The 144,179-nt window shown below is 34.7% G+C and overlaps 4 protein-coding genes across 5 annotated transcripts in view; 3 read left to right on the plus strand and 1 right to left on the minus strand.

Annotated features, from left to right (window-relative positions):
* The first annotated feature begins 10,932 nt into the window (after positions 1-10,932).
* On the plus strand, positions 10,933-34,970 carry LOC121382756 (ras-related protein Rab-14). The gene is made up of 9 exons (XM_041512335.1): positions 10,933-11,198; positions 18,520-18,647; positions 23,473-23,518; positions 24,222-24,353; positions 26,306-26,372; positions 26,633-26,720; positions 27,135-27,165; positions 27,916-27,984; positions 29,985-34,970. Exons 2-9 carry the CDS (start codon positions 18,542-18,544, stop codon positions 30,088-30,090), a joined length of 645 nt encoding a protein of 214 aa, XP_041368269.1. The 5' UTR covers positions 10,933-11,198; positions 18,520-18,541; the 3' UTR covers positions 30,091-34,970.
* Positions 34,971-36,129: 1,159 nt separating this feature from the next.
* On the minus strand, positions 36,130-58,344 carry LOC121382755 (coiled-coil domain-containing protein 105-like). Its single transcript, XM_041512334.1, has 6 exons — positions 57,866-58,344; positions 48,966-49,070; positions 48,330-48,704; positions 43,854-43,949; positions 40,821-40,934; positions 36,130-40,130 (listed from the first exon to the last, which is right to left on the minus strand). The coding sequence occupies exons 1-6, from the start codon at positions 58,226-58,228 to the stop codon at positions 39,945-39,947; spliced, it is 1,239 nt and encodes a 412-aa protein (XP_041368268.1). The 5' UTR covers positions 58,229-58,344; the 3' UTR covers positions 36,130-39,944.
* A 6,733-nt stretch (positions 58,345-65,077) lies between these two features.
* On the plus strand, positions 65,078-114,359 carry LOC121383445. Of its 2 annotated transcripts, XM_041513486.1 has the most exons (3): positions 65,078-67,384; positions 111,334-111,586; positions 113,096-114,359. In XM_041513486.1, exons 1-3 carry the CDS (start codon positions 65,249-65,251, stop codon positions 113,287-113,289), a joined length of 2,583 nt encoding a protein of 860 aa, XP_041369420.1. In that variant the 5' UTR covers positions 65,078-65,248; the 3' UTR covers positions 113,290-114,359. The 2 variants fall into 2 exon arrangements, with proteins under 2 accessions (XP_041369420.1, XP_041369421.1); XM_041513487.1 differs by lacking the exons at positions 111,334-111,586; positions 113,096-114,359 and adding an exon at positions 82,640-82,978.
* A 14,526-nt stretch (positions 114,360-128,885) lies between these two features.
* Positions 128,886-144,179, plus strand: part of LOC121383248 (protein SET-like) — an 18,077-nt gene continuing 2,783 nt past the window's right edge. Inside the window, exons 1-8 of the mRNA XM_041513147.1 lie at positions 128,886-128,983; positions 131,578-131,759; positions 132,914-133,036; positions 133,646-133,759; positions 135,004-135,171; positions 135,566-135,608; positions 136,966-137,036; positions 142,997-144,179. The exon at positions 142,997-144,179 is cut by the window's right edge and continues 2,783 nt beyond it. Of these exons, the coding sequence (XP_041369081.1) occupies positions 128,914-128,983; positions 131,578-131,759; positions 132,914-133,036; positions 133,646-133,759; positions 135,004-135,171; positions 135,566-135,608; positions 136,966-137,036; positions 142,997-143,041 (816 nt within the window). The 5' untranslated portion in view covers positions 128,886-128,913 and the 3' untranslated portion in view covers positions 143,042-144,179. The remainder of the gene's footprint in view (positions 128,984-131,577; positions 131,760-132,913; positions 133,037-133,645; positions 133,760-135,003; positions 135,172-135,565; positions 135,609-136,965; positions 137,037-142,996) is intronic.

Here is a 144,179-nt window from a genome sequence, read left to right on the forward strand (position 1 = left end):
AAGGAATGAACGAACGAACGAACGAACGCATGAATGAATGAATGAATGAACGAACGAACGAACGAACGAACGAACGAACGAACGAACGAACGAACGAACGAACGAACGAACGAACGCATGAATGAATGAATGAACGAACGAACGAACGAACGAACGAACGCATGAATGAACGAACGAACGAACGAACGAACGAACGAAAGCATGAATGAATGAATGAACGAACGAACGAACGAACGAACGAACGAACGAACGAACGAACGAACGAACGAACGAACGAACGAATGAATGAATGAACGAACGAACGAACGAACGAACGAACGAACGAACGAACGAACGAACGAACGAACGCATGAATGAATGAACGAACGAACGAAAGGAATAATTGAAAGAACGAACGAACGAACGAACGAACGCATGAATGAATGAACGAACGAACGAACGAACGAACGCATGAACGCATGAATGAATGAATGAATGAATGAATGAACGAACGAACGCACGCACGCATGAATGAATGAACGAACGAACGAACGAACGCATGAATGAATGAATGAACGAACGAACGAACGAACGAACGCATGAATGAATGAACGAACGAACGAACAAACGAACGAACGAACGCATGAATGAATGAACGAACGAACGAACAAACGAACGAACGAATGCATGAATGAATGAACGAACGAACGAACGAATTAATGTTTATTGTTTAACGACACCCTAACTAGAAACATACATCGGCTACTGGGTGTCAAACTAAGGTAAATGTAAAACTGAAGTGATGTTCAACATCAATATATAAATTCAAGAGTTAAATAAAACAGTTTACAGAACTGTGAAAAAAATACAAATATCACAAATATGTTATTTTAAAAATAAAGTCCACATATGTTTTCAGAAAACCTGCGTTGTTTATATTTTTAACTCTTAATAAAGACAATACATTTTAAAGGGAAAAGCTTTTTGTTGTTTTGTTGTTATATTAGCTAAATTGGTTCCGTTTTTGCCAACGAAAATGGTTCCGTTTTGGTAGTCATTCTGTTTTAGCCTTGTCCCACGTTGGGTATAAATGATTGTGCAAATACTATTATACATTGCCAAAATATAAATACGTTTTATTTGTTATACATTTGTTATGCAGTATACACAAAAGGTTGAAAACATATTGATTGAAAACATATTTTATTGCATATAATATATATTACCAAGCAGATAACTTTAATATGCCTCGTTTATCAAAAGATTGCTTGGTGTACAATAATTTTGGGGAAAAACTAGCTGGATTGTGCCAAGTATTTGGACTTAACCTGTTTGACATATAATGGCGCAAGCCTAGTGGATTATATAATAGCTTTTAGTTCACTTTTTCCCTTTATTTCAAAGTTTGGTATTGATTTCCATGACTCCTCTCATCATTTCCCTTTATATTGTTCATTTAGATTGAATGCTGACTCACATAGTGGGGTTGATTTATTAACTACCAACACTAACAATACTAACCTAAATACAAATGTACAAGGTGAAGTTTGGATAAAGTACAATTGGAATGATGATGATACATATAAAAAACAAAACATTTTAGAACAGTTTGAAAGATTATTTGTGTATAATAAGGAAAATATATTGTATGCCATTCATACTAATATGGATCTGGCTATAAGTACATTGGTAAAGGTGTTTCATGAAGATGGTAGCTGCAATAAGAGAATCTATAGGGGTATTTTAGTATGTAACAAAATCACCCAGCCTCCCTGGTGGGACGATGAATTGGAAACACTTAAACATGCTAAATATGTAGCCCGTAAGGCTCATAGAGACGGGAGCTGACCTGAACATATTTAGAGAACTGCGTACACACTTTAAGCAAATGTTTAACAAAAAGAAATTGATTTATTTTGGAAAACAAAAAGAAAAACTAGATCTGGCTAGAAGTTCATCAAGGTTATTTTGGAAGATTATAAAAGAAAACACTTCAGGCAAAATCCAGACAAATAACATAACCTGTGAGCAGTGGATAAATCATTTTAGTTCTCTCATAGGCACTATGTCTGGGGAAAATGCTTTGGGTATAGAGTCTAGTGACTGTTTATATTTACCTACAGATATATTGAATTGTCCTATTACTGAAAATGCGATTAAAAGCCAAATTGGCTGCTTAGACAATAATAAAGCCCCTGGACCAGGTGGCATCCCAAATGAATTTTTAAAAGCAAGACGTTTCTACCTATCACCATTATTAAACAACTTTATTCAATAATATATATTAGATAGTAGATGTTTTCCGCCTGTGCGGGCAAAAAGTATAATATGTCCTATATTTAAATCTGGTTCTAGGGACGATCCAACTAATTATAGAGGTATCTCTTTGATTGACTCTTTATGTAAAATCTTTACATCTGTTCTGAATGATCGGCTGCGAAGGTGGTGCTATGAAGATCTAGTAATTATTCTACTACAGACCATATTTTTACTCTTCATGCGGTGATTGAGAAATATAAATATAAACCTAGAGGTAGATTATACTGTTTATTTGTAGACTTTTCCAAAGCGTTTGATACGTTACAGCATGATGTACTGTTGGATAGCTTAGTTGAAGTGGGAATTTCAGGCAAATTTTAAAATATCATTTCATCAATGTACAGTAAATTACATTCTTGTGTAAAAACAGTAAATGGTCTTACTGATTATTTTAAGTGTAACATCGGTACGCGTCATGGGTGTATTTTGAGTCCACAATTTTATTTTTATTTTATCAATAAATTAAACAGATTTTTCTAAAATTCTGGTAATAGTGGGGTCTTTATTACGGCAAATTTGGAAAATATGCACATATTAATGTTTGCAGACGATGTTACTGCTCTTGCCGACTCAAGTTTACAGTTACAGCTAAACATTAAGGTTTTTAAAAAAATTTGTCAAACTACAGGAATGCAAATAAATCTTGATGGTGTTTATGAAAGGAGGTCGTCTGCGATCTTATGAAATATGGTTTAATAATGGGGCGCGAGTCGAAACAGTATCATTGTATAAATATTTGGGTATTGTGTTTACCCCAAAATTATCCTGAAATAAAGCTCAGCTGTGTCTGGCTGCTCAGGCAAATAAGTTCATGTTGCCACTATTTAGATACCAAAAAAGGGTCAGAGATATAAGTGTATCTGATAGCTTTAAAATATTTGATACTATGATAACTCCAGTTTTAACTTATCGGTCAGAAACCTGGGGTATTACTAGAAGCAAGGTAACAGAAGCCATTCAGATTACATTTTGTAAACACTTTTTAAAGGTGGGGAAAAAATGATATGGTATTAGGTGAGTGTGGAAGAGCTCCTCTCCAACTAATTTACATGACTCGTGCTATCAAATACTGGTGTAAATTAATACAGCTTCCTCTTTTCAGATTGCCCAGACAGAGTTATGTCATGCTTAAATCTCTTGATGATGCAGGTCATAATACTTGGGCGACAGGCATTAAACAAATTCATTTCAAACTTGGTTTTGTTTTGTATGGATACGACAGGATGTGGGAGACATCAGTAGTTTTATTAATATATTTAAGCAAAGACTATATGATATTCTACAACAAGAATGGGCATTCTCTATGAACAGTTCAGATTCTTGCTATTATTATAACCAGTATAAATCTCTATTAAATGTTGAATGTTATTTGCACATGAATATCCCCTTGAGATTCCAAATTGCATTATCAAAATTTAGATGTAATAGTTTTGGTTTATGTGTAGATATTGGCAAATTTAATAATATTTTATATGAAAGAAGATTATGCACTTTTTGTCAAGATAATAACCAGGGGATTTTTTATTGAAGATCAGCTCCATGTATTATTTGTATGCAAAAAATATAGTTATTTGAGAAATATGTATATTTTACCCTTTGTGAAAGTAAATGCTGGTCTACCATTAACAATTATCTTCATTAATCTGATGTTAGTCAAAACTACTTTTGTTTTACTAAATTTATAAAAATTCTTATATTATGTATTTAGATTGAGCGTGAATGGTGAACTTTTTTTACACTAAATATTTATAATATAAAATTAAATGGCAGACGGTTATGTGACTAAATCATGTAACGCATGCTCATACATTTTGTAAATTGATTGTATTTTGGGTCAGAGGCCTTTTACTGAATAAACTGTGTCTATATATATATATATATATATATATATATATATATATATATATATAGAATACTGGTGGTTATCGTTAAAGGCTTGAAAGGTGCTCGATACTTTAAAAGAGTAGAGCATGTAATAAATATATATATTGCACTTTGGTCCTACGCTATTACTCAGAGTTTCACGCCCTTCGACGATCTTCAGATAGCTGACACTGGTGAATAGATTGCAGGGTTTTTATGTACTGCGGTTGCGTGGTTTAAGCTTGCTGGTGTAACGGCATTTTGAGATGAGCTCAGTCCTTTTGTTGAGATTATTTTTGTCTTTTGTTTGTAGGCCATCCTACAAACAAAAGACAAAAATATCACCAGTGTCAGCTATCTGAAGATCGTCGAAGGGCGTGAAACTCTGAGTAATAGCGTAGGACCAAAGTGCAATATTTATATATATATATTTATATATATATATATATATACACACACACACACACACACACACACACACACACACACACACAGTACAGTATTCTTCCTGGTGTGGCTGGTATAGTGTTTTACCTCTTGGGGAGCCAGTATAAATATATATACCGTTACACCTTCTGTTACTATTTAAAGTTTCACGCTATGAACAGTAACAAAAGGCGCAACGGCATATACATTTATAAATAAAGTTAATTACTATTAATGTACTTAAAGTTTCGCGCTATGAGCGATCATCAGGTAACTTTAAGTAGTAACAAAAGGTGTAACGGTATATATATTTATATATATATATATATAATTTACATGTTACCTGATGATCGCTCATAGCGTGAAACTTTAAGTTGTAACAAAAGGTGTAACGGTATATATATTTATACTGGCTCCCCAAGAGGTAGAGCACTATACCAGCCACACCAGGAAGAATACTGTATTGTATATATATTTATTTATTTATTTATTTATATATTTATATATTTATTTATTTATTTATTTATCCCGCAATCACTGTATTCATTGGCAAGATATGATGACTAGACAAATCACGTGACATAAGCCCGACTCGACTCGAGTGTTTCAGACTAGATACTCAATAAATCATTTGTTTAAGTACAGTAAATACAAATAACTTCTGGTTTTGCGATAACAATACAAAACTTGTATATTTATTATGAATTAAGAGTTTAGGATCGCTTTTTGAATGTTACAGAATGTAGCTAACGTCTTACAAAAAATAATGTCATGTATAGTCTGGCATGACGTCATACAGCAAAAGCCTTGCTAGGTTGACAATACTTGATTTGCGTAAACAAAACTGGAATAAATAATGATTTTCCGACTATTCCCGTAGGATTGCAGGATAAAAGAAATAACTGGTTACTGTCTTAAGATATCGGCTTTATCCTGCTCAGGTTGAATGGCGAATTCGTTGCATTCGCCATTCTAACCTTCGTAGGATAAAGCCGATATCTTAAGTATATATATATATATATATATATATATATATATATATATATATATACACACACACACACAAAAGGATTGGGCACAAGTTATCGAACTTATGAGGCCCTCTCCTAATTACAAATATTAAATTGTACAATAATGGCGAGTGCAATTTTCAATAAATCAATCAATCAATTAAAGTAAATGTTTGTGAAAAACGATTGAATAAACTGAAAGGACAGAAAAGGAAAAGAAAGGAAATAGAAGTAACCGATGGTTTAATAACATTCATTATTCAAGGTCCACAATCATGGCACATTATTAATACACAGTATATAAAACAAATACATAAACATTACAGTATTAAAAATAAAAAATAAAAATACCATGCCAGTTATTAATAAAGTGACTTTTTGTAAAACGCTTGGGGGGAAAATCCACTGCTCAATCGGTTTTACCCACATCAGACCTGTGACGTAGCATCGGGCGTTCTGTTAGTAGGTCAAGATGTCAACAGCAGAGAATGATTATTCGAAAAACAGCTGATTCTTAAAGCCGCACACCCTTGTTCCATCCAGCGAAAATAAATTATAATTTGGTTAATCTACAAACCTGTAACACACTTAGATCACGTTTTTATCAAATGGTATATCGATAAATACCATGGGAATCCCCATGTCCCAATTGCTTGAAATAATTTTGAAAGTTTGTATTCCGATGTCACCGGTAGATGTCGCTCGAAGCACAACAATGCCTACGTCACGACAAATTTCCACAGACTTGGGGTGGGTTCTTTTCACCTCTCCTGGACATGTTCCAACTGTTCTGTCCTGGTTGTATCCCCTCTCCAGATATCGTAGGACTTAGCAAAATTATTGGTTTTAAGGATTTGTAACGTTTTGTATTGAGATACTTACTTGTCTGAACTTTATTGTTACTGAAAATGTTCACGAACTGTGAAGAAAAATCTCACAAATGAACAACAACAAATCGGATGTTGATTGCGCGAACCGTGCACGAGAAAACAAACCGAACCAAAATGATAACGGTCACGTGGTATACCAGCGTCTGTGACATTGAAGTGGAAATATCCCGTCTAAAAATAGATTAGACCTTGTCTGCTCAACGTTTTTTTCTCAAACGTGCGTCCGTTTTTCAGAAATACGAAAAATGCATTTTGTGGTATTACCAATACCAGGATTACCAGGATTACCAAAAAACACTTCAGGTGAATGGAAATGTATATTCTAAATAATAAACGATAAGTAAAGTGCAATTTTATTTGTGAAAAAATGGGTTTAATAGCGAAAAACAACGCCGTAATGGTTAACAACTAGCCGTAACTAGGGTGTGTCCCTTTAACAGACGCTAGTTTGGACATTTTGGTCTTAACATATTTGTACATCTAATCTACTCTAATGGTACCTCGATTGGCGAGGAAGTGGTATATAAGCACGTTAACCTAGTTACCTACCTACCTGTGAAAAGCAGGACTTAAATTCAGTCCCGACTTTTGAAAGTGGAATATTATATTTATCTGTAATAAAAAAAAAAAAATGTGTTCAGATCAGAACGCATTTAAAACAACAAGCAGAATAAATAACATTATTTTATTGATTAATATAACATAAAATAGGGATCTGACTTTATTGTCTTAGACAGATCGGTATGATGCAATGCAGGTATGAGCACATACAAATAATAATACGATTTATCTTGTTACCTATACCTGTTACTACAGGTGTTGTTAATTGTTTGTTAAGCTTTCAAAGAGGCGCGATTATTTCGTAACACTTTCTGTGGTGTCCTAATTACTGCCGTCATTGTTAAAAGGTGACCACTAGTATGACAGTAGGTATGATCGCATGCCGGTGTAGACAGTATAGGGGCAAGATCGCGCGCCGGTTGAGACAGAGTTAATTACTACATGAAAGGTTCTTTTGTTTTTGAATTTACATCCGAAGTCCGGAATAGAAGGCATCTGGTGTCGACAGATTTTTTTGTTTCCTAATAAATTAACGGTAGCTGAACGGGACTTTAAAACTGTGCCGGTTTACACATAATGCCGGTTTAGATAGATGCCGGTTTGGACAGAGTCCACTCTGTGTGTGTGTGTGTGTGTGTGTGTGTGTGTGTGTGTGTGTGTGTGTGTGTGTGTACACACACGCACACACATATACACACAGACATATATACACACATGCATGCACGCACAAAATGTTTGTTATTAATTATGAAATACAAGCCCCATATTTTTTTATCGTTCTAGGCTTCATACCCTCCACTGGCGTAGACAGGATTTTATATTGGGATTGGGGGAGGGGGGGGGGGGGACCCACACTATGTATATACATGTGTATATATGATTTTATAAAATTTAATAGTTTTTTTTTAAAGTATGATGGGGGTTGGGTGGGTTCCCGTAGTCCCCTCCCTTCGCCACTGCAGGGACGGCGCATGGCCTAACACTTTTCAAAGAGGCACTTTTGTGGGTTATATTTGCTGTATCTGTGAAAATGTCCTCAATTGAATTTCAAAAAAAGAGTCGTACCATTATATTTTACACTGCCGCCCCTTCTCTTGTACCCTCCCCGCCCCCCCCCCCCCCCCCCCCCCCCCCTTTTGAATTCTAGTTCAGCTCGTGCTCGTTGTAGTTTCTTGTTTAATGTATTATGCGCAATCGTAGAACATGTGCCGGTGGGGATATAGGCTTGGAACAGATATGTTTAAATATAAAATAATTAAAAAATAATTTTCGTAATCCCCAGGGATGAAGTGGTCACTGCAGATCCTATCCCATCGTGATGGTCCTTCCCATTACGCAAAGGATCTGTTTAAGAACCACTTCCATGCAAACCCTGTGATTGTCGGTTTGTTTAAAGTTCGGAAAAACTGCTGCTTTGATAAATCCAAACACTAAACAATGGTTCAACATATTTTACATTTGATCCATACAATTCAATTCAATATAATAACATTTCCGCGTTTTAAAAATACACGTTTCACCTTCCCAGTAAAATGTTTGAAAGGCTGCGAATCACGCTTTAATGTTATGCCGGTTAGCGCGTCACGGGGTCACGTGACTTGGCTCTTCGAGTCGACAGGCGTTTTGGCAAGCGATGGGGGAAAAGGCGACTTTTTATTGCGAATATTTAAAAAACGGGTAAATTTTTAAAAATTTATTTTATTGATACTTCATATATATATATATTGTAAAAGGTATACGTAGATACCAAACAATAGTGAATTACGTTTTTCATAATGTTGACCTTTAACATTTTATCTTCTCAGACAGCATAACTGGTAAAAAGTAACAACAAATAAATAAATGATTCCGCACCACGAGATAACGTTTTCTTTGTCAAATCGTTGTGTCTGTTTAATGTATTACTACTCAAAAGAATTTAAGGGTCAGACGATATTTTCGACATTATTTTCTGAATGTCAATTATATTAGCTAGACTATAATGTCACGCATGGTATTGTTCCATTTTGACGAAAGTGGGTCTAAGCAACCCATAAATGAATTAAAATCCACTGTCATTGACACTGTCGACTAGTTCCAATGGCGAAAACATGCTTACATTTGCACGTAAATTAGGGCGAAAGCGAAAGGTCTGCTAAGTGCCCATAACTTGCTTTTTCACAAAGCGCTTCATTTGCACGCTTTGCACGTGTATTCCATGTTCCCAATGCTGAATTTCCGTATAATTGGAGCTTGCGTTCGTGTACGGTGCACACTCCAAATTCGACAATGGTACGACTTCAACTGACTATCGAAGATCGAGGAAGGGCTATTGCTTGGCTTCAGGGTGGCAATACGCAAAGAAATGTTGCTCTGAGACTTGGTGTCAGTCAGAGTGTCGTTGGTCGACTGTGGCAACGGTACCAAGCAACGAATTCTGTTCGAAATCGTCCACGTTCGGGAAGACCCCGAAGCACTACAAATAGAGAGGACCGCTACATCACCAATATGGCTCTACGTCAACGCACAACCACTGCATGCCGATTACGTGACAATCTGCGGACTGCGACTGGAACTCGAGTGTCTGATCAAACCATACGCAATCGTCTGAGAGCCAATAATCTACGCTGCCGTCGCCAGGCTGTTCGACCACCACTCCTACCACGTCACAGAACGGCCAGACGTCACTGGTGCACGCTTCATCTGCGGTGGCAACGTATTCAGTGGGGTCGAGTGATGTTCACTGATTAGTCCAGGTTTAGTCTCCAGTTCAACGACGGTCGGGTTCGTGTCTACAGACGTCCTGGGGAGCGCTTCGCTGACGTTAACGTTAGACAACGTCACCGGTTCGGTGGTGGCAGCGTCATGGTGTGGGGCGGCATCTCTATCCACCACAGGACCCCCCTCTATGTGGTGGATGGCAATCTGAATGGAATCCGCTATCTGAATGAGATTATCCGGCCGTTGGTTCTCCCAGGCCTTCAGCAGATTGGCGGCGGGGCAGTTCTGCCGGATGACAATGCCAGACCCCACCGCGCCAGGGTGGTAACGGACTTTCTCAGACAACAAGGTATCGCCAGGATGGATTGGCCAGCATATTCGCCTGACTTGGCCCCAATAGAGAACGCCTGGGACAAATTAGGCAGGAGAGTTCGGGATAACCATGCCCCTCCGGCCAACCTTCATGATCTGGGTCAACTTCTTATGGCAGAGTGGCAGGCCATTCCCCAAGAGTTCTTCAGACGTCTGATCAACAGCATGAGGCAACGATGTGTCGAGTGTATTAGCGCCAGGGGTGGATTCACACACTATTAAACGAATGTTCTAATGTGTAAAATCCATGTTTGACAACCTTCATCTTTGACAGCATGTCATGTGACTTTCTTGTATACAGTGACGTTTATTTGTGTTTTTTTGTAAATATGGAACAATAAATAAAAAATTTGGTGTAGTTTACATCATCAATCTAATACACTCTGAAACTTATTTGGTTATACATTTTTGACCCTTAAATTCTTTTGAGTAGTACATTTGTGAACATGCTCAAATATGTGTTTATAGGTATCATCATTAAACGTGTCTCGGTCGTTTCATATCAACTGAAGATTAATTCAACAACTGTAGGCATACCTCTCCCCCCCCCCCCCCCCAATTACAACACTAGGGTTGCTTATAAAAACATTCATCAAAGCTCTTATATGGTATGTGACCCCTCGCCCATTTTATTGCATGTTGATTAAATATCGGATGCCACACTTTTTATTGGTGTGTTGCCTGGGTGTGTTGATACGCTCCTTATGTAAATTTTATTAGTAAACGTTAACGTTATCGGCAACAGGAATTGATTTGGTTCATTGGAACCTGGAGGTTGGGGGTTTGATAATTAGAGTTGTCGCTCTTGGAAAGAGGGCGCTCTGTATAGCTACGTAATCGCCATCTTTGGTGTTATGAGTCTGAGTAAATCTGGAAAATAACATAATTAACACGTTGGCATACGGTAATCGGAAGGAAGTGTTATTGATAATATAACCCTTGTGTATTTAAGTTTATATATTAACTAACTTGAATAGCAAAGAAACAACGAGCATTTTAGATCTGATCTACTTCCTGACTTCAGGAAAGTAGGAAGTGGCAATCACTTTTTCTGGCACTTGCCAACCAAATTAATTTTGTAAGTAATGCTACATTACTAGTAAACTATATTATGTCGTTTTGTGTATTAGTTGTGTTTTTTCTTCTTATATTAGTTAATTATAGTTAATTATTCAATACACAGTTTTAATCTTTTGTTTAGATCTATTAGCAGGTTTAATGTAATTACATTGCACATTAATTAATCCACTCCCCCCTAGTATTAGGACACCCAAGTTTAAGTTTTTTGGTGTCATATATATATATATATATATATATATATAGTGATTTCCCTAGAAATTTGGCAAGGCATGGTAGACCAAACACTTTTAGGGCATTTTCACCATTTTCGAGGCACTTGTTTTTCATTAAAAATACACAAAAATTAATTGAAATAAACATTAATGTAATTTATGTGCTTGCTTTAATAAATGAATGGCAAGATATATAAAAGGCATATTTTATTAATTAATAATACCTTTTTGGGTGTTTTATAAAGGCAATTTTAGAATTAATTAGTGAAAAAGGCTTCTTTAATCTCAGGGCAGCATGGTGCTGATTAAGGCAAGATGGTGATAGACTATTGAGACATGCAGGCCTTTCCCCAGGATTTTTTTAAGGCGCTTACATATTTAGCATCATTATAAGACAAAAATCAAGCCAAAAGAAGTGGGGTAGTGGGTTGAAAACAGCCTTCAATCCATCAAATCATGTTGGGGGGGGGGGGGGACTTTAAAAAAAAATAACCCATCAATTCCCCACCCCCAACAATTTCATAATTTGGGCCATGTTGTTGCTGTTGATTTCAGCGTCATGTTAAATGCTTGTTGTGATTTCTGCTTGTAAAATACCTAAGCTAAGAATGCTGACGTCACAGTATATTCATTTATAAAAAAAGAAAAAAAAGGTAATAAAATAAAATTTTACGGTCTTTTTAAAATCCAGCTAAATTATTAAATGTCACCTCACAGTTTTACAAATATATATCTAACATTATCTAACAAATATCATTATTGTAAACTAATTCAGTGTACGTGTAACTGCAATTTCAATTTGTATAAATACTGCATGTTCATTTCCCGCGATCACGATCTGCATGCGTGCTCACGACCATAGGTACAAAATTAACAAAGACAAAGGAAATAACCGAAACTGCAGTTAGGTATTCATTGATGCAAACAACTATTGCTTTTCTACAAATTTACATAAAGATTTACTTCTGTGTAACTGTACTGTTTAATGTCCGCAACGATGTCTCTTGACACGTGGGTGTCAGCTGACTCTGAAGTGTGACGTATATTACGCCAAGAGCTTTCCTCAGTTCAGCCAACAAACGTTCTTCCTAATGTTCGCGAACTATTTGATTGGTGTCTGTCGTGTCCATTTGGTTTAACGTGAAGCACACAAACCAGTGTAGCGAACGTTTTGTTTTCGCTCGGTCTGGCTAACTCAGCCCTTGGGATAACCTGTACCACGTGACCAGCATAAGCCCGCCGACAATTAAAACGGTGCGATCAATGGACCTCAAAGTGAACATCTAAAGAATTGCAGAGATACCAAATGGAAGTGTGATAATGTGTGGTGAATGACGTTATGGATCACAGCTCCATTGTTTTGTATACATGTTACAAATTAAGCCGACACGGACCTGCAGTTAAGGCGCTTACCAGACATGAAGGCGCTTACTTGGCTGGCTAAGGGAGCACGGGCCGTGTCGGCTTATCGCTCTAGGGAAACCCCTGGACATGGTGCTGCACCATGCTAAAACAAGCTAGGGAAAACACTTGTATATATATATGCAAGCTTGTCAGTATATTGTTTTACTTTGGTGCAAGACTATATGAATGCATAGGGCCTATTGTGCCATTTGCAGTAACCAGTCAAGCATTCTTTAGTTCTTGACCAGATTCATTTTAGTAATGCCAGAAAATTTTATAAAATAAAGATACATTAATTATTCGTTCCTTAACTCTTGCCCTCCCATTCTCAGATATAATTGAGAAGCACAAAGCTGACTTTTAAAAACTATTTTTGAACGCAGTCGCGATGCGACCGGTCTTCATAAATACAGCAGGGACGGGACGTCGCCCAGTGGTAAAGCCTTTGCTTGATTCACAATCAGTTTAGGATCGATTCTCGTCGGTAGACCCATTGGGCTATTTCTTGTTCCAGCCAGTGTTCCACAGCTAGTATAACAAAGGTTATGGTATGTACTATCCTGTCTGTGGGATGGTGCATATAAAACATCCCTTGCTGCTAATCGAAAAGAGTAGCCCATGAAATGGCGACAGCGGGTTTCCTCTCTCAGTATCTGTCTGACACCATATAACCGTTGACTGTTAAATAAAACATTTCCTTCATAAATACAGCTGTCAACATTCACAGGAGCAGTGCTCTACAATGTGAGTAAAATACTCGCCATGGCGACTAAAAACATTCCCTGGCATCTAAAAAATAAAATCACATTCACCAGTTGGCGACTGTCCAATAATTTTACTTTAATTAATCTGTAAACAAAACTGGACATCGGAAAACACAGTGGACCAGTAGTAATTTATCTTCCATAAAACATGTTTTCTATCGGTATTTTTTTGGAAAAATAAAAGTTTGAGACAAGTTCATCGAACTATGAATAACGGTGACGTTAAGGGAGGTAATACTTCGTTATGATGTTATCTCCCTTAACTTGAATTTCCAGCGTTTGTAAATAATTCGGCCCCAGTTCAGTTTTGGACCAAGTCAGTCCTGTCCCATTTAGAGCTAGGTTTTATTTCAGGGCTCGAAATGCAGTGTTAGTACATGCACCGGTGCATGCTGATTTTTGCGTGTGCATGTAACTTTTAAAACTGGGTGCACGCGGTGCATGCTAATATTTTTCAAGTACTGTGTATTGCGTATACTACTATCCTGTTGTCTACCAGATTCAGACTCAAGTTGTTCAATTTTACGTATGCATTTCGTAATCTGTTTGCCACATGAAAACGATAACTTTTATCTTATGGGCGCATCCATTTTGTATCCCATAATACTACTCACAACAATGGCGCCCTTTCGGTCATGTCCGTGAAATATATTTGCAAAAATTGCCGGTAATATCTCAGTTATATCCGTGAATGGTGTTGGGGAAGGTGGTCGAGATCGACTTTGGGGTATCCACGCACATAACACAGTTGTTGTCGTCTCTGACAAATTGAACTCCGCCAGATCTGTGATCAATACAAAGTACCGTAACTGCCTTGAACATTTTCGACCTCAGATATGGGCACTTGATCAGATGATTGCGAACGTGCAGGTGCGTTACTCGCGTAGTTGACTCGAAGTCAGCCAGTAATTATTTCAATTGCAACTTCTCGTCGAATTCCGTAGGCTAATTTATATTATACCAACAGATCTTATCGAGTTAAAAAAGTTGACAACTTGCTTAACCTTTAGACTACTGGATTAATTTTTAACAAAAACCACGTTGAGTGGGTACAAATTTATAATTTTTACTCACATATATTCACTTAAATGTTTTATAAATACATGAAATAAAGTTCATATATGAATCGGTAAGTATTATTTTCATGTCTTTTTTTGTAATTTTTATTATTTTTAGATCGGCTAATGGTGATTAAAATTAGGCAAAAAATCGAAAAAGTTGCGTTTACTTAGGGCATTTTTGGCCAGCTATCCAGTATTTATGTCCATTATTCCCGATAACAGTGGTTTTCTGATCAGAATTTTTTTTTAAACCCGAACTACGATTCATATTGCAATATTTGGTAATTTTCGTTGTTGGTAAGACGATCAAATTTATTATCAAATTAGCTGTCACAATTAGCTATCGATCCCTGAAAATGACCGCGACATGCCGCCATTATTGTCAAGCGAAAATACTTGCCGAAAACCACTTTTTGAACTCAAAATTTCAAGGTATTTTCAATTGAAAAAATCAAAACAAAAGCCACCATTTTGAAAAAAAAAAAAATTTTTCTTTTATTATATTTTCATTTCCGGTGAGTGTCTTGTGCAAAACGGCGGGAAATATGAATTGGGGAATGCACTGTATACAGTGTACAGTATGTCGACTGACGTGATGTCTGGCAAGATATCTCGCCTGCAGTAGTCAGAAGGTTAATACAAAACACAAATATTCGTATGTTTTTGTAATAGGCCTATTATAGATTTCTGTAAGGCGTTTACATTGGGTGAAATTTTAAATTTGATGAAGAATCAGTAATAAACGCAGTTGTATAACGTTCCGGTACTGTTAATAAATAAATATAGGTATTGCCGAATAATTCCGATTTACCTTATTTTTGGTGCATGCAGAATTTTAATGGTGCATGTAACTTTTTTTTCAGCATGCACCTGGTGCATGTAGATTTTTTTTTTCATTTCTAGCCCTGTATTTATGTATTAAAATGAGATTGTTGAATCACTGTGTGTCTTTACTTGTCTGTTTCAAACTCAAATGTTAATTATTTTAAATATCGACTTATATATGTGTTGTGCTGCGCTCCAATCGTGTCGTGCTTATCGTGATAACGGGTCCCTCCACGATGTGAATGTTGTTTTAATCACGTTGGAAGTTATGTTCACCAGTGTAGGATGAAAACACGTTTATATTTTCATGACTCACTTTAGATGACTTTAAAGACACAACTATTTACAAAGCAGTATTTACAGATTTACAAGGCAGTATGTGACGAAAATAAATATTATTTAAACCAAAAGTAAGGTAGCCGATTGGTAACTATTAGTAACACTTTGAAGCCCGGTAATTATTATCACAATTCTTTTATTTAACTTTTAATGAGTACTGCAATTTAAATGCATATCTTAGCAGTGCCATTAAAATAGGAATTCGCTTAATTTCGTTTAATAAAATTATTGGGTACGGAATTTGATAATGATAGTTAATAGTCCTTCACTGTTTTAGTGGAACCGGGCACAAACAGTAACTTGTAATTACTATTTAACAACTAGGAATTACCCCTTCACGAGTTCATTCGAATGCGGTCCTAATAACAATTACGGCATTAGTAATGTGCCATAAAATGGCAGATTAATCGATTTAATGACAAGTATATATTAGTTGGCTACTAAATATAAGTGGCTGGCGACTAAAACATACTTTACTGGCCAGGGAAGAGTAAATTTGAACTTGCTTTGTAGAGCACTGAGGAGTTATCAATCTTGATTATGTGAATCGTAGAACATAATAAACTAACAATCGAACCTGTTCAGTGAATTGTTTTGACTGGTATTCATATTTAATTTATCACAATATCGAAAACAAATGGTCAGACATGTGATGCAAGATGTGCCACTTGAAAAATGGACATTAGATTTGGGCGGTATACCCTATATACTGGTCAGTATTGGCATCATGTCAGTATCGATTTACCGTGCCGGGTACCAAATTCCAAAATACAAAAATTTTGGGATTGAAAAATGTTTCCCACCATTTAGTAAAACACTAAACATGTATCTGACAAACGTAAAATGGGTTTGGTATAAATTAGATGAGAGCATTGTGTATGGAATTTTATTTTATTTTGATAAAATTAGTGGGTGAGTCTTAACTCGGGCATACATTTAAAGCCAAGTATATTGAAAATATTGCTCTCTATTGGTATTATGTCTGTACCAGATATACTGATACCAAGGTAAATTACCCCAAAAATACCAATATTGATACTAAACCTCGAATTTCAATACAGCCAAGCACTAATGGACATCTTTATCATGGGTGCAGAAAGTACCTGCTCGCTCTCCAAATGCGAGTAAATGTTCTGACGGACGAGTTTAAAAAATGCAACTACCCGTCCGACAGGCAATCTATCTATCTTTCCTGACTGACTAATAGACGGCGAAAACAGAGCCAGTCAAAGGTCAATGCTTTCTAGAAATGGCTTGTTTACGTTGAAAGTATGTGGTTGGTGTGTTTTGAATACTGTTAAACACTTGTAAGGTGTCACTTGAAGTTTGTAAATCTATATGAAATAAATATTACAATATTTTTTTATTATTATTGATTCGTCAATCAAGGTATTGATTTTGTTTGCCATGTGATGTTGATCACTTACTATGGATACTTAACAATATATCATTTGAGGTGGAGACTGTATATATTACAAAGTAATATTGTCCTATAGGCTGGCAGACTAGTAGAAATTTTGGCATGCTAGTGGTAAATTTTAGTTGCTTCTCGTCCGGTAGGTTAGTAAAATTATTTTCTATTTCTGCACCCCTGCTTTTAATTCTGACTTGTGCTTGTACATCAAAAGAAAACAGCCATCATGAAATTGATAATTGTGTTTTACTTTGTTCGTCTGTTTTAGGATCCATTGATATTTTTTTTGGTGCATTTGTGTTTAATTGTTAGTTGTCTTTTTGTGAATTTTTACCAACGTTGCTTCTTTTTTGGTGGTGGTGGGGAGGGGTTATTTACAAATAAGATGTAGGAGAAAATGTTCAACAATGATTTATTTTTTAAACAAAATCTTTTGTTGCCCTTCACTTAGATTGCATGTAACTTATTAAAAGCTAAATAATTTTAACTTGTTTTTAACATAGTAATAGGATGTAGCATAACATACATTGTAACAATAGAAACCAGTCAACTTGCTCTCAAGCGTACATGTATTCCCTCTAGAACACTTCAGCATATTCCCTCTAGAACACCTTAGCATATTCCCTCTAGATTAACACCTCGTCACTAGGTTGTTTTTTTACTATCACTTTCTGCCGACAACAAACCAACAAGAAATCATGATTACATGATTAAGCGTTTTCACCTGGGTTTTGTTGATCGGTTATATTTGGGTTTGTCATACAAAATTATTTTTTAAGTAAAGTATGTCATAAAATTTTCTGGAGAGAAATATATATATATCCTTTACACCTTTAAAATAATAAATGTTTATTAAAATATTTTTAACTCGCATGTAAATGAATCATCTTGCAGTTTTTCATCTTTTCATATTACCGATGGTGTCTTCATTAATTCCCAAAATCAAAGACAAACTGACTTTCACATTTGTGTTAAAACAGGCAAACTATTTTGTTCTAAAATTAAACAACAAAACAGTAAACTTTAAAAACAAGAAAAAGAAATGTGTATGGTGCTGAATAACGAGTACAATTTGCCTATCAGATAAAGTATTTATTTCATCTTAAGATTTCTGAGTGGGGCATTCTGAACTCTTTGGTATTCAGAATATTTATGCAGTTTGTTTTTATTTTATCAGTCTGTATGTCTTGTGACCCACAATATTTAATATTGCATTTTGTGATGCAATACTGCATTGAAGTACAACAGTTGCTAAAAATTATGATACTGCTTTTGTAATGTTTTGTACTTCTCATTTCAGTATATTAAAGCAGTAAAAGAAAATGGCAGCGGGCCCGTACAACTACAGTTATATATTTAAATATATAATAATCGGAGATATGGGAGTTGGGAAGTCATGTCTCTTGCACCAGTTTACAGAAAAAAAATGTAAGTACATGGACCAAAATATTTCATGGAAATGTGAATTGAATTACGGTTACACACCACCATTAATTACTCCATGCAGTTCAATACAATTTCTTTGTTAGAATATATTCTGTGAAAAATACCACACTGTCGAGAGGGTCGTGTGACTACTAATTTTAGGGAGTGCTCTCAATTGATGTGTACTGTGTAAAAAATCAATTTTTTTTCAATGAATAGCCCCTATGCTTGACCACCACCTCGTGTTGCTGTTATACAAGTAACACCATACCACTTGCACAGTTGTTGTCAGTTAGTACTACATATATAACAACTTACTTCAAACCAATTGTTTATTTAAATACTATAGAGGTCAACCTATGTGTAATCATCAAAGAAAGATTTCAAAAAGTATATCAGAATTTTGTAGATTTCTTTTTATGAGGAAGGGCAATTCCATATTGGAGAGGACTTGATGCCAAAAAATAATCTTCATAATTTAATGAAATAAATGATTGAAATCTATAGATTAATTACCCAATTTAATTGAGTTTTCCCTAAAACAAGTTTTCTTTTTGTACTACACGCCACTGGCAAACATTTCATATTTTAAGTTTAAAAGTTGACAAAAATATGGGTAAATTAGGCCTATCTATATTCTCTGAATGTAAAGCAATATTCTGCATATTTCATTAGATTTGTAATGTCCCTACCCGGACTCTCAAACACCAAATAGTTTGAAACAGTCAACAAAAAGCATAGAGACTGAAATATAATTCATAGAAAAATGTTTTGCCACTGTAACGTCAGTCACAAAAAAGTAAAAACAAATTTGTACAAAAAAAATCTGAGGGTATTCCAACATGTCATTCATAATTTTCTTGCTGCTTGCCAAGGCAAACCTTAAAAACATCCCATCAGTCCTTGATATTATATGAATGTAGCGTGAGAGTGGAATAAAATTGGTAACGTCAGTCACAGGAAAACAGGAGCTGTAACGTCGTCACTTTCAACCAGTGAGCTATAACTAGGTCTTACTGAATTCTTTCTACATATTTTTAACCCTTTCCCTAGATTTCCTCACATTTTAACTTAAACTTAATAAAAAGCATACACTTTTGGTTCAAACAACGAGTAAACAAACTGAAATAGTAAAAAACTTCAGCAAAAATAGCCACCAAAAGTCGCCATTCACGCTGTTTCTTCTTCTCCAGTTAGGCTAAACTATTGGGCAATAGATTGACCCCCCCTATAGGAGGCCTATTGTATTCTAAATAAGGTAAAACTTTCCTTACACATTCATTCATGATTTTTCTCCCACAATGCACAGTACTTTCTGATATCAGCAATTGAAGCAAAGAAACTAATGCTCCTTCCTTTGTCGAGGCAGCAAAGGATGTGCCAAGCATAATAGTTACAGTACTGTCGACAACAGACATTGAATGGCGTAATAATTCCCTCAAGTTGAATGAGGTGTTTGATGATGCCCCGGCCATCAAAGGTATAGCTCGGTTCCACCACCTCCGTGTTAAACAGGGCAAGGTTGAGACATTCACTCTTGACTAATGATGTTGCCAATTCTTCTGACAAGACAGATGTGATCGAAATACCTGCTCAACATGCTGAAGTGATGGAGGCACCAATTGCAATAGATGATTGGTGGGCTGTCGCATACGATGGTGAACTCTTCCCTGGAGTAGTCAAGAATATTCAGAACAATAACTTTGAGGTCTCTGTTATGAAAAAAGTTGGTGCCTCATGGCAATGGCGATCCAAGGAGGATCAAATTTTCTATCACAAGTATCAAATGAAGAAGAAGCTGCAACCTCCAGTGATGATCAATGCCAGAAATCACAGGGCTGCCACTTTCCTTGATTCTGATTAATTGGCGGATGGCAGTGGTACATATCATTCGCTAGTGAGCAATGTAACTTTGAAAATGTTTTCAATATAGTTTTAACGTAACATTGGAACTAATGCAAGACTTCTAATATGTCTAATGGCATGCTTACATATATCGAAATTGGTAACACTTTTCCAGTTACTGAATTAATATTCAACTGTAACGTCAGTCACACACTGTCAAGTGACTATTCTGTAATTATCCTAATTAATGCACATGTGTTTTCAACTTTTTTGTCATGTTTAACTTTCAGTGTTAAATTGTCTTGTTCCCCAGGATGAAAACTAATGTGTACCATATATTAAGTGAAGATCCATTTTGAAATTTTTACACTACGATTAGTTGTGCATCTGTAATGAAACTAGCTTGCAGCTACCACAAACAAAACAAACCTACTTATTACCTCTAACTTGTTGTAAAAGATGTATGTAATTGAAATGGTGGGCATTTCACCTCATTATATTAGTACAAATCCAATTATAAAACATTGAAGTGTTCTGGACAAACTGTAACGTCAGTCGCGTAACGTCAGTCACGCACAATTATGTAATCATTCTTTTAATGTTGTGGTTTTCCAATTTAGTAATGGTTTCTAGAAATGTAGTTTCATGTTGCCATGTTACCTAGGACAGAAACATTTGTTAACATTTCACGGTTTGAAGACAAATTTAAAATAAAGTTGATTGTATCTGTTTTTTTAGTGTAACGTCAGTCACACAAATATTTTTCATCCCCATTCAGTGATACAAAAGAATATGAACTTTTTTTTAATGTCACCAAGTAGACTTGGACCCCAGTATGCTTGATGCAAAATATAAAGAATTAGGAGGTACAGGTTTGATAGCCACACCACTGGATATGACCTCCAACCTCTCTGAATGTAACGTCAGTCACGGTGGAATTGCCCAGAACTGTTTCCTAAACGGGACTATATTAAGCTGCTACAGCAAGTAATGACACGCCAATGATGGTGTGGTGCCTTAAAGGACATTCAAAGGATATTCAAGAATCAACTTCCAATGTCTGTATAGTGCTTCAACCACCATTTTCACATGAATTCATCTTTGTGAAAGAAATGAGAGTGGATAATAACTTCAGGGCTCGAACTTAAGAATTTATCTCCCACGGCAATTTTTAAAAGAATTGCAATGGTTGAAACAGTCCACCGATGGCAATTTTGAACCTACCCATGGCAATGTTTTTAAAAGTGAAATTTGCAGCAAATAAACCTGACTGAAAGGCTATCTTGTTATATGTAGACATCTTTTAAATGTGTAAATGTTAAATATTGGTAGATAATGTACACCAGGTGTATTCACTTCGCCATTGTTGAGGAGCTTTACCGACAGCACAAAAGTGCCATCAGTGATGCTCTCTACCTACGGCAATTTATATCTCAACGACAGCAATTGCCGTTGGTTAAGTTCGAGCCCTGTAACTTCAGTCAAAATACCTGTTTAACCACATGACCTATGAGTCAAAAAGATAGGGAAATCTGATATTCATACTTGCTTATCAGCTCTTCTCGTATAACTTTACTAACTATGGAATCTGCATAGATAAAAAATTAACACTGTCTTTTATGTTTTATTTTTGAGTCGATATGTACAGCATATATTGTATTTTAATTGTTTAAATTGATTATTCTTGTGTTTTTTTATTTATAAATGTATGTGTATTTTATTAAATACATGTGTGATCAAACTTCAACCTGTAGAGTCATAAAGCGATACTCTCATTAAGAATGCCCAGATTAACTACAAACATGCTGGCCTCAAAATCACTGCTGCATGTAAATGATCCCTTGTGTTGGTGGCTACAAGTTTCCTCTCCAATTATCATTGTGTGCCAAATTAGCAAATTTTAAGAACAGCTGGCAAATTTTATTCTAATTTGGCGAAAAAAAGGTTCATGTAATAATTGATATTTTATTGGAAAATAACGGGTTTTTTTTGCATTTTTTGCTGAAATTAGTGGGATCTAATTCCATGACTGTATTCATTTTAATTGATTTTTAATGCACATAATTGCTTGATATGAACAATTTTGGTATATTAATTTAGTTAAATGGTGAAAATGTGAAAACTAAATTATATATAACAGGTGCAGCCATTTTGCTTTATCCAGAGTCATGGAAAGTTATGAAATTTTAAAATGTCATTTTCTGGGCTTGGTAAGTCATGGAATTTTGGTTTCTTACACACCTGTTGGTGAAAACACCATGCATCATTTTTGGTTACACATGGTTGTTAACACATGTACACGTACATTTCAAGACATACGACTGGCTGCTCCCAGGTGATGACAGGTCACTAATGCCATACATCCAATGAAAAACTACATGATGGAAATTGATTAGACAATGATGTATAGTTAACCTGACATTCGTGTGTCTGTGGCACATAAGTCAGCTACATGTGCAACGGCTGTAAATAACTTTTAGTCGAAAAAGATGTTAAAATTTGCTTAAAACCTGGTTTTTGAGGATATGTAAGAAATAGAATAATACATTCGTTCCGTTAAATACTGTTTATCTCACAACTCATTGTTTAAAAACATATCAAACTTGCTTTCACTCATTAGATACATTTTAAAACAACTTGTGAGATAAATGGTATCTAACAGCCACTCGTGTATCTGTCATGGAAAATTACTTTTTCTTTGCGACTTAAATTTTAAAACTGATTCAATGGGGGGGGGGGGGGGGGGGGGGTCCAATCAGAAACACTATCATGTCATCGAATCTGCCCTCAGGTGAGCAGGTAGTTATGTAATACTTAACTGTCACTTCAGGTCTTGGTCTCTCTTTTTTTTTTATAAACATTAAGATGCTATTATTTTAATATTTTGTAGCTTACGATTATATTAAGTTACCACTTAAAATCCATTACATTTTATAACTAATATTTTCACTTGTAAACTTTACATAATTGTTTTTCCTTTCAGTTATGGCAGATTGCCCACACACAATAGGTGTTGAATTTGGAACAAGGTAAGTGGCATCAATATTTCAAACATTTACGGAAGACTGCAAAAGTTTTAGATTGTTAATAGATGGTCTTTTTTTATCTTAAGCTTACAGTAACTTTATAAAAATATTACAGTCTGAAATCTTTTAAACAGCTCTGATATTAAATAATTATGAAATATTTACAGTACTAAATTGAGAATAAAAAATATAGTTCCAAACATTGGTGAATATTTAATATTGTAATAATGTCTGTATATAGACTTTACCTTGATACTAACAATATCTCCATTTTAAAATATAAAATTTTGACTTGATGATTATCACTTTTTGTTTCTGAATATAGATAAATAAGAGTTACCTCCCTGTAACTGTTTTTAACATAAGACTAAATAAAATTATTGTATTATTATTTATTTATTTATTTATTTATTTACAGGTTTTAATATCTATTTATTCACATGCATTTCTTCCCCAATATTTTATAACTGTGGATAACAAAGTTCATCTAATAAATTCAGTTTCGTGAATTAAATTTGTATAACAAGCAGTTACCTCAAAATTGTATTAAAGTTAGTTATCTTGAGAATTTAAGTTTGCTGTTTTGTATTTCAGAATGTGTAATGGTTCACCATGCAGTTCGAGTAAATTTAAAGTTGCGACAGCTCGCATGAAAAATTGTTTGCTGTCATGTCATTAAACATTAATTCATTCTTGATATTTTCAGAATTATTGAAGTGGCCGGTCAAAAGATAAAGCTCCAGATTTGGGACACAGCTGGTCAAGAGAGGTTTCGAGCTGTAACAAGGAGTTACTACCGAGGTGCAGCTGGGGCACTCATGGTTTATGACATTACAAGGTGAGTCGGCTTCAAATCTTCCCATTTATCAGGTATGTCTCAGCTATTAGACACAACCTAAAGTTGGGTGTTCTTCAGTAGCCATGATCGAAAAAACGGCTATCAGACTTGCATAAACACAAAATTAATATTTAAAAAAGCTAATAAAAAAAACCCACTTGTGATTACCTGAAGAACATGACTTCCATTTTTCACCAGGACAGGTGAGCGATCACTCCTGCTCCCCTCCACACTCACCTGTAATGTTTTAGGAGAGCTGAAATTGATTGCCTTGCAATAAACATTTTAATGAGCTTCATTTGAAACTTAATGTGATTGCTCGCCTGGCATCATTTATGATTTAACTTTTAGACTACTAAATTACTCTTTGACAAAAAAAACATGTTGAGTGGGTATAAGTTTATAATTTTTACTCACATATATTCACTTAAATGTTTTATAAATATATAAAATAAAATTCGTATTTGAATCAGTATTATTTTCATGGTTTTTTTTTAATTTATTTTTTTATTTTAGATCAGTTAATTTTGATTAAAATTAGGCAAAAAATAGCAAACGTTTACTTATGGTATTTATGTCCATTATCCCCAATAACTTGTTTTCTGACCAGTTGTTGGTAAAATGATCAAATTTGTTATTTAGTTAGCTGTCACATTCAGCTATCGATCTCTGTAAATGACAGTGAAATGCCACCATGGTTTTCAAGTGAAAATACTTGCCAAAAACCACTTTATCAACTTAAAGTTCCAAGGTATTTTCCTTTGAAAAACGAAAACTTAAAGATACAGGAAACTGAGTTGTTTTCTGTTTCCTGTTATATAATTGTTTCCAGTAAGTGTCGTGTGCAAAATAGCGGGAAATATGAATTTGGGAATGCACTGTATACAGTGTACAGTATGTTGAGAGTGATCATCGACACCCCTTCATTTTGTTCATGGTGGAGACAGCTGCTCCTCCCTTCCCCCTCCCCAAGCACTTATCTTGAAGTGGGCGAGATTTAGCTCAGTCAGTTGAGTGCTTGCTTGAGGTGTTTGCATCACAGGAACAAACCACCTCTGTGGATCTATTCAAATAATTGGGTTTTTTCTCTTTACAACCAGTATATATCTTTGTGTGCATGTACGTCCACATGTTTCATTATAACAGGACTTTAGATTGCACCAAATTTAGGGAAATAAATGTGCCCAAGATAATCCCACCCAAATTAAATACATGCTCACCTCCAAACATTTGACCTCAAAACCACTGAAATGTTAACTTTAATTAGATTGAAATAGCTTGAACTACATTTCTAAATACTGTAAACCGTATTAATATTGCGACGTTTTTTTTCCGCGAATGTATACCTTAGCGCATGTTCGCGACGTGTAAATTTCGCGAACGACCGTTGACAGCTCAAAAAAAAAAGTGGAATTGTTATAAAGTTACTGTCTGTAAATCAATATTCTGTTGTCCTACATCAAGCAATTGTGCCTGGTACAGAGTCTATAGAGGGGATTAGGCCCTACCCACCTCACCTCTATTAGAATCACAACTCACAGCTTCAGTTAACTGTTAACACCCTTTGGTAGATAAAACAATAAACGATTAGTTGCCATCGATTGAAGTTACATAAAACAATTAACGATTAGTCGCCATCTAGGAAAGCTCGTGTACAGGCTGTGCCTGTTGAGTGAATCTTTTTGTGAATTTTATTCTCAATAAAATATTTCAAAACAAACAAATTATTTAAGCACACTTCAAACTGGAAAATAGTGCGTATTAATTTCGCGACATACGGTTTACAGTAGTCACAACTCTACAAAAAAACTGTTAATGACAGTACTGATCTAAAATTTCCTTGCTGACAAAAACACTGTTGCACCTAATTTAGTTAGATCTAAAGACCTGCTATAGGCTTACTGTGCTGACCCAATTTTTGTAACTAATGCCTAATTTTAATTTGATTGTAGGAGAAGTACATATAATCATTTAAGCAGTTGGTTGACTGATGCCCGGAACCTGACCAACCCCAATACTGTAAGTATGACATGGCCAATCTCCTCTTGTCTGTAGTCCACCTTTTATGTAGCAGTATATTGCTATAGGTTCAAAAGGTTATAGGCTATATTACTAGCACATACAAAGATTCTTCAATACATGTCTTATTTTAGCTGATTATACAGTATGGTGATTAGGTAAACAGTTATTAAAAGGATTATTTAAACTTTATTTGTTCAGATTATTGAATTAACCATGTCACCAACATAAGAGATAATTTTTATATTTTTGATTTACAGGTCATATTCTTGATTGGAAACAAATGTGATTTAGAAGCTCAGAGAGATGTCACATATGAAGAAGCCAAACAGTTTGCAGAAGAAAATGGTAATGTTACTTTTGGGTGTTTTAAATTCTTCAATTAATGTAATTTAAAACAAGATCTAATTAAGTCTTCTAAAAAGCTATTTCTGGTTACACGAAAAAATTAATATTTTCATTTTAGTCCTTGCATAAAAAAAATTATTTGGAATGTTTAAAAATGTCATCCTTAAGTTTTTCCAAGGTTTACAAAATAGTTTTTTGTTCAAAAGTGTATTAATGCATATCGTTTTAGGCTTGAACCATAAACCACCAAAATGCCAAGTTGATAAGCATGTGGTAAAATTGTCTTAGTAAACCATCTTAGATTACTGTTTAAATATGAATTTATTTGTCATTAAACAAAACAAACAAAATATGAATTATATACATGTAACAAACTTATATTTAAGACTGGTGTTTTATATTTTATTTTTTCAGGTTTAATGTTTCTTGAATGCAGTGCCAAGACGTGAGTATTTCATGGGGGTTTTTCTATTTCAGAAAAAAATTCTTGAACAATTGTTTACAAAAATATTACTATTAATGTATTTTGAAACTGAAATTTGTATCTAGAGTGTTACTCAGCATTAATTCAGAATAATTGAAGTACTAGAGCTGCAATGATTTGGTGTACCAGATAGATGTATTCATTGCAGCTCTACTAAGTACTGTCACATTTTGCTGTCTTAGTGTTGAACGGACCAAACTTCACTCGCATATTCGGTGCACCATATAGAGTCTATCACAATATGTATTCATTACTTGGTACCCAAAGACCTGAATATATTCAAGTATATAAAAATTCTCAGATGTTATTATGCAGATGCACAGATTTTGTATCGCTTAAGGGTCGATCTCGTGAATCATCTAAATGTGATGACAAATGTGTTCACGGTGGTGAAGTATATCATTAATTCCAACATCAGCACAAAGACAGTTTAGCATTTGTGTTAAGACCCTATGTTCATGATACATATCCTATTCACAACTTGTCAATTCATTACAGCTCTAATAAAAATCAACCTTGGGTTATCTTGGGCTAATGAGAGAACAGAGGTCGAGATAACGATGTTTGACTCTATACTTTTGTGAATGATTGTCTTTTCAGTCGAAAGAATCAAGATAACAATGTTTGACTCGATACTTTTGTGAATGATTGTCTGTTCAGTGGAATCATGTTGTGATGTACAAATCTGATTGTTTATCTGATTCTTTTCAGTGGAGAAAATGTGGAGGATGCTTTTCTAGACACGGCCAAGAAAATATATCAGAATATACAAGATGGCAGGTTAGTGAACAAATTAATTATAAGCTCTTCTAAGTAAATAATTGTTTGAAATTAACTGATATTTGTATCATTGTTATCACAATGGTAGGACATAACATCTCGGTCATATATTATAAATTAATAATAATGTCAATAAATACTGGATAATTGGCGACAAATGAGCAAAAGTAAGCCCGACTTTATGAATTTCTCTTCATAATTAGTACTTACACTTTATTTATGTATTTATAAACCTTTTAAGCGAAAATAAGTAATGAAATGTTTATAAACCTGTTAATAAAAGCCCACCCAATGTGATTTTTTTATCATTAATCTTAAAACATTAGAGTGTATTAAAGGGACTGTCATGAGTTTGATACTATTAAGATGTTGACTAAAAAAGGCGTTTTAATGATTAAAATTTTATATTAAATGCATTTTTCTACATAAAATATTAGTGGCTGTTTATTAAATGTATTTCCAATCGTCCTAATTGGACTTTAGTTTTTGAAAAACCCAGGAGTGCTAAAAATCGCACTCCTCAAAATAATCAGAATTAGAAGCAAGAGACCGAGAGGAATTGCACCCATGAACATGATTAAGTTTGGGGAGTAATAGTTTCTTAATTAAACATCTTAAGGGTTAATGTTTTGTGTTTTCAAAATAAATATCCTAATTTAACTAATATGATGGTTGTTCTCAAAGATGGAAGGAATGGGTCATTGTAGTCTTACACAAGAAAAAGAAACACCATGAACACAACATTTGTCGATTTCTTATGTATTATATGCATATCATGTTGCATTAAAATTCTGAATCATGATAATCTGTTAACTATTTATGAATAAGGAATTGAAACTGATTTGTTTGTGCTTATTCTGTTTTATTTAAACAAGTACAATAATTTTAGTTTTCATCGCAGAATGATATGATCTCTCCATGGACACACACCTGTGAACTGAATATAAAAGTGTAACAACCACATGGCACAGGGTTATCACATTTATCATGATATCATAATATACATGTTATGTACCTGCAAATTCTCTATTTAAAAAAATAATAATGTCGTAACAGAGAAAATGTCAACATCTATTTTCTACCGAAATATATCTTACTACAATTTTTATAAATATATATTTTTACAAACAGGATTAACTTTGATTATTAAAGTCTAGACTTAAGTTTTATAAGCACAGGCCCTGGAGTACGTTGCTATGCTATTAACGAAAACAAAACCTGCTTTACTAAATTAGTTTTTTGTTGGTGTACACATTTAATGTGATATCAACATGTATAAACATTATACACATCATAGAATTATTGGACAACGCACCTACCGTATTATGTTTTCTGTACGTGATCAAAACGACGACAGTGTAAAATATATTTTGCGATGTTACCTACATTGTATGAAATTAAACAACAAAACCGACAAGATCTTAATAATAAGTGAACTCCTAGCTGATTGGCTCAATGTAAAGATAACCAACCAATCGTGTTTCAATTTATAAAAAGTATTCCAGGAAGTTCATTGTGAACAGAATGGAAAGGTTTGTGGCGTTCATTGGATTGGATTTAATAAACACGTAAAATGGCAGAGTTCAAAAACAAAAATGCAAGTGTGATTTGTTCAATTTAGGGGCGCGTTATTTCGCACCCGTCAGATTGAGTTGACGGGGGTTCACAGGCGTGATAGCGCTCGCGCCTGTCAAAAACAAAAATCTGCCTAGTGTTTGTACCAGGTCAAACTTCTTTTTTTCCCCTAATATATATTTGTTTCTACATAAGAAATTATTGGGTGACCAAATTAAATTTTGGCTATTTACAAACTTTGGGAGAACCGAAAACACATAATATACACAGACACTGGTATTCTAAATTAGAAATTATGTTTAATATGTACATAGTTTTAGTCAATAAAATATTTTATTAGCTGGAAACGTCTTATAATGGCAGCAAACTGTGACAGTCCCTGTATAGACTGCTTGTGAACTGTGGCCTATTTTGACTGTTTCCAGCTTGGATCTAAACGCAGCTGAATCGGGTGTCCAGCACAAACCAGCCACACCGAGGAATGCACTCAACACGGACCAGACTCCGAACAAAGAAGGTTGTGCGTGTTAGCAGTAGGTTCTCCGAGGTTTTGCGAGACATGGGTCTGCCTTTCACTCTGTCATTCCAAGGGAATACGGTTGCTAGACTGGCAAGTGTATGCCGTGCGTTCATCCTGTTACATCAGTGACTGAAACGTTGGTTTTATTAAAATGATTTGAATATAATATTTTAAAATATACGAGTCTTTATGCTCAGCATTAAAACAAACAAATGATTTATTAACATTAAACAAGACAAATTCACAACAATTACCATTTTTAATAGGACAATGTTTGTATTAGTAATTCTTCGTTACACATATTTTGTAGCGTTTTACACAGAGACGATGTATGTTTTGTTGGCATACAAAGTTACACAGCAATCAATAGTGAAAAAAATGTACATTTTATTTGAAATCACATATTTATTTATTAACTTGTTTTAGAAAAGTACAAACAGTATTGGCTTTCTATTTGATGTGATAAATAAAGTACAGCAATGCACATCTATATTTGGTATTTCATTTCTAAATTTTATTCACTTATTCTTCTATCATTTGCAATCACCTAATTGGTGTAGTTATAAATGTACTTTGACAAACAACTGTTACTTTGTACATGTTAAAAAGCACGCACATTGTCTCTGGATCAAGAGTTGTCTTCATAGCAATCAGTACTCACACTAGGTCTGGAACATTTTATTTTTTTTGTCTTAAAAAATCACAGGGAATTATATAAATTTAATTTGTTAATTGATAACCACATATGTTTCTGATTTTAATAAACCTTTCTCTCGGGTTTCTCTCTCTCTCTCTCTCTCTCTCTCTCTCTCTCTCTCTCTCTCTCTCTCTCTCTCTCTCTCTCTCTCTCTCTCTCTCTCTCTCTCTCTCTAATGTGGTGTGAATGTTAAAATTAAGAAAATATTTTATCAACGGGATAGAATAGATTGGCATTGGGCTGTTGTGGATTTTTAATCAGTTACATTTTTATTTTGGAAGATCACAAGGGCATCAAGAACAAGTCACAAGTTAAATTTTCGTGATTATAACGATATAAAAAGCTTAGTCCTGCATTAAATTCTCATCTATATATATCTTGGTATTCACAATGAAATTATGACTAAAGGTTATTGCTATTTTGTGCAGAATTATGACAAAAAACCTTATTATTTTATTTGATATTTACATTTAAGATGCACATAATTGGCTTGAAGTGAAATGGTATTTAGATATACCCTATTAAATAAAGTACTGTCTAATACACATATTTGAATACAGTTGCTAAAGGGATATTCATACTTCAAATATCTTTTCTTGAGGATACTTTTGAAAACTGAGCAATAGACTTGAATGTGTTTGTACAGTAAACTGTTTATATACGAGAAGCTGTAATGGTGTATCAAAAGGGGTAATGTACAAGCCAGTCTGGGGCTAAGAGTGGAACCAGGAAATGGTATTCAACAAAGATTGTTTTCTATGGTAACTGGAAGTTTTGGTTTTATTATGTTATATAACATTTGGGGGGTTATTGTTCCTGCACTACATCGAAACTGCATTATTAATTGATATTATTCATACGAGACCAACTACATCCCAAAGCACTACAAACATTTTCTTATTAGTGATTATTAATTCATATGGGACTGAGTTTTACTTAGGGCATTACAAACATTCTCTTACTAATTTAATAACGGTTTGGTTGACATCTTGATCAGTGTGGAAGACAAATAGAACTAAGCAAGCCAGTGTTGTGTTTAGATAACATTCTCATCTCAGACATATGAATATATTAAACAAAAAAATCCAGTCATTTGTTGAAATAGTTATTGTAGCTGTACAGATGACACAGTGTCGTGTTGTTGGTATACCAGACTTGGTTTTGGTATGTGCTTTATTTATTCATTGTTCCGATATTTGGACGGTCGTTTTGTTTAACATGCTTAGTTGATTTGTGTATTGTTGTTACGATTCATTCCCTGTAGTCTGTTCCCAGGTACTGAATGTTTAGCACGGAAATTCATTGGTTATTAAGAGGCATTGGTAAATGTATTTGGAGATGTGTAATGAAGGCATGGAAGCTCATAACTACATGTTAACATTATTTTTTTTCTTTCCCACTGGCCAATATTTCTCGATAATGTGTTAAATGGTGTGACCTGTTTCTTGTATATCTAGGGAGTCACCTTTCGTTAACACACTTGTTACAGTGTGATTGGTGTTTGTATTCTCACGCTCATTTATATTGTTGAATTTTCATCAGAATAAAATTTACTCATACTTATTAATTCAGTGTTAAGTGAAATTGTAAAAGAATCAGTCAGCAAGAAATGGGTTGATTATAATGAAATGTGGATCTCTTGGTACAAAGGCACAAATCTGCAAATGATAATCATTTATAGATAAAAGGAAAAGGAAAGGACCTGGTGTAAAACCTTGAAAGACACCAGCATGGTACAAAGGGCAATCTGCAAATGATAATCATTTATAGATAAAAGGAAAGGACCAGGTGTAAAAACTTGAATGACACCAGCATGGTACAAAGGGCAATCTGCAAATGATAATCATTTATAGATAAAAGGAAAGGACCAGGTGTAAAACCTTGAATGACACAAGCATGGTACAAAGAACACCAGCAAGAACAATTTAGGAAAAACAAATAAGGTTTTACAATGCTTGTTTAAGTCATCATTAAAGGGACAGACCCTAGTTTTTAAACACTAAGGCATAATTTTCACCTAGACTAGTTTCAACCCGTAAAAATAGACACTAAGTTTGGTTAATTTACATACCTGTAACAAATTTGGATACTACAGAGTAAAGCAAGAGTCTGTGATGTTGAAATACCCTTAAAAATAAACTAAACTGCGACTATATAACAGACAGTTCTCAGACGCACATGCATTTTTTTAAATATTTTAAAAATGCATTTTGTGTTATTAGAAACTCCAGGATTACCAAAACCCCCCAGAGAAAATGGATAAATCTAAACAATAAAATATAAGTAATGTTTGATTTCAGTGATCATAAACAACTCTAATAGTGAAATGTCCCTTTAAGGATCTGAAAGCAAACCCATTGAGTGGTTTGTCACTTTCTTAAACAGCATTTTGTGATGTTAATAAAAATGAGTTTTTATTGCAAAAACAAATCCTCTAAAAGCTACTTTGATCAGTACGGTTAAGTAAGAACTTGCTTTGTTTCTTTTATCCAAGATATGTAAATATACACTGGCCCTCATTGCTTATTTGTGAAGTCCAGTTTCATGAGATTGAGTGAGTGACTGACCAGTGCTTTGTATGTTATTATGATTAGTGTATTTTCCTAAATGTACTCAATGTAACACTGTTTGTGATTGGGCAAATCCAATATTGTTGTACTGCTTTGTTAGTGATTGGATGGATGATCCTTAATATATGGTCCAAAATAAAGTTTGAAGATTATTACTTTTCTGGTGTACATTTGCAAGGGCTATTTGTAAATATTTGGATTGATTAATATTTTATTTGCTGTTTATTGAGATGCTTAATATCTATAAAATCTGTTTTAAGTATATTTAGATTTTTGGTTGCAAAGCTAATTGTCTGAAAATGAAAAAGACAAAATAAAAAAAATTGGTAGATTAGGAGCACACAGATTTTTAACAACAGTCTTTAAAATAAATTTTTAATTTGAATAAATCTTAGTGCTAAGATTAAGAAGGAATATATTGTGGAAACATTTACTAATTTATTGGCTTTATTAGTCTTGATCATACCATCATCAGAGTTATCCAAACTTCGCAAACCAGAGTCAACTGTTACATCGGAGAAAATTTGTAGACTGGTATGTAACACATTTTTAACTGAGCAGAAGACTGCAACAAGTCGGATCACTTTGCACAAGAACTTTTCATTATATCCATGTGCTGTTACATTATTAATTTCCTTTGGATTTTCATGTTCTGGCAAAAGATCCTGTGGTTGAAACCAATTTGTGTTAATAGCGTACAGTTCTATTTCTGTTATGCTCAAAGAATTTTTTGTATTATTCAATATATTTATTATCACATATTGTACATAGCTATTTTGTGATGCTTACTATTTGAAAACAATTGATTTGCTTGCCTGCCTGTCAGTGTTGCTGTTGGTACATTACTCATATGTTAGAATATAAAAAACACATTTTGTGGTTAATGATTAGCCAATTCTATTGCCTGTTAAGTTAAGCACCATGGGATCTGGCTGCTTTTTTGTCTGATCGTTGACAATAGGTAACTTTTGAGGTATTGGTAAATGCTCATACAGACAGGTAATTGTTGGACAATGACAATAGTAGATTTGATCAAATTTGGTATGAATAGGATATGGTTTCAAAGATTTCCAATGTTCATATCTGTTCACACATGGTTTCCAAGGTAATGTATTGATAAGATTACCATCATGGTTGGTCACACTTGTATTAGTAGAATTTTCAGACAAATGATAGAAGGAATCCAAATTCCCCATTTGGTTAAGCTACAACTTGTTCATGCAAAATAGCAGCCTCATCCAAAATGCTTATGAATTTATTGAATAAACTGAAAATAAAATTAATTTAAAATTCATCTTGGCATATTAAATTGGTGTTTGGGTAATATTTTAAGGTGGGAAAATGTTTTGTTGTTTGTGAATGAGAATGGTGATCACTGATGGGCAGGCATTTTAGTGAAAATATCTTTAAATAGTTTTGTGAATAGCTATCCTAGATGTGAACAGAAGTAAAGTGGGGCATGCATTATGTGACATGTTATCTGAGGTGTTGTTGCAGAATCAAAACCAAGAATGTCACACCTTGTCTAGTGCATGCCAGGCTTTCAGTAGTTAGCAATGTCATCACATCTGGACTTGTAAAGACATAATATCAACAAAAAATAATAAAATCATGATGTAAATAACTCTTGGTATTGTGTTTTCTGTTCTTTCTGCATGCTTTTAACATGCATTCACAAAGGAAAATGACAATTAGACTGTTAATTATTGATTTAAAATTAACTGAAGTAGTGTTTGTGACTTTGTGTCTGAAAGGGGTATAGCTGAGAAAAAATATCAAAGTATTATTTTGGGGATATTTCGATAGATGTCGGAGTAGAACGTCAAGATATTTTGACTCAAAGATGTACCGTTATGTGGTGACTGAAATTTTGAACATGTAATTAGAGTTATCTGTATAGATAAAGGAGTCGTGTACTTTTTTCACAGATGTGGTTACATAGTCTTGTTCATGTATCGCACTTGTATTTGTGCAAGATGTCTAGAGGGTGAAAAAGATTCAGCTTTAGTTTAGCAGTATTTTCCAGACATTGAATTGTATTAAGATTACAGGATCAGTTCTTACAAACATGGCACAATGACACTGGTAACTCATCTAAAGCATCTTGTTTTATTATCTTCCCATTGAAAAGTGCAGATGGAAAAATAATAACTTTTAACAAATAGAACATGCTTTCTGCGTGTAAATAACGAAATTGGTGATGAATTTCATTATATAATGTGTTGTATCATGTGCTGTATCATGTCTTGCCTAATACATCATGTCATGTTGCTCAGCTTGTCAATTGTTGTACCACCAATAAAAAATAAAATGGTAGCAATCCTCTAGGTGGATGAGGATTACAGGGCTTTAGATTGCCCCAAAGTTCAGGCAATAAAGGTGTTCAGAATATATATGTCCACATTAAACATGATGACCTCAAAAACAAATACAATAAGCTTTAATTATATCAAATTAATAAAATAACATTTCATTTTTGAACATCCACAAACCTTCAGCAGCTACAAATAATATTACTGCAAAAAAAACACCTTAAGTGAAATCTAATGCACTGGATAAAAATTACCAATTTTATTACTACGATAATAGCCATTGGATTTGGAGATTTGTTTGTAGGATTTCATCAGAATCGTACAAATTAGGTGTATAGATATTTTGGTATTCCATTGTGGAAGCAGAATCCTATGATGAACTTTGCAGAGTTGCATGTACATCGTATTGTGAAGCAGCATTATACATGTACCATCATTAGGAATACATCAACAACGAAAACTAAATTTGTACACAATGTGTTTATTGTCAAAAGCACTTCAAACAGCATTTGTGAGACAAAAAGTAACAAAGTACATGTAAAATTATTTCTGAAAGTTTAATAAAACAAATTCTAAGTAGAATTATAATAAATACAATAATTAAAATTTAAATGTGTTCTGTATATATTATATAAAAATCACCTAACAAATATTTTGGTTAATACTTTCATTAACTAGTACATCAATTTGTAAAAAAAAAAAATTAAAAATGTGTACATGTACTGACAGAAGAAAAAGTGCTATTTTTATTAATTCAATAATTTCTTCATGGTGCCACTGTAGATTATAACATTTTATTATCGTTGTAAAGATATTTAAATTTATTCAATATCTTTAATAAAAAAAATTAAATCCCAGTTTTGTGTTTATCCAGTTATTTGTAATACAGGTAAATACTATAAATAAACTAATTTGGTGGAATTACATTGGTTCTTGTACAACTAAAAACAAATATCACAGATTTCACACAACATGTATATTAAAAAAAAAAACATTACAATCAGCTCCTCACGGTACTCTAATCTACTACTGAACATTCTCAAAATGTCTTAATGTATTTGTACTTGACGCCAAGTTCTAATACTGGTAAATGACTACAATATATTCCACTTTTCATAATAACCAATCACTATTTCCTAAGGCATAGAGGCAATACTGATACATAAAATATTTACATAATGCAATACCCAAGCAAGTTTGACAGTAATACTGTTTGAATTCTATCACAGCAAAGTTCGAAACCAAAATGAAATCTTTGTCTTATTAAAACAGTGTAACAGAATGATTGATTCTTGTTCATGACACACGGGTAACATTTAAGGTGCACCACCACGCACTCATACCTACTAGCAAAATACATTAATGATTCTACTTGATGAACTAATGCACTACAGTTAACTTACTCAAATCTTATTTCATAAGCATTGCTGCTTACTTGTTACAGCTGTTCCAAACATTTATCACAGCCATACCTACCTTGAGCTGCCACAAAAATGGAAAAGGCATTAGACGGAAGTCCATGGTATGAAACGGTTAAAGTATGGGTTTTTTTTAACAACACTAGAGCACATTGATTCATTAATCATCTGATAACATTTGATAATTTTGACACAGTCTAAATCTTGGAGAAAACCAACAACAAGGGATCTTTTATATGCACTTTTCCACAGACAGAACAGCACATACCACATCCCTTGATATAGCAGTCATGGAGCACTGAAGGGACGGGGGGAAACAATGGGAGAATGGGTCCACTGAGATGGTTCGATCCTATGACGCAAGCACCTCGGTCAAATGTTACTGACTAAACAAGATCCCGCCCCTCCAAGATATGATGATTAACTATATATCAGAACATACCTTTGAAATGTTGTTATTTTCAAAAGTTCTGGAACAGTGGTGATTTACATCAGCCCACAGGCCACATACCTGCTAATTACAAGTCTTCACTTCCAAAAAGGGCCATATTTATTTAGGCAAAATATTGCTAAATTCTTAGAAGGCAAGTTTTGTTATAAATTCTCGCAAAACCATAAATATTGCAGACTAATTTTAAAGTCTCAGAATGAATATAAATGCTCAACAGATGACCAATACTATGGTACTAAGGTTAATTACTCAATGTGGCTACTTTCATGCGATTGGTAACAAACATCCCTACAACAGTTAACCATTTGTTTAAAGCTAATACAAAAATAGTAGTTTTAACAAAGTGTAGAAGAAAAAACATTTCTCAAAAATGGAGACATTTAAAAAAAAAAATACTTTACTCACATGCTAATAAAAAGAGATAAAAAAAATAGTAATGCTGATCAATGCCAATAATACTGTTTAGCAAATGTATAACTGTGTTTCAACAATATAGTAACAGTACATTCTGTAGTTTTATTCATACCAAAATGTAGAAGGAAAAAACCCACATTTGCTAATGACTTGTTTTGATAGTCTCATAGTAGCATACAAAGCCATATTTGGTTAGTAGTAAATTCCTCTACATCTTACTTGAGCATCACAGAAGTGAATCTACTTGGGAATATATTGCATCTGTTTTGTGTGAACAACAACAACTTTTGGACAGTTTCTCCAGAATGCACTTTTTTAAAGTTAAATTTTTCTTGGACACAGTAAATTCACTTTCAATTGACATATAAAAAAATGCTTGCATTTTAACAAACATTTTGTTCTGTGTGTTGTAAATTCACTTTCAATTGACATATAAAAAAATGCTTGCATTTTAACAAACATTTTGTTCTGTGTGTTTGGTTTTCTTAATTTAATTCTTTGTGTTAATGCATCCAGTAATTATGTTTTCACGTTAACAGCTTGCTGCCATAAATTTCATGATTTGCAGTAAAATCTAGTATCAATACTGATGTTTTTAATACTATTCAGCATCTTCAGATCTAGTTGTCCATTAATGCACATATTTTGTATATTACACTAAATAATTAGTTTTAACTGACTATTTTAATAAATAGTATTACATGTAAAAGTTACTACAAATAATATAAAACATTTCCAATATGTACCTTGAATATGAAATACATATATATATATATATATATATATATATATATATATATATATACATGTATATATATGCAAAATAATTATGTTGAAACAAATAGATACATGGGTACTTGTAAAATATATCCTAAACACAACTGAACTTCTAATTATACAGTTTTATCATCAGGTACAAACAAATGAAAGACATATTCTCTGAATATAGGAAATGCAATCAATTTGCATCTGTACACTAACCATCAACAGCAGCAAATGTGAAACTCCTAGTGTTATAAGAGAAATACTCATCCTATATAATTAGATATAATCATGGGGCTTTAAAAGTTTAATAAAGAATAACGGTCATTTTTGTTCTAACTTTTTACAGAAAGCCCTCTGGAAAAGAAATCAAACTACTTGTACAATGCTAGGCAAACACTGTGGCTAGTCTACCAAGTAGAATGTACATTTACAGCCTAATTTTCACACGTGATTTAGTGTAAAATGACAGATGAATATTTTTCTGACAGTATTTTAAAAATAAAAACTAACATAATACATTCATATAACATTTTGCTTAAATGTCACTCAGATAGCAAACAACCGTAACTACTTACTATTTATATTTACACCCATATCACTGGTATAACTTCAAATATTACATATTATGACATAGTTTTTCATTCTCAATATATACCTAAACCTTCAAAACATCTTTGCTATCTATATCGAAATAGTTAATTTAATTTATATATTCCAGTAATCATCACTTTACATTTTAGAACTGAAAACTAATAATTTAAGCAGCCTATTATACGGTATATTAGTTCCAGCTGATATCATATTTCTCCCTGTTTTGTTAACTTGAGCCTGTATTTGTACATTTATTACTACAGTTATAACAGAAACAACACAAAGCTAAAAGGTCACATAGCAACATCATTAGCTTTTGTTTTTAAAAGCATAAAATTGTGATGTTCTTTTTCCAATTTTAACAAAAGCAATACAGATAAATGTGCACAAATGATTCATATGCAATCTACTACTACTGTAAACAAAAGTGCTTTTTAAAAATAAAATACAGACACTAAAAAGTCTAATGAGTCCCAAAATGAACAGAGACATCTGAATAACTAACAATACTTATGGTGACATACAAATTAAAAAGTCCATTAAAAGACTTAATGATAAAGTTAATGGTAATACTGACTGGTTTCTAAGAAAGCTGGCAAGCCCCTTCTTGTACTAAGTATTTTTAAAAGTATATGTCCAGTACAGACTTAGAATGCATTTCCAAGAGTCCAGCGGTGGTCAGCTCTTCTGCGACGCAAGCGAAGTGCATCTCCATCAAACTCCAGACCAGCGCTCTTGCTTTTCAAATCACAGTCCAGCTTCTGTTGTGCCAAGCGAAGCAGGCCAATATTTCGACTGGTTGCCGTCAGAGACTGCAGAAGACCATCGCCAGCCTGTAAAATTATCATTTATTTTAGTTCCTTGGTCTTTTTGGGTGTTTGTTATTTGTTTTGGGGTGATAATTCTTTTTTGGGTCAAATGTTTGTTCTGAGGTTCTGGGAATGACAACCTCCATGGTTTTTTTAAAAATACAGCCAAACTTGTCCTAGCAGTTACCTGTAATCAGCAGTCACCTGCCTTAAGCGGCATTTTTTCCCCTCCCAAACGATTTATAATGTAAATGCACCTGTAATAAGCAGTCACCTGTCTAACGCGGCCATCAGCCACCTAAATCGGATCCCAAATCGCTAAAATACCTGTATTAAGTGGCCACAGTAAATATTTACTGTTATATAAAGACCGGCCTCGGTGGCGCAGTGGTTAAGCCATCTGACAACAGGCTGGTAGGTACAGGGTTCGCAGCCCGGTACCAGCTCCAGCCCCAGAACGAGTTCTTAAGGGCTCAGTGGGTAGGTGTATATATATATAGATATATAATAGATATATATATATAGATATATATAGCAAGGGATCTTTTATTGCACCATCCCACAGACAATATAGCACATACCACAGCCTTTGATATACCAATCGTGGTGCACTGGCTGGAACGAAAAATAGCCTAATGAGCCCACCAACGGGGATGGATCCTACACCAACCACTGGGCTACATCCCACCCGATAAATGAATAAATAACAGTTACCCTGATCATATGCTGTGCTTCAGGAACCTGACTGCCAACATGGCGTTGAAAGACTCGAATCAGTGGTCGGTCCAGACGCTCTGGTACAGCTATATCACTACTCATGATAGGACCCTGCAACAAACAATCTCATAAACATTCTGATACAGCTATATCACCACTCATGATAGGACCCTGTAACAATCTTATAGACATTCTGGTACAGCTATATCACCACTCATGATAGGACCCTGCAACAAACAATCTCATAAACATTCTGATACAGCTATATCACCACTCATGATAGGACCCTGTAACAATCTTATAGACATTCTGGTACAGCTATATCACCACTCATGATAGGACCCTGTAAGAAACAATCTTATAGACATTCTGGTACAGCTATATCACCACTCATGATAGGACCCTGTAACAATCTTATAGACATTCTGGTACAGCTATATCACCACTCATGATAGGACCCTGTAAGAAACAACCTTATAGACATTCTGGTACAGCTATATCACTACTCATGATAGGACCCTGCAACAAACAATCTCATAAACATTCTGATACAGCTATATCACCACTCATGATAGGACCCTGTAACAATCTTATAGACATTCTGGTACAGCTATATCACCACTCATGATAGGACCCTGTAAGAAACAACCTTACAGACATTCTGGTACAGCTATATCACCACTCATGATAGGACCCTGTAACAATCTTATAGACATTCTGGTACAGCTATATCACCACTCATGATAGGACCCTGTAAGAAACAACCTTATAGACATTCTGGTACAGCTATATCACTACTCATGATAGGACCCTGCAACAAACAATCTCATAAACATTCTGATACAGCTATATCACCACTCATGATAGGACCCTGTAACAATCTTATAGACATTCTGGTACAGCTATATCACCACTCATGATAGGACCCTGTAACAATCTTATAGACATTCTGGTACAGCTATATCACCACTCATGATAGGACCCTGTAAGAAACAATCTTATAGACATTCTGGTACAGCTATATCACCACTCATGATAGGACCCTGTAAGAAACAACCTTATAGACATTCTGGTACAGCTATATCACTACTCATGATAGGACCCTGCAACAAACAATCTCATAAACATTCTGATACAGCTATATCACCACTCATGATAGGACCCTGTAACAATCTTATAGACATTCTGGTACAGCTATATCACCACTCATGATAGGACCCTGTAAGAAACAACCTTATAGACATTCTGGTACAGCTATATCACCACTCATGATAGGACCCTGTAACAATCTTATAGACATTCTGGTACAGCTATATCACCACTCATGATAGGACCCTGTAAGAAACAACCTTATAGACATTCTGGTACAGCTATATCACTACTCATGATAGGACCCTGCAACAAACAATCTCATAAACATTCTGATACAGCTATATCACCACTCATGATAGGACCCTGTAACAATCTTATAGACATTCTGGTACAGCTATATCACCACTCATGATAGGACCCTGTAAGAAACAACCTTATAGACATTCTGGTACAGCTATATCACCACTCATGATAGGACCCTGTAAAAAAAAAAAACTTTATAGACATTCTGGTACAGCTATATCACCACTCCTGATAGGACCCTGTAAGAAACAACCTTATAGACATTCTGGTACAGCTATATCACCACTCCTGATAGGACCCTGTAACAATCTTATAGACATTCTGGTACAGCTATATCACCACTCATGATAGGACCCTGTAAGAAACAACCTTATAGACATTCTGGTACAGCTATATCACCAATCATGATAGGACCCTGTAAGAAACAACCTTATAGACATTCTGGTACAGCTATATCACCACTCCTGATAGGACCCTGTAAGAAACAACCTTATAGACATTCTGGTACAGCTATATCACCACTCATGATAGGACCCTGTAAGAAACAACCTTATAGACATTCTGGTACAGCTATATCACCACTCCTGATAGGACCCTGTAACAATCTTATAGACATTCTGGTACAGCTATATCACCACTCATGATAGGACCCTGTAAGAAACAACCTTATAGACATTCTGGTACAGCTATATCACCAATCATGATAGGACCCTGTAAGACACAACCTTATAGACATTCTGGTACAGCTATATCACCACTCATGATAGGACCCTGTAACAATCTTATAGACATTCTGGTACAACTATATCACCACTCATGAAAGGATCCTGTAAGAAACAACTTTATAGACATTCTGGTACAGCTATATCACCACTCATGATAGGACCCTGTAACAATCTTATAGACATTCTGGTACAGCTATATCACCACTCGTGATAGGAGCCTGTAAGAAACAACCTTACAGACATTCTGGTACAGCTATATCACCACTCATGATATGACCCTGTAACAAACAACCTTACAGACATTCTGGTACAGCTATATCACCACTCATGATATGACCCTGTAACAAACAACTTTAGACATTCTGGTACAGCTATATCACCAATCATAACAGCTACTTTCACAAGCCGCATTGTCATACTTTAAAGTTACCTCCACACTTAAAGATTAACTTTATAATAAAGTAAAGTTAAAACCAGACCAAAAAAAACATTTTGCCAAGTTGTAGTCAAATATCATAAAAAGACATTAGTATGTTTTTGATTCCAATAAAGGCTATTTCAATTTTATAATAAAATATTTAAAATCTTTGACTAAAAGGAAAAAGGAACAAAAGTTAACATTCTTGAATAGTGACATAGTTTGGATTATTTTCTCTTGAATAGTGATGTAATTTGTTTGATTTGTGTAAGGTGTATGTTCTGAACACATTAAAATATACAGTAAAGTTCTAAAGTATACAGTAAAATAGACTAAAACTGCACAGCCCATAGCTCGTAATTTGATCATAAAGTTAAACTTCAAAAGAACATTTGACATACCAGGGTGTAGCCTCTTGCTTGATTAAAACTGCACAGCCCATAGTTCATAATTTGATCATAAAGTTAAACTTTAAATGAACATTTCACATACCAAGGTGTAGCCTCTTGCTCTGTCAGTGGCATCATACCATCTCTGTGCCTTGTAGGTAGAATGGCGGTTCTCTCCCAAAACAAGACCAAGGTTTTGCTAAAAAGAACAAGTCAAATTTTGAAACATAAAGTATGACAATGACATCCAATTCAACTTGTGGCAAACTTACAGTAATCTTTATACGGGTAACAGTATACTGTTGTCTCCCCTGGATAGTCTGTCGCAAAAGAGTTTGCTTGTTATTTTGGACACATCCATGACTGAATCCTAAGTATTAAGAATATGAAATAAATATCTAGCTTTGTGATAGCTAATGAATTATTTTTAAAAATAATTATACTTGGTTTTTCACCAGAAGTGCAATCTGTTAGCAAATTATACATGAATGTACAAAAATGACTACCGGTATTTTATTGCATGTAATACACACATACACACATGCATGCACACATACACACACACACACACACATACACACACACACATACACACACATACACATACACATACACACACACACATACACACACACACATACACACACACATACACACACATTATGATACAAAATGATTGGGCACAAGTAGTTATCCCATGTTTGAGGCCTAACTTCTCCTAATAATAAAGAATACAATAGTACAATATTGGTTACTGGACTTTTGTGTTGTGGAGAAATTACAGTTTATATGCATTTCTCTGTACAACTATTAAACTTCACTCCTCCCTAGGCAAAAACAGGGGACCCAACATTAATACAAATTCACAACTTTAATGAACCATTTAAAGGAGCTCAATCACGGATTTAGTGGGCCTTGTTTCTCTAAATATGCATTATAAATGAAACTTACATTCATTTTGAATACCAAACCTAGTTATTGTATGATTCAAAATATTTTAATTGAATTACGATCAAGGGAATTCCATGATATGCTTCTTTTTTAAAATTTGGAACTCTTCTTGTGACGAGACATGAAAAATACGGAAAAACAGACTCGTAGTGATGAGGCTATATATACGACAACCGTATAATGTATTTTTGGATTTTATATAAACGATTGCCGTGTATAGAGACTTGGCAAATGAGGGCTGGCTATATACATGGCAAATAATTAAAAATATATTATTTCATGACGAAAATAACCGCGAATACGCTGAAATAAAATAATAAACAGTTGGAACATGAACTCACCATTTATTATTATTATTATTATTATTATTAGGCGTGTGTGCAAATTATTTTGACTGGTTCGCAAAGTGGTATTTCGGTTTTAATGTATAGCGTAAAAAAAACCAGTGTACTGTTGCATGTTTTGTCATCCAAAGGTTGGCTAATTATTACTTAACCCAGTTGAATCCAGTTCTACGTGCAGGGACAAGTTCAGCCTGCCGTTTGTGCGTGTGTGCACGCACGTTAATCTTGCATTTTTATAGCCAAAACTCCTCCAGATAAAACACCGCCCCTCCACCCCAAAAAAGTAGTAGTAGGCTAATAATAATAATAATAATAATAATAATAATAATAATAATAATAATAATAATAATAATAATAATAATAATAGTAGTAGTAATAATAATAGTAATAGGAATAATAATTGTGTATTAGTAGTAGTAGTAGTAGTATTACATGTATTATAATGCTCGTAAAATCACTTCGCGGTGGGGTGGGTGTCAGGGCGGTTGTTAAAAAAAATTACATAAATTTAGAGGGGGACCCGCGAGTGGTCTCAGCTTTAGTAGTAGCCTATAAAAAAATGTACTTTGAGTTTTATTGCCCCTTGCAATTTTGAGCATTTGAAATGTGACTAAATACAGCAAAATAACCTTTTAGTCATATTTATTTACGGTAAAATTAATGTTTTTTTTTTAATTTACGTAAGCAGCCTCAAAATTGCAATCCGTGAAAAATTATTAAGTTCAAGCCCTGTTGTTAGTTTGTGTACTGTCCGTAGTTAGTTTCTCTTTCAGTTAATCTACCTCAGCTGCTGATAATTTGTAATTGTTATTTTTATTTATTTATTTATTTATTTCATCATCATCATCAATTTATTTATTATAATTAATTTTTTGTTAGTACTGTAGGGACAATATGACACTATTTATATATCTATGGAAAAGTACATAAAAGAGTCCGCTAAATTCATATACACCCCACCCCTCCCTGTTCAGAAAATGTACTGTTCGTACAGTACTTAATATGTATTTCTCCTGTTCCAGATGGTTTGGTAATATGGATCAATCAAATATATGTACTTATTTACCGCCTATATACATTTTTGCTGTGAATATAGCCAGCCCTCATTAGTGGAGGCTATAGACACGACCTTCATATATATAGTCACATTGTATATAAATACCGTCTAGTTCAGAGTATTGTTTAAAAATGTAACAATTCCTATCCCAAGTCAGCTGTTATGGCATATTTTGTATAATAATGAATCTGACAAGGTGGAAAATGAAGGTGTTTGTGATCCAGATGTTTAGAGTTTTTCGCGTACGACTAACGATAAATTTACCTATAGATGCAAAGGCCTAACTAGTCGGGATTAACATGCTTCTGTTACTAAAATAAATTAATGTATAAGCTTATTATCATTCAGTACATGTTTTTATTATTTTCTAATAACTTATTTTTTTTCTTATTTTTTTTCTATTTACCCTACGTCGCAGAGGATGGTCAAGCGTTCTCGTTACACGAGCTTGGTAAATCGTTTTGGCACTGCGGTTATTTGTGGAATGCCCGTCACATGACTCAAAATAATACGTCACACCTCTGCTCTCCAAATAGCCGTTATTTTTCTCAGAATTATGGACTATACCCATAATTCAATTATTTTTATAAAATATCAATAATAAGTGTGATATGGTGGTTATGTAGATGGTTCAATCAAGTACTTTTAGGTACAAATCAAATGTATATATTGTCATATAATACCTTGTTGGGTCAATAATTAGGTCAACCATCTGTGAGAGAGCGCGTTTAATGACTTTTGCATATTATATATGAAAGAAAGAAATGTTTTATTTAATGACGCACTCAACACATTTTATTTACGGTTATATGGCGTCAGACATATGGTTACGGACCACACAGAGTTTGAGAGGAAACCCGCTGTTGCCACTACATGGGCTACTCTTTCCGATTAGCAGCAAGGGATCTTTTATTTGCACTTCCCACAGGCAGGATAGCACAAACCATGGCCTTTGTTGAACCAGTTATGGATCACTGGTCGGTGCAAGTGGTTTACACCTACCCATTGAGCCTTGCGGAGCACTCACTCAGGGTTTGGAATCGGTATCTGGATTAAAAATCACATGCCTCGACTGGGATCTGAATCCAGTACCTACCAGCCTGTAGACCGATGGCCTAACCACTATGCCACCGAGGACAGTCATATTATATATGAAGACTATTTGATTTTAGCATTTCTGGAAGTAGAATTTTTTTTATAAACTGGCTTCTTTTTCCATATTTAGGCCCTACACTTCAGGCCCCTGGGGGAGGAGAGGGGGAGAAGTCAGAATGACCAAATTCACAAGTTTATTTTTCTATTTTATAAAGACATGGCATTATATGGAAGAAGAGAAGCAGATTTTTTAATATAAATATATATATTATAATATAATATACAAGGCCTTTTAAACAGTTTCCAATTGTACTGATCACTTCTCCACTTTTGATCTGCATAGCCCACTGCCTTCTTTGTACTTATCCGATGCCGCACTTTGCAAGGATCGTTTTGGGGAGAGCTAAACTTTCCTGCGTGAAGCATGGGTTACATCTAAAATAACTGTTGTAAACTCACCCCCTCCTGGGGACAAATGGGAGATCCACCATTAGTAATATTAACAAATTATATAAAACAATCTATTGACTTTTTACATATATGAAGACTATTTGATTACAGCATTTCTGAAAGTAAAGAATTTTTTTTTTTTTTAAATTGGCTTAATATTCCCCTATTGAGTCCTGCCCCTTAATCCCAGAGGTGTGTGTGTCAGAATGATTGAGTTCACAAATGTGTTTTTTCATGTGCCAAGGAAGCTTCAATTCTTTTTTTTTGGAATTGGTTTTGAAGAAGTTCAAGATGAAATATCAGTTTAAATGTATTTCTCATTAACTATATAGTAAACTTCACCCCATCCTCTGGGACAAATGGGGGACCCAACATTAATGATATAAAAACATCAACTATTTGCTGACCTTTACATAATGAAAACTATTCAGTTATAGCATATAGAGAAGAATTTATTTTGTTTAAAGTTACCTTATTTTTCCCTTTTTTGGGCCTCACCTTCAGACACATTTGCCAAGGAAGCTTCCCACAAAATTTGGTTGGAATTGGTGAAGTAGTTTTAGAGTAAGTAAAAATGTGTAACGGGTATGCACAACGGATGAACAAAACACAACAATGGAGGACAACAGATCGCAATAGGCTCACTTGATACTTAAGACTCAGGTGACCACCTAACAATTACCTTCAGTGCAACTGTTTCCGCCATTTTCTTTGTGAGCCCATCGTTGACAGACAGGTGGGCAGCTCTCTGTAGATTCTCGGTGGCGTCAATCAGTTGGCTCGATTCACGGCGCAGGAACGCACACCTTGCTCGGGCGTCGGCTGCATCACTGAGGGCAAGGTCACACTCGGGCGTGTAAGGAGCCAGACCGTCAGCATTGCCAGGGCCGAAAAGATCATTCTCAGGCGAGCAGGTCTGCCCCTCTCGGTTCCTTCTCTCTTCAGCACTCTTTGCACAGTAGAACTCAACGGACGCCAGTGAATGACACAAAAGATCGAGGACTCTGGATCTTTCTTGCACTACAGCAAACAGCCTCCTCCTCGTACAATCCAAGACCTGTGGTACAAATTTGTATATTAGAAAATGCTGTGAGAGGGGCTGTGGGTTTGTTTTGTTTAATTTAGTTTTTTATATAATATATAAAAGGTAAATACTAGTAATGTAAATAAATAAATAAGCAATTTTATTAGCTAAGTAAATACTATATTTTATGAATTATTTAAATGTATTAACTTCTCAAAATTACACATTTTCAGGTTAAATGTATTATTTGGCTTGAAAATAAAGGATATATAAGTTTGAGTGAAACCGAACTACCTGTAGTTGCTGGAGGACTCTTCTCTGCTGAGCTTCTAGCGTCTTCTTACAGTTGAGAAGATGAGCTCGCTCGGCACACAGCAAATCATCGGCGCCATCATGTCCCTGAAACACACAACACACTGTCAGTTATAGAGTAACATACCTAAAACACATAACAGACTTTCAGTTATACAGTAACATACCTAAAACACACAACACACTGTCAGTTATAGAGTAACATACCTAAAACACATAACAGACTGTCAGTTATATAGTAACATACCTAAAACAGACAACAGACTGTCAGTTATACAGTAACATACCTAAAACACACAACAAACTGTTGGTTATATAGTAACATACCTAAAACACACACAACAAACTGTCATTTAAAGAGTAACATACCTAAAACACACAACAGACTGAGTTATAGAGTAATTAACATACCTAAAACACACAACAAACTGTCATTTAAAGAGTAACATACCTAAAACACACAACATACCGTCAGTTATATAGTAACATACCCAAAACACACAACAGACTGTCAGTTATATAGTAACATACCTAAAACACACTGTCAGTTATAGAGTAACATAGCTAAAACACACAACAAACTGTCAGTTATAGTATAATGTCCCTACAACACACACAACAAACTGTCGGTTATAGTAAAATGTCCCTAAAACACACAACAGACAATGTCCCTAAAACACACACAACAAACTGTCAGTTATAGTATAATGTCCCTAAAACATACACAACAAACTGTCACTTATAGAATAATATCCCTAAAACACACACAACAAACTGTCGGTTATATAGTAACATACCTAAAACACACAAACAAATGTCAGTTATAGAGTAACATAGCTAAAACACACAACAAACTGTCAGTTATATAGTAATATACCTAAAACACACAAACAAATGTCAGTTAGGGAGTAACATAGCTAAAACACACAACAGACTGTCAGTTATATAGTAATATACCTAAAACACACAAACAAATGTTAGTTATAGAGTAACATAGCTAAAACACACAACAAACTGTCAGTTATAGTATAATGTCCCTACAACACACACAACAAACTGTTGGTTATAGTAAAATGTCCCTAAAACACACAACAGACAATGTCCCTAAAACACACACAACAAACTGTCAGTTATAGTATAATGTCCCTAAAACATACACAACAAACTGTCAGTTATAGTATAATGTCCCTAAAACACACACAACAAACTGTCGGTTATAGTATAATGTCCCTAAAACACACACAACAAACTGTCAGTTATAGTATAATGTCCCTAAAACACACACAACAAACTGTCGGTTATAGTATAATGTCCCTAAAACACACAACAGACTATCAGTTATATAGTAACATACCTAAAACACACAACAGACTGTCAGTTATACAGTAACATACCTAAAACACACAACAAACTGTCAGTTATAGTATAATGTCCCTAAAACATACACAACAAACTGTCAGTTATAGTATAATGTCCCTAAAACACACACAACAAACTGTCGGTTATAGTATAATGTCCCTAAAACACACACAACAAACTGTCAGTTATAGTATAATGTCCCTAAAACACACACAACAAACTGTCGGTTATAGTATAATATCCCTAAAACACACACAACAAACTGTCGGTTATAGTATAATGTCCCTAAAACACACAACAGACTATCAGTTATATAGTAACATACCTAAAACACACAACAGACTGTCAGTTATAGAGTAACATACTATAAACCATGAAATTAATGTGAGCAAGATATTAATGGAAACAAGAGTACTGGTCTGGTACATGATATGCCTGTCAGGAGTTTGATGGAAAACCATAGATATTAATGAATATGTTGTGGGTATGATTTTAATTCCAATTATGTGAAAGTTTTGCAATGGGATGGATGAACAGTTTGTCTGATGATACTGTATCCATTGGAGAAGGTGCTGTCTAATTAATGAAGTTATTGTTCGTTATTAGAAAGGGAAATTTTGTTTAGCATGGATACTCTGGTGACACATTTATATTGGCAGAAAAACATTTTATGTATGTAATGTTAACAATATAGAACCACCAATAAATTAGCTGGACAAGGATTTACTGTTATGTTCAGTAGACCATGAAAAGTAGGTCACAGTGACCTAGTGATAGTACTCGACACACTGCCATCCCAAGTTGTTCCTACATGTGAGGTTTGATAGTCCTGTATGCATCTGTATGCAAGATATGGTCCTGACAAGGATTTACTGTATGTGCAGTAGACCATGAAAAGTATGCAAGATATGGTCTGGACAAAAACAGGTTAACAGACGGACATACGAACGGACAGACAATGCCATACCATAATATGACAAATCATAGATGGGCGTACAAAAATGTGTCTGATGTATCGGCACAATAATTAGTTGATGCATTATATTTTTAACCTATGTCACCGCCAAGTAAAAAAGAAACAACCAAACATGTGTATCTATTAGAATGAAAGTGCTATTTTATGTCATTAGAAAATAATCATGCAATGTCAATGAACAAGATAACAGATATGTACAAAAAAATCTATTCTGGACAAGCAAAACGAACAGTCCATTAATTGTTTTTGTTGTTGTTGTTGAAACTAGGTAGATGTACATGTAGTATGTTATCTCCACACTGTTATTTTTGTGGTGCTCTGCATAAGAGGTACAAAAAATGACTGCTGACACAAATGACTATCGTCCACAGGTTTGACTGTCAAAACAAATGTCATTTGCTACTGTTTAATTGATGTGAGCTTAAACTAAACTATATTCTGTGAAAACATCTTTAAAAGTTGCATTTGCCAGACGCATTAATAAAAATACATGTTGTAGTGTGTAACTGTCTCAATGCAGTAATATCATAACATACATTATTTTCATGATTTCCTAAAATATGCAACAAAATGTCAGTTGATAGTAACATACCTAAAACACACACATAAACTGTCATTTATGTGTGTGGTTTAGGGACATGTCTGTGATGACATCATTTAGCTATATATTTACATTTGGTCAGTTGTAGTAATGTCCCTAAAATACAACATCCCGTTAATAATATCTCTAAAACACACACAATGAACTGTTAGTTATAGTAATGTTCCCAAAACAGTGTAACAGAAAAAAGTTTAATAAAAAAAAAAACCCACCAGGTATTAGTTTCATTACATATTTCACCAACTGTGATTGACAATTTAAACAAAGTGACACATCTTACATCTCTAACCTCTTGTAACAGTAACTCATTAACATAGCAAAGAGAGGTGTATGTTTTCTCAATCTCACAGAGGATTAACTGCTGTCACACATAATACAGTGGCCATTAATCTTATTCTGACTGTAACCAACACATACGGTTGCTATTCTTGTGTGTGACTTTCCCTATTTGACAAGTATACAGCTGTATTTGAGGATTGTCAAGTCATTTTTAGTACTATAGTACTATTAAATAGGATTATAAATTTATAAACAAAATCTAAAAGAAGAATATTAAAATAATAAATATATGTCACATATAATTAGCCACATATGGAGCTCATGGGATAAATCTATATCATACATTACATATTATTATGTTATGAAAATAAATAAAAAAACAGAAGTGGCTACGAATATATTTACAATTGCACAGTGGCTGTTTTTGACACCATTCTTGTGTAAATGGCACATCATGTAACACTTAAAGCATAATAAGTATAATAGTATACACATCATCAACCCAGTTCTATCAAAAGTTAAACATTCAGAAATTAGACACAGAAAATCTGATAGATGATTATACACTTTTTAAATATATAACAAGTGATTTCAGGGAACAATTTGGTCAATACCATGTCACAATTCCCTACGCAAATTTCAGAGATCACTATATAATTCTAAAACGTTAAAAAAATAATAACAAAATAACCTGATTTCATGTGTTTCTTCCCATCAATAGGAGAACACATGATCTATCATAAATATTTTTTAAATAATGTTGTTAGTCGCCCAAAAAATATTATTTGGGTGATCTTCTTTCTATATAGCACATCGTCCATATTGCATACATTTATTCCACATTAAAATCTTGCTCGTGGTTCCCAAAACTGAACATATCAGTAAGCCGACTTACAATATTTTTTAAATAATGGTGTTAGTTGCCCAAAAAAAATTATTTGGGTGATCTTCTTTCTATAGCATATCGTCCATATTGCATACATTTATTCCACATTAAAATCTTGCTCGTGGTTCCCAAAACTGAACGTATCGGTAAGCCAACTTAAAATGATTAACAAAATATGCTTAAAACTACATTCCCTGGAATATTTTTATTATTTAAGCATATAGAACAGAAAATCCAATTACGTTTGGTGCATATATGATGCACTCCGCATTGGTTTCACTACGCTGGCAGGTATCCCCATCGGCAGGTATACAAAAAGACCATTGTATGTGATATCCTGTCTGTGGGATGGTACATATAAACAATCTCTTGCTAAAACAAAATGTAGCGGGTTTTCAAGGCACGTGTGCAGGGATTTCAGCGGGGTTGGGGTTATAGACTGTGTTAAGCGAAGTTTATATGGGACCATGCTCCCCCAAAAATACATTTCAATTTTTTTTAAGCTTGGGCAAGGAAGGGTTTCGACCTCCAATACCCTCCCCCTGCACATGCACCCGATTCCTCTCTAAGATTATGTCAAAATTACCAAATGTTAGACATCCAACAGCAGATGGAAGGAAGGATAGGATATGTTTTATTTAATGACGCACTCAACATATTTTATTTACGGTTTTATGGGGTCGGATGATTATTAAATCAATATTCTTTATCTTTGATGTCATTAAACAACCCCCCCCCCCCCCCAACTTTACCCTTTCCAAACGAAATAATATTTATTTGAATTTGTCAATTTTAACACGTAAAATTAAGAAGTGAAAACGTTCATCGTCTACTTTAGTATATTTTATTTTAAAAATATATACATGATTAATATGTAACTAGTATACAAACTAAACTTTGAAAGTTCTACTAACACTTTATAAAATATCAATTCTGAAATAGGAAGATATGACTGTCGATAATACGTTGTCAAGATCAAACCGGTATTAACTAAAGACTCTAGTACCGTGTCCTCAACCAAACATTCTTCGTACAGCGCAAGATTTCTCTTTTAATTTTTTGAGACGAACCCTACAATTTGAAATCGGCAAATGCACGTGTTAACTCAGGCTGTCGTTTGTGCTTTGCCGAGCTATGGCGGCACAGGCAACGAATTAAGCGTATACGTTTGACGATATCCGTTCATAGCAAACACAGACAACTTTTTTAAAAGTGCATTTGAGCTTGTATTTCACATTTGTATATGATGTTATAATATGGTAACCAGAGAATGTAACTTTAAACTAGAGGCTGGTACAGGGTATATCAGCTTTACCCTGTGATGGTAATAAAGGAGATATATATTTGAGGCTTGCTGAGTGGAGTTTCCCATTCATCCTGAACAGGATCAAACCGGTCTCAAGTAATAAAGCCTGTTTTTATTTTCATCCTGTAACCCAGCAAACTAAAGTGGGAAAATTATCTTTATTCCTAATTTTTGTTTATGTATACAAGTACTGTACAAGCAAGCCTTTTATGGTATATGATGTCATGAAATGTTCATGATGTCATTCTTTATAAAATGTTATATTTGTAATGCCAAAATGTTTTTTTCAAACTCAAAATAAAGAAGTTTTGTTGTGTTTATTACAACACAGAACTGTATAGTTATCACACTTTATTGTAAAGTAAATGTTTGGTCATGCAGGCTTAAGCTTTAGTAGCATTTACCACTTTGCTTTAATTAGGGGTAAGTTCAGTCAGCCGTTTGTCGCTAACTTTTTCATAGACTGGTTCTTACGCCACACATTAAACTGAATGACCACTCTGGGAACCAATCAAAATGTTTAACAAAACACAGCTGACTGAATATAAGTCTATCGCCACCAAAATCTGTCAATTCAAGCAGAAGTTGTCAAATAAAAAAATATATATTACTGTCAAAATTATATGTAGTGTGATATAAATTATGGTATTCACAAAGTGTTATGATCTAAATTACAGTGTTTACAAACTGTAAGTGGTTATCTCTGCTTAAAATACACTTCTGTCGTTTCATCCATTCATACAAACATACACAAATGTTTTTATCTATGGGTAAATCTTCAAGTAATGGATTACAACGTGCTGAGATCTTTAGTGGTCTTTTCCAGCAGATACATGAGGCATGGTTAACGACCATTCAGTAAATTCACAGTGTTAAACAGACCTGCTTTAAAGCATTCATCAATCCTGTACTCAACCAATAATACCAAGCGTTATATAGTGTCCATACACTTGTCCGGGTAAACCGATTTTCCTACACAAAAGACAATCTTAATGTTCCAGTACTTAACCTCTTCAGTGGGAGCACATTACATCACCCACACAATCGAGGTTACCAAACTTTAATAATTACAGTGAACATGATTTATGGAAGATATAATGGATATGTTGAAATTAAATTAAAAAAGTGAAGAAAAAACATATTAACAAAATTGGAGTCGTGACCAGCTGTCAACCTGATTTGATCACCTGCAGTTGTCAACTTTATTTGATCGCCTGCAGTTCCCAACTTTATTTGAGCATTTGTGGTTGCCAACTTTATTTGATCATTTGTGGTTGTCAATATTATTTGATCACCTGTGGTTGTCAACTTTATTTGATCATTTGTGGTTGTCAATTTTATTTGATCATCTGCACTTGTCAGCTTTATTCCATTATCTAGCTGTCAATTAGCTTTGTTTGATCATATACAGCTGTCAGCCATATTTAGTCATCTGCAGTTAGTAGCTGTGTTTGATAATCTGCAGCTGTTAGCTGTATTTAATCATTTGTGGTTGTTAGCTGTAATTGATCAGCTTTCTCTGTTGTAGTCAAAATCACTGTTACAAACTTACAAACAAACAATATGACAACCAAACAACGTTTGCTCTACCACTGAGCTACATTCCATCCCGATGCCATGTTAAATATTCAAAGAAACAATACTTTATGTCTTCCACTGACCAATGTTGCCAAGGAATTTCCATGACATAATTAATTATACATTACCAAACACCTTCATGCCCTCTATAAGCAGCAGAGAGCATGTTGATTAATTCATGGACTTGTGAGCTAATCTATAGTTACTAATCAATGCCGAAGCCCAACACGAGAGGTTCTTTGTAACACACCAAGGCTGTGATTATTGTAGTGAATGTCTGTTGATATAAAACATCAATAGACTTTGCTTTCTGCTCCCTGGGGCCATTTCACTGTGAATACATTACTAGTGTACATTGTTGTGTTTTGCCAATCTGACTTGAACAATATACTTGGTTTATTGCATGTCACTTGCACATACATGAACCATAAACATATACAGATTGCATTGTGTGTCATGGTACACTTTGTTCAGTATCGTGTCGTAATTTGCTACGCAAATTTCAGAGATCACTACACAATTTTAAAACATTAAACAGTAGTAGCTAATCAAATTGATTAAAGGGACAGACCCTAGTTTTTAAACACTAAGACACATTTTTCACCTAGACCCTAATTTCAACCCGCAAAATGGAAACTAAGTTTGGTTAATTTACAAACCTGTAATAAATTTGGATACAACAGAATGAAACAAGAGTCTGTGAAATTGAAATACCCTTAAAAATAGACTAAAGCGTGACTCCACCACTGTGACTTCTCAGATGCACATGCATTTTTCAAAATATGAAAAATGCATTTTAAACATGAAAACAGAAGTTATTGTTTTTCCAAGTTGTGTCATTTTGTGGTATGATTAATACTGTATTTGTGACTTCAGTTTATTGTTGCACTAATCACCTGAAATGACACTGGCAGTTCATATAGGGACTATAATAAAATAAAATCCAGATTTGTGATGAAACAAACAGTGCAAATTATTCAGTATTCAAAATTAAAATGGCATATGGTAGGGCTCGCTAGATTGGTTTTGGGGTCGCTATATTTGTTAATATCATGTCCTTATGATACATGTAGCCCAGTGGTAAAGTGCTCGCTTGATGCACAGTCAGTCTACAATCAATCCCTGTCGGTGGGCCCATTGGGCTGTTTCTCATTCTATCCAGTGCACTACGACTGGTATATCAAAGGCCTCGGTATGTGATATCCTGATTGTGGGATGGTGCCTATAAAAGATTCCTTGGCAGTTGCTATTAATACAAAAATGTCGCTGGTTTCCTCTTTAATATTATATGACAGCAAGGAATATTTTGTTTCGAAACTTGCACAGTGAATCCATTCATACATACATAGTGTGGGTTGCCCCCCAATATGGGTTGCTTCCCCCCCCCCCTTATAAAATCTTGGCTATGCCAGTGGCTCTAGTGGTGTCATTAAACAAAACAAGGCATAAGTTCGACATGTACCCCCTCCCCCATAGGGTTAGTTTTAGGGTTAGTCTTGAGAGCCTTTGATATAGACGGGTATGGGTCAAACTCTTTCCCAAAACAAAGTTAACTTCAACTTACTGGATAGCACTAACTGGTGTAACAAAGGCCGTGGTATGTACTATCCTGTCTGTGGGATGGTGCATATAAAAGATCCCTTGCTGCTAATCAGAAAGAGGAGCCTATGGCGACAGCAGGTTTCTTCTCTCAATATCTGTGTGGTCCTTAACCATATGACCGTAAATAAATGTGTTGAGTGCGTCCCTAAATAAAACATTTCCTTCCTTATGGACAGCACTAATTTTTCACATTAAATTGTGAACTGTTTTTGGTACTACAAACACAAACTGAAAGCTGTATGACAATTTGTTTCTTTTATTATTTTATTTATTTATCTATCTAAACAAAACATACCTTTTCTCGTGGAGGTCTGTAGTCTCTTATTTCCATGCTGTCTTTGTTAACCTTCAAATCTTTTCTTAAGTGTTCTAATAACGTGTCCAAAGCCTCTTTGGTACGCGTTAAAGATTTGATTTCTTCATTTGTGAGCAAAAGACTTTCTCTCAATCTGGCGACAACTGCTCGAACATCTCTCGTGTATCGTCTGACTTCGTCATTACTCAACTGACAGACAGTGTCTCGCATGTTAGGAAGGGGATCCAGCGCTTTGCCGATTTCGGAACTTTTATTACTTTTCTGAGCAAGTGTCTGTGCCAGTTTTACGTTTCTTACGGTGGCATTTCGCCACCCTTCGGGTCCTATGGCTATGTTAGCCATTATAACTATTGATACAAACCCACGAAGTCTTCCAACAATCTTGGTACTTAGACCACAAGTTCGAAAAGCGACTCCAGTTATTTTCTCACCGTCGAGTTCTTACCTATGTTGTCCCAGGCAACGAGACGCTAACTCAAATTGAGTGGAGTACAGATTGGCGAAACGATATTAATCCTCGAGTAAATATAAAATTAGCCTGCCATTGATAGATTTGTTAAAGAAATGTTAGGAATATTTTAATATCAAAGGAATCTAAAAGTAAAAGTAAAAATTGCTCTTTAATGTACAGCCTCGAGTTTTATAAAAAATCTATGTTTAATCCAAAAACGTTTTTCTTGTGATACAAATTTATACGGTTCATAATAAGTTAAAGGTAGAGTTGCACGGCGGTAACGTACCCGTTCCATACAAAATTCAAACACAGTTGTATCGGAGTAAAAAAAAAGAAAAAAAGTACTGTCGGAAATAGAATAAAAATGATTTTCGTCGATTATTTTGTAAATACCCATTCAATGATACTTTACCTAATTTAGCATTTACTTGTTTTGGCTCTCATTGATGTACAAGGTAGTGTTTACTCTTGAAATTAAACTAAATATGTCAGTAAAGAGGTGATTTGTGACCTTTGTTGGAACAGACTATAACATATTTTGATCGATATGTGTCAATTTCATTTACCCTTAAACAAACTTTTAATTTAAAACTGCAAGTTAACGGATTATTTTGAATTGCAGCATAAATTATTAATTATGACAAGCATATTTATTGAATATAAATTCAATATAAGTACATTAGAAATTTACACAATGTTGCAACAATTTAAAGGTGCTATATAATGTGAGCTATGATAAAGATTCTCCAATTAAAAAAAGTATTTTCTACCAGTAGATAAAATTATTTCCTATAATCATTTATGGGCATATTGTTAAAGGTGTCTTCTTTAAATGTTAAATCAAAAGTTAATTAAATAAAAATAAATAGATAAATAAAAAAAAGATTATTTGCAATAGCTGTCATTGGGTAATATTGAGATAGCACCTTTAATACCGGTATAATGGATCGTTATATTGGCTCTTGACAGTTTTGCTCAAAAGTTACTTATAAATTACTACAAATATTTTGTTTTGGAGATGGATAGGGGCAAACCATCATCAGAAACAGTCCCTCGCATATTGTAACAGCAATGAAATTGACACATGTTGACCAAAATTTATTATAGTCTGTTCCAATTAAGTGCACAAATCACCTGTTTACTGACATTTTTCTTTTAATTTCAAGAGTAAACACCACCTTGAACATCAATGAGCGCCCAAACAAGTAAATGTTAAATTAGGTAGACTATCATTAAATATTTACAAAATATTTACTTGTCAGTTTAATATGTAAGAAATAATCCACGAAAATCATTTTTATTCTATTTCCGACAGTACTTTAGTAGCTTACACGACAGCACAATCGTGATTTCACCAAATCCATAATTGGCTTTTGGTGAAAATCCATTTAGGGGGGTCCCCAGTGACATGAGGTGGAATGCCAAGGGAACTTTGGGGGAGGTTTGGATGGGGATCGTAAAAAAGAAAAGAAAATTAGTCCCCTGTTATATAATAAAATTATAACTCGCAAAATTTAGGGGGAAGGCCGGGCCCCCGCCCCCCCCCCCCCCCCCATCGATCCGCCTCTGTACATGCCTTTGTGCTGCCTATTAAATATGACATTCAATTGTTACCTGTATCATATTTTCAATACAATTTGGATTCAAAATTTATTTTGCACTGTATTGGTGTGCATTGATGTTATACGACAAGGGATGATGCATGGAGTTCATTATATAAAAAACGTCCAAACCGTTACTATAATAAAAATTCGTATCATTACACAAAACAGAGTCAAAAGGAAGTTTTAAAAGGTTATGACTGCCACGTGGAGTTCATTAGCCTACTGTATATATATATATACAAACGCAGTGTAGTATACTATCAAAAACGTTTATTTTGTTTAACGATACCATTAGAGCATATTAATTGATTAATCATCAGCCATATTGGATGCCAAACATTTGGTAACTCAGACATAAAATCTTAGAGAGAAAACCTGCTACATTTTTCCATTACAGGCCTGTAGCCAATGGGGGGTGACTTTTTTCAATATTCGTCAATGCTTCGTGCCCTTGTGTGAGGCACTTTGTGCCTCACCATAGCCTACCCCCCACCCCCCAAATCCTGGCTATGGGCCTGCATTAGCAGCAAGAGCTCAATTAGGATTAGGATTAGGAAACTTTATTAATGTGCCTATATCCCAGAAAGGTTCAGGCACTAAGTATTTACTTTCTCACAGACAGAAAAGCACATACCACAACCTTTGACCAGTTGTGGTGCATTTAATTGGAACAAGTAAAAATCGAATCAGTTGAATGGATCCACCGAGGTGGTTCTATCCTGTGATGCAAGCACCTAAGACGAGCACTCAACCGACTGAGCTAAATCCTGCCCCTTGTAGGCTACTACCAGGTATATCACTAAATACACTAATATTACAGTAGTTTTAAGAGTCATAGAAAGAAAGGAAGATTTTTTAAAGAACACCTCAACAGCTCTACTACAGTCTACTTGAGTTCCAACATATGCTTATTGCATCACTTAGTAGATAATAATAACAGAGAAGGTCAGGTCAGGTCATAGGGTTTAATGTCCACTCATTCAGAATAAGCTGTTGTAGTGCATGCCTGTCATGGGCACAGGTGTCGGCTTGGGCCGGCTGCTCCATCCAGGACAGGAAAAAGGTTGGGGTGAGTAGGAAGAAGGGACCACCTGTGCTGACAAGTGCAAGATAACACCAGCAGCCCAACCAGGGTTGGTAGCGGGTGGGGGCATTTTTGGTGCTATTGAATTTTGAATATACCGTAGGATTAAGTCAAAAGGCTAACATTATGTGCAAATTTTGAATATACCGTAGGATTAAGTCAAAAGGCTAACATTATGTGCAAATTTTGAATATACCGTAGGATTAAGTCAAAAGGCTAACATTATGTGCAAATTTCTTGAAGTAATTTTGGCGCATTTTGGAACGGTTTATGGAAAGAGAAAGGTGAGCTATTGGTTAATTCTGAATTAAATTGGCAAAAGGTAGCTTTATGATAGAGAAACCTGGTGCCCTTTCTTATTCTCTTTCTAAAATATTTCTTGGATCCATGTCTCAGACCTGGCCGCTTAAGGTGAGCTATCACTCCCGCTTTCCATCACTCGTCCAAGTCTAGTTTAAGAAGAGTAACTTTTAGCTCCTCTAAACATGTGAATTTATATGGTATCAATATGGTAATATCTTAAATGTCTCCCAGTAATCATTTTCATGCTTATATCCAATTAAGATTCAAGCACGCTGTCCTGGGTACACACCTCAGCTATCTGTGCTGTCTACCCAGAACAGTGGGTTAGTTGTTAGTGGTTACTGAGAGAAGAAAGGATGTGGTAAACTTTGTACTTTTAAATAATAGTAATAATTTGTCATCATTGTCACACATGTATTATAACCAAATTGTATAAATGTTCTCATATTTTAGTCATTGAATGCCAACTGACATTCTAAGGGAAATAAACATTTTATCTTTCAATACATGTATGTTTATCTCCCTTATTTATATATTAGGAAAATAGTTTCTTTTCACATGTCACGGGTGAGCTATATGTCACTTTTTAATGATAAAATCAAAGAAAAATATTTGTCCTTTTTTAAAATTGGTAATAATGCTTTAGAATCAGCCATTTTGGTACCTTGATGACTTGATACATATTTTATTAACATTTTTAGAAGAGAGAGAAGAAAAAAATTAATGCACTAATTGTGTATTTTCTGCTAACTTCAAACTATCTCTTCCTCTTCTGCCCTGGAGTCAGTCACTGGCGGTACTAGAGGCTGTGCCCAGGGTGCATGTGCCTAAACCTTTATTGGTATGTAAATAAAGTTACTCAGACCCGGCTCTCAAGTCAAGTGTAAAAATAAAACTGGTGAACATTGTTTTCAATAATATAACTGTTGTGCAATTCGCTATCTGCAATTTACCAATATCAAAATATATTCACTGTGCATAAATTGGTTTTAACCCCAGAAACCACCACCCCACCCCCCCCCCCCCCCCCCCACCAACATACACACTTGCACCAGCCAAGGAATTCAGCTACCTATGGGAGGAGGACCTCTGTTCTTCACTATCACTTTCTCTCTCTCTCTCTCTCTCTCTCTCTCTCTCTCTCTCTCTCTCTCTCTCTCTCTCTGTCTCAATAGATAGATGGGTCGGTATCCTCACTTCTGTTGGAAGACTGCCACTTCTCAGGACGATAGATGTGTCGGTATCCTCACTTCTGTAGGAAGACTGCCACTTCCCAGTATGATAGATGTATCAGTATCTTCACTTCTGTGGGAGGACTGCCACTTCCTAAGACTGGTTAGACAAACCTAAACCTGACAGAGCTCACTGGAAATTAAACTGTTGTGTCAATAAAGTTAAAAGTTAAAGTTTGTTTTGTTTAATGTCACCACTAGAGCACATTGATTTATTAATTGCCGCCTTTTGGATGACAAACATTTGATAACTAACATATTCTCTTTGAGGAAACTTGCTACATTTTTTCATTAGCAGCAAGGGATCTTTGATATTCACCATCTCAGACAGGATGGTACATACCACCACCTTTGATATACCAGTCATGGGGCCAGTTAAGTTAATATGCAATAATGAGATTGGCTTATTATTATTATGCTAAAAAGAATAAGTTTTTTGTCTGATGCTCAAAGCCTGATACTTTTAAGAAAATGTGCTTTTAACCCAAACAGTGAGTGGGATGTAGCTTAAGCCTCGATGTCCAGTCAGTCTAGTAGTGTTGTTAGACAAAACTAATTTTTGTTTTAACCCAAACACAACTTATTAAATTGAAGTGTAGTATACTACTACAAACTAAACATTTTGTAATGATTGTAATTAATATGTTTATTTAATGACTGGCTTGGGGTATTTGGTCATTATTGCTAAATATTAATTATTACTACAATTATCCCTGACATTTCCCATTAATAAAACATTGTTTGCCGTTTAGAGATTGATTGAGGATTGTTGATAGAAATGATGCAATTAAAATAGGTGCAACAGCTGTGGCTATAATTTTTCTGTAAACAGGCCAGACATTTTTTGTATGTTTGGGTAATTAAGGCATTTAGACTGACAGCAAGAACACTATTCATTTCTTAGAGTTTTGTGTGACAGAAGCACATGGTTTATTCAGACTGAGTGGCTGTTGGTTGTACATGTCAAGACATCACTGGTCAAGCCAAGCACTGTTATATAATATACCGGTACTAGAAGAATAACTTTTGTTATTGGATGGATGGATTGGTGGGTGGATGAATGAATGAATGAATGAATGATTTGATGGTTGGATGGATAGTCAGATGGATTGGTAGGTGGATGAATGGATGGATGTTCAGATGAATTGGTAGGTGGATGAATGGATGGATGGATGGATTGGTAGGTGGATGGATGGATACATGCATGGATGATTGGATGGATAGATGGATAGGATAGATGGATGATGGATAATTGGATGGATGGATGGATAATTGGATGGATGGATGGATAGATGAATCAATCCACCCATTTATTCACTAAAACTTGATTCATCCAAGCATCCACATAATATTCATCTATTCAGAGTGGATTTAGGATAGAGGAATGCACCTCATGTATTTAACAGGAACATTATTGAAAAGGGTTGCTGTCAGATTTCTTCCTGTAGTGTATGTAATAGTGGTTAAAATTTGAAATATTTGTTATCGGCAAACTCGAAAATTATCAATGTAAAGATAATTAGCATTAAACATAGGATTTTGGTTGTATAAGAGCAGGAATCTTTGCCTACCATTTTGGTAAGCAGCCATTCCGTGTTTTCGCTGTACGGTTATCTCTGGCAGCAGAGAGTGATCACAACCATCCAAATGTCCGTGTAGCTCTCGAACAGCAGGGTATTTAGGCTAGTAGGCTACATGAATGGCTAGAGGGATGAATGTTCAAGTGGATGCAGGTGAATCTATATGGTACATTAATGATTAGCTGGGTAGAATAGAATGGACAACTATGTTTAGCTGTGAAGACTCTATCTCTCTCTCTCTCTCTCTCTCTCTCCTCTCTCTCTCTCTCTCTCTCTCTCTCTCTCTCTCTCTCTCCAAGTGTTTGCTCAAAGTGATAGAGATAAATTACTTTAAAGACTGAGTCTCAGTCAATAGGTAAAAACACGTTGACAAAGATTAAAAAAGCAAACATACTAAACTAAGAGTTAGTTTTTAAATTATAAAATACACATTAAAAATGATTCATCGTTATATGGTGATATCATTTAAAGTAATAAAATATATTCGACCACATATAAAAGTCGATTTCGGAATATTGTGACAAATGGAAAATAACTTTACCCACAAAAGTTAAACTGTTTAAAATGGAAATGTCGCCAGTTTCATTAAATTTGGTTTGTATGGAATACTTTATACAATAAATACTTTAAATTGTTTGAACATGGATTTATTATTTTAATAACACGCTTCAAGATTGTTGCTATGTATAAAAATGGGCGGATCCACAAATGAATGAATGAAACGGGACAGGCACTGTGCGAGGTCAAATGTTACGCATGCGTACTTTTAAATTGATTTGACTCCCTACGCTACAAAATACGTGGTAATAATCATTTTCCTTTACAACGTTCATTAATGTTTGCATAGACAAATAAGACACTTTTAACGGAATAATATATGATATAAATATTCAAACATTAATTACAAAACATTCGTTTCCAGTCGGGTTTCCCGTCCTTCACCTTGGTTCTCAATTTCAATAGTTTGTGACGTCACTCCATAATGTGTTACCTTCCGTGCTTGTCAGGATAGGAGGGAGCGATTTTGTTCATGTGAGTCAACGATCATCAGTCGTGTTATTTTGTAACAGTACGACATGGTGAGCTGCTCGCGTAACGTTTATTTATGACAGGGTTAGTGGAAATGGCATCTGTGCCACATATGAGGACATCAAACGTGTTGGGAAATCGGCCGGATAGGATTTCGTCTGACACTTTAGGATATTCCGGTTCATCATGGAGACGGGATTCGGGTGAGAGGAGCAAGACAAACACGGACCATGTTGTCTTGAATGGTTTGCGTGTTGACTGTGATCTGTCGTCAAATATACAGGATTACAATTCTAACAAATCTCCAGAGACAATGGGCGAGGTAGATGGAACGTGCACTGTTGTGGATTCAGAAAATATTGTGTCCGTACAGAACAACCCCTTTTTCAAGTCTTTTGGCATCAAAACTTCTCATAGAGATTCTAAAGTAGAAGAAGGGTCGAAAATAGCAGAAGTCGGTGGTTCTGTGAGGGAAAGTGATTCTGTTTTTGATGATGCAGAGGAAGAGCAGGTGTACCATCCTGGTTCAGGGTTTGTACACAAACTGTTGGACAAGTTTTCTTCTCTTAGTGCCAGGGAAGAGAGGATTTTTCACCCCAAACGCACAGCAAGTTTAGAGAATTTAATTGCTGATCCCACAGTTAAACATTTAGGATTACATAAGTCAACAAAAGATGATATTGTTACAAAGCCCAATCTATATGTTCATATGTCAACTGGAAGTTTAAGTGCAGAAAGTCAAGTAAATCATCGAATTAGACCACAAAAACCTCTACGTGTACCAGTGGCTCCTTTCAAGCAGAGTGTGTATGATTCTGATCAGGAAAAGAAAAGAATTAGATCTCCGAGAGATAGCTTTGAGCCTGCAGATGTAAAGTTAGGTAGACAGGATATAGTGATTATCGAAAGTACACCAGTTTCTCCACGTATTGACAACAATGCACCAATGTCGCCAACACCAGATCAGTCGGGTAAAGTGGTTGACGTTAATAACTTTAAGGAGGAAAAATTGAACCAAGATGAGCTTCCGAAACCGAACACTGTTATCAATTTTCGAAGCTTTTTTGAGTCGAAAAAGTCCAAGAAAGCCCCTCTTCCTCCATCTCCAGTTCCGGTGAGCACGGTTTCTTTTGTTCATCCTTTGTCCCCGACTGTGGTGGAGCCACCACCTCCTGTGAAGAAACCTCTGATTCCAGCTCGCCCAGTTCTGCCCGTACCAAAAGATCCCATAAAGCCAGCGCCTTCTTTAAAATTATCCGAGACCATGAAATTGGTTTCTCCAAGGCAAACTGAGGCAAATTATTCATCAATTACATCAAATTCACCAAGATACAATGCAAAAACAGTTGCCTCCGTTGCCCCGTATCGGGATGAAACAGAGGATAACGGTTCGACTAGTGGCTTGTTAATATTCACATCAAAGCCATCGGTTAAACCAAAGAATATTCCATCTTGTAAAACCGAATTCATAAACAAATCTGAGGACAGCACACGTACTTCAGATGTGCATGAAAATAAGAGTGATGTGTTTCACAAAAGTGACTCTTCTGTCTATTCCAAGACTGTAACAACAGAAGAATCCCAAGAATCTGCCTTGGTGGACACAAAGGTTCATGAACAAGATGACAGTATATGTAAAAATGATACACATGAGTCAGAAGAGAGTAGTTCTAATGAACCAATTCGAGGTGTTCCAACATTCATTGCCAACAGGCGGAAGAAGGAAGCAGAATTAAGACTAGGGCATCAGCAAGAATCTGTAGTCAGTAGCAGTAGTAGGTCTAGTCCTGAGATCGTGCGGAATATTGACTCTTTGAAATCTTATTCAGACAGCTCTGGCGTGGATTTTCCAGTACTAAACAAATACACTCCATCACCCTCTACTTCAGACACCACCAATTCAATATCGAATGGCACCAGCGAACTGGATGCAGCTCGTAAAAATATTGAAAATGCTCGCTCAAAGACTCAATCTCAGGGAGTGTCGATGGTGTTTGACAGCAGTCAGCTGACGGTGAAGAAGCGTCCACAGTACGCTAGTTCTAATAATGTTCCGCGACTCGACCTCACCAGTATTACTAATGATGTCATGCAAAATGGACATTACCAAGAAGGATACAAGCCCACTGAAATTAAACCGTGCCGAATTGAGTTTATTGGTGCCATGGTGAAGTTGGAACGATCGCTGCTAGAGAAAAATAATGTCAAAAAGGTAAGGGTTATGAATTTTGACAAACATTTACCCAGATGTACTAGTAGATCAGTGATGGAGATGTCCAAGGGGTTTTTTGGGAGGGGGGGGGGAGGGGGTTTCAAGATGTGGGACCGATTTCCAGTCATTATGGTATGACCAAAATTATTATTGAACTGTTTTTGCCAATCCTTGTTCAAAAAAGAAAGAAATGTTTTATTTAACGACGCACTCAATGCATTTTATTTACGGTTATATGGCGTCAGACATATGGTTAAGGACCACACAGACTTTGAGAGGAAATCCGCTGTCGCCACTACATGTGCTACTCTTTACTATATAAATACAGTACTGAATACAAAAATGAAATACACTTTTCCGTATTCAACTCAACTGCTGGAACTATGCCGTATTCAACGCTACTATTTATAGCACATGGTTACTGGGAATGCCCTTAGCAATATGTAAACAAAGTTGGTGCTTGGTTTGAATTGCCTATTAAAGCAGTTAACTGTTATGCATGTTCAAAATGCTATTTTATGAAACATTTGAAATGAAAACAGACAAAAACGGTGACGAATATTTACAATTTCATGAGCGCGATACCAAAATTAGAGATGGGAACACTACTCACCAACAAGCTTTTAATGCACGATTAAGGTCGACGACAGTCACTTTTTGGACCCTTGTTTTGGCTTCGTAAACAAAAAATAAAACACATCCAACGGTAATTTTGTGATATAATATATTTGACAAAAGGTACTTTTTATTTATTTCATCTTTTAAAACTTAAAATTAATATTTTGTCCAGAATTATGAAAAAAACCCACCCAAAAAAGAAATACCGACCAGCAAACAGCGTTGTCTGCTTGTAACCGAAATTTGACAGGGGTCAAGGTTAGTAGACTAGTTTTTATTTTAATGTGGCGAGGCATTGTAATAATATAGCTAATTTTGAATTTAAATGACGTCAGTATTCCAATGACGTCACTTTGCATCTCCTTACAATAACCATAAACTGAGTACATGACGTTTCCTTTTTAAGAATATTGGAAAAATTCCAATGCAAAATCGCTATTGAATTTTTTTAACATTACTAATGCACCTGAATGTGTTTGAACAAAATCTTGTGATTAAAAAATTGTACCTTTTACGAAATATGGATTTCAAGTGAAATTACAATAAGATATACTACATTTATTGTGTATGAAGCCAAAACAAGGGTGCTAAAAGTGACTGTCGTCGACTTTAGCAAAAATGACTTCGCATGCGCCGTCTCCTCACGTAGAAAACTTGGGACGAACTGATGATTTATGGAGGCACATTTAATATAAACTTCAACTTTTCAGCAACGAGTAATTCCATGAACATCAATAAAAGAAAACACAACGATGACAACACAGCCATTACAATTCTTGACATTTTTCTTCGTTGATTAATATGGCGTGCTGAAGGTTTTGTAACGTATTATGAGCAAATTAAATATTGCATTGTTCGTGAATTTTAGCTATTACATTATCTTTAAAGGCATTTCAAACAATATCATTAATATTTATAAGTAACCCTTCACTCATTCTTTCTTATTTCTATTTATTATTTAAATAGAACTATATTGCTATGTGTAATAATTAGTGGTTCATCGGTCCGCGTAGTAACACAGCTGACCTAGTTGTGTAAATTGAGAAATCCCCGTCATTAGCTAGCAGTGTTACAATTTTTAAACTATTATTTAGAAACAAAATTCCATATTTAGGGTATGTAATAAATACAAAACTACATATATGTGGTTTTCTGATTTCTGTATTCCATGAGTGTATTTCCTGCCGGAAACCCCTCTGCCTGCGGCATCGGGGTTTCCTGCAGGAAATACACTCGTGGAATACAGAAATCAGAAAACCACATATATGTAGTTTTGTCTATATATATATATATATATAGATATATATATATATATATATATGCAGAATGGTTTACAACTGTTGTCGAGTAAAATGTTAGTTCAAGGACAGCATTAAATACTAATGGTTTATAGTCAACACTTTTCAACAGTCCATGAGGTTATTTTATTATTACTCATCACTGTCACTCGGTGAAAAATCTTTGTATTTTATATATTTAATGAGTTTTTTGTTTTTCCGTAACTGTTAAATGCCGTCAGGGATTTATCAAGGTTTTTTACCTGGGTCCCATGTCTGATAGAATTGGGAAAATTAGCTCCAGTAAATCATACTTAGGATATATTTTTTCAGTCTACAAAATAATGCAGTACACCACTGTTATATTAATTTATTGCAACAGACCTAAGCTATGCATACAGTGCATTCCTGTCTATTGAAAGTTGTTATAATGGCGCATGATTTACTCACAATACATGTACGTGATAAAAAGAGCTTTAAATAAGTTCTTATTTATAATGACAATAAAAGAATGAAAAAGGGTTGTGCCTGTTTCGTGCACATAGGACAAAGTACAGTTGCTACGCGTGGCTGAATTTAACCCCAAGGCAGTGCATGACTCAATCAGTAACGTGATTAACACAAAGACTGGTTAGGTAAGAAGAAGGATGTTAAGTGTTCTGTAGGTGAAATCTAATCAGTAAAACAGTCATAGTTGTGATTGTTGTGTATTTCCATCAAACACCAACAAAATACTAAACAGGATAGTAACAAGGTTCTATTTCATAGCATGTTTATTTGTCAATGAAAATTATAAAATTTCACCATGGATATAAACATGATACAAAATGGTATGGGTAATAAAAATACTTGTTTAGGACTTCATGTTGCTTGTACATACATATGTGTATTTGCTGAAAATGTAAAGTGAAAAAAAGAAAAACTATCATAAACAGAAATTAAACTACAGTACACAACATCATACAACACCATAGCACACAACACCACAACTTACACGACAATGCAATACACCACACCTCACCAAACCATACAACACTACACCACACCACAATGTACACTACAAGCCACTACACTACACCATACCCCGGGCTTCTAGATTATGGTAGCCCCACTCCCACGGCTAGTGATATTCAATGTTCGGCTAGTAAATAACTACTATTGCCATGCCCGATGGCTAGTGAAAAAAGAAATGTTGCAGTTTAGTCTATTTTGTAAATATGAATATCCTGACCCCACCCCAACCCACAGTGTTAGTGTTTTTAACCTCTATCTCCCTCTTTAGGTGACATATATGATTATTACTATTATTGAGTAAAATTGTATTAACTTAAAATAAAGTAGGGCTAGTGAATTTTTAATCGTGGCTAGTCAATTTTTAAAATCACTGATCCCATGGCTAGTTGATTTTAAAAAAATTCTAGAAGCCATACCATTCAACACTACGATTTGCACTACCATACACTACCCCATGTCAGCATGACAACACAATTTACACTGCCATACACTATACACTACACTACACCACACCACACCACACCACACCACACCACACCACACCACACCACACCACACCACAACAAAGCACACTAACAATTTAAAATATACTACACTACAATTTAAAATACAATACAGTATACATGTACTACACTATACCACACTACAATTTATACATGTACTACACCATACCAACACAATTTTCACTATAATTTATACATGTATTACACCATACCACACCACAATTTATACTACAATTTATACATGTACAACACTATACCACACCATAATTTACACTACAATACAGACCACACCACATCAAATGTCCATACCATACCATACCATACCATACCATACCATACCATACCATATACCATCACATCATACCACACCATATACCATCACATCATACCACACCAGACCATAATATACCACACCATAGTAGTTAACCTTGTATGCTCAAAATAATCAAGCCCAAATTAAGTACAAACATGCTACCTCAAAATATTTCACCTCAAAACCACTAATATGTCCAGTTTAATTAGATTAAAATAACTTGAAATGCATTTCTGAATACTGACAACTCAACTATCAGCTGTTAATGACTACTGAACTAGAACACCATTCCTGTGCTCACAAAAGACAAAAGTCCACGTAGTGCCCATATTAATGAGATCTGAAGCCCCACAGGTTTATATATACATACATGTACTAACACTTTTAATAAAACAAATTCTCTAAAACTAAGTATACATTCAGTAGATTCTTGTGGATTGTGTTCAGTAGAGTCCACGTGGATCAGTCGTGGTGAAAATAGCCAGAGTTTTATAGCTGTGAAAGATGGAGATATGTCGTGTGCTGATCTGTCCTGTCACTTGTAATGGATATCGGTTCATGGTGTAATCAGTGACACACGATTACACACACTTGAAGAATATTACATGGCCCAGGTCTTGCAATAAGATGGGATTATCTGGATCACAGTTTAAATTGGCCGTTATTAACGGGGTGTTTTAGTCAAAAGCCTGTTTTAATTAAAAATGAAAGATGAGAACTGGTATAATTGTATGTCTTTTGGGAAAGCTGTTTTAAAGAAGATGTTTACTTATTTTTAGTAATTATTATGTATTTTATACTTGCATATAATTTTGTGAAAAACAATCATATTGCGTATTATCATAGATCACTTTGTCACCATATATCAAGATGTTAGAATAAACAAAATTGAAGTTTTTATGTCAAACACATTTTTAACTTGATATCTTCTAAACGTGAATTTGATCAAGTGACTGATACACAAGATATATATGTACCAAATGATCGCGATTCGTGGAGCATGTTTTATACTAGCAGTGCTTTAGATTGTATCAAAGTTGAAAGGATAAACGTTGTGCCCAGAATACATATACCACAAATAACCATGCCCAAATTAAGTGTAAACATGTTGACCTCAAAATATTTCACCTCAAAACTACTGAAATGTTAGTTTAATTAGATTAAAGTAACTCATTGCATTTCTGAATATAGACAACTCTACAGCAGCTGTTAATGACAGTACCAAAGTAAAACAACCTTCCTGCATTGAGAAGACAAAAGTCCTCGTGTCCAAATTAGTGAGATCTAATGCCCTGACTGGGTCCCTGTATCACTATGTTATATTTTGTATGCTTGCCACAGTAATACTAACTACTAGTAGTACTAACAGAATTTATCTGTCTGTTTCTCATTAATATAGCAGTTTTGAAATGGTTATTATACATGGAAACATTTAATTCATATTGACATGATTTACACCTTTATAGTTAGATTACATCAATTACATTATAGTCAAACTACACTATTGTCTTGCACACTAAACATTATAGTCAAACTATACCAATCTTATTAGTCAAACTATAAACATTATAGTCAAACTATACCAATCTTATTAGTCAAACTATAAACATTTACGTCAGACTATACTGTTTACACTGTAATTAGTTTATACTGTAATCAGACTGGTTGCACAGTGTTCGAAATAAGCACTTGTCCGTTTGTCCTGACACGTGAAAATCTGCTCAGACAAGCAAAATGCACCTCAGTGGTTATCCAATGGACAAGTACAAATGTTCAGTGCAGTTTCATTTTGAGCAGTCAAAAATACGGTCCTTGTACTTGAATAAAACAAAACATTTATTTGGACAAGTGAAAATATTAGTGGACAAGTAGATTTCTTGATGTACTTGTCCGGTGGACTAGTGAAAATATTAGTGGACAAATAGATTTCTAGATGTACTTGTCCGGTGGACTAGTGAAAAATTCTGCTTATTTCTATCACTGTTGCATGATTACATTATGGTCACACTGGGATTTATCGAGGATATTTTGTCACGGTCTTATAGATGACTGTTGTCATGTGATTGGGAAAATTGTTGCAATGTAACCATAATTGGGATTTTTTAAAAAGCCACTGAATGATGTAGTGCACCATTATTAAATGTATTTATCAGAACAGACATAATTAAATAATTATTTACACATTAAACTGGGAGTCTCCATTGCCACCTGCACTTGGGAATGGGTCTATGTTCCATATTGCAGAATGCCTGGATTAATGTCTGCAAACTACATGTATATAATTTACCCCAAAGAAATGAAACAATAAAACAATTTGTTTGATTTTTCAGCAGGCTCTATGTTAAAACTTGTTCACTTGCCTTGCATTTTAAATATTGTTTGTCTCTTTTGTTTGAAATTGTGAAAAGTAAAACTAAAGATGAGTTTGTCCTACAGGATGACCTAGTGGATGTTGACAGGTACTGTAGAGTCATGTGCAAGGAATAGTTTGTTTTCAAAATCTTAATTAGCAATATTTCTTGTCAGTTAGAAAACTGATTAGCAACTACTGTTTAATTTTCTAAAATTGTGTAGCGATCTTTGAAACTTGCATAGTTAAATGTTTGAAAATTGATTGAATTTTTTTTATTACATAAACAGCAGATGGATTGGGCACAAGTTTGCCAACTTATATACAATATAATGGTGACAATGACTTAATTATAATTAGTAGTTAATAGCGATGCTATACTGAACAAAATGTTCCCTGCTATGTTATTTTGGTGCTTTCATCCTAATAATAATCAGGTCTAGCTCTGGCACTCGCCAAATTCACCATTTGTGATTTTTGAAAGCAATTGGCAAATTTTATTTTAATTTGGCGAAATAATTTTATGTAATACCTGATATTTTTTAGAAAATAACTGTTGATTTCTGCAGTTTTTGAAGTTTAATAAACAATTTGACAAATTGTTTTGTGCACCCAGAGTTAGCCTGATAATATACATGCAGGTACCATGTTGTATGTACTCTGTACCGTTATCACAGTAGAACTGGGCTTGGCTATCACACAGACGTCTTGATCAACATGGAATGCTCTTTTGAACTAATGTTTAGACTATCAGTTTGGTTTTCTGCCCGTAAACTCTGTATTGTTATTGCTTCTAAAAACAGTTGGTATAGATATAGATAACACTTGCATGTTTTTAAAATTGCTGTTGCAATACTTTGGAAAGATTTACTTAGTTTGTTCCTGGTTCAAAGTTTGAGGGCTGACTGAAATATGGGCTTTTTTAAAAACCTAAATGCCAACTGGTGCAGACATATCAGACAATATCATTTACTCTTCCTCTTTTTTTCCACATTTATTGCCCTTGAGTAAATCGGCATTGTCAGGGATTCATTTACTCCACTTCGATTCTGCATTTTAAAAATGTTTTTGCTCAATGTTTGCTTTTAAAATCTTATTATTGTGGAAGAAGAAATAAGGTCTACTAATAATAGAAAGTTCTACTAAGTTAAAATGTTTTCGAAAGATTCAGTGTATAGTTTTTATTTTGCAGTCCTGATGAGTAATCAGCTCCATCTGTCATACCCAGACTGTACTTCCTAGTAACCCAATATGTCAAATTACAGCATACCTTGTTTTTTGTAGGTGTTATCAGTTACAGGAAGTACATATAAATCATAGCGATTTGGTGGGGAGAATTTTTATTACATTAACTACGTGTAATGATGTATATATAAAATATTATTCTAAACGGTTTTAAAACTAAACGTGATAAGTTTTGACCATCTTTGAAGTACATGGGGAAGGATTTAGCTCAGTCAGTTGAGCGCTCACTTGAGGTGCATGCATCGCAGGATCGAACCACCTTGGTGGATTAATTTAACTGGGTTTTTTTTTTGTTCCAATTAGTGCATCACAACTGGTCAAAAGCTGTGGTATGTGCTTTCCTAGCTGTGCTCTAGTGGTGTTGTTAAACAAAACAAACTCATTGAAATATTAATCATAAAACTGCTTCACACTATTCAGGGCTTTAGATTGCACCAAAGTCATGGCAATAAACAGTGTGCCCAAAATTCATATTCCCAAAATAATTATGCACATTGAAATAAATACAAATAGGCTGATCTGAACATTTCACCTCAAAACCACTGAGATAATGAGCTTTAATTGGATTAAAATAACTTGAAATGCATTTCTAAACATCCGCAACTCTTCAGCAGCTAATAACATCACTGTATTAAAAAGACTTTGCTGTGCTCGGGAGAGACAAAAAACACATTAGTGCGATCTAAACTAAAGGCCTGGGTCCCGTTCCATGAAGCAATCTTAGCCCTAAGATCAACTTAAGTGCATAGGGTAGCTATGCGCTTAAGGTAATCTTAGGGCTAAGATCGCTTCGCAAAAAATTTGTAAGTTTACGTCTGCGACTAGCAGTTACACCGGGCATACATATACACATGTTTGGCATCTATTTCACACAGAAAATTACATCTTTACAGAAGATGGAGCATTTTAAGGACAAAAGAAAATTAAATATGTACTTTTAACTGTATTTGTTGTACTTTAATAGTTATAAAAATTGTGGTTTAGTTGTAGATTTACGTTTACATACAAAACTAGGCTTCCGGTGTTCATAAAATTGGGTCCTGCTGTTTGAATGATGTAGAGCATTAGCATGAAGCCATTCATACTAATTTTTCTAATTTACCAAACTTGTATAAGACTATTTTATCAATATAAAATACTATAAAAGAACAATCTTTGATACAAATTAAATGTAAACAATATCAGCAGTTGTTAGCTTAACCATTACTGATTCACCATTAACAAATAACATTTATAAAAGTTATTTTATTAATTTGAAATAAACAAAAAAGCTAAAAACAAATTTTCTTTTCTTCTAAGCATTGCCGGAAATAGTGTAAAATTGGAGTTACATGTATGAACATTTTTGTTTTTAAATCACATGATATCATTTGGACCAATCTGAACATTTATAACAGAGTATTTACAGATTGGAATTATTTGTCAATGAAGTAATTTGATTTTACTTTGTTCATGCATATAACAAATCTTTTTTTAAACTATTTCACTGGATCACTATTAAGCTATTGTGTCTTTCAGTCTGGATAGTTCTTGTTTGATAATAGTTTTAATCAGCATAAATATGAAGTTGTTGTGTTATTTCGGTCATAACGTCATTGAGGATGTCCCAGCCCAACATTCCCCGAGCATTATAACAGAATCTCTGTTTCAGCGTTGTGCATTGTAGAATATTTAATGGTGATTCATCACTCCCACATGACTTAGGTTTTCGTTTGATATATATTATACATATATATGACTGTAAACGGCTTTATCCAGGCATTCTGTGATGCCTGTGTTTGGTACAACAGAATGTCCCTTCTTTAAAGCAAGTGGCATGGAAAATTCCCAATTTGATGTTTAAATATTTGTGTGATTGTATCTTCTCTAATACATTAATTTAACAATGGTACGTTGCATCATTTAGTAGGCTTAAAAAGAATCCCAATTGTAATTAAATCACGAATGCTACGTTTGTCAATCCCCAAATTGTGGCTAAATCCCAGCTGTACATTGTTCAGTATTAAAGTGAAGTTTTGACTTTGTGTTTAATTTAGAGCAATTGTAAAATATGTGTGCAGTTAGTTGTCCCTGTCTGTACATGTATTCATCTGATGGTCGTTTATCACACATCCTGGGCTGGCTGCTGCTATTGTGTGTGGGTCATGGTGTTCTGTTCTTGTCTGCACTGGGTTCTAGTTGATTCGTCACACTCCAATATGTACAATGCAATTGGTCCACACTCTAAAACAAGTGTTCATTTGGGTCAGTAGTTGGAAATAGTTCAGCAACACATCAATTGACACATTGTTATAATCAGTGGATTCTGTGTGTCTGCAGCACACTGGTAATTAAAAGATTTCGGTTAGAAAATGACAGATTTAAGAAATCTTAGACTGCCATTTATTGATTAGTAGCAATTAGCATGCAGGCCCATAAGAATTGGGAAGGGGTGGCCCAGGCCCCTATACTTAGTACGAAAATATACTGTTTTTGTTCTGTTAGAACTACATCAAAATTAAAATCTGACTTGTGTCCCCACCCCACCCACCCCAAAACAAAAAAAACAAACAAAAAAAACATTTGTGCCTCACCACTTCAGATATCATTTCTACAGGCTTGATTAGTATTTTGTGTGCACTGTCATACAGACAGCACATACCAAGGCTTCAGTATACAAGAGCACAGGTTGGAACAGGAAACATGTGACATGTCTTTCAGTGAGGAAGATTGACCCTACGTCTGGCCCCACATCAAGCGAGTGTTCTGCTACTGAGCTATATATACTGAACAACAAAAGAAATGAAAAAAAATTGGGCCTTACATTTCACTAGACATTTTAATAGACTTAAAAACTAAAGGGATTCAAGCTAATTAATTTTCTAAATGAATGAAAATTAAATTAAATTAATTTGTTGTTCCGTATATTTACAGTATAAACAGTATTAGTTGGGTTGAGAGTGGGGTGTGTGTGTGTGTGTGTGTGTGTGTGTGTAAATACAGGAACACTGCAGCATTTTATACATAGTTAACTTGTTGTTTTTGTGACTCAAGCAAAGGATGGATTGGTGGGTGGGTGAAATGGTAACTGGTAACAACACTGGATACAGATGTCATGTACAATGACCCTTCTGTGTTTTACAACTTGCTGTACATATATCTGTGGGTTTACTGTTGAAATTTAGTATTAATTAAAGGCACCGTTTTGAGTTTGCTTCCATTGTAAGAGGTTTCCAACTACCAGTGATAGGCCCTTTTAACAGGGCTTCTAGATTATGGTAGCCCCACTCCCATGGTTAGTGATATTCAGTGTTGGGCTAGTAAATAACTACAGTTGCCATGCCCGATGGCTAGTGAAAACAAAAATTGTGAAATGTTGTAGTTAAGTCTGTTTTGTAATTACGAATATCCTGCCCCTACCCCAACCCCTAAATGTTAGTGTTTTTAAACTTTATCTCCATCTTTAGGTGATATATTGGATTATTACTATTATTTAGTAAAGTAGGGCTAATGGATTTTTAATCATGGCTAGTAAATTTTTTAAATCAATGATTCCATGGCTAGTGGATTTTATAAAAATTCTATAAGTCCTGCTTTTAAGGACTAAAATTACACTTTAAAGGGACTGTCCTGAGTTTGCAGCCATTGTAAGATGTTTGTGATAACAGAACCTTGTTGGCAACTACTATTTCATACCAAATAAATTTTCTTGTTTAGAATACCAGAGTCTGTATATCGAATGTGTTTGTGGTTGTATACTAATGTTTGTAGCACTCAGTTTTTACTTTAATTTGTGATATATATTTCGTACATACAGAATTACTGGAAAGTAAAATCAGGTTTGGGCTACTACAAGCATTAGGACAACAACAAACACCTTGTAAATATAGACACTGATATTCTAAATAAGAAGAAAATTTGTATGTTGCATCATCGAAAAGGCTCTATTGATCGGAAACATTTTACAGTAGTTGTAAACTCAGGACTGTCCCTTTAAATAAATGTTCTTGTGTAGAACATCAGTGTCTCTATATCCAGCGTTTTTGATCATCCTAGTGTTTTGTAGTAGATTAAACTTCCTTTTTATTATCTAATATATATTTTAACAAACATAGAAAATTATTGGTAGATAAAATCTAATTAGGATTACTACAAACATTAGAACTGTTGGAAACACATTGAATATACAACCACTGATATTCTAAAGAGGAAAATACATTGCATGTTTCGTGTCACAGCAGTGAACACTTAAAACAAACATTAGAACTGTCCGAAACACGTTGAATATACAACCACTGATATTCTAAAGAGGAAAATACATTGCATGTTTCGTGTCACAGCAGTGAACACTTAAAAAAAACATTAGAACTGTCGGAAACACGTTGAATATACAACCACTGATATTCTAAAGAGGAAAATACATTGCATGTTTCGTGTCACAGCAGTGAACACTTAAAACAAACATTAGAACTGTCCGAAACACGTTGAATATACAACCACTGATATTCTAAAGAGGAAAATACATTGCATGTTTCGTGTCACAGCAGTGAACACTTAAAACAAACATTAGAACTGTCGGAAACACGTTGAATATACAACCACTGATATTCTAAAGAGGAAAATACATTGCATGTTTCGTGTCACAGCAGTGAACACTTAAAACAAACATTAGAACTGTCGGAAACACGTTGAATATACAACCACTGATATTCTAAAGAGGAAAATACATTGCATGTTTCGTGTCACAGCAGTGAACACTTAAAACAAACATTAGAACTGTCCGAAACACGTTGAATATACAACCACTGATATTCTAAAGAGGAAAATACATTGCATGTTTCGTGTCACAGCAGTGAACACTTAAAACAAACATTAGAACTGTCGGAAACACGTTGAATATACAACCACTGATATTCTAAAGAGGAAAATACATTGCATGTTTCGTGTCACAGCAGTGAACACTTAAAACAAACATTAGAACTGTCGGAAACACGTTGAATATACAACCACTGATATTCTAAAGAGGAAAATACATTGCATGTTTCGTGTCACAGCAGTGAACACTTAAAACAAACATTTCACTTCACTATATTACAGGGGTGGGATCTAGCTCAGTCGGTAGAGCGCTTGTCTGAAATGCTAGTATCGTACCGCGACTGGTGGTAGTGGTATGTGCTATCCTGTCTGGGATGGTGCATATAAAAGATCACTTGCTAGTAATGGAAAAATATTGTGGGTTGCCTCTATATAAGACTGACTATATGTCAGAGTTATCAAATGTTTCACATCCATCAGCCGATGATTAGTAAATCAATGTGCTCTAGTGGTGTTGTTAAACAAAACAAACTTTTAACTTTTTTCACTATATTTTACATGTAGTTTATTAGGTTCCAAACAATGAATTAGAAAACCAGTTTTGTTAAAAAATAACAAACTCTACTATCTTTGGAACTCAGAAGGCTTTTATCACACTCATAACTGAAATAATCACATTTCCTGCTAAAAATTACAATATGAAGTTTGTTTTTGTCTCTAAAACTAAAAGTGCTGTGACACAAAATGTTTGATTTGGTCTTTTGGAACCAGTTTCTAACTGTCTAAGATATAAAAAAAAAAAAAAAAAAAAATAGTTTCCCGTCCTTTTGTCTTCATAATCCATAAGTAATTGTGTCTTCATAATCAATGATGTTTAGTCGAAGTTGTTTATAGCAACAATTAAAACAGAATCATTTATATTTGATAGTACGTAAAGGAATCGTTAATAAATATCTTCTTTCTCTTGTGTCAGCCGTTATATAGGTTACTTACCAGGAAGTGTAAAGCAATATAAAAAGGGTGTGTGGTTGTGGTGTGTGGTTTTTATTTGCCTTGGTACATGTAGTTATCGATTTGGTTCAGATTGACAGTTATATTTTTTATGTTTATGATGTTATGAATAGAAATTAGCAAATACAAATAGGTGTTATTGTGTTTGAAAGTCATCCATTAAAATAATGAATCTGATACTCTTTTAACTCCAAAGAGGGTCTCTGTGATGTTTGAATTTGAAATACATATTTCATCACAGGCAGGGTTTTTGCCAGAAGGTGCTGAGGGTAAAATTGTGTACCCTAAATCTTGGCAAATAATGGATATATAGCCTGCATGATATGGTAAATTTTGTATTAGATTATAGTAGGTCGAGGGGGTGGGGGGGGGGGGGGGGGGGGGGGGGGGGGCATATATATACGTAGCCCAGTGGTAAAGCATTTGCTTGACACAATATCAGTGTAGTTTCAATACCTGTCTGTGTGTTCATTGGGCTATTTCTGGTTCCAGTCAGTGCTCCACAATTGATGTAATAACGGCTGTGGTATGTACTGTTTGTGGGATACTGCATATAAAAGATCCCTTGCAATTAGCTAACAAATTCAAAATATGGGTAGTTGAAAACATTCCTTTCCAAAAATCATATGTGGAACAGACCTATAAATATGGCATTTCTAAACATCTTAAATTGGCGGCCATTTTGAATGTAAAATTTAGCACGTGCCAGTAGTAACAGTTTGTTTTGAAACATCAGCAAACTTTCTAGTTACGTATTTTGACCTTCACACTTGAATATATATGTGACGGAAATAATTTAAAAAATCAGAATGTCAATATAATTGGAAATGTTCTGCTGGTTCTGCCAGCACTTTGATAAGACATACGAAATGCTTGAGGATTTGAATGTTTGTTGTTTAAACATGGCTGTTTGTCTGATGCGGGAGACTTGTTGTTTCTTTGTACAAACACGGATTAGCATACACTGGCACTTTCAGCTCTAAACTTTGGCTTCATTTTAAGTTGGGTTCCAGTCTAGAGGTGTGTACGATATGACAACTTATAGCACTGTTTAACACTCCTATCGAACATTGCATGGCATCATGTTTGTTGTATAAAATTAACAGTATCCAATGAAACCCCTCTAAACCGGACACGCTTGGGGCCAAGACGAATGTCTGGTTTTAAGAGGGATCTGGTTTAGAGAGGTTAAGTTCTGTCCTGCTTTTTAGAACGAGACTGTAGGACGTCCGGTTTTGAGGCAATTCCGGTTTACAAAGGATCTGGTCGTGAGAGGTTTCACTGTAGTTGCTATTGTGATCTGTGTTTTGAAAAACATGATTTTTGATGACTTGGTTCCTAGTTACAATGCTCAGAATTGAAAGGCGGCAGTAAAAAAGGTGTGCTGCTCAAAATACACAAATTGCTTTCTTGTAATCAGTTTCACAAGTAGCTTTTGTTTTTCTACCTGTTTTTAACAGTATTCCTGAAATATCCTGAATACCTAATTTTCAGGAGTGATAATGTAAATCATAGTCTTTTATGCCTGTCTAAAGTTTTCCACAGTGCTGTTGAAAAAAATTCATACTATAAGTTTCATACATTTGCCTCATTTCCAGACTATCGTGACCATAATTTGACACCCAGTAGCCAATGTATTTTTCGTGCTGGGGTGTCATTAAACATTCATTTATTCATTCATTCATTCATTCATTTCCAGACTAATTTTTAGAACTGCTCAGTTTCTAACATTTGCTTCCAAAATAAAATATGAGAAGCAAAGATTTCATCACTCTTCCCAAATGAATTTTGAGGCTTTAGTTAATTTATTCAATAATTTGAATATTATATTTTAAGAACTACATTAGTAACTCTGCTTATTACAGTCCTTATGATGATTTGATGTGTTCATTGCTCCAACTCAAATGCCTTTGTTCTAAATGATTTTCAGTTTTGTGAACAACTGCTCACATCATCATATGCTGATATTACTCATTTATTTTACTCCGAATTACTGTGAATTTGACACTGAAAGCAATTGCACTCCTACATAATTTCAGGAAAGGATTTTATTGCTAACCATTGATTTCCAAACCATTAACACTGTTATTAATTGTTTTTATGTACATTGTTTTTATTGGTCTGTTTCAGAATAATTCACGATTTGCTACACAAGTTTCAGAGATCGCTACACAATTTTAAAACATTAAACAGTAGTTGTTAATCAAATTTCAGTTGACTGGAAATATCGCTAATCAAGATTTTAACAACAAAATGTTTCTGTAGTTATCGTACCAAAAAGCATGTCGATACATCCTACATAAATGTACGTATATTGTGATATACAATATCATATGCTCATATACAATATATGCTCATATACAATATGCTCCATGTAATACACACTAGTAAGTATGAGGTAGAGTGTTCGTAAACTGCACACATGCATGCTCGTATTTTGCTAGTGTTATAGGCCTAGTATTTAATAAACAAAAAATACTTTAAATATATCTATGAAACAGGCTTAATATTTCTTTGTAATTTCTTTTGTTCATTTTATAAAAGAATGAATAGAAATTCTCTGAATATTTATTGTAAATCTAGTTTGTACATGTGACATTATATGTTAGGAGCTATAGGTATCATGTAATACTGTAACGTTACACTACTTCTTGCTGATACTCAATATGAAAAGGTAGTTACTATTATCAGGGTACATCACGTGTAAGTAGGTCAGTATGTTATTAAGATACGCGGCATACTTGGAGAACAATTGATGTGTATGTTCGTGGTCTCACCACACACATATTTGAGCTTCTTTAAACACGGCTGTGTTAGGTTTGCTGATAATCGGTACAGATATAGATAACTCGATCTCAACTTGACCACTCCTGCTTTTTCTTGGAAAGTCTTGATAGTTCAAAGTCAGCAAACTGTCTTTATTTACTTTACACTTATGATTTGAGGACAGCCAAAAATATCTGGAATATAAGTTTGTTAAATTTGTTCTTACAACACACACACTATATACATATATATAGATAGACAGATCAAGGAGATTATACCTGTACTGTACTGTACTGTACTGTACTGTACTGTACTGTACTGTACTGTACTGTACTGTACTGTACTGTACTGTACTGTACTGTACTGTACTACATAACAGAAGGTGGGGTTTTTTTTACAACACCACTAGAGCACATTTATTTATTTATAATCGGCTATTGGATGTCATACATTTGGTAATTTTGACATATATTTCTAGAGAGAAAACCTACATTTTTCTATTAGTAGTATCATCTGTTTTGTAACCCCTTTGAAACTTGGACATTTCAAGCTCTCGATCTCCACCTGCCAGTCTAGACCCACCCACCACTTATAAAATGTCTTGCAAATGCACCTGATTCCATCTGCATCATGTTTGTAAGTCTCAAAGTGTATGTTAATTTGATGATGCAGATGTGCGGTCTCGTGGGTCTATAAAGTGCTGTACCGGTACTTGTTTACAATGCTGTACGAGTTCTGAGAGTTGCAAGTTCAAATCTCTAACATGAACGCACAAATTGTTTCACAGCTGTAGATCCTAAAAACATAATCTACAGCTAGGATAATAATGTGATGTCACAGGTATGGATTAAAGTTTGTAATTCTGACACGTAGTTATCAGAAGAAACCCACTACATTTTTTTCATTAGTAGCAAGGGATCTTTCATTTGCACTTTCCCACAAATAGAAAGCACATACCATGACCTTTGACCAGTTGTGGTCACTGGTTGGAATGAGAAAAAGCAGGTATAGATTAAGTCAGCTTAATAAAGTCGTGGATTTTGCACTGTTGCCATACCAACGATTTATCCATACTATTTTTCTTGCAACTTATTTTAAAATGTATATGTTTTAAAACTTGTAAAATAAATGGTATTTAACAGCTACTCATGCAGTATGCTTGTTGTAATAACTAGAAATAAAGCAAGGCCATTTTGTTTAATATTTTTCTGTCCCACCTTCCCTATCGTGAACTCAGCCAGTAATTGAATAAATTGAAATGCAATAAGAAGCAGTTTTATTGTACCCATGTTCTAGTGTACAGTAATGGTCATGTTGGTTGTTAGGTGAGTATTAATTTGAGTTGACCACCGACAGACAAAAATGTCTCATCTGTCCATCTGAAACCTTAAACTCGAATAAGATTTTGACATAAAGTTTTAAAACTAGCCTCGCCTGTTAGACTTTAGACCCTCCATTACTGTATCTCACCTATCAGTTTGTCTTTGATCCGTGGTGTCACATTCCATTCCCAATATTTGATGGCAAATAAATCTTATATTGCATATGTAGCTTGATGCTGATGTAATGTTATATTGAAGCACACACACACACACTGTACAGTGGGCAATAGAGGCTTCAAGTACACGCATACTGATGAAAATTGTTTTACTAAATTAAACATTAAAATCTTAAATCAACAACTTTTTACATCATTTGTTTACCAGTTTAATAAGGAGAGAAGGAAGACAGTTTTATTTAATGACAGTCTCAACACATTGTATCTTATATGGCATCGAACATTTGGTTAAGGACCACACAAATAATGAGAGAGGAAACCTGCTGCCACCACTGGGCTGCTTATATCGATTAGCAGGAAGGGATCTTTTATATGCACCATCCCACAAACAGGATAGTACGTACCACAGCCTTTGTTACTCTAGATATGGAACACTGGCTGGAATGAGAAAAAGCCCAATGGGCCCACCAACTGAAATTTATCCTAGATCAGTTATGTATATTAAGTGAAATTTTAAAAATAAAATTTGAAGTTTAAATAAAGAATGATTGTTGATATTATTTTTAAATAAACATAAATGAAGAAAGTGGTGTAAATTTCACATCAGTGTCAACCCAATTTTTTTCCTTTCTTTTATATACATTTATATATATAAAAAAATTCTCGGGTATTGTATTTTACCTCCAGCAGAAAGCCTATAGATAAAAAAAATCCTCAAAACCAATATTTGCATACAATACCAGCAAACCATGTATGCAATGAAAAAGCCACTGGGCATATATTATAGTGGTGCACTATTACCTATCTAGGTTAAACTTTGTTTACCCATGCAGGGGTTGTGTAAAGACTCGACTTTTCATTACATTCAATACATATAATAGAACCGGGATTTACATTTTACCAAAACATTTCTCGGCTAACTTGATCAATAGTCGTTATCAAAGGCTGACTGGTAAAACTGAATACATTGCATAGACCTGCCACACGATAAAGTCATTGTTTAGTCTTTTACAAATCAACATCTGCTTCACACATCACCAGTATTTATTGAACAATACATAAATATGGTGATGTGGTTTAATATATTTGAAATTTTTTTTAGAAAAAATTAGTTTTCTCTCTTTATTTAATTTGGAGGTTCAGGTCAGATTCCTTCAAAACTTGATACATTTAAATAACTACATAAAAAAAAAAAAAGCATTATCATTAGAAGTGGGATGAAGTTTGAGTTATTATTGGGGAGGTAAGTATATGAGCTATCGTTTGTGGTGGGATGTTGTGAGGTCATCTTCAAGGATAGGACGTAGTTCATTTATCATTAGGGGTTGGACGTGCAGGATAGTTGAGTTCCCGTTGGAGTGGGATGTACTTACATTAGAGATATCCATATGGTTGACACATAATAGCCACTGACTGCTGTAAGTTTGATGTCCATCCCAATATGATTCACAGCTGGTATTGAACCTAAGAACAATTTACTACTGTAATCATGGAAGCTCCAAAGCATTCTCACACCTTTTTAAGTTTGTAATTTAAAGTTAAAATTTGTTTGGTTTAAGTCACCACTAGAGCTCATTGATTCAGCTGATTTTTTTTCTTTTCTTGTTCCAACCAGTGCACCACAACTGGTCAACAGCCGTGGTATGTATTTTCCTGTCTGTGGGAAAAGTGCATATAAAAGATCCCTTGCTGCATGAGGAAAAATGTAGTGGGTTTCCTCTGATGATTACCTGTCAGAATTACCAAATGTTGGGATCGAGGCCATGGTATGTACTATCATATCTGTGTGACGATGCATATAAAAGATCCCTTGCTACTAATGGAAAAAATGTAGCTGGTTTCCTCTCTATGACTGTGTCACAAATGGCCATATGTTTGACATCCAATAGCCAATGATTAATTAATCAATGTGCTCTAGTGGCGTCGTTAGACAAAACAAACTCTTTGACCCATCGTACCCTCTGGCAGAAACGGTGATTCCCATAAAGTTAAATCCTGATTGGAAACCTGGCTAAAGTGTCATTAACCAGGCCTTTTTCTTTCTTTCGTATCTCATCACTGTGGGATTAACCTCCGATACGAGATAGTATTGAGATCAAACGTTAGTCTTCGTGACTCACCGAGGGAAGACGATCTACTTGTCATACCATCAAGACATGGCCGTTTTAAAAAAACATTTATTATCGAGCCGCATTAGTGTTTCTTCTTTAACCATTCAAAACACTGTATAGAACTTGAAAAATATCCTGTTCAGTCGGTGAAACTTATTTAAAATGTCTATCACACTGTTGACATTTTTATTCTCAATTTGTGGTTTGGGGTGTATCAGTAATTTAAACCCGTAAAAAACCCAGAGACACATACTACAGCCTTGGTATGAATTAGTCGACCATTTATAGTTATGACTTGTGTTCGGTTTGTGCGAGTTTGTCACGGTGTCATAGACAGGTGAACTCGGAAGTTAACGATAAGTTTAACATTGTCATTCAAACATGTATACATATTTCCACAATGTGTTACGGGTAATACCTCTTTATTATTAGTTAAATATGGCAGTTCATAAATAATGTGCATTTTATGTCTCATTGCTGTGGTGAAGATGTAAGTGGTAACCATCGTCAACGTATCAGAATTGTATTTGGGTCATCTTAAAGAGAAGGGTCATTTGATGTTTGCACTGAATATATACATTAATTTACAGGCTTTATTTCATGTATGCCAACACACCAACAAAGAGAAGAAAAAAGTACTGGGTTTTTTTTTATCTGGGTTAAAATAAACCTTTACACTAACATTATCAATACTTATGATATATACCATATATATTTATCACCATATGAGAATGGTATTTTGGGTCAATTTAGAGAGCAGAATTGTTTGATTTTAATACCTTGTCTTGTGCTTATAAATATATAAAACTTTTAGAATCTAAACTCCAAACTGTAAAAGATTCTGAGATTATAACACCATGACATCCTTAAATATTTGAGTCGACAGTAAAGTTTTATAAGCACATGCCCAGATATGTATTAAATACAATGTTCGTTAGTCAATGATTGCAAATGTGATAAAGAATCATGGCAGAAAATTGATGTGAATTAAATAGTTTTGTACATTTAACGGAAATTGCAGAGCCGCAAACACCCTGAAATAATCGATATATAGTAATATAGGGTATTCTCCAATTAAACAAATGAGCACTTTTTGTATAGATCTCCTTTATGAAGTAAAAAGGCGAGATGTAGGTTTATTTTTCCGACAGTAGTGGCAACGGTATCAACGTTTGTGTTAACGCTTAACATGAAAGTTTTGCCTTTAGATCAATTTCTCACAAACTATAAGTGCTAGGTCAATGAAACTTGGTTTATAGTTTCACTTATGATGTTCATCAGTGTACCCAAATGTGTTTAGTGTAAACGAGACATTTAATCCCATTGAATTCTTGTTAAACTAACAAGGACATTTTTAAAATATTTTTTTCTCCACTAGATACAGTCATGACTGAGAATGTTGAAGCCAGATTATGTCTTATTCATGTTGCCATAAAAGTATTTCTGCTTTCATTGAATACCTTCACTGTTTAACAAAGTGTATTTAAACAGCATGTAAGTCTTTTGACTAGTTCTCTTTAAATGAAAGTTGTTTCTGTAAATGTCCATTGTTCTGACATGGATTCATGACAAATGCTTTGTTCCTGTCTTCATCTGTATGTAGGACTGTTTGCTTGCAGGGTTAGGAGAATCTCACAAGTGTGATCTTTGTGGGTCACCGTAGCCAAAGGCGTCTGCCCATAAGCTGTTAACTTGTGCTAATAGGGTGCGAGGATGTGGCAGAGGTCAGTGACACAGCCTGACAGGTCGGATCTGTATCAGTGTGGTGTTCCGCTGGGGTGACCAAGTGTAGTGTCACCAACTGTAGTGTGGCCATCTGTAGTGTGGCCATCTGTAGTGTGGCCATCTGTATAGTGTCACTGTAGTGTCATCAACTAGTGTGACCATGTGTATTGTCATCAAATGTAGTGTGGCCATGTGTAGTGTCACCAACTGTAGTGTGGCCATCTGTACAGTGTCATCATCTGTAGTGGTGATCAATGACAGACAGTGTGACTTGAGAGGAAGAAGAAATCCAGAGGTGTGTTCAGGAGGGCGGACAGTTTGACTGGTACCATTGGCTTCTATCATATCACATTCATCTCACGTTGAGTATAAAAACCAGTCTAGCATTTGACCACTTATAATACATCATTTCTATCGGAGCTTCTGTGAGGTCAGAAGTCAGTCTGACTTTTGAAGGATGGAGTTGTATAGTGTCAGTGCAGCATGCATGTAATTCTTTCTCTTTTTTTTGATGAGAGAGGAGGCGTTCTACTTACTTAACATTTTGTGTATGCTTTTTGAGACAAATTATATCAAATCTGAATTGTAATGACCAAACATTTACTGTATATCAAAATTATGTCTTTGCACAAGGTCATCTTCACTATAATGGAAACATTCTTGACAGGTGATCCTACATGTACACAGGTGTACTAAAATATTTATATTCCTCTACCACAATATCTACCAATCATGCAGTACCCCCTTCCCCCCCCCCCCCCCCACACACACACTCTCTTTCTCTCTCTCTCTCTCTCCCCTCCCCCATCAGTATTGTGTCTAGCACTTCGGTTTAAATATTTTAAAAAATTAAAGAAAGAAAGAAAAAAGTAATAAATTATACAAGCCGGACACAGCATTTGATATGCGCTGATACAATTATGGCATTATTGTATATTTATTTCCGAGATCTATGCATCTGTGAGAAATAGAGCGTGCACAGCAGGTTGCCCGTGGACAAAGAAAAACTGGTTTTGTGGAATTATTTACCACCGAAGTAACATGTATGTATGATTGATGGGGGACTGCCATTCAGAGTGACTGGTTGTTCCTATTCCTCTGTGCTAGCCCTCCGAACCACCAGCCCGTCTTCACGGACCACGGAACACATCAATGCTCGTGGAATAAAAGTATTAATGATTTAATTCAGTGCGGTCTAACCCGAGGCATATCACATATACTAAGTACGTTCACCTCTGAAGGGTACACAGTATATGTATACTGAAGCTTGCCCACATGTACAAATATGAAAAAAGAGAGGGTACAATATTTCTATGTACATCAGCATTTGATTCATTTGACATCAGTTGTAGCCAATAAACCGGAATTTGGTTTTCTAAAAAACATGTAACACCACATTTATAATTAAATTAGCGTTACATTCATTACAATATAACTTCATCCCATTGATCCAGACGTAGCAACGAGAGTTTGTTAAATTCTTGATGAATGTAAAAATTACGTTGTCCGGGAACGTCATATCTGATGACGTCTTTTTATATGGGCAAGTTGTCTTATTAAGCGTTATTGTTTATGGACCACAAGTAAGTCAAAATAAAGTATAAAGTTTTAGTGTTATTATTAGCATGTATCAATCAAATTTAATTATAAGTATTGTCTGTTATTTCTTTTACGTTCTTCTGGGTATGAACAAAAAAAATCATCCACAAACTTATGTGAGAACAGTTTGCGAATGATTTTTTTTTTGTTCATACCCTGATGAACGTAAAAAAATTAACAGGCAATCCTTAAATAAAACAGTGTTTTTTTAGATCTATTAAAATGAGGACCTCATCGTCAAAATGGTATTTTTATCTACTTACCTGTACATTGGTGTATGGCATACAAGACAATGAATTTTAACCAAACTTGATATATATTTTCCAATTATAACCAGTTTTTAGCCCATTTTTAAAAAAGTTCATATTCTCTTTCTATTACTAAATTTGTTTTTGTTTAATGACACCATTAGAGCACATTGATTTATTAATCATCAGGTATTGAATGTCAAACATTTGGTAATTTTCTATTACTAATAACACTGTATAATATGTGACATCAAGTCATCTTGATGATGTATGTACAAGGAAGCAAAACCTGTCGTTTCAAAAATATATTGAGCCACATTTACAAAGTCTTTTAATTTTTTTGACTTACATACATTTACTTCCTGCGTCTATTAAAAAACAGGCTTCGTAAATTTGCCCCGTTTATGTCTAATAAATACATTTTTTAAATTTAATAAAAGATCTGATTCGTGATAGCAACCCAGTTCAATTTTGTTTTTACTCTCTAAGAAAAATCAGAGGAATAAATCATGTGAGTATAAGACATTAAGATTTAATTAACTTGATCTGCGTAGTGGCGCCAGCCGCGGGAATGTTTTGGAAGTATCTTAACTTGGCTCACTGTTTGATGTTCTCAGTGCTCACCAACAGTGTGATCAATACTTGCTCCTCGCAGATTGGGTGGCAGTGTTTTCCACCCTTCAGAGTCAACACGTGATGCAAGATATCGACCAGAAACAAACATACATTCTAAGAATGCTACACTATCTAGCCATTGATTCACTTACGGTAATACGCCATCCCTCGAACGTCACACACGGAATTGGGTGACCAGGTCTTCATGGCTGCCACTCAAGTGGCTGTAATTGGTTTTCTAGCTCTTGCTCAGCTGTGCTTAATTCTTTATTATTTGCCTCTTTTTTTTCTTTTCTTATTTTCTATTCTCCCTCCCTCCTTCCAAGGGGTAAAGTGTTCTCTTGATGCACGGTTGGTTTAGGATCGATCCCCGTCGGTGGCCCCATTGGGCTATTTCTCATTCCAGCCAGTGCTCCACAACTGGTGTAACAAAGGCTGTGGTATGTACTATCCTGTCTGTGGGATGATGGTGCATATAAAAGATCCCTTGCAGCTAATCGAAAAGAGTAGCTCATGAAGTGGCAACAGCGGGTTCCTCTATATATCTGTGTGATCTTAACCATATGTCTGACACCATATAACCATAAATAAAATGTGTTGAGTGTGTTGTTAAATAAAACATTTTCTTCCTTCCTCCTCCCCTCCAATTTTCTAAATTAGATGTGTATGTTTTCCAGTTCTGACAGTGTCACTGTGTGTTAACGTCTTGCAGTCTAACTCAAAGTTGTCATGGTTTTGCTGTTCTGTTTTTAAACGTCATTGTTAATGGGTCTTAAGATTATACCTGTAGGTACATGTAGATCCACAGTCAAAAAACCCACAAAAAATTTAAAAATTAAAATATATTTATATATATATATATATATATATATATGCATGCTAATAATAATTAAATCAAATTATAAAATTCTAATACTTGTCTATTTAGTTTCCTGAGCACTTATTCCATATTTTTATATTACACTTAATAATATTTTGTTTCATAAGTGTCTAATTCTGGTTTTCCGTGTATTTTTAATAAAATAAACAAATCATGTCAGCTACTTGATGTGTTAGTTTAGAATGTGTTAGTTGTTTGGGATAATTTAGCATTTGTTTATTTTTACCTCATACCATTATAATAACTGGCCTGCCTATCAATCAGGCAGTGTTGATTGAAATGTAACTGACAGTGCTAGAAAGAAATGACTTGCCAAGATCTATTTATAGAGATTCTAATTTCTCTAATAAAATCATCTAAAGACGAAAACAGCAAAGGAATGAAAATAACTTTTCTTTTGTCTGTGTTATTTGTGAATTTCTGCATTAATACAATCACTGAAATAACTGCAGGCATGAAAGAATCCCTGAAGTCGTCTTTCACTCACATTGCAGCCGTTGGGCCAATGGTAATTATAACATCTCACCACTCGTGAATATTCCATCAGATGTCTTAATTGACATGGACTCAATGACTTATTGATCACTTTGATTGATTGGGTGAAAGCAGCTGTTATTTTGCTGATAACAGAATTTAAACTGAGACATGTAAAAAAGAAGAAAAAAAAGTTCGACAGTAAACCCTAGGTGGGTGGGGAGTACATATTGTAAAGTACAGTACCACAAATTTCTTCTTTTTCACTCATTCTTGAATAACTGTTTTTTTTGTTCTTGTTCTTGTTCTTTTTAATAAATAAATAAATAAATAAAAGTAAACTATTGAGAAAACTATTGTGTAGTCCTTTGCATTACAAGAGAACTGGTGAATTGGCATGTAAACACCAATGATTAATGCTAATACTTGTATAAAAATAAAACTAGGTACTTGTTTGGTGGGGTGGGTTTTTGTTGTTGTTTTGTTTTGGCGGGTTATTTTTATTTGTAAAAAATGGGGGGTGGATTAACAAATTATCACCAAATTGCATAGGTTAAATCTTTTTTGATACAGGGATGAATGTAATTGCTGGAACAGCCAAGGTGAAGCAAATGCAGTGCATTTCTGCCATTAGTCTCGGTGTTCTGCATGTTGATTACTAATAACAATTCAGCTGTAACTGCTAACTTTGCTGTTACAACATTTTACAGTTATCCTTTTATTAAAAATGAGATTTAATCTAGATACAATTTGATCTCAAAATGTTTTTCTTTACATTGAAATGTTTTGAAAAAATTTAAAATAATAAAGTGATATGCAAGTTGGTATGAGTTTTAAACTTTATAATATGATTTTATATTGGTTTTAGAAATATTCATTATAGACTTACCTGCCAATTGATTGGTTCCCTTTTAACACAAACAGACTGTAATATCTTCTTACACCACCACAGACTACTGCGAAGTTATCACATACAATTTAAATTGCATGATTGCATGTGTGTTTTTTCTCCTCGTCACTTGTAAGCCACGCATCGTTATAAGCGGTGATTATTCTACATCTAGCAGTGATTGCTTGTCAGTTAAAATGGCAGCAGTCGATGTACATTCTGTGGCCACACGCTTTGCTGCCATTGAAACATACTTCTGACTAACAGGGAGAGGGGCGAATGATGCACGGTTGGTCTGGGATCGATCCCCGTTGGTGGACTCATTGGGCTATTTTTCATTCCAGCCATTGCACCACAACTGATATATCAAAGGCTGTGGTATGTGCTATCCTTTTTGAGTGCATATATAAGAACCCTTCCTACTAATGGAAAACATGCAACAGGTTTCTTCTCCAAGACAATATGTTGAAATGACCAAATGTTTGACATCTAACAGCCGATGTGCTCTAGTGGTGTCGATGATTTCTTTTTTAACATCATGTATATTGAATGTGTGTTCTGGTCGTGCTAATGTTTATAGTACTGAATAAATTATTTTTTTATAAAAAAAGAATGAAGTTTGAACCTGTAATTGCCCACAGTGATTCATCCACTATATTCAGGGGTTTTTTTTTTAAATGGTATGTTTTTTTGCTGTGGACATTTTTATAAATGCAGGAGTTGAACAGGATAACTAGAAATGCATTGAATATACATGTATATAGACACTGATGTTCTAAACAAAATGTGTATAGCAGTTTAATTTTAGTTGTTAAAAGGGTTCTGAAAAGTTGTGGGCACGCCCAAGCCCTGCAGTTGCCCATGGCAATAGGCAGGAAGGAAAAAGAAATGTTTTATTTAACGACACACTCAACACATTTTAGTTACGGTTATATGGCGTCGGGGGCAATAGGCAATGCCGTGGAGATTGCTCTTACGCTTTTAATTCTCCGCGGCTCCTTTTTGCTGTGGACTATTTTCACTTTCTTTTTTTCATGGCATGTTCGTTCTTTGCCGTGCACATTTTTCTAATTTCCAGGAGTTCATAACCTCCAGACTGAATTATATAATATTAAATTATTATGTCTAGACAGCTGAAGAATTTCCGGTGGGGTTTTTTTCACAAACCTTCAGGCATTGGGAGAGATACTGAGGTCATGTAATCAAGAAAAAGTACACCTTCATGTGTAATCCAATCACCATGAAAGAAAGGTTATTGATGACTTTAGATATCTTTAACCAGCTACAATTTAACACTTGGTTGGTGGTTAGAGCTGTCATCTGTGATAACTGTCTAACGTCTCAATGATGGATCGAAGTATTGCGTCAGTGCTCTGTTGCTTTGAAGACACACACCTTTACCATGTGTAGATTTTAAAAAAATGTATAAATTGTTTGGGAATAGGGATAATAATAATATATTAATAAATTGACAGGGATAATAATAATATATTAATAAATTGAAAGGGATAATAATAATATATTAATAAATTGAAAACAAATACTGGACCCACATTTTCGAAAGTATCTTAGTGCTACGAAATCGTAAAACCATTGTAGGACATGGTGTGTGCTGTAGTGACATCATAGCCTATGGTGCTTTTACGATTTCATAGCACTAAGATAGCTTTGAAGATCTCTAGCCAGACCAATTGCTCTGTCAAATTCACAGTATCTGTTGAATGTAATAACTTAGTGATATTGGTGTGTGATGAGGTGAGCAGTTTTTTCTGCAAGCACACGCAAGCAATAGCAATAATTGCTGGCATAAAACCATTTATACTGTTCTTTATCATTCACATCCAAATGATGGATGGATGGAGGTATGGATGAATGGACTGATGGAGGCATGGATGGATGAATGCATGCATGGATGGTTAAAGTTTGTTTTGTTTAACGACACCACTAGAGCACATTTATTAATTAATCCTTGGCTATTGGATGCCAAACGTTTGGTAATTCTGACAGGTAGTCATCAGAGAGGAAACCCACTATATTTTCCCTAATGCAGCGAGGTATCTTTTATATTCACGTTCCCACAGACAGGAAAGCATATACCATGGATAAAGGTATATATGGGTGCATGGATTGATGGATGAATCTATGGACAGACAGAAAGATGCTCCACTTGAGATAACACCACTGTGCCCCTACTACTACAATTCTAAAGCCCTGTTCATGTATCTCAGTGGTGAAGCGTTAGCTTGATGCGCGGTCGGTTTGGGATCGATCCCCATCGGTGGGCCCATTGGGCTTTTTCTCACTCCAGCCAGTGCACCACGACTGGTATATCAAAGGCTGTGGTATGTGTTATCCTGTCTGTGGGACGGTGCATATAAAAGATCTCTTGCTGCTAATCGAAAAGAGTAGCCCATGAAGTGGCGACAGCGGGTTTCCTCTCTCAATATCTGTGTGGTCCTTAATTATATTTCCAACGCCATATAACCATAAATAAAATGTGTCGAGTGCGTCGTTAAATAAAACATTTCCTTCCTTCCTTCCATGATGTTGTGGTAAGCACTGTAAACAGGGAAGTCTGTTTCAGTGTGGATAGCTCAGGCTCGCTCACATGACTCGACTCATGTGATGGCCACTCACATACATACATGAATGTGCAGTGTAACTGACTCATGTGGTGTATATGTGCAGTGTAATTGTGCAGAAGCTCTCACATTACCGGCCACACCTGTCAAACAAAAACCATCTGAATTACAATCACCAGCAGAATGCCGCCATGGCCAGACTCGTATTGATTAACCCCTGCTTTACTAAATACCATTGCAAACACAGTCGGGCCTGCTAAATGAGCCACCTCGGTTTTATTCTATGTATACTTTTTTTCATTATATCCAATTACAGTTCAAGCAGACTGTCCTGGGCACATACCGTAGCTATCTGGGCTGTTTGTCGAGGACAGTGAGTTAGTTGTTAGTGAGAGAGAAGTCGCAGGGTTGAAAATTAACATGAAAACCATGGTCGCCAGCAGGGCCAGTTGAAAAATAATCATACTGGCCCTTCTCAAATTCAACTAGCCCTCCAACTATCACATTGAAAGTTAACTGCACATTCAAATTCAAAACTTGAATGTTCTTTGTTAAATAATCTAATACCTGATGATTAAGTAATAAATGTGCTCCAGTGGTGTCATTAAACAAAACAAACTTGTTAAATATAATAACCATGTGCTCACCGTATATACTAGTAGTGTGTTTGCGTCAAAATGTAACCGATAATAAATAAATGAATAAAGTGAAAATGCATATAAAAACATGTTATTAAAGTGAAGACTAAAGCTAGAACAGCCAATATATGCTGCTTGACTTGCATTTTCTCTGAAGTAAAATATAATGCAGTATAAATAGACTAAAGGTGTAACTGCGCTTCTATAGTAAACTCTTCTGGGCATGGCAGTCCTCTTGGAGGCAATCAAGAGGGATGAAATTTCAGTAAAGAATTTCCTTGGCAGTGGTTGTACTCCTATAGATGAGGGAACTAGATAAAGATTCATGGAATCATCCACTATTTTGCCAAATGCCCTGATCATGTATTACAGTTTTGTCGTTCAGATTACCTTGAATATTCCATCACTTGCCTTAAAAATATTAGAAATGAACATTTAACCTATGCATTTTGATGGTAATGTGTAAAGAATTTTCTTTTTAATTTACACTGAACTTTTTCCTCAAAAATTAAAATTTTCTGCCTCAGTAAAATGTATTATTGTGTGCACGTGTGTGTTGGTGTGCGTATAGTATGGATATTGTAAATACTACAGTAGTAGGCTACTTATCAAAAGAAAAATAAATCTGTAAACAAATAAGACATTTTACCAAAATATAAGATGTACATTTGTTTTATCATATTACAAAGGATAAAAGCGTACTGATCTGTTCTTATTTCTTATTCTATTTCTTCTCCTGCCAGACCTGTAGTTCGCGCCAGCACAGATGCGGTATGTTTTGTCACATTCAATTCAGTTTCAGTGCGTTTCTTTTTTAACTGGCACCATACTCGTTGGACGCTGAACTCGATGGTCGCCTAACGTACCATTTTTGTAAAATTCTTAGTCACCCTTAACCAATAAAGGTTGCCATGGGGGACCGGACGACTGCTAATTTTCAGCCCTGAAGTCAGTGTGTTGATCTTACACCTACCCATTGAGTTGTTAAACGCGCTCTGGGTGCGAGCTGGTATTGGGATGCGACCACAGTACCTGCCAGCCTTAAATCTGATGGCTTAACCACTAGGTCAGCATTTTTAGCTTCCCAAAATATCCAGCACATCAGCCTCACTTGTGTTGTGGGTAAACCATCAGACTTGAGTCCGGAAGGTACTGGGCTCATATCCCAGGACCTGCTTCAACCCAGACTGAGTGTTTATTGGCTTATTCAGGAGGTATTTTAAAAATACAGTTAGCCAATATATGTGTATGCCCAGGATACAACACTTGAACCGTAGCTGCATATAAAGTATGTTTTGTTTAACGACACCACTAGAGCACATTGATTTATTAATGGCTATTGGATGTCAAACATTTGGTAATTTTGACATGTAGTCTTAGAGAAAGAAAAGGTTTTTTTAACGACGCACTCGACACATTTTATTTACGGTTATATGGCATCAGACATATGGTTAAGGACCACACAGATTTTGAGAGGAAACCCGCTGTCGCCACTTCATGGACTACTCTTTCCAATTAGCAGCAAGGGATCTTTTATTTGCGCTTCCCACAGGCAGGATAGCACAAACCATGGCCTTTGTTGAACCAGTTATGGATCACTGGTCGGTGCAAGTGGTTTACACATACCCATTGAGCACTCACTCAGGGTTTGGAGTTGGTATACAGTCTTAGAGAGGAAACCCACTATATTTTTCCGTTAGTAGCCAGGGATCTTTTATATGCACCTTTTCAGACAGGATAGCACATACCATGGCCTTTGATATATCAATCATGGTGCACTGACTAGAAAGACAAATAGCCCAATGGGCTCACCGACGGGGATTGATCCCAGACAGACCGTGCATCAGATGAATGCTTTACCACTGAGCTTTGTCCTGCCCTTGCTGAATATATGCAAATAAAAAATCTATCATGGTAATGTAGTTCAAATTGATTTGTATTAAGTCTTAGGAAACCATTTTTTATAATGCCATAATTGTAGGTGGCTGCTTACAGAGGTTTAACTGTATTGTTACCCAATATGTTACATCTGTGTGAGAAGTAAATAGAGTGTGTTACGGAGTGTAAACCTGGCTAATAATTCCATCAGCCTAATAAGCCATTCTGTGAGGATATAGCTTAATTACAACAATCTTCTTAAATAATGAATTGTGTTATGTCGTATTATTGAATAACAGTTGGTAATTTTTAATCATTCTGTCAAATGTTCTTATGGCGTGCAACTGCAAAAACTAGTTATCTAACTATCCAGAATTAAAATGGACAGTGGAATTTGAATAAATCAGTATTTTTCTAACATGGGTATAACACCTGAATTTTCCCTGTAAATAAGAGTGCTCATCAACCAGTGACTGCCCCGAGTTGGGCTCCTGGCATCCAGAGGCCGAACCCAGGGGGAGAGGGGGGGGGACTTGCTCGAAACTTAGTGGTATATGAGCATGAAATTTTTCTTCGGATCGGATCAACCAGTACACCACAACTGGTTAAAGGCCATGACATGTGCTTTCCTGCCTGTGAGAAAGTGAATATAAATGATCCCTTGCTGCTAATGGAAAAATGTACCGGGTTTCCTCTGATGACTATGAGTCAGAATTATTAAATATTTAACATCCAATAGCCGATGATTAATTAATCAATGGTCTCTAGTGGTGTCATTAAACAAAACAAACTTTAACTTTATCAAATGTTTGACATCCAATAGCCAATTATTCATTAATCAATGTGCTCTAGTTGTGTTGTTAAACAAAATAAACTTTTATATCTTTCCCTATAAATAAACTTGTATATTATATGAATAAATGAATAAATCGAGTATGATGAATGATTGATGTTAAACATGCTTATCAGATTTGAAATAAACAATTGAATTTCAACAAATCAGATTTCAGCTAAAACCAGGTGCCTAATTCCTTAAACTCTCGAAACTTCACGATCTCGCAGTTAGTTCAGTGCGAACAAGTTACAAGGACATTGCCATGTTGCTTAAGAGAGATTTGTGAATTACAACCCAGAAGATTCTTTGTAAACAAAGCTGAATGACTACAGGAATGACAAAAGAGTGAATGAAGAATACAGTAATTAATGTTTATGAACGAATGAATGATTGAATCTTGAACACTAGCTACTGGATGAGTGAGTCGGATTCACTAAGCGATACAGTGTGGGTAGGGATGTTTACCTACTGTAGGAGAAAATGTAAAACAGGACGCTAGATTTAATTAGGCAGGAACATAAATACAGGCTGACATGATTGTCTGGCTTTTTGTGCAATTAGCTCATCCCAAGTTAAAGTACAGTACAGATTTCGCAACAGCTTCACAAATTTTAGTTCTTTATCTTTCTTTTCTGGGTTGGTTTTTTTTTTTTTTTTTTTTTTTGTCAGCTCGAATCCTCCTGTGTACAGAAAGAGCCGCCTCCGTTGAGCCATCTGTGCAATAAAATATTTAATAACCTTCTGTCTGTGAATATATGACAATACTTGGGAAGTGTGCACAGCCATAGCATTGCACCAAGATAAATAATAAATTATTTGTCTCAGCTGTCAGAAATATGATGTTGGGCTGAAAACTGACTCTCCACCTATCACGGGGCAGGTTTCTCCTCTACATATTAATTACTACAGCAGGTTTCTTCTCTACCTATTAAAATAGCAGGTTTCTTCTCTACTTATCAATTGTGTTTTAGTTTGTCATATTCAAATCTGTATACTAGTATTACTTGTCATTGTATATTGACTACATGTGCTTCACCGGGGTTGGGTTACTGTCAAGGGACATAACTTACTAAATAAATAAATAAAAAATTTAAAAAAACCAAAACATTTCTTTTTATTAATTTATATTTTCCAAACCCAAAGATGACATGGTTATTATAAAAACTAAATTCTCATGACAAAGCAGGATGGGATTTTCACAAAATAATAAAACTGGTTGATTAAAATCTCTACCTCTCATTACACAGGGCTCTTATTATAATTATACTAAAGCATTTGTTAATGCTACTGTGTGTGTGTATATATATATATATATATGTAACGTGTGTTCAGTTACCATAATATTACATGCACCTTTGACACTCAATAGCCATTGTTGATTTGTTTTTGCTGGGATGTTGTTAAACATTCATTCATTCATTCAGTTAACTTAATAATTGTTTTAATATATTTAATTTGATTAAAAAGAAAGAGAAAAAAGTTAGTTTTGTTTAACGACACCACTAGAGAACATTGATTTATTAATCATCGGCTATTGGATGTCAGATTTGGTAATTTTGACATGTAGTCTAAGAAAGGAAACCAGCTATATTGTTTTCATTAGTAGCAAGGGATCTTTTATATGCACCATCCCATAGACAGGATAGCACATACCACAGCCATTGATATACCAGTCATAGTGCACTGGCTGGAGCGAGAAATAGCCTCATTTGATAATGTCATGCAAAAACAAACAACCTTTTTTCCCTTTTAATTTGCATATTTACTTTTCAGTTACATTTAAACAAAAAAAATTATACATAAAACATTTTAAAACTACATTTTAACTCAAGTTTGTCACAGTATTTATATATACATAAACAGTATTCAAGTCAGCATTGTTATTTTTCATTGTGGTTGTGGTTTATAAATAAGGTCATTTGTAGTTGTGATCAGATGATCTTCCTGCAAACATGTCTTCCGTTTTGTCCAGCCTGTCTTGGCCTTGTTCGGATTACCCACCGACAGCGAGCCCATGTTTAACAGTCTACAGCCGGGAGTATGTGATAATTGATTTTGTATGTTATACCCACACTGTCAAACTGTTGGTTACTCCCAGCCATTTGTTTAGAGGATGTTAACAATGCTTCAGAGATTTTTGTTATATCCATAATGCAGAACTATTAGTACTCACAGCTGTTTATTTAGAGGACGTTAACAATGTTTTTAAGATCACATTTTAAAACATTTATCACAGTTGGGGTACATGGTTATAATTTTTAACTGGAAGGAAAACATCATAGAACAATTTAATCTATGGCTATTCAGTATCTGACATATGTTTACAAGGCGTTAGATTGCATCAAAGTCAAGGCCCGAAATGTTCACCTCAAAACCACTGAAATGTTACGGTTAAATACATCACGGTAAAATAACTTGAAATGCACTACTGACAACTCGCCAGCAACTGTTACTGACAGTATGAATAAAAGGCGTTAGATTGCATCAAAGTCAACGCCCGAAATGTGCACCTCAATAACTGAAATCTAAACCCTGGTTAAATTTCACATTTGGGTAAAAAAAACAAAAATTGAAATGACACCTCAACACATTTTAAACTACAGCTATAGAGTTGATACCATGACAATATATATGTTTTGTTTACTGACAGTACTGAATAAAAACATTTTAAACTGCAGCTATAGAAGAGATATACGTCCCCGTTGTGCCCAAATAAGTGAGATCTAAAGCCCTGGTTTATTTCAACATTTGGTTGAGAAAAAACAACAAAAATATGTTTTGTTTAATGACACCTCAACACATTTTAAACTACAGCTATAGAGTTGATACCATGACATATATATGTTTTGTTTACTGACACCTCAACACATTTTAAACTACAGCTATAGAGTTGATACCATGACATATATATATGTTTTGTTTACTGACACCTCAACACATTTTAAACTACAGCTATAGAGTTGATACCATGACGTATATATATGTTTTGTTTAATGACACCTCAACACATTTTAAACTACAGCTATAGAGTTGATACCATGACGTATATATATGTGCTGTCGTTCCAGTATTAGACATTCTGCTGCTAATTAAACACAGTTTGTCTGAATATAAAAGTAATTTTTAAGGTCTGTTAACATAGCCGTACAGGCTTCCATTTTTTTAGGGGGTCATGAGGCTGGGTTTTGCCTGAATTAAACAAAAATGCCCGAATCCGGATAACACCATTTTGTTTAGCAAACAGCTATCTATATAGGGTGGCAAATGAAGCACTACACATTTTTACATGGATTACAGTTAATTTTGTGAGTAGAATGGTGGAAATTCATGGTAAGAAAAAAAGGCCTCAGGTTAGCACATTTTGCCCAGATATTTCAATTGTTTTTGTCCAAATTTGAGGATTTGCTTCAGAACTGGGGGGGGGGGGGGTAGTTGCTCCCCCCTGTATGACTCTCCCCCCCCCCCCCCCCCCCATCTTGTACACTTATGTCTATTAAGAAATTACACAGGGATCTGAGAAAGTGGAAAGTGTACAATATGGATTGATCTATACTTAGATACGCATGTAGCACATGTTGGAAAACGTAAACAGCAGAAATCTTAATATTGATATGATTACAGACGCAAGGTTTAATGCCTTACAAAATATTACTCACTAATAACAATACACATTATAGTTCAAACAGGGTTTTCAGCTTTTCCATAAAAGTTGCTATTAGTATTACCTGTAGCTCTGGTTAGAATTAGATTTGTAGTGGAAAATAACAGTAATACTAGCCGTGACTTGAGAAAAACATTGATAAAGTTTATAATTTATGTTACAGCTTTTGAAAATGAAAAACTCTTGATGTGTATCTGAAACACTGTCAAAAATAAGACTGAAAGCAAGAGCTGCGTGTAAAACTGATTATCAGAAAGTATATTGTATTTTTGAGCGGCATTTTGCTGTCTGCTTCTTGTTGATTTATTGCTTCTACGGTAAGAGGGGCGGGATGTAGCCCAGTGGTAAAGTGCTCACTTGATGCACAGTCAGTTTGGGATCCTTCCCTGCCGGGGCCTATTGGGCTATTTCTCATTTTAGCCATTGCACCACAACTGGTATATCAAAGGTTGTGGTATGTGCTATCCTGTCTGTGGGATAATGCATATAAAAGATCCCTTGCTACTACTTTAAAAAAATGCACCAGGTTTCCTCTCTAAGACTGTGTCAATACATGTATTACCAAATGTTTGACCTCCAATAGCTGATGATTAAGAAATCAATGTGCTCTAGTTTTGTTAAACAAAAACTTGTAAGGTAAGAGGAAACCTACTGTCAATCACTACATCTATAAACCTACTATATATCACGTTTGGATATGATTTTCACAGACAGGACAGCTCATACCGTGGCATTTAATACAGCCATCATGGGACAGTAGTTGAAACTGGGGGGGGGGGGGGGGGGGAGCATCTATTAGTCATTGGCATTGTGCATCATGGTGAATAGATACTCAGGTACCTTCAGTAAGGTTTATGTGAGCATTTGTATTAGGAATAAATGATATAGAGCGACATAGATCAGTATTATTAAAATGACCAAATGGCTAAGCCATTAAACAGTGGGCAGTGAAGCTGAACATTGATTTAACATTGATTTGACACGTGTAAACGTCCATCTGTTCATTTTATGTAGATATTGACGTTTATGTTAACGAGTTTGAACTTGATTTGATCACAGATATCTGAATACATGTATATTTCAGCGATAGAAATAAGCAGAATATTTTACTAGTCCGCTGAACAAGTATATCTAGAAATCTACTTGATCAGTACACAATTCTAAAACTTTAAAATACTATTGTTATCAATTTTTATGTGGCCATCTTATTATGGCACGGCGTTGCTCATCTGTATGTTTGTTATGTACGTCTGTCTGTAAACTTTTCATTTCCGGGGCATATATCTTTCTTATCAATTCATATAGGATCATCAAACCCTGTTTGGGATGGTGGGGTGTTGCATACCATAACTATAGGTCATCATGACCTACTTTTCACACAGTACTGCACATGAAAGAAAATCTTTGTCCAAGCCATAAATTCCATATAAATTCATACAGGATTATCAAACCTTCATAATAATAATAATAATAATAAAATTCTTTATTTTCAGAGGGTAAACACATTCAGTACAAGGTGACTGGTCTCCCATGAGGCCCTCTCTAATCTATACATGATATTATACATACATACATTCAAAGAAACAACATCAACATACATGTAATATGTATAGCATGAGGAACAATAGCACATATTATGAATATATAAATAATATTTAAATCAATTTGTTAAGAAACTTGAGTCAGTGATAACTCAATACATCATAATTATTTTAACAAACACAAAATCAACAACAAAGGTATATCTTAAAATTGATTATTATTTGAATAGTGCTTAAAATAACTGGATTTGAATGAGGCGAGGGATTGAGAATATTTTATCTTTGAAGGTAGTGTGTTCCACAGTTTAGCTCCCCTGCATGAAAAACTATGGCGATAAAATTCTGTTCTTGGTTTTAATTCATAAAGGTGATTATGTTGAGTTGACCTCAGATTTAAGGAGTGAATTTCTGAAGTTGTTTGAAACATTGTTTCTAGATATGATGGAGATAGTTTGTTGAGGACTTTGTAGACAAACTGGCAGGTTCTAAAGTCAATTCTCTCTTTGATTTTAAGCCATTTGAGAGAGCTAATTATTTCTGCAGTGGACATTTCTTTGCTCTTTTCAGTAATAAGTCTTGCAGCTTGATTTTGGATTTTTTGAAGTTTTCCTATAGAATATTTTGAACAGGTTCCCCAAATTGTGGAGCAATAGTCTAAGTGAGGTAATATGTAAGAGCTGTAGAATATTAATCTGGTCTTTTGGTCAAGATATTTTCTGTTTTGTCGAAAAATGTATAATAAATAAGAAGATTTTTTAATAATGGCATTTATGTGGTTAGCCCATGTCAGTGTTGGGTCAATGTGTACACCAAGAAAGTACAGTTTGGAATGGCAGTGTGTTTTCCACTATAACTAGGTCACCACAACCTACTTTTCATTCAAAGGAAATCCTTGTCCAGGCCATATTTTCCTTATCAATTCATATAACACATTCAATAATACCGGTATGTGTGCTTTGCCATCAAACCTCACCAGTACTGTTGTTAATTGAAAGCGGTGTCGCTAATCAAAATATTGCCTGGGATTGTGTGATCTTCTGTATGTAAGCTATACCACTGCTTGATACCCCCTAAAACTGCACAGTTGTATTACTGTCGCCTAATATGCGGTTCGTCTGGGATCGATCCCTGTCGGTGGACCCATTGGGCTATTTCTTATTCCAGCCAGTGCACCATGATTGGTATATCAAAGGCCGTGATATGGTCTATCTTGTCTATGGGATAGTGCAAAACTGTAGCAGGTTTCCTCTCTAAGCCCAATTGTTAGAATTACCAAATGTTTGACATCCAGTGACCAAGGTTATCTAGAGATGTTGTTAAACAAAACAAACTTTAACTTTTTATTTTGTAGTCAGAATGAAAAATTGTTAGTTATCTTAAAGTTAATTTGTGTGCTTTTGCATTAATTTTTACCTCCCAAATTTAAAAACATTTTAAAAAAATAAATAAATAAAACACACATAATTAAAAAGTATATGTATAAAAAGAACAAAGTAAATGAAAAGGAGGTGGTTTTATATTAACTAAACATTTCAAAACACTGAAGGAAAACCCCCTCAAAAAAAACCCAGGTAGTACTAAATATTACTAATTAATTTTTAAACACCAACATTTATTAAAGATGAACATATATATACAATTTTAATATCTTTTATTTGTAATAGCTTGTGTTAAAATGCAATATTAAACCTTTATGAAAGCGGAAATGCAGAGCACAATAATGACAATAGATCGAGTCGAGCCGTGACGTCACTATTCTAACTTTACATTTCCAATAAAATGTTGACTCCTTAGATAAGCCGACCCCAGCCTTTGACAATTTTTGTATCAAAAAGTCGGCTAATACACAGCGATAATACGGTAATAAATTAATATTGTTATGTTGGGGTGTATTGTGCATTTAAAATGTACATTTTGTTTGGGGTAAGGTGGGTGAGTGTCTACATTGCTCAGTTGTAGAATTCTATTTGGAGAAATGTCTGCATTGCACAGGTCTAAACAATCGATGAAATTTTGTATCAATACATGTTTTATCGGACTGAATATACAAGCTGATAAACATGGTAATCAAAATGGGTTAGCTTTTTTCTTCTTTTTTTTCTTGAAAACTCGGTCATGATAAGCAGGATCCTGGCTAGCAGTTTTTGACGGAGTTGGAGGGAGATATACAAACTCACAAATAGATGGATCAACAGAAAAATATGTGCATTGTTAGGCTGTTTTCCCACCAAGCCAACATGAAAGCAATCACGAATAGTTGTTTCCATCAAATGAATGCAACATTAAAGATGAGGGGCAGGATTTAGCTCAGTCGGTTGAGTGCTCGCTTGAGGTGTTCGCGTCGCAGGATTGAACCACTTCAGTGGATCCGTTCAGCTGATTGGGTTTTTTCTCATTCCAACCAGTGCACCACGACTGGTCAAAGGATGTGGTTTGTGCTTTCCTGTCTGTGGGAAAGTGCATATAAAAGATCCCTTGCTGCATTAAGAAAATGTAACGGGTTTCCTCTATTGACTACGAGTCAAAATTACCAAATGTTTGACATCCAATAGCCAATGATTAATATATCAATATGCTCTAGTGGTGTTGTTAACCAAAACAAACTTCATTAAAGATGAAGCGATTTGCAACTGCGAACCATTGGGAATTTCCCAGCCATTCACTTCTGTTGCGATTTTCTGCAGAGCAGAGTAATAATTAGCAGGTAGGGTGGGAGTGGGGTGGGTGTGGGTTTTATTGGGGGTAGGTGGGGGTTCATTTGAACAATCAAGGAAGGATTTAAATTATAAGGATAATGCACGTACATGTGTAATGCCATGTTCATTGAGATCTTGACTACAAATGGCTAATTTTACACATGAACACAAATACCAACCTCAACATAGTTACATCAATTCCATTATCTAAACTGGAAGAACAATTACAGTTAACATTTCCCCACACAATCAATTATGGATTTTTATAATCGATCATCACATTGGTAGAGCCGAACAAGCCAAACTGCTCAGTTTATTTTGTATTATATGCGATTATTATAACTTCATTAGTAGTTAGCTAGTATAGCTACTGAAAATTGCTAGCCAAGCCAAACACTATTGTCATGCCCACATCCAGTGGCATAGTGTGGGCAATGCCCCCACCAATAATGCCTGCCCTCCCCCCCCCCCCCATCTGTTATATATTTTCCTGTCACCCCATAAAATGACTTACATGTACTCATAGAGTGTTGTTGTACACACACGCACACCCCAATATAAAATCCTGGTTACGCAAGTGCCCACATCCATTTCTCAGTTCAGGCATACCCCACCCCCAGGCTTACTGCTGGCATTGACAATTGCTGCTTCCTGCTTGCTGCATTACTAACGACCACCCTGGGTAGCATAGCAAGTTTGTTCTTTCATCAGATTCTAGTAATGCAGTCTTCCATGTACAAAGGGGTGGGACATAGCCCAGTGATAAAGCCTGATGCATTGTCAGTCAAAGATTGTTCCTCATTGGTGAGCCCATTGCATGGGCTGTATCTTGTTCCAGCCAATGATCCACAACTGTTATAACAAAAGTCCATGATACGTAATTGACCTAGGATAGATCCCAGTTGGTGGGTCCATTGTTCCATATTTGGAGTAACAAAAGCCATGGTATGTACTATCCTGTTTATGGGATGCTGCATATAAAAGATCTCTTACAGCTAATCAGAAAGAATGGCCCCTGGTGTGGTGGCAGTGGGTTTTCTCTCCCGTTATCTGTGTGGTCCTTAACCATATGTCCGATACCATATGACCATAATTAAAATGGGTTGAGTGCATCATTACATAAAACATTCCTTTTCCCCCGTCCATGTCCAAAACGTATGAAGCTGCAGACACAGTGCTGGGTGAAGTGTCTGAGAATAACACGAACGCTTGGGACAAACACGTGGAGACGACCACAACTATGTGAGCTATTGTCTCAACGAACAAATAAGCTTTCCACCGTGTTGACAAGTTTCTTCTCTACATGTTGGTTTTGTTGCTGTGTGTATACTGCCAGTTTGCTCGTGTTAATCCAGACATTGCACAAACTGGACAAATCTTCATAGTGTATCTCATTCATTGCTTAGTAGGTCTTCGTGTATACTTCAGATAATAACTTACTTCTTATAAAGGCGTGTGTGTATTTTTCAATTTAATATAATTTCATTATTATTATTATTACCCTTGTGTTATATATAGATAATACTAAATGAGTTCCCATGTGAGACCGTTTATATTACGGTACAACGAGAGTGTTTTCAATTTAATATAATTTCATTATTATTATTATTACCCTTGTGTCATATATAGATAATACTAAATGAGTTCCCATGTGAGACCGTTTATATTACGGTACAACGAGAGTGTTTTCAATTTAATATAATTTCATTATTATTATTATTATTATTACCCTTGTGTCATATATAGATAATACTAAATGAGTTCCCATGTGAGACCGTTTATATTACGGTACAACGAGAGTGTTTTCAATTTAATATAATTTCATTATTATTATTATTACCCTTGTGTCATATATAGATAATACTAAATGAGTTCCCATGTGAGACCGTTTATATTACGGTACAACGAGAGTGTTTTCAATTTAATATAATTTCATTATTATTATTATTACCCTTGTGTCATATATAGATAATACTAAATGAGTTCCCATGTGAGACAGTTTATATTACGGTACAACGAGAGTGTTTTCAATTTAATATAATTTCATTATTATTATTATTACCCTTGTGTCATATATAGATAATACTAAATGAGTTCCCATGTGAGACCGTTTATATTACGGTACAACGAGAGTGTTTTCAATTTAATATAATTTCATTATTATTATTATTATTATTACCCTTGTGTCATATATAGATAATACTAAATGAGTTCCCATGTGAGACCGTTTATATTACGGTACAACGAGAGTGTTTTCAATTTAATATAATTTCATTATTATTATTATTATTATTACCCTTGTGTCATATATAGATAATACTAAATGAGTTCCCATGTGAGACCGTTTATATTACGGTACAATGAGAGTGTTTTCAATTGTACATCACAAGTGAAAGCGAGTAATATACGATTAAAAACACTCGAGTTGTACTATAAATAATTTCGCACGGGAACAAGTATAGTATTTTATTTATTATACTACACATCTACACATCAAAAATCACACAAAATGACTTCCAAAATAAGTAAACAAGACATGAAAATACAAAGATTAAAGACCGTGAAAATGACGTCACTTGAAACTATGCATTCCTACACCACATCAATCAATGAAGTTTACACAAACAATATTATAAACATATTCAAGGCTAAACAAAATTATTAAAATATATATTTTTGTTAAATTATGCTGCTAACATTAATAATAAGAATTGACGGCAAGGTTTTTTTCCGATTTAAAATATGAATCGAAGGAACCATGCACACACTTTTTGCATTAACTTGAAGATCTATGCAGAGTTGTACTGTCTGACACAGTTGATCACTTGATCAGAGGTCATGACCTCTCAAAAGGCATATTCCGTAATGTGAAGAGATGATAAATATCACATGGGCATCTCTTCCACTGCGGTGTAATAAATACGAGAACATTAAATTGTTTCAGTATTACTTAGATGTCGAGTATTAATCTTCCTTGTGAACAAACATAATAAAGGCTTATTATTATTATTTGGGGGTTTTTTTAAAGATGAAATCTTGTAAAGATGTATATCATGTTTTCAGAATAGGAAAAGAATCCTTTCACTTATGTACTTACAAAGCCAAATTTACAAACAGTATTTATCACTTTCTTAAACAGCTTATGTATTTAATAATAATGGTAATGACAGGTGGTTAACCACAAACACACATCATACAAATGTATTTTGTCCACATTCAAAATTTACACACATCTAAAATAAACTTGCGATTATCACCTTTAACAAATTCAACTCTTAGTTTTTTAAGGTAAATTATTTTGGAATCGATGAAGGAAAGGTTCAAATATATTTCTTATACTATTTCACTGCAAAGATTAATACTCAACATCTAAGTAGTATTGTAACTATTTAATGTTCTTATCTTTTCTTCTTAGGGTAAATTATCTCTATAGTAAAGAAGGAAAGGTTTATAATAAAAAGTAAATGGATTCATTCCCATACACCTTTCATCTGGACTTTTGCTAAATATTTTACTTTGTGATGTATTAATATGCACACCAAGGTCTAATTTGGTTAAGATGCTCAACGAACATAAAACACTTCTACACAGAACAGATGGATTTCATTAAATAATCGACTGAGAGAATAAATTTTTTATTATCAGATCGTTTTTGCCAATTGAAAGAAACAAAGTATGGGTTATGAGATGTGAATGGTGTTTTTAGTTCTTTTTTTTCATCTTCACAGGGAATTAAAAACGTTTTTCACACCTTGGTATTTAATATGTCTCTCTTTTTTGGGGAGGAATAAAATACACATAATACATGGACAAAATATAGTACATGATAGAAATACATGAACATCATATTCAGCAAGTGGAGATAACTCTATGTGGAATTAAGCTTCTGCGTGAAGAAAGCACTATTATGGTAACACATTAAACGGAACATTTTGTTCAGTGTCTTGTCGTAATTCATTACAAAACTTTCAGAGATTGCTCCACAATTTTAAAACATTAAACAGTAGTTTCTAATCAATTTTTAATTGACTAGAAACATTGTTAATCAAGATTTTAAAAACAAAATCTTTCTTGTTAAAATATGAACAATAATAAGAATCTTGAACAATTAATAAAGAATTTTTTTTTTTAATTTTTTTAATTCAAATTTTAATTTTTTTTAATTTCCTTTTTTTTTTGTATCTTCAGGGTCGAATAACGTTTGCGGATGACAAGACGATGATGTTCGAGTACCCGTCAGAGGAGTTTGTGTTGGCGGAGTACCTGAGTGAACACCCGGATGAGAAGGAGGATATGTTGTTACTGCCGGAGCTCAACTCCCAGAGCCACGAGTCGACCGACGACGATGATGACGACCTCCCAGAAACACCACGCAGTGCCGTCAACCACGTCAGTGACATCGATGAGGTCATCAGGTCCAACACAAGCTTATCTCACTCTGGTAAAGAGGTTTTGAAACATTTGTGTAGAAAAATATGATGGTTTTGGTTACTTACGGTACAAAGAAATTTTAAGCTATTTTCTAGGCCCAATGTAAAGGTATAATATTATTGCATTTATCTGTGTATTAACACAGGATGTAGCTCAGTAGTAATGTGTTCACTCGAAATACGATGGTTCGTAGGATTGACCACTCGTTATGGACTTCATGTCCCAGCAAGCTAGTGCCCCATCAGGCCACTGAAAATTGAAAATGTGGGTTACCCAAAAACCAGTTCAGGTAACTAATTTCATTTTTGCATAGCCTGTCATGGCCATGTAAATAATGTCCTACATTTAATGTACAAACAAAAAATGAATTACACAAAACTAGACTAGCGGGAGCGACACGTCTTAAAACTATTGTTCTCACAATTTTCAGAGGCCTGCCTCATGACCAGCATATTAAACACCATGGCATGTACTGTCTTGTCTGGAAAAATTAATATAATAGATCCTTTAAGTACTTTTTGGAAAGTGTATCCTGTATGGTGGCAGCATATTTCCTTCAATAAAGTGTCAACATAACCATATGTTACATACAAATATCCATATTTTACAAATGAGCTGGGGTGTTATTAAACATATTCCTTTCATTTGTTTTCTATAGTCTGTGTATCATTTGTGTCAAGTCGAACAGGGATTTAAAAACACGACTCTTGATGATCCATATACTTCATCAATTAGTAAATGATGTTTTGGAACATAAGGGTCAATTTGATTGTAATTAATGTGATACCATGTATTGGCTTCAATAACACGTTAAAGTGTCTTTAAAATTTAAACCATTGACCAGTGCCATAGCTTTGTTTTTAACAAAAACGAAATCCTTTACTAAGTATGACATGAAGGTCACATTTTATTTTACTAAACTGAAATGTAGCTAAAGATTTAAAAATAAATACGTCAAATTGCTAACAATCATTTTGACCCAGCTTTCACAGAGTTTGACTCTGTTTTACTTGACTAAAACAACCAAAATGTAGCTGAAGATTTATAAAATAAATACATCAAATTGCTGACAATCGTTTTGACCTACCGGTAGCTTTCACAGAGTTTGACTCTGTTTTACTTGACTAAAACAACCAAAATGTAGCTGAAGATTTATAAAATAAATACATCAAATTGCTGACAATAGTTTTGACCTAGCTTTCGCAGTTTGACTCTGTTTTATTTGACAAAAACGTGCCTAAAGATTTATAAAATAAATACATCAAATTGCTGATTATCGTTTTGACCTAGCTTTCGCAGAGTTTGACTCTGTTTTACATGACTAAAACAACCAAAATGTAGCTGAAGATTTATAAAATAAATACATCAAATTGCTGACAATCATTTTGACCCAGCTTTCACAGAGTTTGACTGTTTTACACGACTATGTTGATTGTCTTATTAAATTGCTGACAATATTTTGACCCAGCTTTCACAGAGTTTGACTCTGTTTTACTTGACACTGTTGATTGTCTTACAGGAGGACTCTCCAGTTACCGTGCCAAATTTCAACAAGACTTCCAGTTTGGTGACCTGCTGAACCAACCGGAACCAGTGAAACACACCGAACCAGTGCCTGAACCAGTCGATCCCGACAGTCTGCAGATGATGCCAGCCGAGATAGACGAAACGGTCATGTGGTCATCGGGCGGGACGTCAGACTTGTTGTTTTAACCGCCATTATTACAAACACCATAGACTGAAAGCTTGGAGTTGTGACAGCTGTTATGCCAGCCAGCAGTGTCTGAAATATGTCTTTCCTAATGGTTATGGCATATGTTTGAACCAAAATCTAGAATTATTGTTATAAAACCTAAAATGTGTAACAGCTATTAGTCATACAGAGTTTAAAATGTGTTTTCTGCTGCTTACGACATGCGTCTTGAACCAAAATATTCAAATTTTATTAGAAAACCTTGAACATTTTTCTGATATTAGACCAATGAAGTCTTAAATACATGTTTCCAGCTGGTTATAACATAAATAATGAACCAAAATCTTCAGTTATTATAAAACCTTGAACCTGTAGCAGATGTTAGACCATCAGAATATACAATGCATATGTTCTGCTCATTGCATCATACACCATGAACCAAAAACCTGCAATTATACATATAAAATCAATAACCTCGGTTTGTTTCCAGCTAATTACTACAAACATATTGAACCAAATATCTTCAATAATTATGTATTTAGCAGGATTTTTAAAATAAGGGAATAATGTTAGGTTAATGATAAAACCATCAGTTTAATGTGTGGTAAAATAAGCTTTGTGTTTGACAAACTATGAATGTTTGAAGTATATGTCCAGCTCATGAATATATATCTATGCATTACATTTGCACAAGACTTATCATGATCTTATTGTAACTTTATTGTCGGAATATTTATGGTGGTGTTCAGGTAGTGTTTGAATGCCATTTCAACCCAGGAAGCTGTTTGAATACATTCTTGAATATAAAAGTTCATTTGTACCATATTAATAGCAATGAAAGTCGTTTAAGTATTGCTGTTGGTTTCACAGTAAACGATGTTGGGTGGTGGTTTGAAATTAGCACTACCTCTCAATGAAGAGAGTATATTGATAAAGATTTTTGGTTATTAAACCTCGGATTTTGTAAATCCAGGGCTTCTAGAATTTTTCAAAAAATCCACTAGTCATTGGATCAGTGATTTTAAGTAAATACAATTTTAATAATAATAATCGGATATGTCACCTAAAGAGGGAGATAGAGCTTAAAAACTTGGACTTAAATGCAGCATTTGACAACTTTTTTGTTTTGCACTAGCCGTCGAGCATGTAGTAGTTATTTACTAGCCCAACATTGAATATCACTGGCCATGGGAGTGGGGTTACCATAATCTAAAAGCCCTGGTAAATTACATGAGCCAAATGAAGTACAGGACATGAAGATATTATTAATATATTAGTATGCAGCACAAAATGACCATATTTAGTTTAGTTATTACAGGCTGGAAACAAGATATGTTGACAATCATCAGTAGTTTTGAGAAAGTGATGGATTTTTGGGTTTTTTTAATATTCTCTCTGAGAGAGTGAGTGAGTGAGTGAGTGAGTGAGTGAGTGTGTGAGTGTGTGTGTGTGTGTGTGTGTGTGTGTGTGTGTGTGTGTGTGTGTGTGTGTGTGTGTGTGTATATATATATTAGTAAACTGGTCATTCTTGGCTCGAATGCCATACATAAAGTGAGTCAATAGAATAATGTTTGTGGTCCAGCAATGCAGATGTCCATTTTCTGACTCCTCCAGCATTATATTGAAGTTGGGTCAGTGTTTGGTTCTTAGGGTGTTCACCATGTGATAGCACAAATCCTCGGCCACATGAAAGTGACCTCGGTTTATGGTCATTTGGAATTTGGTTAATTAAAGTTTCTCTAATTACATTTAGTCTTGAATCCTTCTATATTTGACATGGGTGTTCAAATGATATTGCACCCTCCCCAATCCCTATTGATTGAGTGTGATTCCAAAGTAAAGTACTAATTTGGTAACATTGAGAAAAGAAAAACGGAGCTGAAAGTTTTCTGTAATTGTGTATTTTGAATAGTCTGTACAGTGTTTTGTGGGTATTTGAAAACACTTGAAAGTGTTAAACACCCAACAGGAGCAACTTATGGTCAGCTTTTTTTTATTACTTATCCTCAGATTATTTCCTGGCAGAAAACCTGCTAGTATTGACAGTTTTTCTGTAGTTAAACAACTAATGTTAATTATATGCCTTCAGGGTACAGTTTAAATGTAGTTAAACAACTAATGTTAATGATATGCCTTCAGGGTACAGTGATTACTCAATAACTACTTATTCAGACAATGTTTTAGTGGAGTTTGTTCATGTTGTATTTATAGCATCTGTATTTTAAATAATAATGAAATTGTAATGTTTATATATATTTTTAACAAAAAAACCATGTATTCACATAATTATGACAAGCAACGTTTTTCTCAGCATTATTTGCCCAGCTCAGTCTTTGTAAGGTTTAAATGCTTTAAGAGTAACACTGCATGCTCTCTACTATGCAAATTGTAATTTCTTTGTTACGGGTTTGATTGAAAACAAAACCAGTTAAATATACATTTCTTGAACTTGTGAATATCTATGGATGCATTGTATGCTGAAGTTATACATTGCTGGGCAAGGCTGAGAATTGACTCGGCAGGACACTCTTGATACCACATGCCTTCTAATACAGTGAAACCTCTCAAGACAGGACCCTCTGTAAAACGGAATTCTCTCAAAACAGGACATTTACAGAGTCCCTTTTTAAAAACAAAGGCAGAACTTGACCTCTTAAAACCGGACTTTTGTCTTGGTCCCAAGGGTGTCCGGTTTAGAGTTCTTTCACTGTAATCAATTTCACAACCAGCTTTTGCTTTCCATAGTCCAGTATTTTACAGCTTTCCATTAAGAAATTTAGTGCTAAATGTGTTGACAATATGGCCAATATTAGATTGGATATGGTGGAAAGAAGGAAAAAAACAAAATAGAAAAAAAGTTGAAAAAATAAAAAATAAAAGGAATAAAAATGATGGAGACAGTAGTAAGTGTTAAGAGTGATGCAAAATCTAATGCTGATGTTCTGTTAGTTACAACATGAAGTCTTTATCACTGTAGGAGACCACACCATGAACACAAACTGAGGGGAGTCATTGATTGCTTCCCCTAACTTACATTATAGGGAGTCATTTTAATAATACCATATTGATATCATATAAATTCACATGCTAAGGGAAACTAAAAAATACTCTCTTTGAAATTGTCTTAGGGCGTGATGCATGAGGAGCAAGAGTGATAGTTCCCTTTAAATGGTGAGGCTGCTCTAGGTTATCAAAACAATCTTGGTCATTAATTGGTATATATTTTACATTGTATATACACTAATACAATTTATATAGCTATTATCTATTCAGTTTAAATTTACGTAAAATGAGTGTAAAGTTTATATCAATATCTGTAGACTAGAAGGAGCAGGATTTAGGTCAGTTGGTTGAGTGCTCGCTTGAGGTGCTTGTATCGCAGGATCGAACCACCTCAGTGGATCCATTCAACTGATCGGGTTTTCCAACCAGTGCAGCACAACTAGTCAAAGGCTGTGGTATGTGTTTTCCTGTCTGTGGGAAAGTGCATATAAGAGATTCCTCGCTGCATTAGGAACAAATGTAGCAGGTTTCCTTTGAACACTACGAGTCAGAATTACCAAATGTTTGACATCCAATAACTGATGATTAATTAATCAATGAGTTCTAGTGGTGTTGTTAAAAAAAATATCTGAGAAGCAAAGGTTACTTTCTCTCCACAAAATGAGTTTTGAGCCTTGGCTAGTTGTTCGTCTCAAATATATGGGCATCATAGGTTTTAGGTATCAATACATTTTTAAGTGAAACAACAATATGTAACATGCAGGCTTATTTCATGTTACTGGAGAAGATCCAGAAATGTGACTGTTATTCTATCAACGATACAATGTCGTGTACATACTTCAGTGGGTGAACAAGAAATGTTTGAAAACAAAACAAATATATAGATGTATATAGTTTTTAAAATTGCATGGTAAGAGTTTGAGATTTGTGTATGAGGTCGTTCTCTGTGAGAATTAGTGTTCGTATTTTTTAACATATGCATATAGTTATACAAATGTATATATGTCAACAGTATGCAGTTGTTTATATGATTCACAGTTTACTGTGGGATATTATATTATAAGATACATAGATGTTGTTAATTGAATACAGGCAGAAATATAATACAGCTTTCTCCCATAAATATTCATTTATACTTCTTCTTTTTTTTGTATACTTTACTGACTGAAATTATATTAAAACTGCAAACTTAAATATATTTATTATTATTATTTTAGCATTTTGAGTAGATATTAACTTTTGGTTTGTTTTCCCAGGATGCATCGTCATTATTCAATTTACCTTAAATAAAATACATTTTTTGTGAAACTGACATTTTGATGGCATATATCATGTATGTGGAAGTAATATTAACAAGCAAAACATTGAATACTAATTTCTCAAATCTGTAATTAATAAACGTATTACACAAAATCATTAGTATAATTATTTAATACAGTAAAACCCCAGTAAACTGGACACCCACAGAACAGGTAAAAAGTCTGGCTTTAAGCGGTGTCCAGTTTAGAAAGGTTATGTTCAGTATTGATTTTTTTCAAGGGACTATGAAAAACGTTTGGTTTTGAGGTAATTCCAGTTTACAGAGGGTCCAATTAAGGGTTTTAATGTGTTTATATTTTCAGTGTTCAAGAAATATGGATTATAAATATGTAGTGTATTAAACTATTGTGGTAGACTGCTGTAGGTTGTTTGTGCGTGTATCCTGGCTGTTTGTTTGCATAATAAAGATACTGACAGACTGTGGTCATGATGGCTAAAAGATGCAATAGAGTCGATTCCTTGGTTTACATTGTCTATTCCAGAACTGAGGAATAAGTTGCTTCTCCCTGCCAGCAAATTGCTGTAAAATTTGTTTTAGAATCTGAAGCATTGGTTTTCAAGGAACTGTTGTTTGAGGGTCGTCATTTGACCACTCTCCTCGTTGATATGTCACTGGTGATATATAAAATGTTTCTTCGGTATTTATGCATGAAAATTGGTGCAACTGTTTCTCCACATTGTTCCCTTGGTAAATACTTATTCTGACACCATGCTATAACGGAAAAGATTATCTTACCCCTTCCTTCCTTGTCTGTGGTCTATTAAGTTGTCAAATGATTACAATGTGTATGTGTTATGTTTTTTAAGGGTACACAGTTAATTATAATGTAAACACAATGCTGTACAATATTTAACATTCATATGTATACATAAATCAGCATATCAAGCTGACATTTTGGGCCAAATTTACAAAACCTGATTTTATCATACTCACATGTAACTATGTGTATTTACAATGCTTAAACACCTACATTTAAGAAAAACAGGCTTTGTAAATTCAACCCATTGTGTACATGTAACAATAAAAACTTAAAAACTTAGGTTCGTTATCGTCGGCCATGTTATTTTGGTAATTGGAAGGCCATCTTTAATTTATAATATATTATTTTTCTCAGTTAAAATTTATTTGTTGTATCACTCAACATATAAAAGTAATAACATGTAAGGTGATATCTTCAGGTAGAAGTACGTTAGTGTTAAGTCCCGCCAGGCAAACTGTCTCAGGTTTATTGTGGTCAAGTAGTCCAAGTTTTTCAAAAAATGTATATTCATTTAGGATCCTCTATTTTGTTAAGAAATTATTTTGATCACTTGTACTTTGTAACCGCAAAACTGCAACCATCAGTAAAATATAAACATGTACATGTGTGTTAAAACTATAAAATTAACATTTACATTTTTTTAAATTCCTTTACACATTTAACTCATAGATTATAATTATGCTTTGTTACTTTACATTCAAGAACACATGATCACACTGTTGTATAGACCCTACCTATCTTCCCCTATAAAAAAAAAAAAAAAAAAAAAGCCAACGACAAATATACCTGTATATCAGATGATTAGTATAACACTAGAAGAGTTATTTCCCTTCTATACTGTCCAGTTACATTCCTTTTAACTTTTTATATCTCACAGCTGCATACACCTACTTATGTAGTCACTTTATTGATTCATTTTACTGCTTTGCAGCTTGGGTTTGATATATGTTGTGTTTTTTTCACATTCCAATTACTAATTCATAGTGTATTTTTTCTACAGTACTAATTTGGTATTATGTTATGATCAGATTACTTTATACATTCGTACATCAAGATCTTTGCATGTAGTAATTAACAATGAATGACTTGCTTCAATTTTACAATTCTCACTCCAATAAAAAAAATCAAATTATTATAGGCAAAATATACTTTGTAACCAAGTTGTGTATGTCATCACAATGTTCAAGTAGACATGCATGTACAACCTTTAAATAATATTACTGGAGTTTTTAGTAAATATTTAAATATCTTGATTTTAATAATTTTCAAAAAGTAACAATTCTAATTTAGAAATAATATTCTTATTAACAAGATAAGTGTCTTATTTTCATTCTTTTTAATCAGTACATGTATTATGATATTACTTAGTTTAATAACCTGTGTTGTTTATATTTGTTGTTTTTTAGGGAGTAAATATGATTATACATGAAAATAATAACAATAAACATCATTAATGGAGACACTTATTCAGACTTTAACTGTGTGGGTTTGTTTGTTGAGTGAGACCAAATTGTCTTCCTTTCATATTTAACAAAGTTCTTTTCCACTTTTTTTTAATATGTAAATAAATATAACTTTTTGTCATGCAATTTCATTTCTTAGGTTGGTATACATGAATAATGATTGTCAAGCTCATGTTTTGTGTTAAGATGGTCCAAACAATATTCTTGATTGCGGCTTATATTATGGGGATCATGTTGTTTGGAAAATAGCACAAAATGGTTATATGTGAATGTATATATTGTTTTTTCTTATCTGTTGTGTATATAATAGTATATGTATATGTCATGAAGAAAAAGAATTCCATTATTACTGTTTTACTTCAGATTATTTTGTTGATGTTTCTTGAAAACGTCCTGTATATAAAAAGACTATCCTAAAGTAGCTGGTCTACCATTAACACTTTCACTCCACAATCAATAGTTACACCATCAGATTATGATATAATATAGTGACATGGACCGATCCAGGTCTGCAGGAGTGGGAGAGTTAATAATACTGAGTTTGTTTTATGTTACAGTAAGAGTTAAAGTATGTATCATGGCTGTATTTTATGTAGCGCACTGACAAGATTATAATGTATCAATAGCTTGTTTTATTTATGCAAAATGTTTTTATTTCTATGTAGTTTTCAAATGCATGTCTAAAATGTTGAGACTATAGCTAAGTATTACAAAACAGCTTGCTATCAGAGGTCTATCACTCAATGTTTGAATCAATACATTGGGGTTGGGTTTTGTTTCGGGGTTTTTTTTGGGGGGGGGGGGATTCATTTTCAAAGAAGTGAATAATGGGTGAGGTTTTGGGGGTGGGTTTTAAAAGTAGATTCAAGGCAAAGTTATAATTGTAAATGTATTTTATAGCCTTACATATAATGCACACAATCACATAGGTATCGATTTGTGAAGTAACACTGAAGGAAGACATTAGCATGATACAAACATGATGATCTTGTGCAATATTTCTCATGACTTTCACAAAGGGAAGTGTTCAATTAAAGCTCAGTATGTTATTATTTAATCATCAGCTATTGGGTATTAGTTGTATGGTCGCACTTGATCTAGAATGTGTATATCTGCCTAATTAGTGTTTGGCTAGTTACGGCACCCCCCCCCCCCCCCCCCCCCCCCAAAAAAAAAGAAGACAGGACAACACATACCATGATCTTTGACACATAAGCTGTGGAATGCAAGTTGGTTTTAGAAAAGTAAAGAAACAAAAAACAGTAATCTTTATGATGATCAAGTGAATCACATTTATACCCATTTTTACAGACATGTGCAGGAATTTTAGCAAGTGAGGGGGAGAGTCTAGACTGATGAGCAAAGTTTATTGGGGGAGGGAAGTCTCCTCAAGAAAATATATTGAAAAAAAAAGAGAAGAAAATTTACATGAGTAGGGGACGTTTTGACCTCCGAAACCCTCCCCTGAAAATAATTGGATAATTATTTTGTGCAATAAATTGAGAGATTTTACATTCAATTGGGAATAAATTGCTTAACAGTTATCTTCTTTTTTTCTTTTTAAAATAATATATAATTGTTTTTTGTTTTTCTTTTTATAACTTCCAGATAGAATAATGCTTGTAAATTTTCAGGATTTTATGTAATGCAAATTGTCTTGATTGCTTTAGATTTTTGTATGATTTTGTCTCTCTTTTTTTCTTTCTTGTTAGATTTATGTTAAATTGAATGAAATACTGTAAACTGTTTCAGTACATGATATAAACTAGTATACTATAATTTATTGTCACATAGGTTGTTTTACTTGATATGTTGTATCACTTGGGTAAAGGAAACCTCATAGAATTTTGAATGAACAAAGTAACGAAAGAGGATAATTTTGTTCCGTTTTTAAATATTCTTACTTGATGTTTTGCGTGTCTAATATGAATTTTTATGTTAATATATTTTGCTATTTTTTTAGGATGTATTTATTTGCACATTTAATATTTATGACAAGGAATATTTATGACAAGGAATCCTACAAGTATTCCTTACTCACTTGCAGTGTATTGATACAGTGAATAGAAACTTACATTTTAAAAAAAATACTTATATAATTTATTAAATATAAAATTCTTAAAACGATTATGTTGCTAGATAGTCTCTAAGAGATTTAGACTGTCAACTGTATACTTATTTATGCCTTAATGTTTAAGCCTTTTAACATTGTAATGTTTTGTCATGTTTACAGAAAAATAAAAAAGGTGTAGTTTTTTAATTAATCATTTCGTATCACACTTCTGTATATTTCAAATCCCAAATCTAATATACCATTTCATATCACAAAAGCATCTTTAATAAATGGTTGGCAATATCATATGCAACATTAACTTGTTCAGCATTCAGAATTATACTGAGGTCCAGAAACGGGACCAATATAAACCATGTTATTTTAATAGTTCATTTGAACGAATCATTAAAGGTCTTCTAATAAACAAAAGTCGATCAATTCCAGCATTTGTTTGGTAACTGAAAACATTTTATTCCTGCTGATACCCTTTTAGATACTGTAATGAGTTAAGCTTGCTGGGATCATTTGACTGGAAAGCATTTGTCTGCTAACACTCAAAATTACATGTTGGTTTTAATGTAGTGGCTTGATGTCCACATTAGATTGCGAGTTGCATTCTCAAGGGTCAGTGTGAAATCCAAATTTGTCCCGGTTGAATAGTAAATGAAGAAAAACAGACAAAAAAGAACAAAAACGTTTTCTCTTTTAGAAAGATGATCATGCATGAGTGTTCATGGCCAATGCATGTTTTAATTTTTAGCCAATGCTTCCTTCTTCTTTTTTCTTCTTTTTTGTAACTTTGTATTGTATTCATCAGTGTCAGAACCAATAGTTTGAGAGCAAAGACTTGAAGAATGTTTTGTTAAATGTCCAGCTTGAAAGTGTAATGGTTTACTAGTTGCTGTATTTTTGCTTTTGGAAACAATTGTTGTTGTTTCATTTTCACTGAATCAGATGGCAATATTATGCATTCCTTCACTTGTATTTATTTTTCTGGTGCAGAAATAAATAAACAAATAGTAATATATTGTGGTTTGTTTTTTGTTAATACTTCTAATGTGTTTTAACTTTGATTGTTTAGTTTATAGTGAAGGTTACTTGTTCAACTCGGTGGACTCGTCATGGATTGGTTCACGTTAGGCCCCATCCAAAAAATTATGTTTATCATGGTCACCTGAAAAAAATGTAAGCAAGTGTTTGTTTTTTGTGTTTGTTCCCCCCCCCCCTTGCTAAATATAGAACAGAACTATTTTTACAGAGGTGAAGGTCAGTAGACGGTTTTTTTTAGATCAAGAGACCAGCATAGTAAATAATATACTGGGGGGGGTGTTGGGTTTTTTTTTAATGACGTGAGTATTCAGTTGGCATTCCGTTGCATCTCGCTACATTAACAATAAAATGGTGTGCATGACACTTCAGTTTCTTTTGTCATTGGGGGGGGGGGGGGTGTCCGTGCACCTGGGAAACACCCCCCCCCCCCCCCCAATAATCTGCCACTATTGATGTAGTGCTGATTTGTTAGGCAGGTGCGGATGATAAATTAATGTTTTTAATGATGGGATGGGGGCTTAATGAATGTTGGCAGGTATCTTCTATTACGACAAAAAAAGGAACAAATTCAAAGATATTTTGTAGCCTTATATCACAAATGTGAAAATTGCTATTTGTACATTTTCAACAAATAAACTTAATAGTACTTCAGATCTGACTGGATGTAAAACAAAAATCCACAAATGTACTTACGATTAGCATACAGTGAGTTTTTAAACACAGGTGGTCAAGAAAATATTGTGTTGTACTTCTGGTCAAAACATATATATGTATATGTTGCATGGATTATTCATTTATTTATCGAGGGCGAGATGTAGCCCAGTGGTAAAGTGCTCGCTTGATGCGCAGTCAGTTTGGTATCGATCCATGTCAGAGGGCCCATTGGGCTATTTCTCGCTCCAGGCAGTGCACCATGACTGGTACATCAAATGCTGTGGTATGTGATATCCTGTCTATGGCATGGTGCATATAAAAAATCCCTTGATGCTAATCGAAAAGAGTAGCACATGAAGTGGCAACAGTGGGTTTCCTCCCTCAATATCTGTGTGGTCCTTAACCATATGTCCGACACTATATAACCGTAAATAAAATGTGTTGAGTGCGTCATTAAATAAAACATTTCCTTCCTTGCTTCCTTCATTTATTTAAATACATTTGTATAAGCAACAGACAGAACCTGCAGAATGTATTTGAAATCATGGGAGTCTAGGATCGATCCACGTCAGTGGGCCCTTTGGTTTATTTCTTGTTCCAGCCAGTGTACCATGACTGGTATATCAAAGGCTGTGGTATGTGCTTATCTGTCTGTGGGATGGTGCATATAAAAGATCATTTGCTTCTAATGGAAACATATAGTTGGTTTCCTCTCTAAGACCATGTGTCAAAATTACCAAATGTTTGACATCCAATAGCCAGTGATAAATAAGTCAATGCACTCTAGTGGTGTTGTTAAATAAAACACACTTTTTGAAAGCAGGGGTGGCACTGTCGGTTCCATGGTTTGGTGGAATAAAAATATGTGTATGTAAGAGTTCAAACATGTTAGGGTTCAGGGGCATATGCTCATGCACTCAACAAATATTTTGACTTTCAGGTTTTGAAATAGAAGCTTTGAACATTTCCAACCTTCTGATCACCCTTTATTCCACTGCGAGGCAAGTTGTTGATGAGAGTATTTAGCATGGGCTACAATTCTGAAAATATGACTACTATAGATTTAAGTAAATACTTTTAGAAATGCATTTTTTTTGGTCAGGATACATGTAAATTTGAAGAATTTAGAGTGTAGGACAAATTTAAAGGTAAATATATGCTTAAAAATAAATTTTACATGATTAGATCCTAACATTGATAGTATTTAAACACTGATGTGTTCCTGGTGGAAGTTTTATCTAGAATTGCACAATAATTAAAGCTAAAGATGTAGTGTCACAATATTACAAGTTTATTGCTATTATTTCATGGAAAAAAACCTAAGTTTTAGCCAGAAATACTCTACCATTTTTAAGTTAAAGTTTATTTTGTTTAACAACACCACTAAAGTACATTGATTTATTATCGGCTATTGGATGTCAAACATTTGGTAATTTTTACATTTAGTCTTAGAGAGGAAACCTGTTACATTTCTTCATTTATTTGCACCCATCCCACAGACAGGACAGCACATAAAGTGGCCTTTGATATACCATTCGTGGTACACTGGCTGGAGCAAGAAATAACCCAATGGGTTCACCAACAGGGATCGATCCTAGATCAACCATGCATCAGGTGAGCGCTTTACCACTGGGCTACGTCCTGCCCAACCCAAAAAGTTCCTTCAAAATCATTTTTTTTTAAATAATTCCCAAATCCAAAACCTAGGGGCCAAAGTTAGAATTCTGACAATAGGACTACTGGTACTAAAATTTGAAAATAAAAAACATACCATTGAGAAAAAGATTAAAATAAATGAATGAATGAATAAATAAATACATTAAAAAAGGGAAAAACAGAATGCCCAAAGCCAAAACATGGTTTTCATATTAGTGAAAATGCTTGATTACTTTTTTAAAATGGAATTTGTTTATTATTGTATTATACAAGTACTGTTCTATAAACTGTAGTGTGAGATCATATTTCGTTTCATACTTTCACTACACCCGAATTTATACAATCTAAGCGCGGTTCCTCCGACCTGACCAAATCGCACAACAGAGTTCTTACACGATACAAAGTTACTCCCACAAACCAAACTAGAAATGAAATCAACCTAATGAAAAGTTTAATATATAATAACGTCAGTCGATAAATAGAAGCATGCTGTTTATAAAGGAGCAACATAAATAGGTTTACATGTGACGAGGGATTTTCTCCGCGCGCACTGACCTCAAAATATTGCAATAATATTTTCTATACAACAAGTTGTACACATTGTAAGCAGACGAGTCTCGGTGATGGGACTTACGACTGGTTTTCACTTGGTTCGCATCTAGATACCGGCTTCCATCTAGAGTGAGTTTTAACGGCTCTGTGGGAAGATGTATGGTCACTACATCTACTTTTTTAAGCCCCCCCCCCCCCATTATTTTTTTTTTTAAATAAATAAATTAAATAATCATAATTTAGAGGTTCGCCTTTCGTCTAACTAAAGACCCACTAAATATTTAACGTAACGTTAATATTAACCTCGTTTATATCTCTACACAAGATTTGTTTTTGTTTGCGGTTTTTAGGGGCGGGACGGAGCCCGGTGGTAAAGTGCTCGCCTAATGCGTGGTCTGTCTGGGATCGATCGATGGACTGTTTCTCATTCCAGCCAGTGCATCAACGGCCGTGGTATGTGCTATCCTGTCTGTGGGATGGTGCATATGAAAGATCTCTTGCTACTAATGAAAACATGTAGCGCGTTTTCTCTCTAAGACTATATTATGTCAAAATTACCAAATGTTTGACATCCATCAGCCGATGATGAATAAATCAATGTGCTCTGGTGGTGTCGTTAAACAAAACAAACTTTTAATTTAATTTTTTTTCATACTCATGTATTAATAACATAAGAATATGCTAGATCTAAACTAAAAGCCCTCCCTCACGTGCAATTTTTTTCCATTGCTATGAAATTAGCTATTCTCGTATGAGACGATCGTATTTTGTGGCGTCGCCATTATACATTAAAGTTTCAGACCCTAGTTTTGAACCCGAAAAAAATGTATACTACAAACGTTGGATGCCCCGTCCCCCACCCCTAGTCTCTTACTCATGTATTTTACGTTGAAATGGGGATGTACCCCTAAAAGGTAGACTAGAACTCCATAACCGTTACTTCTCAAAATAGAATCCGTGATGTAAATAATGGCTGGTAAAGGTAGCAAGTTATTAACTCAACTTAGGATGAATGAAAAAAAAAAGGATTGCTGTTTAGTATTCTATTTGACTACTAATAACTAAAAAAAATGGCACATTAGAATATTAGTTTAAAGTGGCAGAATCTGGTTTCACACGTGAAAAGGGACACTAAATTTGGTTCATCTACAAAGTTTTGACAAAGTTACAATAAACTTAAACAAAACTCTGTGATGTTGAAATGAAAAAATACCCCATAGCTCGTATCCATAAACCGTTATTTCTTAGACGTACGTGCGGTTTTTTTTTAGAAATATGAAGAAAAAACAGCATTTCGTGGTATCATAAACACCAGGATGACGAGAAACACTTGGGATGTACGGATATGGATACTCTAAACAATATAGTCTAAGTAATGTCTGATTTTAATTATCAGAAATTGCTTTAATAGTGAAAGATATGGCCCTAGTGTTTAAAAACTAGGCTTTGCCGCCTTTAAAGTCGCAGACCCTAGTTTCAACCCTTAATAATGGACACTAAATTTAGTTAAATCTACAAACCTGTAACACATCTGGATAAAGTTACAACAGAGTAAAATAAGAATCTGTGACGTTGACACGGTAAAATACCCTTAAAACAGATTACAATTCGACTCCATAACTGTTTCTTCTCAGACGCACGTGCGTTTTTTTAAATATGAAACATGCATTTTGTGATATTTAAAACATCATGGTTGACCAAAAACACTTCGGATGTACGGAAATGGATAATCTAAACAATAAAATCTTAGTAATGACTGATTTCTGTTCTCATAAACGGCTCTAATAGTGAACAATATGCCTTAGTGTTTAAAAACTAGGGTCTGTCGCTTTAAAACGTGCACCCTGGGGAAGGATGTACCCATGTGGTAAGGCGCTCACTTAATTCTAGGATCGATCCGTATAGCTGGGCCCACTGAGCTATTTCTCGTTCCAGCCAGTGTTCCTTAACTGATGGATTACAAGTAATACCGTGGGTAGAATAATAGAAATACATGGTGAAAAGGTTTGAGGCTAGCTAATTTTTATCGAATATGTTTATCTGTTTTGCCCGAATTTGTTCCACAAATTGACACCCACCCACCCCCACCCTTACGCTTATATGATAACATTAATATATTTTTTGCTTCAGGCAACACAAAGAAGTACCTAAGAATGCGTTCGCACATTCATGTATACACACATGTATTTTTTGGTAACCGATTATTAGTTATGGTAAAAGGATGTAAAATAAAATATTTAATAAAAATTATTATATTTATTATTTTTGTTTGTTTGTTTATTTAAATTACGTTGTCTAACATGATCACTTTAACATCTGGTAGAGAGAAAGAGAGAGGAAACATTTCATCTATATACGCTACTCTTACCGATAAAACAGCAACTAGGGATATTTTATATATAGACCTATGCGTTTCAACCGCTCCGGCAGCACATGTACGTACACGTGTATGTGTGTGTTCGTGAACAGTAGGCCGAATATAGTCGTTTTCAGCTAAACAAAAAGACACTTTTAAACTATAAAGCTAAGACACATTTTTATATTTTTGTTTAGAATGGACAGTTGCACCGTTCCCTGTTGTTGTTGTGTGGGTTTTTTTTGGGGGGGGGGTTTGGGGGGGGGGTTGGGTGGGGGGGGTTTGGGGGGTTGGGTTTTTTTTTTCTAATACGCGTAGTATTTGTGGAGGGGTATTGTTTTATGGGTTTGGGGAAGCACGAATTCGACTTCTCTTTTATTTGTTCATGATTTCTTTTTTCATGATTCATCTCAAAGATTTAAACTTTGTCAGACAGTTCATATTTTGCGGCATCTGGGGAAATACATCCATGCCTGCCTTGTATTTATATCTCAGTTGAGGTATCAAAGTTCCACGGTCTAATATCCCATTGCTGTATTATAATATATCGAAAGCTATGGTATGTGTTTGTGGAAAAACTGCATACTAATGCTTCCCTGCTGTTATTCGGAAGGAAATGCGTCTAAGATGTCAGGACAGTATTCAGATATCTCTATGAGCCTACTAACTAGGATAATGTAATGTATGATGTGTTGTATAGATATACTTCCAAAAAAATGTTAACTTTTCTTTGCGCATGCGCTGGGGAACCCTCTTTCCCCCGCTTTCCTGAAATCATGGCGACTGCGGCTAAAGTCAGTAAACCTGAGGGCAAAAATAATCATGATACGTCAGACGAACAAGCAGGTAACTCACCATGATGAAAATTCACCATTAACTGCATGTATTAAACAAGCATTAATAATATTTGGTCGATATTCTGAAGTGTATTGGTCGTTTTGCTCTTCGGAAATGAGTCCCTTGGAAAACCACATGTTCGCGGGTCTTTTGTTCATCATGTTCATGGTGGGAAAGCTTTATTTCTCAGTGTGCTTAAAAATGCATATTTATAGTGCAGTATGCGTAAATATTAAATATTTTGGAAGGTCTTTCTGTTAAATTGAATAGCTATATGGGCATTTTATGCAATGAAAAATGAAGTAAATTATCGCAAAATTAATCGGATGAGCAGGGTCGGCCATTTTGGTTATCTCCCTTGTTATGAAGAGTGGGTTTAGTGAAGCCAATGTTCACTGGATGAAATAGTTTTATCTTACATATATAACCAAATGTTAATCTCATATTGCATAAATTATAGGAGCGGTTATAGAATCTGTCCGCCACTAATCCTGTAAAAAGAGGGATTTTTTGGTGGGGATTCTTAAAAAAAGTGGGGCATGGTTTTTTGCGGAGGAAAAAGAAAGAAAATAAAATTATTTATTTAGAAAAAAAAGGACATTAAGACTTATTGGGGGGACCAGCCCCCCTTGCTAACCCTAATCACTCTGTAGCCGTGTAGGCTATAACAATCGACCGACAAAGTTCCTAAATTAAAATAAAGTAAAACAGAAAATCACTCGACCCTATGTTCCTAAAACAAACTAAACCCTAACCGTTCCTGAAATAAAACGCAAAGTTCCTAAAATAAAATAGAAATTAACTCGAGTTATTGGCTTTATTTTAGTAATTGTCAGAGTAGTTAAAATTATCGAAAATTACATATTCATTATTTAGTGTATAGTAAATGGTTGTATTTAGGTGGCGGACATATTCTATAACTGTACCAAATTATGTTACATGCTTGCTAGAGTAATTACAATTTCACTATTTTTGTTAAAGCTACTATCTCACTTCCCAACTTCTAACATTTCTTGATGCAGAATAATGAGAATTTAATAACTGCTGTAGTAAACATGTTTTTTTGATAAAACTTCCATCCATATTATTGTGTAAGAGTTGCTGTTCATTTTTATTTGAACAAATCATGTCTGTTTCTATAAGCATTGATATTATTGTGGCCAAATCTAAATCTTGTGAGGGTGTTTACATTTTTGTTATACTTTCTAATCCATGTGTTTTTTAATATATAAATGACTTAAGAGATCAGGACATGAACATGTGTCCAAAAGTTAATGTTATTCCGTAAGATTTTCAGTTGATGTTTGTCACAAAACATTGACTTGATTTATAATGCAGGGCTATATGACAATCTACTATATGGCAGAGTGATTGGAGCAGTTGGCTATGGTTCTGAATACTTGGTGATTAAATCTAGGCCTTAGCACTACATCATTTGTGGGCAGAATTTAACTCAGTTGGTTGAGTGCTCGCATGAGATGCTTGCATCACAGGAGTAAACCACATCAGTGGATTCATTCAGCTGATCGGTGGGCCCATTGGGCTATTTCTTGTCAGTGTTCGAGATTAACGGTATCCCGATATCCCGGGGATACCAGAATTTAATTTTGGATACCAGACTTCAATAACCCAGTATCCCACCAGAATACTAATGTTATGTAACATTTTTATTTTTTATTTTTTAATCCTGCATTTTCATTTATCACTGAAACAATGAATGTCGGTCATTTACTGAAGTTAGGTAAAAGTATTTTCGAGCTCGTATCCAGTCTAATGCTATGCCGTAAAAATATCTCCCCCAGCTCATACCCAGTCTAATGCTACACTGGAGCATTAGCAGGTAGCAATATACTGGGAACCGCTAAGTCGCTATTGTTTTTGTTGGATGTTTCCTTCCTTCAAATTTTATTTGAGATATTGATTCCACGTGTGTAGGAAATTGATACAGGTAGGTTTATCATTAGTAATGTCGGAAACACTTATAGATTACTGCTATATTAATTTATGTCATTATTACGCAAAAATAGATGCAGCAAATCTTTCTTCAGATTCTGTGTGATTGCCAATTTTATGAGAACAGTGTCGTCCAAGTTTCTTACGATGTTATTTATGAATTTCATTTAGGTGGGATACTAAATTCTCAGGTGGAATACCAGATTTTGAAATGTTAGTATCCAACTGGGATACTGCCCAACATTTTTAATCTCGAACACTGGTTGTTCTAGCCAGTGTACCATAACTGGCATATAAAAGGCTGTGATATGTGCTATCCTGTCTGGCATTGTGCATATAAAAGATCCCTTGCTACTAATGGACAAATGTAGCAGGTCTTGTCTTTAAGACTGTCAATAGCCAATGATTAATAAATCAATGTGCTCTAGTGGTGTCGTAAAACAAACTTCTTCCATTCAGCTGATGTTTTTTCTCTCGTTTCAACTAGTGCACCTACAACTGGACAAAGTGGGTGAACTGACTGATTTTCATAAGTAAATAATGGTCATAAAAATATATGCGGGTGCCCAAATTTGCCATTTCAGTAATTTTTGCAACAGTAATAGAGCTACACAGATATTTTATAAATTTGTATGATTTTGTTTTGGCAGATAAAGAACAGCAGGAGGCTATAGAACAAATTGATGAGGTTCAGAATGAAATCGACCGACTGAACGAACAGGCCAGTGAGGAGATTCTCAAAGTTGAACAGAAATACAACAAACTACGGCAACCATACTTTGGAAAACGTTCAGATCTTATAAGCAAAATACCTAATTTCTGGGTAACAGCTGTATCCTTTGTTCGATTGCTTTTTGTGTTTACAGTAAAATATCTATTGACACTAATAATACACATTGACTTTATAAATTTATGTAACAGTGACGCGTACTACAATAGATGTTTTTTGTCTTTCTAAAGAACACGTGGTAGTCTACTAAATGTAGTTAATACTTTTCCTGTGGTGGTGGTGGTGACGACAAACTTGAGCTGGACGTTTAACTCAACATTAAAGTTTTGTTTTTAGCTTCATTTCTCACAAACTTTAAGCTCTACCTCAATATAATTTGGTTTATTGTTATATTTGTGAACGTTTATTTTAATGCATGTGGGAATATTTTTTTGCCAAATTTTATTTTTGGGGGGCGGGGGAGTTTAATTTATTCTTTCTTTTTTAATATGCATTGAGATGAATATCTATATATGCATATATCTGCAACACCAAATATGTTTATGGTGGAAAGGCGTTTTCTTTCAAGGATTTCTTTATTTTAATATAGTTGCTCTTGATTAAAAAAAACCCCACCTGCATTTAAAATAGGTTTAATCCATTACCCGGACAACATTTTGACTAGATAAATTGAGATAATTTTTTTTTTTAATTGTTTCATAAATTTTTAATATGCAAGTGACAATCAACATTGATAATAGTAAATATTTGTTATAGTAATAAAATTAGTCATAGCCTTTATTTTTTACTACAGTCTTTGATATATGTATTAGTCGTTGGGATAAAAAAAAACCCAAAGAATAGTTCCACTGAGAGGTTCGATCCTGTGACCAAAGCACCTGAGGCAAGCACTTTACTGGCTGAGCTAGATCCCACTTCCTAATAAAATGGGCCCCCTGCACATGCTGTAACCTCGCCATGGTACAGGGGTGTAACATTCTCTCTGAGAATGGCCAATACAGCACAAATCCCCTTGAGTTTTTTAGAGATATAATTGAAATTTTTAGTTAGTCAGTTTCTATCTGTGATATTTGTATTTTTGCACAGTTCTTAACACTGTTTTTATTTAAATTTTGAATTTTTATATAGATGTATAGTTTGACACCCAATAGCCGATGTATTTTTCGTGCTGGGGTGTCGTTAAACAATCATTCATTCCTAATAAAATGGGTCGCATTAATGATTCGAAATAAAAAATGTTTTCTTTAACTGTAAAGTTTGTAAATCACCCACAAGTATCTGCTCTGTTGAATGAAGAAGATGAAGAAGCATTACAGTACCTCACGAAGGTTGAGGTTCAAGAATTTGAAGATATCAAATCTGGGTACAGAATAAACTTTGTAAGTGATTATCTTTCTTAGACTATGCATTCAGTATGATCTAGGTTCACACATTCCATACATATACTGACTTCCAAAAGAAACTATACCAATACTCTGAGAGACCACTGAAGAAAAAAACTAAATATTTTGCATGTTTAAAACATATTCATCGGTAGTGTTTTGGCATCTTGGGAACAAAATTTAATTTCCTAAAAACAGATATTTAACCACCATTTTACTTCCATTATCCAATTTATCAAAAATGTCTTGGTATAGTTTCTTTTGGACATCAATATAGAATATTCTGAAGCCTGCACATAAAACGTGAAGAAGTGTTATTGTTTAATGGTTATATGAAATTTACTGTGTGTTGAATTGATTGGGTCTAGGGGGTGATTTTTATAAATAAAACTATAGAATACTAGTTTCTATTGGTGGAAAGAATTTTGTGCGTCATTCCGTGATTTGTGTGTATACAAGGAAATGGGATGGATGGGAAATAACTCTTTATTGTCAGTGGTCCTGAAATTGATTAATTAGTTAAATGAGGAATGCTCTGAAATCATGGTACAATTAATTATCACTAGCATTTGTTAATTACATGTTATGTTTTGGGTTTTTTTCCAGCATTTTGATGCCAATCCTTATTTTGAAAATGAAGTAATAACTAAAGAATTTCACCTAAATGATACTGGTGAACCCTCCTCTAAATCTACACCCATCAACTGGAAGGCCTCAAAGGTAAGTATTTCAGAGTAACACAAGAAAAGGTAGTATTGAATGTAGTAATTGCATTTTGATATACAAATTCATTAATACCTAAATATTTTCAACTGAATTTTATACTTACAGTGCTGTTCTTTATTAACCTTTAGACTACTGGATTAATTTTTAACAAAAACCACATTGAGTGGGTACAAGTTTATAATTTTTACTCACATATATTCACTTAAATGTTTCATAAATACATGAAATAAAGTTCATATATGAATCGGTAAGTATTATTTTCGTGTCTTTTTTTGTAATTTTTATTATTTTAGATCGGCTAATGGTGATTAAAATTAGGCAAAAAAAAATCAAAAAAGTTGCGTTTACTTACGGGCATTTGTGGCCAGCTGTCCAGTATTTATGTCCATTATTCCCGATAACAGTGGTTTTCTGACCAGAATTTTTTTTTAAACCCGAACTACGATTCATATTGCAATATTTGGTAATTTTCGTTGTTGGTAAAACGATCAAATTTATTATCAAATTAGCTGTCACAATCAGCTATCGATCCCTGAAAATTACCGCGACGTGCCGCCATTGTTGTCAAGCGAAAATACTTGCCGAAAACCACTTTTTGAACTCAAAATTTCAAGATATTTTCAATTGAAAAAATCAAAACAAAAACCACCATTTTGAAAAAAAATCTTTTTTCTTTAATTATGTTTCCGGTGAGTGTCGTGTGCAAAACGGCGGGAAATATGAATTGGGGAATGCACTGTATACAGTGTACAGTATATCGACTGACGTGACGTCGGGCGAGATATCTCGCCTGCAGTAGTCAGAAGGTTAAGTAAGCCTCTACGTTCAATGCACAATATTTTAAATGTTATAATGCTTAATATTAATAAAGCACAGACATTTTGATCCACATCTTAACTAAAATTAAATAGAATTCATTTGCATTATGTGGGCAGGATGTAGCCCTGTGGTAAAGAAGTGGCAACAGCGGGTTTCCTTTATCTATATCTGTGTGGTCATTGACCATATGTCTGACTGCATATAACCGTAAATAAAATGTGATGAGTGCGTCGTTAAATAAACCATTTCCATCCTTCTATAACCATATGTCTGACACCATATAACCGTAAATAAAATGTGATGAGTGCATCGTTAAATAAACCATTTCCATCCTTCTGTAACCATATGTCTGACACCATATAACCGTAAATAAAATGTGATGAGTGCATCGTTAAATAAAACATCTCCTTCCTTCTTAGGACTTAACAAAAAAATCCAGTTTGGCAGCGAAAGGTGGAAGGAAACGGAACTACGATGAGCAAGAATCATTTTTCTGTTGGTTCGCCGATCATGGGGATGCAGGTGCTGATGAGCTGGGAGAAGTTGTGAAAGACGACATCTGGCCCAATCCTTTACAGTACTATTTGGTAAGTCAGTTTGTCATGGTGTACCAAATTCGAGATAAAAATTTTAGAAGTTTTTCACATTTATAAAATATTTTTTATTTTATTACTAAGTAAGCCATTGTAATGAGCCTGGTGTGTTTGTATAATTGTTAAAAATCGTTTAATTTTTAGGTCTATATGGCCATATTTAGTGCTCTTCTGTAAACAATTCCATTGATCTATAATGAAATAAAATTGAATTTGTTGTGTTAAGAGCTGACAAATTATAACAGTTATTCATTTGGACTGGCCTAAACTTCTGCTATCAAGTTGCATTTTTCCATGTGAAATAGCACTATTTAATTTCCAAATGCAATTTGTGAAAGAAATTGTTGGAACACCATGCAGTTAAGTTTGTGTATCTGTCATTTTTCAGGCTTCAGAAATAGACGAGGAGGCGACAGGTGAAGTTGGGGAAGGTAGGTGACACATATATTTCACCTGAACGTCATTTGTGGCCCCTTTTTCAATTGGCTATTTGGTGATATGAAAGACATTGTGTAACACTGTTCATGTAGATCTGTCATCTAATGTGTATTGATGGTAACTGGTGGGAATAGGGAAGCTTGAAAAAGTCAAATTGTTATCCAACCCGCTAATTAGATACTTATGATCTTCCATTTGTATCTATGTGCGTCGTCAGATAAAAATTTCCTTTCATTTGTATGTACGGTATCCACTCCAGTCATGTGACTACATGTTTATCCTTCAGTGATTTGTTACCTGTATGTTGTATTTAATGATGTGTTGTATGCAACCCCTGCAATTAAGAAAATGTTTGACATTGAATAGTCCACAGCAAAAAAAGTGCTGTGGAGAATTAAAACTCCCCATGGCATTGCCATGACCAATTCCAGGAGTTGATTATGAATGGTTTGTTTTCATATTTTTCAAATCCACTTATCCTTTTGTTTCGCATAAAATTAATTTTGAGCTACTACAAAAAAACAACAACCCAGGCCAGAAATGTTTAATGTGCCAAATTTAATAATTGAACAAAAAGGTTTTAAAAATAAGTAAGCTTTTAATAGGTGACAGGTTTATATTTATTTATCCAGCAATCACTGTATACATTGGCAAGATATGATGACTAGATAAATCTCTATATCTCTCAACTCGTATTTCAGAGTAGATTTTCAATAAACATACTCTTTAAATCATTTGTCGAAGTACAGTAAATACAAATCATTTTTAGTTTTGCAATAACGATACAAAACTTATATATTTACTTATGAATTAGTTTAGAAATGCTTTTTTAACGTAGCTAGCATCTTACAAATAATGACGTCATGTATCTTGTTATGACATCAGAAGGCAAACGCCTTGCTAGATTGACGATACTCGATTTGTGTACACAAAACTGGAATAAATAATCATTTTCTGAATATTCCTGTAGGATTGCAGGATCAAAGAAATAACTGGTTAGAGCCTCGCTGCATTCGCCATTCTAACCTTCACAGGATATAGCCTATATCCAATGATAGAAATAAGGATAATTTTTAACTAGTCCACTGGACAAATACATCTAAAAATCTGCTTGTCCAAAAATATTTTTTATTTGTCAAAATAAATAGTTTTTGTTCATGTACAAGGACAATGTTTTTCATTGCTCAAAATGAAACTTCTTTGAACATTTTCACTTGTCCATTTTGTTTGTCCAAGCAGATTTTCACTTGTCAGTACAAACGGGCAAGTACTTATTTCGAACACTGATATCTCAAGACAGTAACCAGATATTCCCTATGTAACTGGTTTGTATTTTGATATTTTCACCAGATGATGAGTTGGATGAAGAAGGCCTTGAGGATGACGAAGGTGCTGAAGAAGATGATTTGGAGGAAGATGAGGTTTGTACAATAAATTCAAAATATTAGACATAATTGCTCTTATTGCTCTATATTGAGCTATGACTTGAATCTGAACAAAATGTGTATAGTGTCACTTTATGTGACAATTTGTTTACAGCTGTTACCAGAAGTGTGCAATGTAGTCCACTTGTAATGCATATAGTTGATGAAATTGTTGGGCCATTAATAGTGTTCTACATTCGGTTTTATAACTTACTCTTCTGTGGCTAGTGGACAAAATGTTTTTACTCGCCAAGCTTAAAATGTTACTAGCCACACAACTCTTTTTGTATCGTTTATGCATGTGTTGTAACCATCTAAACATTATACATGACTTATGCTGCTGGATTAATAATAGTTTTAAACAAAGAAATTGTTTAGTTTTCACTCAATCATGAATTTGAAATAGGACCATTTCAGAATTGATCGCATGAGGGAGGTGGGAGGGACTGTAATTATAATTTTATGCCTCACATGACTGCTATTTTATCCCCTACGTATCCTACCGTTTAAATAAAATATTATTTTGTGGGTGGTGGGTATACAAAAAAACAACAACAACAACAATCTCCCTTGATTTGATTTGTGCCAGCAACATGCTTGCTAATTTTTCTACAATAGGCACAGTGCATTGTGTTAGTATTATTGTCATATTGAAGCCACGGAAACTGAAAGCCAAGTTTCATTAAATTTTCTACATATTTTGGCCTGCTCTGTTTTGGTTTCAGCTGCAGATGTCTCAGATTGGTCTTCATTTTACTTTTCAGTACTCGTTTCACCCGTCTCGTCTTCTTAATTAGCGTTTGAAATTTTATATTTTCGTTTTCCGGAAGAATTGTAATATTTTAACATTTTGCCGCTTTGAAAGTTGTTATGCTTCTACATGCTGGGCGGAAACAACGTATACATCTACACAGCAAGACAAACAAAAACACCGCTAACTGGGGCTGTATTCGATTTGAATGAGTGTAGCAACATGCGTAATGGCTTAGCAGATCAAACACTTGTCTGTTCAATAATTAAATAGTCGAAACTTGGCAGGGTTTTTTTTTTTTTTTTTTTTTTACCCTGCTCCACATAACATTTTGTAACATTAAAACCACCATCCCTTCTAAAATTATGTAACACCCTCGTCACCCCTCCACTTTTCTCTGCCACAGTTATGCATTTTAACCAACATTATTTGGTTTGCATTTTTTTTTCTTTTGAATTTATTTTAAATAAACCGGCCTCGGTCTACAGGCTGGTAGGTACTGGGTTCGGATCCCAGTCGAGGCATGGAATTTTTAATCCAGATACCGACTCCAAACCCTGAGAGTGCTCCGCAAGGCTCAATGGGTAGGTGTAAACCACTTGCACCGACCAGTGATCCATAACTGGTTCAACAAAAGCCATGGTTTGTACTATCCTGCCTGTTGGAAGCACAAATAAAAGATCCCTTGCTGCCAATCGGAAGAGTAGCCCATGTAGTGGCGACAGCGGGTTTCCTCTCAAAATCTGTATGGTCCTTAACCATATGTCTGACGCCATATAACCGTAAATAAAATGTGTTGGGGTGTGTCGTTAAATAAAACACTTTTTTTTTGTTTTTGTTTTTTTAAAATAAATAATTGATTAAAAAATCATCTAATAGAAAATATGGCCATGTATGGCTGCCGGTATTTAGTTCATGCTTTTAAAAAAAATCACTTTGTTTTAAAGACGTTGCCGGTAAGTAAATCTTGACCAAAAAAACCTCCCCCATAATGTTTTTAACGCATCGCATGGTGCATCAAATAGCGTTACATAATTGTTGAAATGCTCATTTATAATGTATTGTTTAATAATCAGTCTCCATTTTGCATGTTTGATTACAATGTGTGTAATATGAACAGTGAGTGAGCAACCTTTACTTGATTTTGTATTCGTGCTCTTATGCAACCACCACTAATGTACCATAGTGAATCGGTTATGTATAGTACAATACAGTATTCAGAACTTCTTTAGTCGGCCGATTACATACATGATCCAGAAATCCATATCAATTGAGATATTCCAAATGGTTGTGTGCATTAAAATAATACACCAATCAAAATATCTTGATTTTTTTCGAGATGAGTTCTGAACGGTACCGAAAATTAATGCGGAATTCACAGTGATCAATCTGACAACTCCGTAAATAACAGTGTTCCGACTGCACAATGATGTCAACAAATTTCATTGGTTTTCGCTGTTAGGACTAACGCACATGGCAAATAATTCAATACTTAGACATTTTTGGAGTCAAGTCGCCATAAATTAAGTCGGTCGCCACGCCAACATTTTGGTCGCATTGCCAACCATTTTGGTTGCAACGTAGAACACGGGTTAATAGAACAAGCATCACTTGGCCGTTGTTTGCAAACATATTTTGAATGGTGGTTTACGAAATGGTCATTCGGTTTAATGCGTAGCGTAAAAATCTGTCTTCCGAGACAAGCAACGAACTGCTGGCTAAACTTACTCCTGGAAAAATCCTGTCCCATCTGCGCAGGCGCAACAGACTAAGTAGTAAACCAGCTCCAAGTTCAGCCAGCAAACGTTTCGCTAACATTCACGAAGTATTTGATTGGTTCCCAATGTGACCATTTGGTTTATCGTGAAGCGCATAATCAGTCTAGCGTTTGTCAATAGTACTGCACACGGATCAATCGTCAGTTTTACAGCGTGTGGCAATAGTAAAATAGTTGTTTTGGTTTTTTTAACTTCGCGGAAAATCGTAATTCCGTTTGCAAATGTAAATTCGGTTTCACAATGGGAATTCTGTCCGTTTTCCGCGATCGCGAAAAATCACTGGGTCTACCAGTGAGTGTGCTCATGAATCAAAACAAAGCCAATGAGCAGTAATGGACGCTGTATTCGTGGGAAATTAACCAATACATTCAGACAAGCACCAAGAAAATATGGACGGGAGTCTGAGCAACTGTGGCGAAAACAAGACGTCGGAAATGAGGGTAGTAAACGTCGCATGCGACACGCGAAGCCTTGTTTTGCAACCACTGGTTTATCATTTACCAGTCAAACCAGAGGGGTCTATAGGTTCTGGCTCTGTCTCACAGACGTGTTGTTGATTTTTGTTTTTTTATTTTGTAGTGTCTCATACTATTAGTTTTTGATTAGATTTAGCTTTTATGACAGTTTGCTTAATTTTTGAGAGAGTGGGCCTTGAACTTAGAATACAAATTTATAAAATTGGGCACGGTAGGGAACATGTATTGCTTTTGCAGTACTCTCAAAATGCTCATCTTTCCCCAAATTCATATTTCCAGTCATTTGGCACACAGCTTTGACCGGAAATAATAATAGAACAACAGGGAATAGGTTCATCAATACTGGTGGATTTATTATTTTGCTTTTTGGTGGAAAATACCTGGGAATTTTGAGATGAAAAAGTGTCATTCATTTAAGAATTGACAGCTGATTGTGATAGCTAATTTGATAATAAATTTGATTGTTTTGCCAACAATTAAATATTGGGATATTTAAGTTTTTTGTTTTATACATAATTTAAACAAAATTAACTAATCTAAATATATATAAAAAAAAAAAAAACCCATTCAAATAGTACTGACATAAAAATTATAAACTTGTACCCAATCAACTTGGTTTTTGTCAAACATTAATCTAGTGGTCGGAAGGTTAATATGAAATACATAATTGAATGCTGTAGTGGTTATGTAATTGGAGCATTCTTGGTTGCTGCATTTGTCGGTCCGTGACACTTGCACTGTAATTGAATGCAATAGAACACAGCATGTCATAACTCCCAGAGTACCTAATTCGGACCCTGGATCTAAATCATGCTTACAATATAAATTAATTTTTTAAAATCATTCTTGGTTAAATAAACATAAACCAAATCTGTGAAATAATTATAAACCCCATTTTTAAAACCCAAAATGGAATCTGCGATGTTAAATAATGGCTGGTAAAGGTAGAAAATTATTAACTCAAATTGAGGTGAATCAAAAAGGGTTGCTGTTCAGTCTTCCATTTTGACTACTAATAACTGCAAGAATGGCACACTAGAATATTTGAGACCATTGAAAATAGGGGTAATATGGACAAATAAAGAATGTAAATGCATATACTGACTCATATAGGATAATAATAAAGAAAAGTCAAGTTCAATAGTGGGTAAAGTATGCAATGCAGAACATTAAACATTTTCACAAAACTAGTTGTCTATTCTTAGTAAATTTTATTTTGATACATTGTATACTTTTAAAAATTGCGCATGGAATTAAAATTATGTTTTAGAAAAAAGGCTATCCCACATAATCTTCTCTGTTTATTTGTCCCACATATAGTTAATCCGACATATTTTTTATTCTCTCTGTATGCCTCATGATACTGAGCTGGAATTTGTTTATAGCTTTATCCTGATCAGTTACAGGTTAACTAGCTTTTATCACAGTTACGGCCCTTGAACCTAGGATAGGAAACTGTTGGGGCCCGGTAGGGGACATCTATTGTCAGAATGGTTGTTTTTAACCTTTAGACTACTGGATTAATTTTTAACAAAAACCACGTTGAGTGGGTACAAGTTTATAATTTTTACTCACATATATTCACTTAAATGTTTCATAAATACATGAAATAAAGTTCATATATGAATCGGTAAGTATTATTTTCATGTCTTTTTTGTAATTTTTATTATTTTAGATCGGCTAATTGTGATTAAAATTAGGCAAAAAATCGAAAAAGTTGCGTTTACTTACGGGCATTTGTGGCCAGCTGTCCAGTATTTATGTCCATTATTCCCGATAACAGTGGTTTTCTGACCAGAATTTTTTTTTAAACCCGAACTACGATTCATATTGCAATATTTGGTAATTTTCGTTGTTGGTAAAACGATCAAATTTATTATCAAATTAGCTGTCGCAATCGGCTATCGATCCCTGAAAATTACCTCGACGTGCCGCCATTGTTGTCAAGCGAAAATACTTGCCGAAACCACTTTTTGAACTCAAAATTTCAAGGTATTTTCAATTGAAAAAATCAAAACAAAAACCACCATTTTGAAAAAAAATCTTTTTTCTTTAATTATATTTCCGTTTCCGGTGAGTGTCGTGTGCAAAACGGCGGGAAATATGAATAGGGGAATGCACTGTATACAGAGTACAGTATATCGACTGACGTGATGTCGGGCGAGATATCTCGCCTGCAGTAGTCAGAAGCTTAATATGAAATAATAAAAAAAATTGACTGCTGTAATTGAAGCATTCTTGGTTGCTGCATTTGTCGGTCTGTGACGCTTGCACTGTAATTGAATGCAATAGAACACAGCATGTCATAACTCCCAGAGTACCTCACTCGGTCACTGGATCTAAATCATGCTTACAACATAAATTCATTTTTAAAAATCGTTTTCAGTTAAATAATAAACAAATTAACCCGATCTGTGAAAAGAAAAAATTGTGGGCCATTAGACATCACTTTTAATATGTACCGTAGATCTGTTTTGTCGTGGAGTTTGCAAATTAAGTTTCCAGGTCTGGAAAGACATGAAACTATGAATTGGGTCATGGAAAAAGAATTGGTTTATACTATATTTCTTCCATTTAAAATAAAAAGAATACTGTCAACTCTCATCAAAACATTGTAATATTGCTAGATTAGGTTGATGATTGCAGAAGCCTTGACAATCCTGCAATCTGGTAATGAAGTCACAAGTGTATGAACCTTGTAATTGACAGAATTCAACCAGTCCAAGCAGAAAAACGCCTGCTTATGCGCTTAACAGTAAACCAAATGGTCATGTCTGGAATCGATTAAATAGTGTGCAAAACATTAGCTGGCTGAAATTTGGGCCGTTATTCTAGTTTTATGATTTTAGTATCAAAAATTAACTACAACATTTTTTAAGGATGTGAAATATTTTAATTTGTTGTTTTGTAAAGTATAAATAAATGACCAAGCTGTTTTTTGTTTTGTTTCAGGAGGCTGAAGGTGAGGAGGCGGAGGAAGCGGAAGATGGGGAATAAATGGCTATGTCACTCATTTTAATCATTGTTGATCATCTCATTGAACCCGTCATCAATTAGCCTTACAGTCTGTGCAGCAAACGTGTTTGTCACATTATCACATTGCAGGTTTCTAACCGTACTGCTCCCAGTTGGAGAACCATGGCATGAATCGTTGGGACTCTGAACACAGTAAATCGTTAATGGCATTCCGCATTTGTGTCGTCTGTACTTTTGATTCTGCAGGGACTGCATCATTTAATGTTGACACATGTTTTAATTGATTGCTTTCATGTTTGAAGAAACGACTCCCATTACACAGTGTTGTATCCGATTTGAACATTGTAGTCAGACTTGTGAATTTATTATTAATTATTTTGTGGGGAGTAGCTCATCTGAACGTAATTGCAGACGAGGTGATGTTACTAATCAATTTTAGGTTTAAAGTCTACATTGTTTTCATCATACAGTATAAAACTAATGGCATTACAAGTTAAACCTTTGTTCAAGCATTTCACTATGTAATAGTAGAGCGCTGCTCATATTTGTTTAATATATAGTCGACATTATCTCTTTCTTGATATCACTGTTCTGCTGCCAGAATCATGAATACGTAATATACTTTCTATTTGGTTGGGTGTATTCAAGAAACCACATAACTGCGTTAATGTTTTTCGTAAGCAATTTGTATTACTAATGAATCTAAGCATTATTGGTACAGGTACATTTGTGCTGCTAACAATTTGGTTTCCTTGATGCTGAATATCTTTATACCTATCTTGGTTTACTAAATATTAAGGGGTTTTTTTACTCATTCTTTTTGCTTGCATCATTGGGATTAAGTGAGGTATGATTTCTTGAGACAAAATCTGAACACAGTTAAGGCCTCTTGAAAATTGCAAGTTCGGTCATATATTTGCATTGCTTGTGCAAGTCTTAGTTTTGTGTAACCCATTTTTTGTTCACATATTAAATGTAGAACATTTACAATGATTGTGATAGGTTGCACAAAACTAAATTGGTTGGCTGAATTTGTTTTTGCATTACAACTTGTAAATGGTTTATATGCCAATTTTTCAATTCCCAGAGGCCTGCAGTGTTGTAGCTCATAAGCTATCTTTTGGACGAACTGTGGTTTCTGCAAGAATGTGACGCTTTC

Source organism: Gigantopelta aegis, chromosome 10, assembly GCF_016097555.1.
Source record: "Gigantopelta aegis isolate Gae_Host chromosome 10, Gae_host_genome, whole genome shotgun sequence".
Taxonomy (NCBI): domain Eukaryota; kingdom Metazoa; phylum Mollusca; class Gastropoda; order Neomphalida; family Peltospiridae; genus Gigantopelta; species Gigantopelta aegis.

Coding starts and splice junctions, on each gene's coding strand:
- LOC121382756 (XM_041512335.1), top strand. CDS start 18,542: ATGGCAGCGGGCCCGTACAACTACAGTTATATATTTAAATATATAATA. Junction 23,519..24,221: donor GGTGTTGAATTTGGAACAAG/GTAAGTGGCATC, acceptor TGATATTTTCAG/AATTATTGAAGTGGCCGGTC. Junction 26,373..26,632: donor ACCTGACCAACCCCAATACT/GTAAGTATGACA, acceptor TTTGATTTACAG/GTCATATTCTTGATTGGAAA.
- LOC121382755 (XM_041512334.1), bottom strand. CDS start 58,228: ATGGCTAACATAGCCATAGGACCCGAAGGGTGGCGAAATGCCACCGTA. Junction 49,071..57,865: donor ACAGACCTCCACGAGAAAAG/GTATGTTTTGTT, acceptor TGTGTGTTTCAG/GGACATGATGGCGCCGATGA. Junction 40,935..43,853: donor GAGCAAGAGGCTACACCTTG/GTATGTGAAATG, acceptor TGTTTGTTGCAG/GGTCCTATCATGAGTAGTGA.
- LOC121383445 (XM_041513486.1), top strand. CDS start 65,249: ATGACAGGGTTAGTGGAAATGGCATCTGTGCCACATATGAGGACATCA. Junction 67,385..111,333: donor AGAAAAATAATGTCAAAAAG/GTAAGGGTTATG, acceptor TTGTATCTTCAG/GGTCGAATAACGTTTGCGGA. Junction 111,587..113,095: donor CACAAGCTTATCTCACTCTG/GTAAAGAGGTTT, acceptor ATTGTCTTACAG/GAGGACTCTCCAGTTACCGT.